This window comes from Hyla sarda, chromosome 3, assembly GCF_029499605.1.
Source record: "Hyla sarda isolate aHylSar1 chromosome 3, aHylSar1.hap1, whole genome shotgun sequence".
In the NCBI taxonomy this organism is placed as follows: Eukaryota; Metazoa; Chordata; class Amphibia; order Anura; family Hylidae; genus Hyla; species Hyla sarda.
Genome location: NC_079191.1, coordinates 186,644,716 through 186,788,894, shown reverse-complemented (window position 1 = coordinate 186,788,894; position 144,179 = coordinate 186,644,716).

Genomic DNA, 144,179 nt, shown 5'->3' with positions numbered 1-144,179 from the left:
CGCACGGACCTCCCTGCGTGGTGGCATCAATGCAGCGTCACTAGTCCGAGGATGGCCCGGAGCAGAGAAGAGGGCCTCCCGGTGAAGATGGATGGCCCGTACCGGCTCACCCTCCCTGGACGGTCCCTGCAGCTAATAGAGCAACAACTGGGGAGGTAAGAAAACGAAAGGGGGGTCTGGATGATGACAGGGGGTCATATGGACAGGGGGGATATTGACAGGGGGATCTGGATGATGACAGGGGGGTCAAATGGACAGGGGTGATATTGACAGGGGGGTCTGGATGATGACAGGGGGGATATGGACAGGGGATGATTTGGACAAGGGGGGTCTGGATGATTACAGAGATGGAAGGATGATGAATGATGACAGGGGAGGGGGGATGATGACAGGGGTATGATGTATTTCCCACCCTAGGCTTATACTCGAGTCAATAGGTTTTCCTGGGTTTTTGGAGTTAAATTAGGGACCTCAGCTTATATTCGGAACAGCTAATACTCGAGTATATACGGTATCTGTAGATTCAAAATAATAGGACTCTCTCTGAATGTAATGCTGACTAACATTATATATTTGCTAGCTTAATAGAGGACTATGATATGGGGACTTATATTGTTATATTGTGGAGAGTGTAATTGAGTATGGCGAACATAATGTCCTTGGTGGAATTTGAACCCGGGACAAGGCAGCAGTGCTGGCTACTGAGCCACCATGCTGCCCAGTAAATTGCACAGGGGGAAATGTGAGTAAGGGTGGATTCACACCACGTTTTTGCAATACATTTCCTGTATCAGGTTTTTTGATTAAAAACGGATTCCTCAAAACCTGACTAAACTGTATCAAAACGTGTGCAACTTTTTATCTGTATACGGTTGAAAACTGTATACGGTTTGAAAAATGATGTCCGATTGCATCCGTTTTCACTCCATTATGAATAAAGTTTTACTTGTTTGATTGAAATTCCAAGAAAAAAACTGAGCAAAGCCAAAAACCGTATGGTAAAAACCGGATGGAACCGTATGCACATACAGTTCTGTACGGTTCCCATTGACTCCCATGTTTAAAAAAACATATACAGTTTAATACAGTTTTTCACCTGGACCAAAAACCGTGGTAGGCCACGGTTTTCTGTCCAGAAAAAAATAAAGTAAAAAACTGTATGTTTTGAAAAATTGAGACAACTGTATATATTATGGTGCATATGGTGCATACGGTTTTGAATGGGAAGTCTATGGGCACGGTTTTCAGTACGGTTGTGTACGTTTTTTCACGAAACTGTATGCAGAAACTGTATAGTAAAATCATGGTGTGAACCCACCCTAAGGATTACAATAGGTAGGAGATCCAGTCATAGGAGTGGCTCTGAGCGGCAAGGAGCATCAATAATTGGAAAAATAACAGTCTCTTTGATTGATCACCTTTGGGAATTTGAGAGAATGGCTGTCCATCATGAGCATGGAATTTTATTGGATTTTGTGTGTGATGTCATGCTTAGTTACCTTGAAGGTAATTGACTGGGTCTGGCAACACATGTAGTATATCGGTAACCATTGGATATGATTGTTCCCTCCCTCAATCTGTGGTGTCATCGACAAAGGACATATAAGGCCAAATAGTCTTCATTTTTGAAGCTTAGCCCAGACCTCTGATGAAGCTCTTAGGAGCTATACATGTCAGGGGGGCAATTTGTCTGAGTTTTTAATAAGCCTGTGTCACAGTCATATTTTTATTATATTTGTTTTTAGGACTGCAGCCATCAACAGTATATATTATGTGATACTCCCCATGTTATACGATTGTGGGTGCATGCCCTCATGTCACAGTGACGTATACCTATTACAGTTGGACTGGTAACACAGGTGTTTGAAAAAATGTATGGGTTATACCTTATAATAAACATTAATAAAAGTGATGTTTTAGGGTGGAGTAATAAAAACTGTATTTTTGATCCTGGGAACAGGATTTTTTTGGGTAAACCTAGAAAACTACACTTCACTCTTAGTAAATCAACCCCAATAATGTGTCCTTATGTTAGTGGGAAGTCTATAGGGAAATATAAAACACTCTACCTTAAAAGTTTGTGTGATGTTTTTCTTCACTTGGGGTGTATATTTGGGTTAATTGTATTTGTTAAAGGCTATGTTTACACTGTGTAAAATGTATAGCAAAATACATTGGTAAAATAGTAATAAAATACGCCCATATTTTTTTTATCTAATAATGTGCACAATAAAAGCACATGGAAAGCGGCTGTCAGAGTACACACTGTTTAAAAAAGTATGTAATTCCAACATTATAATTGTGGAAGCTTTTTTCTGTTGAGTATACTGAAGCACTGTAGAAGCTAGGGATGTAAGAAAAAATCGATTCGCGCGATTATCGCGATTTTTTGTTCCGCGATACTGAATCGATTTTAAAATTCTGAGAATTGATTTTTTTTTATAAATTATTATAATTAACATTTACTGTATTTCACTCACTGAGTCACAGTCCTATTTGTCTGTCTTATTTTTTTTTTATAACACTTAAACTCCTGACCACTAGTTGGCAGTGTACCTGTTATCAGCTCTGTCCCACTCGCAGGCTGCTACCGCGAGACTACGGACTCAGAACAAACAGGAAGGAGAACGTACGCACTCACAGGACAACTCTGGCGGGATCTTGTTCTTTCTCAGCTGCGAGTCGCCAACAGGACAGTATCGCGATATATCGAATCGCCACCCTGGTATCGCGATTCGAATCGAATCGCCAAATTATTGGCAATTCACACCCCTAGTAGAAGCAATCAGAATATTGCTACTTTAACCATTCATATATTACCATTATATTTCATCCCTCCCAAGTCTGATACTAGCAGCACTACTTGGACAGTGTCAGCATAGGTAGGAACAACTGATTGCTTATTGTGTTCTTGTAATTTTTAAGCAATATGGCCCAGATTTATCAAAGAATGCCTACGGTAGAGCTATTTTCCCACATTTATTTGGGTGGTGGGTTTGACTGGCGGGCATCTTATTTATCAAGAAGATGCAGCAGAATGATGAATTTTGCGCAGCTCTGCTGTGGTGGGAAAAGCTCTACCACATACACTTTTTCTAGACACTTGTGAGGGAAGGAAACAGACACTTTCCTCGGTCCTGAATTTGGCAGGTTAGGTGTTTTTACTTACTTTCACAGAGCTGCCAGGACATTTTTACTTGCATTTTAGATGCTACAATCAAAATTGATTACGGTGTCTAAGGGGTTAAAGCCAGGCATCACAGTGATCGGTGATGTCTGGCATTAGAGATGGGTCCTGGTGGCAGATAGCCACCAGGACCACCCAGCTATGAGCCGCACTCATCTCTTGAGCACGTGTCATAGAAGGGGAGTGGGACACTGTTGTCCACAAGAGGTTAAAGGTTGAATTGTGGAAGGTAGAATTTATTCTTACGCCTACTGGTAGGTGGTGTAGCTTTGCGCCTAAAAAAGTACCTTTGCGCACAAAATAACGACTTTTGACAAAAGTCGCAAATGATAAATACGTGACCACTGCATGGTCAAAAAGAAAAAGTTCTACGGGTAGGCAAAAAGAGTAAAACTGTCTATATCAAAAGACGCACAAAAGTCGCTAAATATACTGCTTGCGCCTGAACTGCGCCAAAACATAGACAAAAAAATGCTCTAAAAGTAATGATAAATCTCACCCTATGTGTTTGGGGTATATTCATACACAACCCAAAAAAGGACTAAAAAAAATAAAACATTTTTTTTAACCGTAATCGGCTGAAAAAACAGCTATCAATCAAATAGAGCAGTATTTTTGTGGTGTATGAACACACCATAAGTGATAAAAATTGGTTATATTGGTTATAATCATGAAAAGCAATCCAGCTAATACTTGCATGTTTTTGTCTTGTCAATGTCAAATCAGTTTAGCTTTTATAGTTGTACTCCTGGGGAAGATTATAGTTTTCACACTCAATGCAAATTGTAAAGATGACCTGTGTCTGAGATAGTAAATTATAGAAATCTCCAGCAAGTACTGATCACAGGGCTTCACAGATGTTTCCTTCAAAGATTTCTATTAAATGCTTTGGATTGCCAAGTGCTGACCTCTAGAACTTGTTTTTCTTCTTATCTTCGGATCTATATGGGGCTTGGTTTTGTACCTTGATCAGTGCTATTTTGGTGTATATGAGACTTTTTGGTGGCTTTTTATTACATTATGTTGTGGGATGCTATCAACAATGTTATATTTAATAGTGTGGACATTTCAGCATGTGGCAAAACAACACTTTTTTGGAGATTACCAGGGGGCCGATTGTGGGATTTTTTAAATTTACATTTTTTATGATGATTTTTGTCCTCCTAGGACAGGGGTCGGCAACCCGCGGCTCCGGAGCCGCATGCGGCTCTTTTACACCTTTGCCGCGGCTCCATCACCCTCATTCCGGGACACTGCATTGTCCCGGAATGAGGGTGACGGAGCCGCGGCATCGTCGGTTTTACTTACCTGCCCTGGTGCCATCGGAGCGGAGTCTCTTCTTCCGGGGCCGCGCGGATCCTCACTGTCATGTGACAATGTAACGTCACATGACAGTGACGTCGCCGGCCTGCGCCTCAGTCGAGGAGCGCCGCCGGGAGAGGAAGACGCCACGCGAGGAGCTGGTGAGTATGTAAAGTACATTACTCACTTGACAGCGGGGCGTTAACCCCTCACCCTGCGGCACCATTAATGCTGCCGCGGGGTGAGGGGTTAACGCTACCGCTGCCATGGGGTGAGGGGTAACTTAACCCCTCACCCCATGGCAGCGGCAGTGTTATCGCTGCCGCGGGGTGAGAGGTTAACGCTGCCGCTGCCATGGGGTGAGGGGTTAAGTTACCCCTCACCCCATGGCAGAGGTAGCGTTAACCCCTCACCCCACGGCAGCATTAACCCCCCACTCCCCAGTGCATTAACCCCCCTCTCCCCAGCCCACCCCAGGCCTGGGCCCAAAAAATGAAGCCCACCCCAGGCCTGGGCCCAAAAAATGAAGCCCACCCCAGGCCTGGGCCCAAAAAATGAAGCCCACCCCAGGCCTGAGCCCAAAAAAAAAAACGCCCACCCCAGGCCTGAGCCCAAAAAATAAAGCCAACCCCAGGCCTGGGCCCAAAAAAAAAAGCCCACTCCAGGCCTGGGCCCCCCAAAAAAAGCCCACCCCAGGTGGTCCCGCTCCCTTGGGCGCGCGCCCGCCGGCTCTCTGAGATTTAAAGGGGCAGTGCGCCACTGATTGGCGCCTGGCCCAATCAGCACATTCACCTGTGTCCTCATTATAAAAACCCACTTCCCCTTCCTGGTATCGCCGGATCTTGTTGCCTCAGTGCCAGTGAAAGCGTTCTTGTGTATGTTCCAAGCCAGTGTTCCAGACCCTCTGCTGTTGCCCCTGACTACGATCCTTGCTGCCTGCCCTGACCTTCTGCTACGTCCAACCTTGCTCTTGCCTTATCCCTTGTACCGCGCCTGTCTCAGCCGTCAGCTGGGGTTGAGTCGCTATTGGGTGGAACGACCTGGGGGTTACCTGCCGCTGCAAGTCCATCCCGCTTTGCGGCTGGCTCTGGTGAAAACCAGTAACCCCTTAGACTCTGTTCCCCTGGTACGGCCCACATCATCACCCCACTGACACAGAGAATCCACCTCCAGTATCCTCACTGCATACCCATCCGGACCCTGACAGTAGATCCGGCCATGGATCCCGCTGAGGTCCCGCTGTCAGTTGTCGCTGACCTTACCACGGTGGTCGCCCAGCAATCTCAACAGATAGCGCAACAAGGACAGCAGCTGACCCAACTAACCGTCATGCTGCAACAACTTCTACCACAGCTTCAGCAACCATCTCCTGCGCCAGCTTCTGCACCTCCTCCGCAGCGAGTGGCCGCTCCTAGCCTCCGCCTGTCCCTGCCGGACAAATTTGATGGGGACACAAAACGGTGCCGTGGTTTCCTGTCTCAATGCTCCCTACACTTGGAGATGATGTCGGACAAATTCCCCACAGAACGGTCTAAGGTGGCTTTCTTGGTTAGTCTCCTGTCTGGAAAGGCCTTGTCATGGGCCACACCACTCTAGGACCGCAATGATCCTGTCACTGCCACAGTCCAGTCCTTCTTCGCTGAAGTTCGTAGTGTCTTCGAGGAGCCAGCCCAGGCCTCCTCTGCCGAGACTGCTTTGCTGAACCTAGTCCAAGGAAGTTCTTCCGTAGGCGAATATGCCATCCAGTTTCGTACCGTCGCCTCAGAATTATCCTGGAACAATGAGGCCCTCTGCGCGACCTTCAAGAAAGGCTTATCCAGCAACATCAAGGATGTACTGGCCGCATGAGAAATTCCTGCCAACCTGTCTGAACTTATCCATTTGGCCACCCGCATTGACATGCGTTTCTCTGAAAGACGCCAGGAGCTCCGACAGGAAAAGGATCTTGTTCACACTAGGCGATTTCTCTCCCCGGCTCCTCTCTTCTCTAGTCCTCTGTAATCTGTTCCTGTGCCTTCTGCCGAGGAGGCTATGCAAGTGGATCGGTCCCGTCTGACCCTACAAGAGAGGACTCGCCGCCGCAACGAGAATCTATGCCTGTACTGTGCTAGTACCGAACACTTCCTAAAAGACTGTCCTATCCGCCCTCCGCGTCAGGAGAGACGCACTCCGTTACCTCACAAAGGTGAGACAGCTCTAGGTGTGAATTCTGCTTCTCCACGTCTCACTGTGCCTGTGTGGATTTCTCCTTCTGCTAACTCCTCCTTCTCAGCTGTGACCTTCTTGGACTCCGGTTCTGCAGGAAATTTTATTTTGGCCTCTTTTGTTAATAGGTTCAACATCCCAGTGACCAGTCTCGTCAAACCACTCTACATTTCTTTAGTCAACGGAGAAAAATTGGACTGCACTGTGCATTACCGCACAGAACCCTTGCTTATGTGCATAGGACTGCATCACGAAAAAATTGAATTTCTTGTCCTACCCAACTGCACCTCTGAAATCCTCCTTGGTCTGCCATGGCTCCAACGTCATTCTCCAACCCTTGACTGGACCACTGGGGAGATCAAGAGTTGGGGGTTCATCTTGTCTCAAACATTGCCTCACGTCTGCTCCCATTTCTCAAACCTCTGTGGCTCCACCTATACCAGGTCTTACCGGACCAGGTCTTACCAGGACTTTGCCGATGTTTTCTGTAAAAAACAAGCTGAGATTTTACCACCTCATATGCCTTATGACTGCCCTATTGACCTCCTTCCTGGTACTACTCTACCCCGGGTCATGATCTACCCTCTGTCCGCCCCAGAGACTCAAGCCATGTCCGACTATATCCAGGAAAATCTAAAGAGGGGATTCATTCGAAAGTCCTCATTCCCCGCTGGAGCGGGGTTCTTCTTTGTTTCTAAAAAGGACGGTTCCCTACGGCCATGCATTGACTACCGCAGTTTAAATAAAATCACCATCAAAAACTGCTATCCCCTGCCTTTGATCTCTGAACTCTTTGACAGTCTTCGTGGCGCCAATATTTTCACTAAATTGGACTTAAGAGGCGCATATAATCTTATTTGCATCAGGAAAGGGGATTAGTGGAAAACCCCATTCAATACCAGAGACGGACATTTCGAATATCTTGTTATGCCCTTTGGGCTCTGCAAAGCTCCTGCAGTCTTCCAGGACTTCATTAATGAAATATTTCGGGACTTGTTATATACCTGTGTTGTGGTTTACCTGGACGACATCTTGATTTTCTCCTCTAGTCTAGAGGAACACCCTCGTCATGTCCGCTCCAGAGACTCCGCGAAAATCACCTGTATGCCAAAATTGAAAAATGTCTCTTTGAATGTGAATCCCTTCCTTTCCTAGGTTACCCAGTCTCTGGCCAGGGACTTCAAATGGACCCAGACAAACTGTCAGTGGTTTTAGATTGGCCACGCCCTTCTGGACTCCGTGCTATCCAATGCTTCCTGGGATTTGCCAACTACTACCGACAGTTCATTCTCCATTTTTCCACCATTGTGGCTCCTATTGTGGCCCGGACCAGGAGGAATGCCAACCCTAAATCATGGCCTCCTCAAGCGGATGAGGCCTTCAATCGCCTCAAAACTGCCTTAGCTTCTGCTCCAGTGCTGTCCAGACCTGATCCATCGAAACCTTTCTTGCTGGAAGTGGACGTCTCCTCAGTCGGAGCCGGAGCCGTACTTCTCCAAAAAAAACTCTACCGGACGTAATATTACTTGTGGTTTCTTTTCTAAAACCTTCTCTCCGGCAGAAAAAAATTACTCCATTGGAGATCGTGAACTTCTAGCCATCAAGTTAGCACTAGAAGAATGGAGGCATCTATTGGAGGGTTCCAAACACCCCATTGTCATTTACACTGACCACAAGAATCTCTCGTACCTCCAGTCTGCCCAGCATCTGATCCCTCGCCAGGCTAGGTGGTCGTTGTTTTTTGCCCGCTTTAACTTCGAGATTCACTTTCGTCCTGCTGACAAAAACGTCAGGGCTGCCGCCCTTTCACGTCCCTCTGATGCCACTGAATCTGAAGTCCCTCTGCAGCATTTTGTACCTCCTGAGTGCCTGGTCTCCTCTGCTCCAGCTTCTATTGGACAAACTCCTCCTGTAAAGACCTTTGTCCCTCCACGCCAGCGCCTCAAGATCCTCAAATGGGGACATTCCTCTCACCTCGCTGGCCATACTGGTATCAAGAAGTCCATCCAGCTTATTTCTCGTTTGTATTGGTGGCCTACGCTGGAGGGTGACGTCACTGATTTCATTCGGGCCTGTACAGTTTGTGCCCGGGATAAAACCCCTCGCCAGAAGCCTGCTGGACTCCTTCTTCCTTTACCCGTTCCTGAGCAACTGTGGTCCCAAATTGCCATGGATTTTATTACAGATCTGCCTGTATCCCATGGCAACACCGTCATCTGGGTGGTCGTTGATCGTTTCTCCAAAATGGCACATTTCATTCCGCTTCCAGGTCTTCCTTCTGCGCCACAATTGGCGAAGCAATTTTTTATGCATATTTTTCGCCTTCACGGGCTACCCACGCATATCGTCTCGGATAGAGGCGTTCAATTTGTGTCGAAATTTTGGAGAGCTCTCTGTAACCAATTAAAAATCAAATAAAATTTCTCGTCCTCCTATCACCCCCAATCCAATGGACAAGTAAAGAGAGTAAACCAGATTCTTGGTGACTATTTGTGACATTTTGTCTCCTCCCGCCAAGACGATTGGGTCGACCTTCTACCCTGGGCTGAATTCTCGAACAATTTCAAAAATTCAGAATCCTCCACCAAATCCCCGTTCTTTGTGGTGTACGGCCGTCACCCTCTGCCCCCCCTCCCCATTCCCACTTCTTCTGGATTGCCTGCTGTAGATGAAGTTACCCGGGACTTCTCTGTTATTTGGAAGGAAACTCAAAAGTCGCTCCTACTGGCCTCGTCTCGTATGAAGAGACATGCCGATAAGAAGAGAAGAACTCCTCCTGTCTTCGCTCCTGGGGACAAAGTGTGGCTCTCGGCCAAGTATATCCGCTTCCGCGTTCCCAGCTACAAGCTGGGTCCACGTTACCTTGGACCATTTAAAATCAAGAGTCAAATCAATCCTGTCTCCTACAAACTTCTTCTTCCCCCTTCTCTCCGTATTCCTAACTTCTTTCATGTTTCCCTTCTCAAACCTCTCGTTCTTAACAGCTTCTCCCCCAAGGTTGTCGCTCCAGCTCCTGTCTCTGGCTCCTCTGACGTCTTCGCTGTAAAGGAAATCCTCGCTTCCAAAGTGGTCAGAGGTAAAAAAAAAATTCTCGTAGATTGGGAGAATTGTGGCCCCGAAGAGAGGTCTTGGGAACCCGAGAATAATATCATCGACAAGGAGCTCCTTCACAGGTTCCTGGGCTCCAAAAAGAGGGGGAGACCCAAGGGGGGGGTACTGTCATGCCGAGCCCTCCGGGTCCCTGCTCCTCCCCGGAGCGCTCGCGGCGTTCACCTCCATGCAGCGCCCCGGTCAGACCCGCTGACCGGGAGCGCTGCATTAATGTCACAGGCGGGGATGCGACCCGGGTAGCGGGACGCGCCCGCCCGCGGCTCGCATCCCAATCCCCTCACCTGCCCTGTCCTCCGCCGGCTCTCTGAGATTTAAAGGGCCAGTGCTCCACTGATTGGCGCCTGGCCCAATCAGCACATTCACCTGTGTCCTCATTATAAAAACCCACTTCCCCTTATTGGTATCGCCGGATCTTGTTGCCTCAGTGCCAGTGAAAGCGTACTTGTGTATGTTCCAAGCCAGTGTTCCAGACCCTCTGCTGTTGCCCCTGACTACGATCCTTGCTGCCTGCCCTGACCTTCTGCTACGTCCAACCTTGCTCTTGCCTTATCCCTTGTACCGCACCTGTCTCAGCCGTCAGCTGGGGTTGAGTCGCTATCGGGTGGAACGACCTGGGGGTTACCTGCCGCTGCAAGTCCATCCCGCTTTGCGGCAGGCTCTGGTGAAAACCAGTAACCCCTTAGACTCCGTTCCCCTGGTACGGCCCACGTCATCACCCCACTGACACAGAGGATCCACCTCCAGTATCCTCACTGCATACCCATCCGGACCCTGACAGGAAGTATAGCTTCCAAGAGGAGAGGGGGTGGGAACTAAGTTGAGATCATTGCATGCAAACAAAACCATGGATGCATGTAATGCCCAGTAGCTACCCAATGTCACCTTAACATCGTTAAGGGGAAGTGCAGTGTCGGAGAGTATGGGAGGTAATCTCTTTCTTGACAACCCTATTATCTGTGCCATGGCTGGCTCGATTATTTGTACAGTTTACTGCAATACATATGAATTGACAGTCTACTGTGACAGGTTGTAATAGTAGAGCTATCATTGCAGCCACAGAAGTCTTTGAAAGGCATCAGGCTACCTTGACAGCTGATTGGACCCTAGACAGTACCTTACATAGCTTATAACCATCCAGATGCTGCTGTCAAGCAAATAGATAGGCAAATACAAAGCAACTCCACTGTGAACCTGAATTAAACAATGTGGTCTACAAATCAAAATATATGTAGCTGATATGCTCATTAACAGTAAACCCTTAATCACGAAAGTCCCTGCAATCACCCTCATAGTAGGTAATATTGATGTACATGAGTGAGTAAAACTCCCAATTCTGTAAAAAAAAAAAAAAAAAACAATATCGGTGGACAAGGCAGGATACAGGTGAAGGAACAAATGTTGAAGAAATGCTAATAACATGGATGGATGCCCACTTTGAAGCCCCACACGTTCCTTTACCGAGATGGCATCCTCTCAGTTCACTCCTCCCATCATGATAAATCACCCCCTGCTTTTATTTTTTTATATTTTTTAAGTTATCTACCATGATATTGTTCTGTTTCTTCTGCCCAGTGTCAGTCAGCTCCACAGACTGGGAAGGGGCATTCCCCAACAGGCGTGACATCATCTGAAGCCCTGCTGGGGAGAACTTCCTCCCTGATTCTGCTACATGCAGCCCAGATAAGTTCAGTGTGGGATGGGCTGTGATTGGCTGAGACCGCACCCCTCCTCAACTGTACTCTGCTGTGTACTCAGCTCTGCCCAGCAGCTTGCAAAGGGAGCAGAAATATTCAGCACAATATTCAGCACAATATTTAGCACAATATTCAGCACTATGCACGGAAGTCATCATGACTTTACAGTCTAGCTCAGTTCAAAGGGAAAGTGAGCTAAAACATTCAGCTTCACACTTTATACGCTGTGCTGGGCTGAGGTCCCACCTGCATTTCCTGACTTTTGTCTCTACCTGGCTGCTGTAGGAGACAATCTCAGGAGGACTGCAGGCCAAACTTTAAGAGGTCAATTTTACACTGAAAGCAACTCTATTTTTCTATTAACTAGCTGAATACCCGGCGTTGCACAGTTTTTCCTTCCTCATCTTTGTTGGGGAGGAATTTTTTTTTAAGTGTAATCTAAGGTGCCAACAGCATAAGGAGACCATATGGTGGCACAATGACACAGCCTGGAGGTGACAGCAGCATGAGGAGACCATAGGGCCTCACAATCCCTAAGATTAAAAGATACATTTTCAAATTTTAATTGAAGATTTATGGTAGCTAGTGCTACCATAAATTTTTTTAGGTAATGTCTCTGCAGCATACTGATACTTCTGTGGGGGAGGGAACAGCATAGGACAGAGGCAATGGGAGGACAGGGACTGCTCCTGGGCCATGCCAACTGAGGGTTGTGTCTGAGGAACCCACCAAATGTCGACTGGGAGAGGTCACTAGTGATGAAGTGTATGACAATGTTAACCAATCGATGACAGCAGATGGGTTGCTGGTCAAGACACGACCACTAGCTGATACCAGGAGCTCAGGCCTCTCACTGTGACTCCTGCTGCCACTCGCCCCTAGTCTGCTGTGACCTCTGCTTGATGAATTTAGGCCTCTGCCACACCTCTGTGCACATCCTGGCACTTCTCTCCCTGACATAGTGCGCATATGAAGGGAGAACAATATGCTCCACTACGCTTAAAACAGTATTTGTCTACAACACCAGCAGGTGTGTACTTTTTCATACCAAAGAAACAGTGTATTTGCTACTGAAAAAAATATATACTTTATTGATGTAAACATAACACACAGGAAACATCAGGAGTTTAAAAACAATACTGGCGGGACTGGGTATTCATATTAAGATATCATAAATGCCAATGTATATATATATAGTTAATAGTACAATAGGGTGGAAAAGGGGGGGAAGAAGTAGGTATATATATTGCTCAAAGCCCGAATCTATATATTGCACCTGACAGTCAGAATCCCAAGTGGAATGCACTATGTCCCGGCAGATCTTAGAGACTACAGCCTCCCTAACTTTGCTACTGCAGTATGTCACATAATTATATATTCAGCTGTGCACAAACTCACCCATATTGTGCCCAGTAACCGCTCGTTCCGACGTACATTTCGTCGGGATGACTTTCTTAAGGAACATATCTTAATGCTATTGTGTCCTCCATATATATGCCCAAACATTGACTGGATTGGCGCATTTTGTGGCGGGGGTTGTGCCTCTCGGCGCATGCGCAAGATCCCGGAGCAGGAAGCTCTACCATCACCCTCAGCGTCACGGCCAGAGCGCCCCAGGGCCGGACACGTCACATCCGGACCTGCGCCATGTACCTTCTGATGCCTGGGCGATGCGGCTCACTGCCTGGGGATCCCGCGCAATGCACACTGCGCAACCCACACCACATCCAACGGTAACCCTGTGCCATCTAGTGTTCATAATCTAATAGTGCATTCCACTTCAATTACATCGATTAATTAGAGGAAAACTACAATATAAAAGTGTGGTATTGATGGACAATTACATAATGCATTATAACTTGTATTAGCCTTAACAGCAATAGACAATAATCTTCACAACTATATCAATACATGATTGTCTGTATTACCGCATGATCTAATATTAATTTAATACATAATGCATTAACAACTGTATTAACTTTAACAGCAATAAACAATTAATTGTACAGTTGTGTAAATGCATGATTATCTATATTTCCGCATGATGTGTATAAAAATAAATTATTTCTTATGAATATTATTGTGATAGTGCATGTTAAATACAATAATGATACCTAGCCTAAAAGAAAAGAAAAAATATAAAAAATTAAAAAAATTATAAATTAAAATATGTGTACACTGCAAATCATACAACGCTAATTAAAAAATTAATTTAAAGAAAAGGACTAAGTTAAAGAAGAAAATTGTTTTGTGATTAGATGTAGTCCCATTAAATAAAGTGCAACAAATCTGAATACCATATTTTTCGCCCTATAGGACGCACCCTATTTTAAGGGTCCAAAATGTAGAAAAATAAGATTCTGAACCCAACAGTGATCTTCAACCTGCGAACCTCCAGATGTTGCAAAACTACAACTCCCGGCATGCCCGGACAGCTGCCCTGGATGTCGCTCCATCGCTGTCACCTCATCCCCATGGTGTACCCGACGCTCCGGACGTCTTCTTCCCTGGGATCCGTCGCCGTCATCGCGTTGCTACGCACGCCACTCCTATTGGATGATGGGACGGCGTGCACGACGACATGATGACGTCGAAGGAGAGCGCCGGCCATGCAGGGGATCCCGGCACGAAGCAGACACCGAGGAGGCAGGTAAGGTCCCTCCCGGTGTCCTGTAAGCTGTTCGGGATGCCGCGAGCGGCGGTCCCGAACAACCCTACTGAGCAGCCGGGTTAGTGACGCAGCGGTCTGCTTTGATTGCCATGTCTGAAGGGTTAATACAGGGCATCACCGCGATCGGTGATGTCCTGTATTAGCCGCGTTTCCCGGCCGTTGATGGCCGCAGGTATTCGCCATATAAGACGCACCAACTTTTCCCTCCCAGTTTTGGTGAAGAAAAAGTGCGTCTTATACAGCGAAAATTACGGTACATATATGAAAAATGCAAAGTGAATTTTTTTTTATGTGTAAGTGCCACAATAAATTGTTAAAATAATTAAAAATGATTAAGTGAAATTAAAACACCCGTGTTTACTTCATGACGAGAAGATAAGCATGTTAATGTAATGCATCAACGTGATTAAAAGATGTAATAATTATAGCTATAATGCATGTGGAATAAAAGGCTACCTAACCAAGAGTCTCACAAGGGTGTCAAAGATTCCAACTAACAATTCATAATGTTATGATATAGACCCCTTATAGATGTTGACGGTACTCTGGTTCGCTTGTATGGTGCCAATTCATGAGTTCTACTCATCTTGTCTCCAGTTGACATCATGGGACTAGGGAAGATACATATCAAAGTGTAAACATGGACTACTAAAAACATAAGGAAAAAAGAAAATAGCATTAAAATCAAATATGGATACAATGCAAATATCATCGCCATCTACCTGCAAAAAAGCCATGAAGCTCAGTTGTTCGTTGAGACCTGCAGGTGCCATAGTACCGGGTGTCACTATTCATCTGCTCTCTTTCCGAGCGAGGATTTTCTTATAGTCCCCTCCCCTAATACCTAGATGTCATTTTTCAATCCCCCTTATTTTCAATTTTGTGGGTTTACTTTGATGATGTAGCTTAAAATGTTTAGGTAGGGTCTTCATAGAAGTCAGGTCCGCAGTCTCTCCAGCCGCCAGTATGTCCCACACATACTCCCTCATTCTCACCCTCAGCTCTCTAGATATTAAACCAATATAATTTTTTCTTTTGCATGTGTATGTGGCATAATAAATAACATAAGAGCTGCTGCATGAAACATACTGGCGGATGGAGAAAGTATGTGAGAAATGGCGGATGGAGAAAGTCCGTTGCCCTCTCAATGTTGCAACAGGCCCTACAATCCCCACAGGGGAAACACCCGACTTTCAGGCCTCTTGAGCCAAATGGATTTGTGACCTTAGCCACGTAGTGACTTCTCACTAATGTGTCCTGTAAATTTCTATTTCGTCTGGCTGTCATCTGTACATTTGGTGTAATTACTGTTGTAATTTGTGGGTCAGTCTGTAAGATTCCCCAATTATCCTGTAAACATTTCCGGATTGATTGCCATTCACAATTAAATGTGAATCTGCATCTAACCTTATCTGGAAAGTCTTTTTTGAGTTCGTACCTTTAAGGAGATCCTCCCTTCGGGTACCACGTGCTCTCTGATAGGCCTTTTTTCACACTTCGGTGACTGTATCCTCTCTGTAAAAATCGTTTTTTCAACAGCTTGCTTTGTTTTTGGAAGTCTTGTTTTGAAGAGCAGATTCAACGAATTCTTAAAAATTGGCTGTGGGTTTAGCTCTGAGTGGAGCCTGGACGTGGGCTGAACTTGCATGCAGCAAGGAATTGGTGGCTGTGCTTTTCCTGAAAACGTCTGTAGAGAGAAATCCACTGTCATTTTTCTTTAACTGGATGTCCAAAAAATCCAAGGAATGTTGGGTATATTTGTATACAAGTTTTACATTGATGTGATTGTCATTGACATTGATGTGATTAAGGCCCCCCATGAATTCGTCTAGTTGGGACACCGACCCTGCCAAAAAAAAAAAAAAAAAAACAATATACCTAATCCAGCCCTGCACATTGTCTGCTGCCCCCCCACACTGGAACAAACCCCTCTCCCAGTACCCTAGGAAGAGGTTTGCGTATGGGGGGGGCACAGGCAGCACCCATGGCCGTGCCACGTTTCTGCAATAAAATTGATTTTTGAACATAAAAAAATTGTGTGTGAGTATGTACTCCAACAAAACTAATACTAAATGGCAGGTGTCGGTGTCCCAATGACTTGACACTAAGAAGAATCTTGTGGCTTTTAAACCGTCCTCATGGTGAATACACGTATACAGAGATTCCACATCTGCTGTAACCATGTACATTTCAGGTTCCATAAAGATTCCGTCAACCCACCCCAGGACTCCCGTAGTGTCCTTCACAAATGATGGTAAACACTTCACTAACGGTTGTAAGTAAAAATCAATAAATTTGCACATGGGATCACTAAGTCCCTCCACCCCTGACACAATAGGGCGTCCTGGGGGGTTGAGGGGATCTTTATGGACTTTAGGTATCACATAAAAAGTTGGAATTTGGGGACTTTTAGCCAACAGTTCTTCCTTAATGGTTTTGGTTATAATGCCCTGCTCTAGGGCTCTCTCTAGAATATTGTTCAGTTGAGCAAGGAAGGAATTCAGGGGATTATATGTTAACTTTTCATAAGTGTTTCTATTCTTTAGTTGTTTAAAAATTTCCCTCTCATACTGCTCAACAGGCCAGACCACGGTATTACCCCCCTTTTCAGCGGGTTTATACACCACATCGTCATAGGACTGTAATTGGCTTAATGCTGTCCTTTGTTCCCTTACATAGTTACATAGTTAGTATGGTTGAAAAAAGACATACGTCCATCAAGTCCAACCAGGGAATTGAAGTGAAGGGTGTAAGGGGATAAGGGGAAGGGATGTAGTTTTATAATTCTGCATAAGCATTAATGTTATTTTGTTCCAGAAATGTATCTAACCCTGTTTTAAAGCTGTTAATTGTTCCTGCTGTGACCAGTTCCTGTGGTAGACCGTTCCATAAATTCACAGTCCTCACGATAAAGAAGGCGTGTCGCCCCTTTAGACTAAACCTTTTCTTCTCCAGACGGAGGGAGTGCCCCCTCGTCCTTTGGGGGGGTTTAACCTGGAACAGTTTTTCTCCATATTTTTTGTATGGGCCATTTATATACTTATATACGTTTATCATATCCCCCCTTAAATGTCTCTTCTAAAGACTAAACAATTGTAACTCCTTTAATCGCTCCTCATAGCTAAGATGTTCCATGCCCCATATTAGTTTAGTCGCGCGTCTCTGCACCCTTTCCAACTCCGCAGTGTCCCTTTTATGAACAGGCGACCAAAACTGAACAGCATATTCCAGGTGAGGCCGTACCAATGCTTTATAAAGGGGGAGTATTATGTCCCTGTCCCTTGAGTCCATGCCTCTTTTTATACATGACAATATCCTGCTGGCTTTGGAAGCAGCAGCCTGACTTTGCATGCTATTCTGTTGTCTGTGATCTACAAGTACACCCAGATCCTTCTCTACCAGTGACTCTGCCAGTTTAATCCCCCCTAAGACATACAATGCATGCATGTTATTAGTACCCAGATGCATAACTTTACATTTATCCACATTGAACCTCATTTGCCAAGTGGATGCCCAGACACTTAGTCTATCCAAGTTATCTTGTAACCTATACACATCCTCTATAGACTGTACTGTGCTACAAAGCTTGGTGTCATCTGCAAAGATAGAAACAGAGTTGTTAATGCCATCCTCTATATCATTGATAAATAAATTAAACAACAGCGGGCCCAGTACTGAACCTTGGGGTACACCACTAATTACCGGGGACCAATCAGAGTACGAATCATTGACCACCACTCTCTGGGTACGATCCATGAGCCAGTGTTCAATTCAGTTACAAACTAAAGTTTCCAAGCCCAAAGACCTTAACTTACCTGTGTGACGTCTTGTAAGGTTATCATTCTTAATTTTTGATGAGATATTTTTTAATTCCTCACTCACTTTTTTAGTAAATACCTCTATTGCTGGACATAATGACAGTGGCGGGAAAGTTTTAGATTTGGACCTGGGTGTGTAATTACACTTACCCCTAGTGTCTTCCTCTTGCTCCGCCAATAGTTCTTCCAAAATTCTGATAGCTTCGTCCTCATTAATGTTGGTAATTTGTTCTTGTCTCTTAAAATGCAGTTTCTTCAGTAATAATTTTTTTCGAAAATAAATGTAAATCCTTCAAACTTTAGTTCTTTTATAAAGAAGATTTTTCAATTTGGCAACCTGCTCATGTGCATTGTATCCATTTGAATTTAAAATCACTGGATGTCCCCTGAACACTTCATTTATTTGTGTGAGCCATGTTTGCTCATGGGCCATTTCCACCCCTGGGTTAGAAGCTGTGGAGATCACAGAAATACAAAATATTATACAAACAATACCCAACAAGCTCAAACTACCCATAGTATCTTAAGACATGTCCTATGTACCATAATAGCCTGGGGTTAGTTGATTTATAAGACTCAGTATAGCTCAAAACTAGCTATTTCATACCAAAGAAACAGAGCATTTGCTACTGAAAAATGTATATACTTTATTGATGTAAACATAACACACAGGAAACATCAGGAGTTTAAAAACAATACTGGTGGGACTGGGTATTCATATTAAGATATCATAAATGGCAATGTATATATAGTTAATAGTACAATAGGGTGGAAAAGGGGGGAAAGAAGTAGGTATATTTATTGCTCAAAGCCCGAATCTATATATTGCACCTGACAGTCAGAATCCCAAGTGGAATGCACTATGTCCTGGCAGATCTTAGAGACTACAGCCTCCCTAACTATGCTACTGCAGTATGTCACATAATTATATATTCAGCTGTGCACAAACTCACCCATATTGTGCCCAGTAACCGCTCGTTCCGACGTACGTTTTGTCGGGATGACTTTCTCAAGGAACGTGTCTTAATGCTATTGTGTCCTCCATATATATGCCCAAACATTAACTGGATTGGCGCCATGTGTGGCGGGAGTTGCGCCTCTCGGTGCATGTGCAAGATCCCGGAGCAGGAAGCTCCACTACGCTTAAAACAGTATTTGTCTACAACACCAGCAGGTGTGTACTTTTGCCTAGCCTTTCACAGTATCTAGGCCCTTGAGACTTTAACAGGAACAAAATAGTACACCACTTAAATGTACATATGTTGTATCCACTTATGAGGGGAGGGCAATGCTGAAAAAAGTATTTGTGTACAACACCAGCCAGTGAGTACTTTTGCCTGGCCTTTCACAGTATCTAGGCCCTTGAGACAGGAACAAAAATTGTACAACACTTAGATGTACATATGTGGTATGCACAAAAGCTTTTCAGGCCAACACACAGCGCTGTCTGTCCCTGTCTATCTCTCTGCAATGTAAGGCTGAAGTGACTGTCCGCAATATGGCTATATATATTATATAGGGCTGTGACATCACAGGGGGGACTGGCTGCTGATAGCCTGCATGCTGCATGGGGTCATCCCACCTGCCCTTGTTCCCGCCTTCCCAGGATTCCTTGACCCATGTCCTCACATGTGGATCTACCATTTTAGATGCCCTGGAGCCTTGATCGCACTAAATGGAGTTTAATGAAGCGATTTGCATCAAATCGCGCCAATATTTGCATTAGTTACGAATCTAATTTTTCCTTAAATTCGTAATGAATTCGGATTTGTCAGATTCGATTCGCTCATCCTTAGTAGTATCTTTACTACTCCCTTTGGGAAAGTGGTGCACCTTCTTTGTGGAGCGCTGGCTAGACGAAGTGCACTTGCCACTCGAAACAGACACTGTCCCACGGAAGTGCCCCCGCGTCTGAGTCCCTTGTACCTGCTGCACATGTCACAATAAAGAATCCTGAGCTGATGTGGTGAGTGTGATCTTCTATATTCAATCTCCTTTGAACGTGGTTATGGCTGTGTTCACACATTTCTTCTGAGCCTTATTTTCCGGCTAAAAACCTGTGTGCCAACAGAAAAAATGGGAAAAAACTGTTTATAAACATAGACTAAGGCTATGTTCACACATGCCTCATTTTGAGCCATAATGGCTGAAAGATTGTCCAAAAGCAAAAAACTAAATATAGCTCAAAAGTATTGGGGGAGATTTATCAATCAGCATGAAACTCTGATTGTCTGGTTTTTCCCATAGCAACCAATCACAGCTCAACTTTCATATCTTAGCAAGCTCTTGTAAAGTGAAAGTCGAGCTGTGATTGGTTGCTGTGGGAAAAAACAAACAATTAGGGTTACAGGTTGATTGATAAATCAGGGCCATTATGTGAATATATCTTTAGGGTGAAAAAATTGACAATTACTCTACTACCTGCTATAGCCCTAGAACAAAACTGTCAGGCTGTCCAGTGTCCGGCATAGTTTCCTTCCCATGTGCACCAGAGGGAAACTGATGCTAGAACTGATCCCATTCATTTGAATGGGACAGTTCACAATCATCCAGTCCAGTCAATTCTGATGATGGTTGGTTGGCCATGCCGGACGGAACTGGACATGCAAGCTGTGTTCCCCTGTCCGGCGTCCAGAAACAATGGATGCCGGATGCCATGCAACTGATGACAACTGATGGATGTTCAGTTTGTTGAAAAATCACCAATTGGGCTTAAGGTTAATTAAAATTTAGCTTTTACTTGAAAGAAATATAAAATAAATAACAAAGTATTAATATGAAAACACAGAAAGAATATTAAGTGTGGATAGGGGATGAGGAACAACATAAACACACAATATTGGTATTAGTGGCAGGCCTCTCATGCCAACACGTTTCGCCCCTTTGTTATTGGACTTATCAGGGTGTAAGAGAAAGCCACACAAGTATATTGCTGTTTTCAAGATAGATACAAACAATTTTACTAAGAAAGCACTATACAATACAATGATGAAATAGATGGTATAGACTTGTCATGTATAGACTTGACATGTCCAAAGTCATAGAAGTTAGTAGCCATAGATAAGTCAATGTTGGTCAATGTTTGTCAGGTCTCAGAAGAGAGTAAGAACATACAATACTTCAGTTTAGATATAACTTAATTGGATGAGAAAGACCCAATCTCATAGCATCATAGCATTATTATACGCCTAGGAAATCGGCATGTAATAATCATAATATAAAAAATTTAAATTTTAGACAGCCCCACAGTCACATGGAGATGTACTCAGCATAGAGGTATGCAATAGATAGATGCTAGACTTGATAACACCACAGCCTAAACAGATACATCCGCAGGGGTATAATCAGGCTAGTGATATATGGTGTAGATATGACCATTATAAAGACCAACATGGCTCCCTAGTAGGTGACAGAGGACTGCTTAATTTGCATAAAGACAGATGCAAGATCCAGATACCGCTGGAGAGTCCATGAGGACGCCCTCCAGTCTCCGGCAGTATCCCATAGGAGGTTCATATTGATGAGGCAGGGACTCACCTGTACTATTTTTCCTTACCCCTTTACATCCAATGGTATTGTTTTTTATTCTTTCTGTGTTTTCATATTAATATTTTGTTATTTATTTTATATTTCATTCAAGTAAAAGCTAAGTTTTAATTTACCTGGAACCTAATTGGTGATTTTTCAACAAACTGGATTAATTTATATTAGTCACCAAGGGACTTATACATCATTTGGGACATGGACACCCTTGACTTTTCTCCAGAGACTGTGTTGAACTGAGGGATGTTGTCATCAGTCATGGCATCATTTGCATCAAGATCTAGGCTGAGTTCCTCTATGCCGGATGCCAGACATATGTGAACCCAGCCATACTGACCTAATAGGTCCATATCTTCAGTTAGCAACATAGCAGTTATTAAACACTGCTGGAAATTCTGTCTGATATTCACAACATCAGAGTTTCCCAAAAACCTTGATATCTTGTTATTTTTTTCCAATTTTGTACCACATGCACCTCTATTTGACTGAGACCCTCTTTTAGCATCTACTTAGCCATTTGAGTGGATTTCCAACAATGGTAAGAACCTATTTTTCCATGCAAATTTGACATTGCTATTGTACTTCCTCTTAAACGAGTACTCCAGTGCAGTAAAACGTATCCACTATCCAAAGAATAGGGGATACGTTTTTTATTGCGGGGATACCCGAAAGCTGTATCTCTGGCTCTCCCATGGAGACACGCCCCCTTCCTGGGGACTACAATGGTGTCATGATGGAAATTGCGAGAAGTCCCAGCGGTCGGAAAACTTCTCACCTATCTTTTAAGTTTTACTGCACTGGAGTACTCCTTTAAAACAGACCAAAATTAAATGAGACATCCTCAGCCCTGTGCATTTTACAGCATCTAATGCTGACCATATACATACATTAAAAGAACTCTTGGCAGTTTTACCAGTCTTCAGTAACAATTTTTCTTCTGTACCGTCAGGTGACCTATACTCAAACTATTAGATATACACATATTTAAAAAAAATTAAATTAATAAGTATCTTTTTATTTGCCACCATTATTCTATCGATGAATCACACATGATTCACGCACTTCCTAAACATGTAATATAACTCTGCATTCCTCATATATATTCAATCAAAATGATGTGAATAAATCCCCAGTATAAGCAATTTGTGGTGTTTTCTGTGGGTTATTTGCAGCAGTTGACAGTTTATGGCTTTTAATCAGTAAAGAATGAGCTTGTGTTGTCTGACAAAAGCATAATGCTGACTATGCAGCCTCATAATGGAGATTCATATGCTTACCTTCCACAATACCAGGAAAGATATATTATAGTTACAGCCTAATGTATACTTTGAATAAACAAAGATGAGCGGACGTGTATTACACAATATCGTGTTCTATAATTTTAGAAATGTCATGGGTCTACAGTATCCTAAGGAACTTATTAGTTTGAGCGATTACTGGAATTACTCTATAACATTTTTGAAAAAGTAAAGTTAAAATGTCCTGAAAATGAAATGTTCAAAAATGATTTTGTATTCTGTAAGCTATAAACATGTGCTAAGCCATAAACAACTCTGTGAACTGAATACTCTATTCACTTCATCAAGAAACATGCATAGATTCCAAAATGTTGAATTTTCATAGTAACAGGCCACAATAAATTTCCAAAGTCAAAAAAACAAAAACAAAACTTTTTTCATCTACAAGGAGATTAAGCACCAAATGCAGTGGAAATAAAATAAATCCACATACTTTAAATAGTTAAATAGTTCTGCCATACCATGCCTAGATTTTGTAGCACCCCGATAACTGTGATATATACAGTACTACCCAAAAATACTGCACAATGCAAGTCCATAGAAAAGCTGTCCATCAGGGTACTCGTGTTTAAAAAACAATCAAAAAAGGCCGTAATTCTAACATTGATTCATTTATTTATTTAGTACAAGCTAATCCTCCTGACAACAAATAGTGCTCTGCCAACTGTATCGTCATTGTGTGACACTTTTAGATTTTGTGGGAATGATGCGTGACACTATTAGTTTTGGGGGGGACAGTGTGTAACACTATTAGATATAGAGGAGATGGCGTGTTACACTATTAGATTTAGGGGGAACAGTATGTGACACTATTAGATTTAGGTGGGACTTGTGTGACACTGAACTTTTTGTTATTCACACTACAGAAATTTTTTAAAGTTTCTTTTTATTAAGAACATTTTAAGTTTCAGCGCTTTCCTTTTTTGACACAATAAATTATTCAAAGCTATTTGTTTTTCTGAAGTGAAATTATCGTTTTGGCCCAATATGGCAAATTCTTTCTGTAAAGTAACAATGGGGGATATTTATCAAAACCTGTGCAGAGGAAAAGTGGAACCAATGATATTGCTACTTTAACCCCGTAAGGACTCAGGGTTTTTCCGTTTTTGCACTTTCGTTTTTTCCACCTTACATTTTAAAAATCATAACCCTTTCAATTTTCCACCAAAAAATCCATATTATGGCTTATTTTTGCGTCACCAATTCTACTTTGCAGTGACATCAGTCATTTTACCCAAAAATTCACGACGAAACGGGAAAAAAAATCATTGCGCGACAAAATCGAAGAAAAAACACAATTTTTTTACTTTTGGGGGCTTCCGTTTCTACGCAGTGCATATTTCGGTACAAATGACACCTTACCATTATTCTGTAGGTCCATACGGTTAAAATGACACCCTACTTATATAGGTTTGATTTTGTCGTACTTCTGGAAAAAATCTTAACTACATGCAGGAAAATGTATACGTTTAAAAATGTCCTCTTCTGACCCCTATAACTTTTTTATTTTTCCCCGTACAGGGCAGTTTGATGGCTAATTTTTTGCGCCGTGATCTGAAGTTTTTATTGGTATGATTTTTGTTTTGATCAGACTTTTTGATCACTTTTTATTCATTTTTTTAATGGTATAAAAAGTGACCAAAATACGCTTTTTTGGACTTTGGAATTTTTTTGCACGTACGCCATTAACTGTGCGGTTTAATTAACAATATATTTTTATAGTTCGAACATTTACGCACGCGGCGATACCACATATGTTTATTTTTATTTTTATTTACACTGTTTTATTTTTTTTTATGGGAAAAGGGGGGTGATTCAAACTTTTATTAGGGAAGGGGTTAAATGACCTTTATTAACACTTTTTTTTTACTTTTTTTTTGCAGTGTTATAGGTCCCATAGGGACCTATAACACTGCACACACTGATCTCCTATGCTGATCACTGGCGTGTATTTACACGCCTGTGATCAGCGTTATCGGCGCTTGACTGCTCCTGCCTGGATCTCAGGCACGGAGCAGTCATTCGTCGATCAGACACAGAGGAGGCAGGTAAGGGCCCTCCCGATGTCCTGCAAGCTGTTCGGGATGCCGTGATTTCACCGCGGCGGTCCCGAACAGCCCGACTGACTAGCCGGGATACTTTCACTTCCGCTTTAGAAGCGGCGGTCAGCTTTGACCGCCGCTTCTAAAGGGTTAATACCGCACATCGCCGTGATTGGCGATGTGTGGTATTAGCCGCGGGTCCCAGCCGTTGATGAGCGTCGGGACCGACGCCATGTGATGCGGATTCGCAGCGCGAACCCGCTTCATATCGCGGGAGCCGACGCAGGACGTAAATATACGGCCTGCGTTGTTAAAGGGTTAATTTTTATAAAGGCCTCTAAAAAGTAAAAGAATCAATCTGATTGCACATGTTTTAAAAAATCCCCCTCAACTTCTCTCTTAGTCAAAAGTTATGCCCTGCCTCTTACTAAAACTTAAACACCACCCTCTCTGTCTGCAGTCTGACTCAACAGAAACAGAAAAGGGATAAGCTGGTTGGTCAAAAAAGATACACATGACAAACAATAAAGCCGCCCATCCAAAAAATGTATCAATTATTTTTATTATGCTCGGCAGAAATGTAACAAACATAATCGAATGCGTTGGTTATTAGACGATTATGTTTTCGTCATTTCAGTCTTCTGCATTATTCGACTTTTAGTGATTTTGTTCCTCTTATTCATATTTTCTATTCAAATTATCTGTTTTGTCTCAATACATTATTTTTTCATACTTCCGATGGATCCGAATCTATGAAAAGTATGAGAACCAACAAAAAATCAAGTAGTTACAAAACAAATTGCACATGTCCATTGATTTGAAACAAATCTAGTTTATTCAGAATATTTACAAAAAATGTTTGTGCTTTGCCTTGGGGCGAATTCAGTACAGCAAACCAATACTCCTGTATTTTCAGAGTGGCCATGCATATAAGTGGTGTAATACTCAGCTGATCCCTGTTCCTGTCTTTAACTAGGCCTGGACTAACGTTTTTCTCTGTAACAGCTCTCTAGAGGAAAAACCCTGAAGTACCCTAGTGGTCACAAGAATGGTGCAGGGAAAAATGCTGGCAGAGGCCTGGCCACAGACAGGAGCAGGGAACTGGTAAGTATTTTTACAATGAAAAACCACACTACATAGGGGCTGAGTGACCAGGCAGACAGCATACGCCTGGCTGCTTAGCCTTTCATAAATCCAATCACAAAAAATGTTAAATTCCGAAAAAGGTCGGACTAGTTCTGAATTGGTTCATGTATCACTAGTTATTACTAGACTTGGGTAATTCATATAGGAATAAAATCTAATTTCCTTAACACCGTGTTAAAGGGGTTATCCACCATAAGGTGATTTTAGTACGTACCTGGCAGACAGTAATGGACGTGCTTAGGAAGGATATGCACTTGTCTTGGGGCTAAATGGCTATGTTGTGAAATTACCATAATGCTGTGACTAGATTTTTGTGAACTGGTATTTCCTGTTTGAGTTTTCTTCTTTTCCCTACAAATCCCATAATTCCATTTTCCTCCCTCCCACACATCAGCCACCCCACCCATTAAAACATAAATGAGCTGCATCCATTCAAAAGACCTGTGGTTCGCAATCAGGGTGTCTACTGCTGTTGCATTAGTTGCAGATTGATCTCTCTCCTACCAAGCGATCACTCCACCCATTGAAGCAGACAGGCTCCCTGTCATCAGCTGACTAGTGAGTCAGGTCTCCGCCGCATTGCAACCTAGGAAAAATCTGAGTCAACAGTCATTTTGTATGCTGTTAAAAAAAAATATTGGAGTGAAAATCACATTAGAATTACGAGAAAACTGTCACACACAGGTACAGACACTATATTATGAACTACACTAACTTTACAGCCCCTGTAGCATATGCAAATAAAATAAAAATCCTGGAATATCCCTTTAACCCCTTAAGGACTGAGTGATTTTCCATTTTTTCACTTTCATTTTTTCCTCCTTACCTCTTAAAAAGCATAACCCTTTTAATTGTGCAACTACTTTGCATTACTCTGTAATGATATCAGTCATTTTACCCAAAAATCTACAGAGAAACAAAAAAAAAATTAAATCATTGTGAGACAAAATTGAAGAAAAAAATAAATTTTGTAAATTTTGGGGGCTTCCGTTTCTACCCAGTACATTTTTCGGCAAAAATTGCACCTAATCTTTATTCTGTAGGTCCATAAGATTAAAATTATATATATATATAGATCCTTACAAAAGAGATGCAGAAGCAGCACTACCAAGGGGTGTAGAGAGGTTCTGGGGTGCAAGCAGATAGAGATCGTTATATATTGGTTTGATTTGGCCTTGCTTCTGGAAAAAATTCATAACTATGTGCAGACACATTTATACAAATGACCAGCATTACCAGCTGTGAGTCAGTTGCTATGAATGGCAGAGACACGCCACTGCTAACTGCACTGGATGGAGACTGGAACTACGTCATCCACATCTTGCGATCTGAAATGCTGCAAGGAGCAGGCGCAACAGAGAAACATAGAAGGAAAGGCTGCCATGGCAACCACAGAAGCTGAAAAACGAGGTGGCAGCGCAAGAGCATTATAGTACTCTGGTGGTGAACAGGACCGAGCAGCGGGAGCATTGGGCAACGGGAGCATCTCAATGACATAGAGAATATTACAGTAAAATGAAATAGATCAGGAGCGTGCAACCATTTTATAGATGTACATAATGGTTCACATTGTACGTTTGTAGCCTATGCAATTGAGAAAGTAACTGTAGGCAGGAAAGGAGGCAATGCACATAGGAAATTAGTGAATAGAGAAGCCTATTAGCAGTTATTATTAAAAGCGCATGCCCCGGCTGGTTTGAACATTAGGCAAGAATTCCTGTTACACTATTGATAATTTGTCAGAGAGGAAGTTTCCGCCCCCTGGAATTTTCTCCTAATAGAAGGAACGGTTGGGATAAGGTATAATTTTTACCGAAATATGCACCGTGTAGAAACGGAAGCCCCAAAAAGTTACAAAATGGCATTTTTTCTTCGATTTTGTCGCACAATTATTTTTTTTCCATTTCACCGTGAATTTTTGGGTAAAATGACTAATGTTACTGCAAAGTAAAATTGTTGATGCAAAAAATAAGCCATAATATGGATTTTTAGGTGGAAAATGGGAAGGGTTATGATTTTTAAAAAGGTAAGGAGGAAAAAATGAAATTTCAAAAACTGAAAAACCCTGAGTCCTTAAGGGGTTAAAGATTTAGCAGAAGAGAACCCAGTTTGGAGCTGACTTTGGAGGTGGTGAGTTTTAAATCTGATCTATTGCTTCTGTAAACATGTGTCTTTTATAAAGGTAACAAGCTGACATATGGAGCACTCCTTTTAAAGCGGCTGTAAAAACGCGGCTGTAAAAAATTCATCCATATTTTTACATATTGTGTGCACAGACAACCACATTCCCATTGACCTACATAGAATACATTAATGTTAAAAAGGCAGACGCAATTTGTCTGCGGACACATTTATACAAATGATCAGCATTACCAGCTGTGAGTCAGTTGCCATGAATGGCAGAGACACGCCACTGCTAACTGCACTGGATGGAGACTGGAACTACGTCATCCACATCTTGCGATCTGAAATGCTGCAAGGAGCAGGCGCAACAGAGAAACATAGAAGGAAAGGCTGCCATGGCAACCACAGAAGCTGAAAAACGAGGTGGCAGCGCAAGAGCATTATAGTACTCTGGTGGTGAACAGGACTGAGCAGCGCAGACTGCCACACACCAAGTAGCAGATGACAGCTGTCACCGCACAATCCCGGACAGAACTTGAGCAGTAAGGAAATATATATAACATAACTCGGTTAAAGATAAATAATAACAAATTCAGGTAAGTATACCTATTTGGAATCAAATATGTTCCTTTCTCTTTGTTGATTTGTATTGCTAGCATAGGATCTACCATACATTTTTGGGATATTTTTGTGCTAAACCTAAATATTACATTTTAATTAACAAAGAATCATATATATATATATATATATATATATATATATACATATATATGTGTTTTAACATAATGGTGAAATGCAACTGCAATCCATATAAATTGCTTTATGGAGGAAGCTGTGTATAAGTGATAATACTGTATGTAGAAGGTTACACAGTTGTGACCAAGTACTTTCGGTTGAGTTTGATGGGTCAAATCTCATCCTGAGAACACTTTGCAAGTGGTTTGATGACTATGAGAAGTCATGCAGAGAACAAAAAATTATGTAGTTACAGCAATGTGCTTTTATGAAGACTTTCTTTTCAAGCTGTACTTCTTTTAAAGAAAATCATGTATCAATCTGTCTTCAATATCAATATCCTATGATCTTAAGGGCATGGATCTAATTTACGTAGAAAGTTTCAGAACGGATCCTTGAATACGTCTTCATGATTCAAAATGTCTTAACAAGACATGTAGCCGCAACGAGAGCATCTCAATGACATAGAGAATATTACAGTAAAATGAAATAGATCAGGAGCGTCCAACCATTTTATAGATGTACATCATGGTTCACATTGTACGTTTGTAGCCTATGCAATTGAGAAAGTAACTGTAGGCATAACAGGAGGCAATGCACATAGGAAATTAGTGAATAGAGAAGCCTATTAGCAGTTATTATTAAAAGCGCATGCCCCGGCTGGTTTGAACATTGGGCAAGAATTCCTGTTACACTATTGATAATTTGTCAGACAGGAAGCTTCCGCCCCCTGGAATTTTCTCCTAATAGAAGGAGCGGTTGGGGGTTTGGAAACTATCTGTGAGAAAGGGTGGTATATCCACCCGAAATGCATCCAGATGTCTATCTGATGGTATGTGACAATTTTGTACCTACTGTTATTGCCGAATAAAGAATAAGTTGGAGTTTCATATGCCGGACTTCCCTCTTCCTTTCAATGTAGCCGCAACACCATGGAAGTGGGAACTTGAAGTTTTCCTATAATATTTAGCATAATTATGGTTAAAGCTTGCCTAATTTTAGGTAGTATAGGTAGAACATAGAGAGAGTGATTGACAAAAAGTCTATCAAGCTCACCTTTTAGAGAAAAGATTATTTTCTGCAATGAAGGCCAGGGTGCTTATCATGGACTCTTCTTCTTAGTTGGCAGAGACAAGGTCAGACGGTCCCATCAGAATATCAGAGAACCCTCCTGTGCTTTTAAAACATAGCTTTAGGTCTTGTTCTGACATAATGATGTGCTCTAAATGCAACATAGTTTAACCCCTTAACGACGCAGGACACATATTTACGTCCTGCGCCGACTCCCGCAATATGAAGCAGGTCGCGCTGCGACCCTGCATCACATCGCGTCGGTCCCGGCGCTCATCAACGACCGGGACCGGCGGCTAATACCACACATCGCCGATCGCGGCAATGTGCGGTATTAACCCTTTAGAAGCGGCGGTCAAAGCTCGGGCTAGTTGGGACCGCCGTGGTGAAATCGCGGCGTCCTGAACAGCTTACAGGACACCGGGAGGGCCCTTATCTGCCTCCTCAGTGTCCGATCAACAAATGACTGCTCCGTGCCTGAGATCCAGGCAGGAGCAGTCAATCGCCGATAACACTGATCACAGGCGTGTTAACACGCCAGTGATCAGCATGAGAGATAAGTGTGTGCAGTGTTATAGGTCCCTATGGGACCTAAAACACTGCAAAAAAAAAGTTTAAAAAAAATGTTAATAAAGGTCATTTAACCCCTTCCCTAATAAAAGTTTGAATCACCCCCCTTTTCCCATAAAAAAAATAAAACAGTGTAAATTAAAAAAAATAAACATATGTGGTATCGCCGCGTGTGTAAATGTCCGAAATATAAAAATATATCATTAATTAAACCGCACGGTCAATGACGTATGCACAAAAAAATTCCAAAGTCCAAAAAAGCGTATTTTTGGTCACTTTTTATTCCATTAAAAAATGAATAAAAAGTGATCAAAAAGTCCCATCAAAACAAAAATCCTACCGATAAAAACTTCAGATCACGGTGCAAAAAATGAGTCCTCATACCGACCTGTACATGGAAAAATAAAAAAGTTATAGGGGTCAGAAGAGGACATTTTTAAACGTATAAATTTTCCTGCATGTAGTTATGATTTTTTCCAAAAAGTACGACAAAATCAAACCTATATAAGTAGGGTGTCATTTTAACCGTATGGACCTACAAAATAATGATAGGGTATCATTTTTACCGAAATATGCACCGTGTAGAAACGGAAGCCCCAAAAAGTTACAAAATGGCATTTTTTCTTCGATTTTGTCGCACAATTATTTTTTCCATTTCACCGTGAATTTTTGGGTAAAATGACTAATGTTACTGCAAAGTAGAATTGTTGACGCAAAAAATAAGCCATAATATGGATTTTTAGGTGGAAAATTGGAAGGGTTATGATTTTTAAAAGGTAAGGAGGAAAAAATGAAAGTTCAAAAACTGAAAAACCCTGAGTCCTTAAGGGGTTAAAGATTTAGCAGAAGAGAACCCAGTTTGGAGCTGACTTTGGAGGTGGTGAGCTTTTAATCTGATCTATTGCTTCTGTGAACATGTGTCTTTTATAAAGGTAACAAGCTGACATAAGGAGCACTCCTTTTAAAGCGGCTGTAAAAACGCGGCTGTAAAAAATTCATCCATATTTTTACATATTGTGTGCACAGACAACCACATTCCCATTGACCTACATAGAGTACATTAATGTTAAAAAGGCAGACGCAATTTGTCTGCGGACACATTTATACAAATGAAATATAAGGGAAAAAAACCCTAGCCTTACGGTTCAAATAAATCTACCATTAAAATTATAAATCCAAAGAAAAAAGGAGCTACTCAAAAATTATAAGTGAAATATAAAATATAAACTTTATTTAATAATATTATTAAAAACATAGTGCAATATGTTAAAAAAGGAGGAATACGGCACAGACCGGCAGCATACCTGGGACAATGGCAATAAATGTGCAAATACTGCTAAATCTCATTAAATTTATGTATACAATTACTGAGGCAAGGGGGTACAGTAGATACATATGCTGGCAATTCCAGTTAAAGTGCAAGTGCAAACAGGAAAAGGCCTAAGCATTAATCATATAGTAACAAATAAGTAACATATACATACCGCAGTAATATAGAGAAAGTACTGCAAGTCCCTCGCCACCCCTACACGTGTTTCGGTCTGCTGACCTTCGTCCGGACGAAGGTCAGCAGACCGAAACACGTGTAGGGGTGGCGAGGGACTTGCAGTACTTTCTCTATATTACTGCGGTATGTATATGTTACTTTTTTGTTACTATATGATTAATGCTTAGGCCTTATTCTGTTTGCACTTGCACTTTAACTGGAATTGCCAGCATATGTATCTACTGTACCCCCTTACCTCAGTAATTGTATACATAAATTTTATGAGATTTAGCAGTATTTGCACATTTATTGCCATTGTCCCAGGTATGCCGCCTGTCTGTGCCGTATTCCTCCTTTTTTAACATATTGCACTATGTTTTTAATAATATTATTAAATAAAGTTTATATTTTATATTTCACTTATAATTTTTGAGTAGCTCCTTTTTTCTTTGGGTTTATTATTATTTGGAGTCTAACAAAGAGGCTGTTTTGCCTACATGGCTAGGGGTTGAGGTGGATATATATATATTTATTTTCTTTTACATGAATACCCAATTTTGGGCAATACCATACATTCCTAATACTCATTGACTTGCTCATACCCCACACAGTAGTGCTTGTTTTCATGTTCTTGTTGTATCATTAAAATTATAGATTGATTATTTCTTTGTCAGTGGTCTAACATACAAAATCAGCCAGGGATCAAATAATTTCGCCTTAGCTATAATGTTTCCCCTACACTGCACACACATAAGAGGATATCCTGCTCTTCTATCTCTTTATATCTCAGGAGAACCAGAAAAATTATGACATTAAAGGGGTATCAGGAAATGTCCTGAGCAGGTGAGGTTTGCTATGGGGATTTGCTTCTACTCTGGACAGTTCCTGATGCGGACACAGGTGTCAGCAGATAGTACTGTGGTCAGAGTGGAAAGAACTACTCTCTGGAGCATACGCCAGCTGATAAGTACTGGAAAGATTAAGATTTTTTAAATAGAAGTATTTAAAAATTTGTTTAACTTTATGGCACCAGTTGACTTCAAAACATTTGTTTTCCACTTGTTTTCCACCAGAGTACCCCTTTAAATAAAGTACTGAACAGTGTAAGCTGTAAACCAAGCCCTGGGTTGAGATGTAACACTCACTAGATCATCTCTTTTTTTGCTTCTGTCTCAATCTAACCACTGGCACTCGCCGCCTCCATCAACTTCCGCCCTAACGCTTCACTCACTGTGGACTTTTATTGACAATTGTAACCTAATATTTTACTGAGTTGATCAATGTGAAGATCAGGGAGGACTTTAGCAGCTTTTTAGAGTGCACTTTTTAGAGTACATGAAGTAGGGAGCAGAAAAGCAAGAAAGCCTAAGGCCCACATTTATCATTGTCTTTAGACTGTTTTTTGTGTCTAAAAAAGGGGCAAAAAAGACTCAAGCAGGGTTTTTTGTGCCTTTTTTTGCCCCTTTTTGTTTACACATTTCTGCTGATTTTGAGTTGCAATCCACTGATTTTGAGTTGCAATCCACTGATTTTGGCAATAGACATGATATGGAAGGGATTTATCATTGCCCCTTTTTGTAAAAAGGAGCAAAAAAAGGCGCAAAGCCACTGAAAAGTCTCTAAAACTACACCAGCCCAGACATGGTGTAGCTTTTTGGTGTATGTGTAGACAGACATTTCAGAAAATGTGACCTGCACAAAATGTATCAAAGCTCTTTTACCTTTTAATAAATTTGGTGCTCCTACACATTATCAGCACACACAAAAAAAAAAAAGGTGTAAAAAAATGCTTCACTTGCACTGCAATGATAAATGTGGGCCTAAGTGAAGAAAGAGCCATTTTCTCTAATAAGCCTCACTAATAAGATTGAGGAACTTAAACTATCAACCTCTAAAGGACCACAGGTTTTTTCTTTTTTTTTTAACTTTTGTTATTTCCTCCTCACCTTCGAAAAATCATAATGCTTCCAGTTTTCTACCTACAGACCCACATGAGGGCTTGTTTTTTGCGCCACCAATTTTACTTTGTAATGACATCAATAATTTCACCACAAAATCTATGGTGAAACCAGAAAACAAATATTTGTGGGGCTAAATAAAAAAAAAAAACAGCATTTTGTAACTTTTGGGGTAACAATAGAGAAAAAGAATCAGCTCACCAAGTCGTTTCCAAGGTATATAGAAGATAGCACAATACACCTGCACCAGCGGGAGCTCCGGATGGTCTCTGAGGCCAAGTCCTCAGGTGAAGCAATCAGGAAGGAGAAAAGGAAGTTCCGGCTCCCAAGGCTGGATAAAACATTCAAGTTTTTCTTCATATTAAAATCCAGTGCATGAGCAAACAAACAATAAAAGCAATGTAAGAAAGAACAACACCGAACGCACCGACGCGTTTCGACTTAACGCTAAGTCTTAGTCATGGCCGGAAGGAGAAAAGGAAGTTCCGGCTCCCAAGGCTGGATAAAACATTCAAGTTTATTTCTTCATATTAAAATCCAGTGCATGAGCAAACAATAAAAGCAATGTAAGAAAGAACAACACCGAACGCACCGACGCGTTTCGACTTAACGCTAAGTCTTAGTCATGACTAAGACTTAGCGTTAAGTCGAAACGCGTCGGTGCGTTCGGTGTTGTTCTTTCTTACATTGCTTTTATTGTTTGCTCATGCACTGGATTTTAATATGAAGAAATAAACTTGAATGTTTTATCCAGCCTTGGGAGCCGGAACTTCCTTTTCTCCTTCCTGTAACTTTTGGGGGCTTCCGATTCTGCGCAGAGCACTTTTTGGTAAAAATAACCTTTTGGTAAAAATAAACTTACCTTTATTCTGTAGGTCCATATGATTAGAATGATACCCAACTTATATAGGTTTTATTTTGTTTTACTTCTGTTATCATTTATGCATGAAAATTTGTTTTCTGACCCCTATAACTTTTTATTTTTATGTATACGGGGATATGTGAGCGCTCATTTTTTTTGCACCATGATCTGTAGTTTTTATCGGTACCATTTTTTTCATGGGAATTTGTGATCGGTTTTTATACATTTTTTTAGGGTATACAAAGTAACCAAAAATACGCAATTTTGGACTTTGGGATTTTTTACGTATGCACCATTGACCGTGTGGTTTAATTAACTTTATGTTTTTATAGTTCGGACATTTACGCACGCGATTATACCACATAGGTTTATTTTTATTATGTTTACATATTTGTTTTATGGAATTTGGTGAAAAAAAAGGGGGGGGGGATTTACACTTTTAATATGGAAGGGGTTAATGGATGTTTTTTTTTACTTTTATAAAACTTTTTGTTTTATACTTAATTAGTGCCCTTAGGGGACTTTTAGGAGAAATAATTAGATTCCTCATACAGATCAATGTAGTTCCATAGAACCACATATATGTCATATTATATATGTAAATGGGTTATCAACTGGCTCAGTGACAGGAGGCATAATGTGGGGATGTTGGGTGACAGTTACAAGTGGGATACCAGTTTAGCCTGCCTTTCCTGTTATCTACACTTCAGAATTATTGTATAAATGGCCCTTCCTTACAGCTGTCTCCCAATTATATACCTCACCTTCTGCCTAGATAAAATTACCACATGCCACTTCCTCTAGCCTCCCCTTTCACTGCTCCTATTTGCACTTAGTATAGAGCCACTAGCAGATTCCATTCAGAATTGTCCTGATATACAAGGTATAATGGTTAAGAATCGGGAATTCCAAATTTCGCTTTTTGCGGATTATGTCCTTTTGACTGTCCGCAACTATTAATATCCCTACCCAATCTCAATGCGGCACTAACTGATTATGGACATCTATCAGGGTATAAGATTAATGTGGTGGCTTTAACTCAGCGTTCTTGTAACTATCTTACTCCCGGCCAAATCCGTATACAGAATGTATATACCGAAGCATAGAGAAATAAATCAGACAGAGCCATTGTGTTCTCTATGTGCTGTCCACTCCCTTTATTTCAAATCGTTCAAGCTTATATCACCTTTGTCATTAACATAAATTCCCACTCCATACTAGGGGATGTTCTAGCATATAGGGAGTGAGCAAATATCATGAGGAATGTGCCTTGTCCTCATGGCACTCCACTTCCTCTACATGATGGGAGGGGTCCAGAGCAGATACCGGAAGGAGCAGAGGGGGAAAACAGTTGGGGAAGAGGGGCTCCTAAATAAAAATTTTTTTACATAGATAAATCTATTACATTAATACTTCCAAAACAGAAGCACTCCCAATTAATATCCCCCCAACTGACCTCTTGCACCTAAAACAGCCATATTTAAATTGCAAGATGTGTCCTTGGGTTATCTAAGAGTGCGTCTTACTCCTGCATATTCTTCCCTATACAAACAGAATTTCCTACAACTCTTTCAAAACATACAAACATTGTTAGTAGAGATGAGTGAATTTTTGAAAAATTCGGCCAATGGGGTCCGAATTTATTTGCGGTGAATCTGTATTAAAAAACGGCTATTTCTGGCCTACAGAGAGACTCAACAGGGGTGTAGAACACTTTGCCTTGCTGTAACAGGCATAGAGTGTATGCTGGTTTAGTGAAATAATGCTGTTATTCAATATGACATGCAGATAATAGGTATCGCTATTAGAATCACTGTCGCAGAGTGGAACAATGACAGAGCCTGGAGGTGGCATCAGGATGAGGAGACCATATAGTGTCTGAATGGCACAGCCTGGAGTTGGCTGAAGCATGAGGAGACCCCAGGGCTTCACAATCCATAAGAAAAAAAGACAAAGTTTGAAATTTAAACTGAAGATTTTTGGTGGCTAGTGCTTCTATACTACTAGTGCTTGTAGTGGCTTAATTACACAGCTTGGAGGTGGCAGCAGCATGAGGAGACCATATGCTGCCTGAATGACACAGCGTGGAGGTGTTGGCAGCAAGAGGAGACCATATAGTGGCTTAATGACACAGTGTGGAGGTGGTAGCAGCATGAGGAGAATATATAATTGCTAAATGACCCAGCCTGGAGGTGGCAACAGCCTGATGAGACCATAGGGCCTCACAATTGCATAGATTAAAGATATTTTTTAACATTTAAATTGAAGATTTCCAATAGATGAACCTAAAAAGTTTTATTTACCATGCCCGCAGCATGAGGAGACCACATGGCGATACAGAGACACAGCCTGGAGGTGGTGGAAGCATGAGGAAACATTATAGTGGCTGAATGACACAGCCTGGAGTTATCAGCAGCATGAGGAGACCATATAGTGGCTGAATGACACAGCCTGGAGTTGGTGGCAGGATGAGGAGACCATATAGTGGCTGAATGACACAGGCTGGAGTTGGCGGCAGCATAAGGAGACCATATAGTGGCTGAATGACACAGCCTGGAGTTGGCGGCAGGATGAGGAGACCAAATGGTGGCTGAATGACAGAGCGTGAAGGTGGTGGCAGCATGAGGAGACCATATAGTGGTACAGTGACACAGTCTGGAGGTGGCGGAAGCTTGAGGAGACCTTATAGTAGCTGAATGACACAGCCTGAAGTTGGCGGCAGCAAGAGCAGACCATATAGTGGCTGAATGACACAGCCTGGAATGGAAGGCAGCATGAGGAGACCATTAAGTGGCTGAATGACACAGCCTAGAGTTGGCGGCAGCATGAGGAGACCATAAAGTGGCTGAATGACACAGCCTGGAATGGAAGGCAGCATGAGGAGACCATTTAGTGGCTTAATGACACAGCGTGGAGGTGGCGGCAGCATGAGGAGACCATATAGCAGCTGAATGACACAGCCTGGAGTTGGCGGCAGCATGAGGAGACCATATAGAGGCTGAATGACACAGCCTGGAGGTGGCAAAAGTCTGATGAGACCATAGGGCCTCACAATTGAAAAGATTAAAGATATGTAAAGATTTTTACATTTAAATTGAAGATTTCAAATAGATGAACCTAAAAAGTTTTATTTAATGTGCCAGCAGCATGAGGAGACCACATAGCGGTACAGTGACACTGCCTGGAGGTGGCGGAAGCATGAGGAGACAGGCTGAATGACACAGCCTGTAGTTGCCAGCAACACCACCTCCCACGCAACTCTCCTCATTACTACTTTCCCGCCTAGCATAGGAAGCGGCAGATGTCTCCTCCACTTCTTGGCTGGGAAGTAGTGTTTTATTCGCGAATATCTCATAGTCACGAATTCGCGAATATTCGCGAATATAGCACTATATATTCGTAATTACGAATATTCGTTTTTTTTTTAAGTTTTTTTTTTAAGTTTTTTTTTTATCACAGTACACATCACAGTGATCATCCCTCTCTGCTTCCAGCTTGTGTGGAGTAATGAAGGCTCTAATACTACTGTGTGAGACTGGCCTGCGAATTTTTGCATATGCGAAAATTTGCATATGCTAATTTTCGCATATGCGAATTTCCGCTATGCTAATTTTTATCTATGCTAATGTTCGCATACGCAAATTTTTGTATATGCGAAAATAAACGTGAATATTCCGAATATGCGAATATATGACGAATATTCGTCCATATATTCGCGAATATTCGCGAATTCGAATATGGCCTATGCCGCTCAACACTACTGGGAAGTAGTTGCTGACTGTCCTCTAGTAGATCGTCCTCACTAAATAGTGGAGCTGAACCCACAGCATAAGATACTTCTGCAGGGGAGGGAACAGCATAGGACACAGGCAATAGGAGGACAGAGACTGCTTCGAGTCCATGCCAACTGAGGGTTGTGTCTGAGGAACACACCGACTGTTGACTGCGGGTGTCAGATGTCACTTGTGATGAAGTGGATGACCATGTTAACCAATCGATGACGGCAGATGGGTTGCTGGTCGAGGCACGACCGCTAGCTGATACCGGGAGCTCAGGCCTCTCACTGCGACTCCTGCTGCCACTCGCCCCTAGTCTGCTGAGACCTCTGTCTGATGAATTAAGGCCTCTGCCACTCCTCTATGCACGTCCTGGAACTTCTCTGCCTGACATACTTAGTACGTATATGAGGAGAGTACAATACGCTCCACTTCGCTTAAAACAGTATTTGTCTACAACACCAGCAGGTGTGTACTTTTGTCTGGCCTTTCACAGTATATAGGCCCTTAAGACTTTAACAGGAACAAAATGGTACACCACTTAGATGTACGTATGTGGTAAGCACTTATGAAGGGAGGACAATGCGCTCAAAACAGTATTTGTCTACAACACCAGCAGATAAGTACTTTTGGCTGGCCTTTCACAGTATCTAGGGCCTTAAGGCTTTAATAGGAACAAAATGATACACCACTTAGATGTATGCACAGGTTACACTTAATAGAGGACAATATGCTTTTTGTGCTCTGCTCACCCTAACTGTCTGGCTACTATCAGCTTTTCAGTTGTTGTACACACCAGTGCTGCAGCCAACAGTCGCTGTGTACTACACCCAAAATTGCACTTTCTCTCTCAATCTCACTCCCTTCCCTATCAGTGCTTCTAGGCTCGATTTGGGCATGAGGTTAATCGCTGCTGTAAAAATACTTTTCTGTGCAACACACACTGCTGTCTGTTCCTTTGTCCCTTTCTGTAATAGAACACTGATGTGACTGGCCACAAGATGACTGCCGATTGGCTGCTGATAGGCATGCTGCATGCTTGTTCCCGTCTTTCAAGAATTCCTTGCCCCATGTCCTCACATGGATGCGCCATTTTAGATGCTTGGCCCCTGGAGCCTGGACCGCACTAAATGAATTTAATGAAGCGATTTGCACGATCGAATCGCAGCGATATTTGTATTTGTTTCTAATCAATTATTTCCTGAAATTCGGAACGGATTCGGGTTTGTCAGATTTGATTCGTTCATCCCTAATTGTTAGAAATATAAGCCCCAAATTCAATATCTCTATTAGGGAGAATAGCAGCTGTTAAAATGCTCATTTTGCCAAAATTCCTATATCTTGTAGAAACTCTTCCCATTCCTAAAAATGCCATTAGAAAATTCCAAACTATGTTGCTTAAATTCATTTGGAGGGTTGGGAGACATATGTTCTGCTAAGAAACAGTTCGGAGGCCTAGCCATGCCTGATATCTATAAATATTATCTGGTGGTGCACCTCCGGAGAATCCCCTCATGGACCACATTTTTGGCATACAATAAATGGACTGAAGTTGAGAAGGTGTGGATTGCTCTTGTACATCCATCCTCTCTGATATGGTCATCTTCCCCCTGTACATCACTAGGAACCTTTTGGGCCAATGAGACTAACTATTAAAATCTGGAATAAAACATCCTCCACATATACCTTAAGTCACCAACCTCTCTACTCACACCAATGTTATTTAATCCTAGTATCCCAGATAGTGATTACATCAGGATTCTCTCCCCTTGGATCACGGCAAAGATATTTTACATAGCCGATTTGGTTGATCCCATCACTCGAAAGCTTCTAACCTCACAATCTCTTGGTGACAAATTTCACATAACAAGAAGGTCCCTATTTCACTACCACACCATTCAGGAACATTTTAGGATTCGTCCATATGATCCCCCTTTTCCAACTCCAACTCCTTTTGAATTTAGTTAAAAGCAAAACACCACCACTAAAGGTTTGATCTCAAGAATTTATGATATTCTAATATCTCCAGAGGACACGTCCCAACTAAGACACCCATATATGATGAAGTGGGAATCTTATTTAGGGAAATCCCTCACCTTTGCACAATGGCAGGCCATTTGGTTACGGGCAGCTGAGTCCTTAACCTGCATCACACACAAAGAGAACCAGTACAAAATTTTACTACATTGGTATCACACACCTGAGATACTACATCACATCTTCCTGCCACTTTTGCCCTCTTGTTGGATATGTAATAGAGATATTGGTTCTATACCACACACATTTTGTGACTGTCCACTTTTAAGACACATTTGGCTTGAGGTGCAATCACAAGTTAGGAGGCTAATCGGGTCTCACATTCCCCTGTCAGCAGAAACATATCTTCTGAACATTCCACCTGGCAGAACTAGTAACATTCAATCCAAGTTTTTTTGCATATACTTACTGCGGCCAAATGTCTTGTGGCTTAATGGAGGAAGAATACTGAAAGCCTCCCATTCCAGATGCTACTAGACAAAATTGCAGACATTCGGAGAATGGAAAATCTGTCCACTATGGTGGAAAACAGACTAGATGCTTTCCAGACAATATGGCACCAGTGGGGTGAATATGTAGATTCCCTGAGGGTGGTCTGAGGTGGTGGACAGATCCCGAGGAGCTGGAGCCAAGCAGATACTTCATCTTTACCCTCTTTATCATCTTCCCTACTTACCTGTCCCTTTCTCTATATAACCTCTCCCCATTTTCTATCTTTTACAGATCTTTTACCTCCTACTCTTTTATGTACATTATTTTATATCTTCTTCATTGCATGTTACCTGGGTTACTGACCATAAGCTGAGGTGTAATAGATCCAGATTCTGAGGAACTCTAGAGATATTATTGATTCCCTTTAATATCACTTCTCTTGGTAATAAAATAACTTCATTATTTATCAGATAATGGCTTTTATTTATGCTTAATGTCCTTGATATGGGGCCTTCTCCGGATACTCACTGAGCCGATCTGGAAAAAATCTGGACTCTCCAACATCATGACAGCCGGATCTAAGCAGATTACCAAATTGTAACCTGGTCTTGTTAATATGTAATTACCTTTATTTATTATTCTATGTACTTATATTTTTCTTTACTGTCGAAAATATCTGTTTTAAAGAATAATTCTTTAATAAACAAACAGTTGGAAAACAAACAAGTGGGGTACCGCAGGGCTTAGTACTGGTTCCACTTCTTTTCAATATGTTTAATAATGACCTTGTAGAGGGATTACAGAGTAGAATATTAATATTTGCAGATGACACTAAACTGGGTAAAGTGATCACCACAGAGGAGAATAACATAATATTACAGAGGGATCTGGGGAAGCAGGAGGCTTCAGCACAGACATGGCAAATCAGTGAGTAAAGCCTTACGAACCTTTTGCTAAACTGAGGTTCACCGAATAATAGAATTTTGCCAGACTTGGCAACAGCACTATATACGAGAAGTGATGAAGAACACTTGGCGTTTTTGAGCCATTTTAGCTTAGGAGTAGGAAAATAGCATATGGACTGATAAAACCCTAAGCATTGTGTCGCGGCAACCATCTAGAAGAGGAAGCTGACCAGTGAACAGTGCACAGAAGAACTCACTGTAGAACTACTGATCCCAGAAAGCTTTCACGATACAATACAACACAATTTAAGCAAAGCATTGTACTGTAGGCTGACCTACTACATTTCTATAGGTGAGAGTAAAAGATGAAAAGGTCTTTTATGCCATGTTTCTTGTATTTTCTGGGTCTAACCAAATATAGAGCAAATATAGAGCAAATATAGAGAAAATATTGAGTTTTTTTGTGTGAAAAAGAAGCCAGAAAAAACGCCAGTGCAATTTCCTGCGTCCATTTTTTTCTGGAGTTTTTGCATTAGAATGGAAATTGCATTTTTGTCCCCTTTGGTGTTTTTTTCAAAATTTGTTGGGTACAGAAAAAAAAAAAGGATGTAGTAGGGATGAGAAAAATTTTATTTTTAATTAAATTTTAATACATTTTTAATCAAGTGTGTGTTTCACTTTTTTTCTAAATTTTTTAACCCCTTAAGGACTCAGCCCATTTTGGCCTTAAGGACTCAGACAATTAAATTTTTACGTTTTCATTTTTTCCTCCTCGCCTTCTAAAAATCATAACTCTTTTATATTTTCATCCACAGACTAGTATGAGGGCTTGTTTTTTGCGCGACCAGTTGTCCTTTGTAATGACATCACTCATTATATCATAAAATGTATGGCGCAACCAAAAAACACTATTTTTGTGGGGAAATTAAAACGAAAAACGCAATTTTGCTCATTTTGGAAGGTTTCGTTTTCACGCCGTACAATTTATGGTAAAAATGACATGTGTTCCTTATTCTGAGGGTCAATTCGATTAAAATGATACCCATTATTACATACTTTTATATTATTGTTGCGCATAAAAAAAATCACAAACTTTTTAACCAAATTAGTACGTTTATAATCCCTTCATTTTGATGACCTCTAACTTTTTTATTTTTCCGTATAAGCGGTGGTATGGGGGCTCATTTTTTGCGCCATGATCTGTACTTTTTTTGATACCAGATTTGCATATAAAAAATTTTTAATACATTTTTTATAATTTTTTTAAAATAAAATGTATTAAAAAAGTAGGAATTTTTGACTTTTTTTTCGTTCACGCCGTTCACCGTACGGGATCATTAACATTTTATTTTAATAGTTCGGACATTTACGCATGCGGCGATACCAAATATGTCTATAAAAAAAATTACGCTTTTTGGGGGTAAAATAGGAAAAAACGGACGTTTTACTTTTTTATTGGAGGAGGGGATTTTTCACTTTTTTTTAACTTTTACTTTTACATTTTCTTACATTTTTTTTACACTTGAATAGTCCCCATAGGGGACTATTCATAGCAATACCATGATTGCTAATACTGATCTGTTCTATGTATAGGACATAGAACAGATCAGTGTTATCGGCGATCTTCTGCTCTGGTCTGCTCGATCACAGACCACAGCAGAAGACGCCAGGAGCCGTACAGAGGAAGGTGAGGGGACCTCCGTGCGGCGTTATGAATGATCGGATCCCCACAGCAGCGCTGCGGGCGATCCGATCATTCATTTAAATCGCGCACTGCCGCAGATGCCGGGATCTGTATTGATCCCGGCACCTGAGGGGTTAATGGCAGACGCCCGCGAGATCGCGGGCGTCGGCCATTGCCGGCGGGTCCCTGGCTGCGATCAGCCACCGGGATCAGCCGCGCATGACACGGGCATCGCTCCGATACCCGCGATTATGCACAGGACATAAATGTACGTCCTGGTGCGTTAAGTGCCACCTCACCAGGACGTACATTTACGTCCTGCGTCCTTAAGGGGTTAAATTTTTAGGTAGTACTACTACTCCCAGCATGGAACAGACTGTTCCATGATGGGAGTAGTATCACCTGTTCTATCACACATATCGCCCGGGGTTGAAAAAATAACTCCTTGGGGAATAACCCCCTCAGGGATAACCCTGACTAAAGATCCCCCTAAATTATTAAAACTTAACCTTTATTACTATAATTGAAATTAAAACATAAATTGTGCTCAGTGGCCACTAGATGGCAGTTGTGCTTTAACCCCTTAAGGACTGAGGGGTTTTCGGTTTTTGCACTTTAGTTTTTTCCTCCTCACCTTTAAAAAATCATAACCCTTTCAATTTTGCACCTAAAAATCCATATAATGGCTTATTGTTTGCACCACCAATTCTACTTTGCAGTGACATCAGTCATTTTACCCAAAAATCTTCACCAAAACAGAAAAAAAAAATCATTGTGCGACGAAATTGAAGAAAAAACGCCATTTTGTAACTTTTGGGGGCTTCCGTTTCTATGCAGTACATTTTTAAGTAAAAATGACACCTTCTCTTTATTCTGTAGGTCCAGACAATTAAAGTGATACCCTACTTATATCGGTTTGATTTTGTCGTACTTCTGGAAAAAATCATTACTACATGCACGGAAATTTATATGTTTAAAATTGGCATCTTCTGACCCCTATAACTTTTTTATTTTTCTGCGTATGGGTCGGTATGAGGGCTCGTTTTTGCGCCGTGATCTGATGTTTTTAGCGGTACAATTTTTGTATTAATCAAACTTTTAATCGCTTTTTATTCATTTTTTCATGATATAAAAAGTGACCAAAAATACGTTACTTTGGAATTTTTGCTATGTGCATGTCATACCGTCTACAGACTAGTATGACCAGAAGGCCAATTATTCACAAAACTAAGACACAGAGTTGCTCTAAAACTATCCTCCCTCCTCTCTTAATGTTTCACCATCAAAGCCAGCTTTTTCTTTGAAAGCCTCATAGCTTTGAAAAAGCTGGCTTTGCTGGCGAAACGTTAGTAGAGGAGGGAGGATAGTTTTAGAGGAACTCTGACTCTTAGTTCCTTGAATAATCACTAAAGTCCAAAAAAGAATAAAAACTGCCTGCAAAATATACTTTCAATAATGTCTGAACAGTGCGGTCGAGGATGAACAAGCATAGATGGAATATTAAATATGGTTTTATGCTCCACAGCTTATCGAGACATTTCAGCAATATACATCAGGGATTGATTGATTCCCTGCGTCTAAAAATTATAGAAAATATTCCGAAGGATAAATCAAACAGAAATCAGCAATTAATAAATAGAGAATCATTTTGGATTCATAAATTGGCATCATGGCCCCTTCAGGGCTAAATGAAGTGGTGGAGAATACCCGATGACCTGTGGAGCATATTACTATTCTTTTTTTCTCATATTTTTATTTTTTTGTTCATTTTATCCATCTATTATGTGATTTATTTTTTTTCATAAATTGTTTATATATTTTATTTTATATTTCTTTTTTTTTAATTTCTCGATATCATTACAAAAAATATTGCATACATATCTATACTGTTACGCCGAGCGCTCCGGGTCTCCGCTCCTCCCCGGAGCGCTCGCAGCATCCTCGCATTTGCAGCGCCCCGGTCAGACCTGCTGACCGGGTGCGCTGCAATATCTCTCTCAGCCGGGATGCGATTCGCGATGCGGGAGGCGCCCGCTCGCGATGCGCATCCCGGCTCCCGTACCTGACTCGTTCCCCGTCTGTCTTGTCCCGGCGCGCGCGGCCCTGCTCCTTAGGGCGCGCGCGCGCCGGGTCTCTGCAATTTAAAGGGCCACTGCGCCACTGATTGGCGCAGCAGGCTTAATCAGTGTGTTCACCTGTGCACTCCCTACTTATACCTCATTTCCCCTGCACTCCCTCGCCGGATCTTGTTGCCATTGTGCCAGTGAAAGCGTTTCCTTGTGTGTTCCTAGCCTGTGTTCCAGACCTCCTGCCGTTGCCCCTGACTACGATCCTTGCTGCCTGCCCTGACCTTCTGCTACGTCCGACCTAGCTCTTGTCTACTCCCTTGTACCGCGCCTATCTTCAGCAGTCAGAGAGGTTGAGCCGTTGCTGGTGGATACGACCTGGTTGCTACCGCCGCTGCAAGACCATCCCGCTTTGCGGTGGGCTCTGGTGAATACCAGTAGCAACTTAGAACCGGTCCACCAACACGGTCCACGCCAATCCCTCTCTGGCACAGAGGATCCACCTCCAGCCAGCCGAATCGTGACCGGCCATGGATCCCGCTGAAGTCCCACTGCCAGTTGTCGCCGACCTCACCACGGTGGTCGCCCAGCAGTTGCAACAGATAGCGCAACAAGGCCACCAGCTGTCTCAACTGACCGTGATGCTACAGCAGCTATTACCACAGCTCCAGCAACAATCTCCTCCGCCAGCTCCTGCACCTCCTCCGCAGCGAGTGGCCGCTTCCGGCCTACGATTATCCTTGCCGGATAAATTTGATGGGGACTCTAAGTTTTGCCTTGGCTTTCTTTCGCAATGTTCCCTGCACTTGGAGATGATGTCGGACCAGTTTCCTACTGAAAGGTCTAAGGTGGCTTTCGTAGTCAGCCTTCTGTCTGGGAAAGCTCTGTCATGGGCCACACCGCTCTGGGACCGCAATGACCCTGTCACTGCCTCTGTACACTCCTTCTTCACGGAAATTCGAAGTGTCTTTGAGTAACTTGCCCGAGCCTCTTCTGCTGAGACTGCCCTGCTGAACCTGGTCCAGGGTAATTCTTCTGTTGGCGAGTACGCCATCCAATTCCGTACTCTTGCCTCCGAATTATCCTGGAATAATGAGGCCCTCTGCGCGACCTTTAAAAAAGGCCTATCCAGCAACATTAAAGATGTGCTGGCCGCACGAGAAATTCCTGCTAACCTGCATGAACTTATTCATCTTGCCACCCGCATTGACATGCGTTTTTCCGAAAGGCGTCAGGAGCTCCGCCAGGATATGGACTTTGTTCGCACGAGGCGGTTTCTCTCCCCGGCTCCTCTCTCCTCTGGTCCTCTGCAATCCGTTCCTGTGCCTCCCGCCGTGGAGGCTATGCAAGTTGACCGGTCTCGCTTGACACCTCAAGAGAGGACACGACGCCGCATGGAGAATCTGTGCCTGTACTGTGCCGGTACCGAACACTTCTTGAAAGATTGTCCTATCCGTCCTCCCCGCCTGGAAAGACGTACGCTGACTCTGCACAAAGGTGAAACAGTTCTTGATGTCAACTCTGCTTCTCCTCGCCTTACTGTGCCTGTGCGGATATCTTCCTCTACCTTCTCCTTCTCTGCTATGGCCTTCTTGGATTCCGGATCTGCAGGAAATTTTATTTTGGCCTCTCTCATCAACAGGTTCAACATCCCGGTGACCAGTCTCGCCAGACCCCTCTACATCAATTCTGTTAACAATGAAAGATTGGACTGTACCGTGCGTTACCGCACAGAACCTTTCCTAATGTGCATCGGACCTCATCACGAAAAAATTGAATTTTTGGTCCTCTCCAACTGCACTTCTGAAATTCTTCTTGGATTACCGTGGCTTCAACGCCATTCCCCAACCCTTGATTGGTCCACAGGAGAAATCAAGAACTGGGGTACTTCTTGTCACAAGGACTGTCTTAAACCGGTTCCCAGTACTCCCTGCCGTGACCCTGTGGTTCCCCCTGTATCCGGTCTTCCTAAGGCTTATATGGACTATGCTGACTTTTTTGCAAAAAGCAAGCTGAGACTTTACCTCCTCACAGGCCTTATGACTGTCCTATTGACCTCCTCCCGGGTACTACTCCACCCCGGGGCAGAATCTATCCTTTGTCTGCTCCAGAGACTCTTGCCATGTCAGAGTACATCCAGGAAAATTTAAAAAAGGGGTTTATCCGCAAGTCCTCCTCTCCTGCCGGAGCTGGATTTTTTTTTGTGTCCAAAAAAGATGGCTCCCTACGTCCTTGCATTGATTACCGCGGACTTAATAAAATCACGGTAAAAAAACGCTACCCCTTACCTCTTATCTCGGAACTCTTTGATCGCCTACAAGGTGCCCACATCTTTACCAAACTGGACTTAAGAGGGGCTTATAATCTCATCCGCATCAGGGAGGGGGACGAATGGAAGACTGCATTTAACACCAGAGATGGACACTTTGAGTATCGGGTCATGCCCTTTGGCCTGTGCAACGCCCCTGCCGTCTTCCAAGACTTTTTTAATGAAATTTTTCGTGATCTCCTATATTCCTGTGTTGTGGTTTATCTGGACGATATTCAGATTTTTTCTGCCAACTTAGAAGAACACCGCCAGCATGTCCGCATGGTTCTTCAGAGATTTCGGGACAATCAACTTTATGCCAAAATGGAGAAATGTCTGTTTGAATGTCAATCTCTTCCTTTCCTAGGATACTTGGTCTCTGGCCAGGGACTACAAATGGACCCAGATAAACTCTCTGCCGTCTTAGATTGGCCACTCCCCTCCGGACTCCGTGCTATCCAACGTTTTTTGGGGTTCGCCAATTATTACAGACAATTTATTCCACACTTTTCCACTATTGTGGCTCCTATTGTGGCTTTAACCAAGAAAAATGCCAATCCCAAGTCCTGGTCTCCCCAAGTGGAAGACGCATTTAAACATCTCAAGTCTGCCTTTTCTTCTGCTCCCGTGCTCTCCAGACCTGACCCATCTAAACCCTTCCTATTGGAGGTAGATGCCTCCTCAGTGGGAGCTGGAGCTGTCCTTCTACAAAAAAATTCTTCCGGGCATGCTGTTACTTGTGGTTTTTTTTCTAGGACCTTCTCTCCGGCGGAGAGAAACTACTCCATCGGGGATCGAGAACTACTGGCCATTAAATTGGCGCTTGAGGAATGAAGGCACCTGCTGGAGGGATCAAAATTTCCAGTTATCATGTACACTGATCACAAGAATCTCTCCTATCTCCAGTCTGCCTCTGAAGTAGAGGTCTCTCCGCAACACATCATTCCTCCTGACTGTCTGATCTCCACTTCTCCAGCCTCCATCAGGCAAACTCCTCCAGGGAAGACCTTCGTTTCTCCACGCCAGCGTCTCGGGATTCTCAAATGGGGACACTCCTCCCACCTCGCAGGCCATGCGGGCATCAAAAAATCCTTGCAAATCATCTCTCGTTTTTATTGGTGGCCGACTCTGGAGACGGATGTTGTTGATTTTGTGCGAGCCTGTACTGTCTGTGCCCGGGATAAGACTCCTCGCCAGAAGCCTGCTGGCCTCCTTCATCCTCTGCCTGTCCCCGAACAGCCTTGGTCACAGATTGGTATGGACATTATTACAGACTTGCCCTCATCCCGTGGCAACACAGTTGTTTGGGTGGTCGTTGATCGATTTTCCAAGATGGCACATTTTATTCCTCTTCCTGGTCTTCCTTCAGCGCCTCAGTTGGCAAAGCAATTTTTTGTACACATTTTTCGCCTTCACGGTTTGCCCACGCATATCGTCTCGGATAGAGGCGTCCAATTCGTGTCTAAATTCTGGAGGGCCCTCTGTAAACAGCTCAAGATCAAATTAAACTTCTCTTCTTCTTATCATCCCCAATCCAATGGGCAAGTAGAAAGAATTAATCAGGTCCTGGGTGACTATTTACGGCATTTTGTTTCCTCCCGCCAGGATGACTGGGCAGATCTTCTACCATGGGCCGAATTCTCATACAACTTCAGAGTCTCCGAATCTTCTGCTAAGTCCCCATTTTTCGTGGTGTACGGCCGTCACCCTCTTCCCCCCCTCCCTACTCCCTTGCCCTCTGGTTTGCCCGCTGTGGATGAAGTGACTCGTGATCTTTCCACCATATGGAAAGAGACCCAAAATTCTCTTTTACAGGCTTCATCCCGGATGAAAAGATTTGCCGATAAGAAAAGAAGAACTCCCCCCATTTTTGCTCCCGGAGACAAGGTATGGCTCTCCGCTAAATATGTCCGCTTTCGTGTCCCCAGTTACAAACTGGGACCACGCTATCTTGGTCCTTTCAAAGTCTTGTGCCAGATTAACCCTGTCTCTTACAAACTCCTTCTTCCTCCTTCTCTTCGTATTCCCAATGTCTTCCATGTCTCTCTCCTTAAACCACTCATCATTAACCGCTTCTCTCCCAAACTTGTTTCTCCCACTCCTGTTTCCGGTTCTTCTGACGTCTTCTCCGTGAAGGAGATTCTGGCCTCCAAGACGGTCAGAGGAAAAATTTTTTTTTGGGTGGATTGGGAAGGCTGTGGCCCAGAAGAGAGATCCTGGGAACCTGAGGACAACATCCTAGACAAAAGTCTTATCCTCAGGTTCTCAGGCTCCAAGAAGAGGGGGAGACCCAAGGGGGGGGGGGTACTGTTACGCCGAGCGCTCCGGGTCTCCGCTCCTCCCCGGAGCGCTAGCAGCATCCTCGCATTTGCAGCGCCCCGGTCAGACCTGCTGACCGGGTGCGCTGCAATATCTCTCTCAGCCGGGATGCGATTCGCGATGCGGGAGGCGCCCGCTCGCGATGCGCATCCCGGCTCCCGTACCTGACTCGTTCCCCGTCTGTCTTGTCCCGGCGCGCGCGGCCCCGCTCCTTAGGGCGCGCGCGCACCGGGTCTCTGCAATTTAAAGGGCCACTGCGCCACTGATTGGCGCAGCAGGCTTAATCAGTGTGTTTACCTGTGCACTCCCTACTTATACCTCACTTCCCCTGCACTCCCTCGCCGGATCTTGTTGCCATTGTGCCAGTGAAAGCGTTTCCTTGTGTGTTCCTAGCCTGTGTTCCAGACCTCCTGCCGTTGCCCCTGACTACGATCCTTGCTGCCTGCCCTGACCTTCTGCTACGTCCGACCTTGCTCTTGTCTACTCCCTTGTACCGCGCCTATCTTCAGCAGTCAGAGAGGTTGAGCCGTTGCTGGTGGATACGACCTGGTTGCTACCGCCGCTGCAAGACCATCCCGCTTTGCGGCGGGCTCTGGTGAATACCAGTAGCAACTTAGAACCGGTCCACCAACACGGTCCACGCCAATCCCTCTCTGGCACAGAGGATCCACCTCCAGCCAGCCGAATCGTGACATATACATATTTCTTCTTGTAAGCTTTTTTCTTAAAAAAAAAATAAATAAATAAATTTGGGATTGGAGTTTGTACATTGCTTATTTTTATGGGGGAGTGTCGCTCTCTTAGATTTTCTCCTCTTTACACAAGTTTATATGGTTTTTAATACAATTCTGAATAATATCATTTTTATAGTGCAGTCTGCAATCTCATATTGTATATTAAGTTCTGTTCTGCTGGAAAAATATTTTTTATCATAAGAATTTATACTTTTTTATATGCATACTAATTTTGTCTGGTACTTAAAAGGTTAACTATGTGGTATATAACCCTAAGCTCACCTGCACTTGTTATACCTGAGGAAGCTGCGCTTGCGCAGTGAAACGTGTTGCACCTTAACCATTAAAGGAATTTTAGCTTGATGTATGCACCATGATTGACTTCTCCCCGATCAGCGCCACGTAAATTCCCGGTCTCTCCGAAGTTCCATGGTCTCCTTAATCTTCACGGCTGCAGATGGGTCCATGAATATTTTGTCATTCATTATGAGCTGTCCATTGTTGTGTATGCCGGTACGCCGGTATGCCGGAGCGGGTAAGCGGCCATTGTTCCCCCCTCTGTATAATTACCATCCAGAATGTGTGATTCTCCACAGGGAGCGCCTTTTTGTTGCTTTTGTATTTCATGATCAGTATTAATCATGGCAACTGAAGGGTTAAAGGGGTACTCCAGTGAATTTTTTTTTTTATTCAACTGGTGCCAGAAAGTTAGATTTGTAAAGGACTTCTATTAAAAAATCTTTACCCTTCCATTACCTTTTAGCAGCTGTATGCTACAGAGGAAATTCTTTTCTTTTTGAATTTCTTTTTTGTCTTGTCCACAGTGCTCCCTGATGACACCTCTGTCTGTGTCAGGAACTGTCCAGAGCAGCATTGGTTTGCAATGGGGATTTTCTCCTGCTCTGGACAGTTCCTGATACGGGCAAATTCAAAAAAAGCAATTCACAAAGAAAATAATTTTTTCTGTAGTATACAGCTGCTAAAAAGTACTGGAAGGGTAAATTTTTTTTAAATAGAAGTCATTTACAAATCAGTTTAACTTTCTGGCATCAGTTGATTGAAAAATGTTTTCCACCAGAGTACCCCTTTAACCTGTTAAGGACCCAGGGCGTACCTGTACGTCCTGAGTCCGCTCCGGTTCTATAACGCGGGGCCATGGCGGGTCAGGCCCGGCCGGGACCCTTGGCTAATAGCACGCGGCATTGATCGCGGTGCTGCGCACTATTAACCCTTTAGACGCGGCGTTCAAATTTGAACGCCGCGTCTAAAGTGAAACTAAATCACTGCCGGTTAGCTCAGGGAGCTGTTCGTGATTGCAGCATCGCGAACAGCTTACAAGACAGCAGGAGGATCCCTACCTGCCTCCTTGCTGTCCGATCACCGAATGACTGCTCAGTGCCTGATATTCAGGCATAAGCAGTCAAGCGGCAGAATCATCGATCAGTGGTTTCTTATGAGAAACCACTGATCAATGTAAAAGATCAGTGTGTGCAAAAAAAAGTGAATAAAGATCATTTAACCCCTCCCCTAATAAAAGTTTGAATCACCCCCCCTTTTCCCATAAAAAAAAAAAAAAACCTGTGTAAATAAAAATAAACATATATGGTATCGCCGCGTGTGGAAATGTCCGAATTATAAAAATATATCGTTAATAAAACTGCACGGTCAATGGCGTACGTGCAAAAAAATTCAATAAGTCCTATCAATGCAAAAATGGTACGGCTATAAACTTCAGATCATGGCACAAAACATGAGCCCTCATACCGCCCCATACATGGAAAAATAAAAAAGTTAAAGGGGTCAGAATATAACAAAATCAAACCCACATAAGTAGGGTATCATTTTAACCATATGGACCTACAGAATAAAGAGGAGGTGTCATTTTTTTCCCGAAAAATGTACTGTGTAGAAACGGAAGCCCCCAAAATTTACAAAATGGCGTTTTGTTTTTTTCAATTTTGTCCCACAATTAAATTTTTTTCCATTTCGCCGTAGAATTTGGGGTAAAATTACTGACATCATTACAAAGTAGAATTGGTGGCGCAAAAAATAAGCCATCATATGGATTTTTAGGTGCAAAAGTGAAAGAGTTATGATTTTTTAAAGGAAAGGAGGAAAAAACGAAAATGTGAAAACGGAAAAACCCCGGGTCCTTAAGGGGTTAATGGTGGGCAGAACAAAAACCAGTATATGAGACGGGAGACAGATGTAGTGTCGGCTGGAGGCTCCCATTAACTCCAACTCCAGTATCCACATTAGAACAGCCACACTGCACACTGACACACTGACATATGATAACTTAAGTTTATCCAGTATTTGTCATAAACAAACAATTCAAACAGTCTTGTACAAAAGTAATATCACCCAGATGAAGTCAGAAAAAGTTTATAGATCCAGCTATCCAGATGCTTGACAAAGGGGGCAATGGCCTTAGAAATCTTGCTAAATGCTCAGTCCGTAGTGACTTGCAACTATAAGGCTCTGTGCGGAGTGAAGGAATCCATGATGTGCCGTTCATGAAATTTTGCTGACTTCACCTGGGTGATTATTACTTTTGTACAAGACATTTTTGAACAGTTTGTTCATGAGAAATACTGAATAAACTTGAGTTACCATGTGTCAGTGTACTGTGTGTCTGTTCTAATGGGGTTAATAGTGGTCATCAGTGTGATCTCTGATGTTTGCCATTAGTGGTGGGTCACTGGCAGCCAAGACCAGCGGTCTATCTGGCAAGCACAACCAAGTACCATGCAGCCTAGTCATATAGGTACATCCTGCATCCTCTAGGAGTTAATAAAAGTAAAAACATTTTAACTATGTGTGTTTTTTTTTTATAATTGTTTATAGTAGTAAATAAAGTAGATAAATCTTTTATATTTTTAAATGACTCTTACCTGTATACAAAATATAAACGTTTTCTGCTTTGTTTAAATTTATTTAATAAAAAGTAGGCACTCTGGAGATCTGTCCCTCCGAAGATCGGCATATATCTTCTGTGAATTGCGTGCTGGAGGAGGGTCTGTCAGCTCAATGTGAATATTCATTGTCGCAGGTCATGTGAACGCTGCGCCGACTGAGCACTCACGTGACCCACAACAATGAATATTCAAAGTGAGTCGGTGGGCCCGCCTCCAGCATGCAGTTCACTGAGGATGGATGAAGATCTTCGGAGGGACAGATCTCCGGAGTGCAGGTACAGTATGTATTTAACCCATTAACCTTCTCATCAGTCTCCTTTTCAACCACACTATAACCCAGTGTATTGGGTTTAGTGTGGGGGAACAGATGACTGTTTTCCTTTACGACAACCAGGAAGCAGTGGAGAGCAGCAAGGATCGGAAGCAGTTAAAATGGCAGCTGCAGAGGATCAAGACAATACAGTTTCTTTTTATTTATTTTTTATTTTATTTTTTATAGTGCATTGAAAAACTTCTCTGAAAATGTTTCTTAAAATATTTTTTTTACTTTAACTGTAATTATCTCAGGACAGTTCTGGGGACTTTTGTTAGGGCCAAAATAATCCTTATGTAACTGTCAGCAAAGTGGATTGTGATAGCATCATTGGTGACACTAAAGGCCCTATTGAACACAGTATCTTACCATAGTGGCAGACCATAACTAAATTGTCAGATGCATTGAAATTGCTACCCAGAGTCAGTGGCGTTGCTAAGGTTGGTGTCACCCGGTGCGATATAAAATGGTGTCACCCCATACCTCCCCCCCAGTAAGTTTTTGGCCTGTTGTGACAGGCGCCACTGATGTAGAGCAGTGTGAAAAATTCCAGTATAATAATCAAATATACCAATTGCCAAAGAATGGGAAAGCGCTTAAAAAGGTTTCACCAATTAAAACTACAGCTCCCAGTATGACCTAAGCAGTGGTGAGGTTATGCTGGGTGCAGGCCCGGTGCTGTCATAAGGCAAACCATGCGTCCGCTTGAGGACGCATGGACTCGCAGCTGATGGGGGCGGAAAAATTAAGACTTTTTTTTATACTAAGACCCCCACCTGTGCGCCCCGCCGCCGCACAGCAGAGGTCACTGCCACCACTCCACCCTTTCTGGTTTTATTGCTGCAGCCCACTGAGATTCCCGAAATGGAGCTTCGCTTGTGAAGGCAGAAATCCTTGCACCGGCCCTGGCTGGGAGTTGTAGTTTTACTCATCACAACTGCAGAACTTACAAGTGACTACAGCTCTGATGGGACATAATGAGGAAAATACACAGGTGACTTCTCTATAGTCTTTCCTCATACACCCTCATCATACATAAGGAGGATCATCCAGGATGGTGGGGGTGCTACTGGCTGAAGGATGATCCTCCCAATGGATTATGAGGGTGTTACGGCCAGGATGATGGGGGTGCTACATCTGCAGGAGCATCCTCCTGCCAGTAGCACCCCCATCATCCTGAAGGATGATCTGCTGATGGATGATGGGGGTGCAGTGCAGCACCCCCATAATTCATCAGTAGCACCCTCATCATACATAAGGAGGATCATCCTCCTGCCAGAGGCACCCCCTATCATCCAGGAGGATGATCCTGCTGATGGATGATGGGGGTGCTACTCACAGGAGGATGATCCTGCTGATGGATGATGGGGGTGCAGCACCCCCATCATACATAAGGAGGATCATCCTCCTGGCAATGGCACCCCCCAGAGCCTCTAAGCACCCCCTTTCTCCCTGTTACATTAAAACATGAAATCAGTGTTTCCCAACCAGGGTGCTTCCAGCTGTTGCAAAACTACAACTCCCAGCATGCCCTGACAGCCAAAGGCTGTCTGGGCATGCTGGGAGTAATAGTTTTGCAACAGCTGGAGGCACCCTGGTTGGGAAACACTGCATTAAATACACAGTTTTGCAGAGAGGTCTAACCAGTCTCTTGTCTTCACTTTCACTTTCTGCGGCTCCAGGTCCAGGAATGTCCGGGGGTTGGGGAGGAATTCATCACCCATGAATCCTCAGAAGATGCGGAGCACATGAGGCAGGGACACGTCGGGGGAGGGAGCAGACGTGCGCACGGCACTTCTGTTCCCAGAAAGCATTGCACGTCTTAAAGAGGCAGCTTCCTGGGGCTGGGGGATAGGATTGTGTCGGGGGCTGAAACTGGAGTGCGGCATCCTGCAGGTCATGGAAGAAGCCTCTTCTGTCTGTGGATGCTGCAAATACCGGCTGATTTGAGTTACGGTGTGCAGATGTGGGGGGGTGCTGCCGGCCGTGGTGTCACCCCTCCAGGCTGGTGTCACCCGGTGCGCTCCGCACCCCCCGCACCCGGGTCGCAACGCCACTGCCCAGAGTTGCCTCAGTCGATTCAGTTTACAACTGTTTCATCTATTTTCTAGATCGATAACTTTATCTTCACAAAATTTGTATATATTATAATATCAGACTCATTATGGGCCACATATCAATTGTTATTTCAGAGTTGTACATGTAAGAGTAACATTTGGAATTTGTCTGAATCAAGTTTGGAGGTAGCTGTCTTCTAAACAAAGACAAAAGACTTGCAAACATGCACTGCAGAGCGCTCAGTGGGAAATTCATTTTCTCCGAGTAGTTCAGTGTTTTTTGTTTTTTTTCAACAGAATGCTGTTTTGGCAAAAATACTGACAGCTAAACGACATACTGAGAACTGATATTTCTTTTTGTCATCTCACTTTAGCTTAACTTCTATTAGAATTGAGAAACATGCTGTTACTTGATACTTAGTCCAGGAATTGTAGAAAGACAAAACTTGAGATATATATATATATATATATATATATATATATATATATATATACAGCTAAAAGAACTACCCAACATTGCTTTGCATTATATCAACAGATAAATAATGCCCATGAATCTATTTAGCTCTATTCAGTAAAAAAAAAATGTTTTGAAGGCTAAATGGCAATAAATCATCATTGAAGATTTATTTTTAAAGGGGTATTCTGGGATTTAAATGTTTTATATGTTACTGGGTTGGGGGGCTGCTAAAAAGAAGAAATAAAACAACCCTCCCCCTTCTCCATTTGTAGCTGCATCCAAGATGACATGTCAGACAGGACCTTCACATCACCAATCACTGCATAGGCTGTTATAGGACACATGATTGGCTAAGCAGGCAGGTCCTGCTCCGACATATTGACTCAGGGGAAGCTACAAGCAGAAAGCAGCATGGGACCAGAAGTCACCACATGGGGAGCTGCAGGGGATCTGGGTAGGTAAGTATTGTTTATTTTGTAGGAGCCTTCTAGTAGCATAGAAACAATGTAAAGTGTACCTTAACTTTCACACATAACATTTTATAACATACCCTAAGTTTCCAGCAATGTGACCAGGTCAAATCTTTTCATTTTTTTACTCATACATACATTTTTACCTTTGTTATGTGATTGTGAATGCACCTCACTGAGATTTGCTTCTTCCTGGACAAAGCAGGTTTAGTGGGTGTGTCTCAGTATGTGTGATGTTTCCCCACTGTATATACTTGTTTCCCCATACTAACCATTATTTTTTGTGTCATTTGTAGTGAGCATACAAAGACAGCTTATCTCCACAGGCTCTCTTCTGCTACTGAGGAATGTTCACACATAAGTATATTTTATGATGCAGATTTAAATTTTTTATTCACATTGATTTACGCAGCATAAAATCAGTATCATAAAATCTGTAGCATAAAATCTGCATGGGATGCCTCTGTAGTAGGACACTTTGTCCTCCATCTCAGTGGGTGTAAAAAAGGCCCCTATTTTGTGGCGGTAGCAAGGGTCCAATAAGGTGGAGATCCAGAAGTCATCCTGCTGCCGAATGGTGACAATTCGGCTGTCACTACGCAAGCAAGTGAGCATGAATCGTGCCATTTCTGCAAGTGACTCGGAGGGACTTCCTGCCTCCATCTCCACTGCACACTGCCACGGTGTGTCTGGGTCCTCTTTCTCACCTTCCTCATAACCCTCTAGCTCCTCTGGCTGCTCCTGCTCCTCTCCTGTCAGATTATTAGAAAAACCACCCATTTGGCGAAACCTAAACTGTGCTTCACTGTTCCCCTCCCCATCCTCCAGTCCAGCCCCCACAGGGCTCATTTGGCCGTGAGATGTAGGCGCCATGTCTCCAGTGCCCAGACCAGCTGTTGTTTCCAACATGTGTTGTAAGAAATGAAGCAGTGGAATGACGTCGTTCATCACGTAATCCTGGCGACTTACTAATAATGTGGCTTCCTCAAAGGGCCTGAGTGACACACGTATGAGCTGCCACTGGTTCACATTGAAGTTACACAGGGGAGTACCCGTTTCCGCTTGGATCATCAAGAAATCGGTGATGGCTTTTCTTTGTTCGAACAGTCAGTCCAACATATGGAGGGTGGAATTCCAATGTGTGGCAACGTCACAAATCAGAATATGTTGGGGGATACCGTTCTGATGCTGCAGCTCAAGGAGGGTGTGCTTTGCGGTGTACGAGTGGCTAAAGTGCATGCAAAGTTTCCTCCCCATTGTTAGGATGTCTTGCAAATGGGGGGAACACTTCAGGAACTGCTTCACAACCAGATTGAACACGTGTGCCATGCATGGCTCAGCCTTCACAGTCGCAGTGCATGCAAGATGTTCTTTCCGTTGTCAGTCATCATGGTTCCCTTTTCCAGTTTTCGTGGAGTAAGCCATACTCTGATTTCTTTACAAATGACTTTAAACAGTTCCTCCCCTGTGTGACTCGGTTCTCCAAGGCAAACCATGTTAAGAACAGCGTGACACCGCCGAGCCCTGCACACATGGTAAGCTAAAGGGCCACTGAGACTTGTCTGGGCAGCGAAGGCTGAGTACACGGTGGAGGATGAGGAGGCAGAGTAACACACTGTCACAGGACCAACGGCCTGAGAGCATGGAGGAGGAAGAAGCATTGTCAGGATCTGGGCTGGTAGCAGGTAGCGGAGGCTAGTGGTGGATCCGCTGTGCCAGAGAGGTGAAGACGTGGGCCGTACCAGGGGAACGGAGTCTAAGGAGTTACTGGTTTTGACCAGAGCCCACCGCAAAGCGGGATGGACTTGCTGCGGCAGGTAACCCCCAGGTCGTTCCTCCCAGTAGCGACTCAACCTCTCTGGCTGCTGAGATAAGGCAAGGTACAAGAGGATCAGGCAAAGGCATAGTCAGACGAAGCAAATGGTCAGGGCAGGCAGCAACGGTTCACAGGCGGTAGTCAGTAGCAACGGGTACGGCAACAGGCAGGGAACACAGGAACAAAAAACGCTTTCTCTCAGGCACAAGGCAACAAATATCCGGCAGGAGGCTGTTGGAGGAGATGGTACTTATAGGCAGTTCACAGGAGAAGCATAATTAAGTCCAAGCAGCACTGCCTCTCACAAACCTAAACCCTTAATTAACCACATTGGACCAGGCACCAGTCACCAGTGCACTGGCCCTTTAGATCTAAGAGTCCCGGGCCCAAGAGAGCGGGGAGCACACACTGAGACACTGGAGCGCAGCCTGGGGACACACGCCGTAAGCGCTCCAGTCCAGGAGCGGGGACCGGAGCGCTCAGCGTTACAGTACCCCCCCTTTGGTCTCCCCCTCTTCTTGGTACCTAGGAACCTGAGGATGAGGCTGCGGTGCAAGATGTTCTCCTCCGGCTCCCAAGATCTCTCCTCAGGACCACAGCGCTCCCAGTCAACCAAAAAAAAAACCTTCTCCCCCTGACCACTTTGGTCGCCAAAATCTCCTTGATGGAGAAAATGTCAGAGGTGTCAGGTATTGGGGTAGGGATGACATCCTTGGAGGAGAAGCGATTAAAGACCACCGGCTTGAGAAGGGAGACATGGAAGCTGTTTGGTATCCTCAGGGAGGAGGGAAGATGGAGCTGGTAACAAACCGGTTTAATCCTCTTCTTGATCTTGAAAGGTCCCAAAAAGCGAGGTCTCAATTTATAGCTAGGGACTCTGAAGCGAATATACTTAGAGGAGAGCCGACGTCTCTTATCCACCTGGGTCTTCATGCGGGAGGAGGCCTGTAGAAGAGAAAGACACGACTCGCGCCAGATGGTGGAAAAGTCCTGGACAAGCTCATCTACCGCAGGCACTCCAGAAGAGGAAGACAAAGGCAAGGGTGGCAAGGGGTGATGCCCGTAGACCACATAGAAAGGAGATTTATTGGTAGAAGATGATTCCTTATGATTATACGAGAATTCTGCCCATGGAAGAAGGTCGACCCAGTGGTCATGACGAGAGGAGACAAAGTGACGGAGATAGTCTCCCAGGATTTGGTTCACACGTTCCACTTGTCCGTTGGATTGAGGGTGGTATGACAAAGAGAAGTCCAATTTGATTCTTAGTTGTCCGCAGAGGGCTCTCCAGAATTTGGAAATGAATTGTACCGCTCTATCGGGCGCAATATGAGAAGGGAGTCCATGCAAGCGGAAGATATGGCGCAAGAATTGCTTAGCCAACAGGGGTGCAGAAGGAAGAGACTGTAATGGAACAAAATGCGCCATTTTAGAGAAGCGGTCCACAACCACCCAGATTACGGTCTTGCCGTGGGATGGAGGCAAGTCAGTAATAAAATCCATGGTGATATGGGACCATGGAGACTCTGGAACTGGGAGAGGTTGAAGCAACCCTGCAGGTCTTTGGCGTGGGGTCTTGTCTCGAGCACAGACTGAGCAAGCCTGGACGAAGTCAGCCACATCTTTCTCCAAGGAAGGCCACCAGTATCTTCTGGAGATCAGCTGAGAACTTTTACGGACTCCTGGATGGCCAGCAACCAAGGAAAAATGTCCCCATTTAAGCACTTTCAAACGGAGACGGGGGAGACATAAGTCTTCCCGGGAGGAAGACTACACAGATCCGCAGGAGCCACGGTAACCAGGCGTTCTGGTGGAATGATGTGTTGTGGAGTGACTTCAACCCCAGCGGCATCAGAGGAACGGGAAAGAGCATCTGCACGGACGTTCTTGCTTGCAGGTCTGAAATGAATCAAGTAGTTAAAATGGGCAAAGAATAATGACCAACGGGCTTGGCGCGGATTGAGTCTCTGGAGACTTTGGAGGTAAGAAAGATTCTTGCGTTTGGTGCAAATGATCACTGGGTGAGCAGACCCTTCTAGAAGATGCCTCCAGTCCTCTAGAGCCAGTTTTATGGCCAGAAGTTCCCTGTCGCCGATGGAATAATTTCTCTCCGCCGGGGAGAAAGTCTTGGAAAAGAAGCCACAGGAAACAAATTTACCCTTTGGGGTCATTTGAGTGAGCACGGCTCCAGCACCCACAGAGGATACGTCTACCTCCAGGAAGAAGGGCTTAGATGGATCGGGCCTGGTAAGAAGCGGAGGCAAAGGCTGACTTGAGAGAGCGAAAGGACTCTTCGGCCTGAGGAGGCCAGGATTTAGGATTAGCCCCCTTTTCAGTCAAAGCCACGATGGGTGCCACAAGAGTAGAGTAGTGAGGGATAAATTGTCTATAGTAATTGGTGAAACCCAAGAATCTCTGTATGGCCCGTAGACCTGTAGGATGAGGCCAGTCCAGAACTGCTGAGAGTTTAGCAGGATCCATTTGAAGACCTTTAGCGGAAATGATGTACCCCAGGAAGGGCAGACTGGTTTGATCAAATACACACTTCTCAAATTTGGCATAAAGGCGATTTTCCCTCAGACGGGAAAGCACTTGGCGGACATGCGCATGGTGTTGTTCCAGATTGGTGGAGAATATATATCATCCAAATAAACCACCACACACTTGTAGTGCAGGTCTCTGAAAATGTCATTGACGAACTCCTGAAAGACGGCAGGTGCATTGCAGAGTTCGAAGGGCATTACTAGGTACTCAAAATGCCCATCACGGGTATTGAAGGCAGTCTTCCACTCGTCACCCTCTCGAATCCAGATAAGATTATAGGCCCCTCTCAAATCCAGTTTAGTGAAAATCTGAAATCAGGGAAAGAGGGTAATGGCTTTTGATTGTGATGCTGTTGAGTCCACGATAGTCGATGCACGGACGCAGAGTACCATCTTTTTTAGAAACAAAGAAGAAACCTGCACCGGCAGGTGAGGAAGACTTCCTGATGAACCCTCTCTGCAAATTCTCCTGTATGTATTTGGACATGGCGCGAGTCTCTGGAGGAGAAAGAGTTTAGATCCTTCCCCTAGGTGGTGTGGTACCAGGCAGCAAGTCAATTGGGCAATCATACACACAAACCTAAACCCTTAATTAACCACATTGGACCAGGCACCAGTCACCGGTGCACTGGCCCTTTAGATCTAAGAGTCCCGGGCCCAAGAGAGCGGAGGCACACACGCTGAGATGCCGGAGCGTAGCCTGGGGACACGCGCCGTAAGCACCAGGAGCGGGGACCGGAGCCCTCGGCGTTACAAGCATGACCATAGTTACAGCTCCAGACGTCGGTGCTGCTGTTCACTTTGGTACACACCTACAGGCTCAAGGACTGGCCCACCTTCTCTTCCACAAAATTGTGCAAGGCCGGTACTGCCTTCTTTGCAAAGAAATGATGGCTTCACACTCTCCATCTCGGCTCGGCAAAAGCCATCAGTACTCTGAAAGGTGCAGAGTCCACCAATTGAAAAAGGAGGGATGGCAGCACCAGCAACTTGGACAGGAGCACATTCAGCTTCTGCACCATTGGACCGTTGGATGAGTGGGCGCACATTGTTGTCTCTTGGACATGGCTTCGCCGATGGATTGCTAGAGGAATGGCTGACTAAAAGTAGGAGGAGCAGGAGCATCTGGAGCAACAGAAGATGGGTATGACACACAGCTCCCTTCAGTTGAGGTGGTGGAGCCTTGGCTGGCTGAAAGAGGGAGCGGCGTGCCACTGGGTGATGCAGCAGGCTGGACCACTACATGGGAGCCACGGTTTTCCCAGGCTGCTTTATGGTGGTGAAGCATATGCTGACACAGGGCCATGGTGCCAACATTGGGACCCTGGCCACGTTTCCCCTTTTGCCGACATATCTTGCATGTGGCTATGCGAACCTCCTTCGGATGCTTGATGAAAAACTGCCAAACCACAGAGTAGCTGATTTTCCCACCCACAGTCCGCACTAATTGACTGCTACTGCCACCGTCTCCAGGAACCCATTGGGTCCAATTGTTTGTATGCTGGATGCATATTTTGTTGTGCTTATACCATGTAATATAATTTTCTTGCTTTTAAAAGTACAATAGCAATAGGTTTTTTGTATTATCTGTAGATTATGCTACATGCTCCACCTCAATTTTTTCTGCCTCTGTAACTGATCCATTCATCTCTTGATTTTCTTTTTTACATGTTTTTATTGTATGTGTCAACAAAGATTTACACTTTTTGAATATATTTCACCTAGGTCTCATTTTGATTTATGTAAAAATAAAAAATCTGTATAAATTAAATGTAAAAAATTCTCGTGTCATCACAAAAGTGCAGTTAACAAAGCCCTGATAAAAGCCCGAAAAAGGAAATTTAAATCTTAAAATATAATCCAACAGTCTAAGCTTCTGTAGCATTGTAGCAAGAAATATTAAACCTTTAGTAGAGGGATTTAAACTATACGATGAATTCAAAATAACTAATGAAAAAAAGAATAACCTACAGGGCTTCTCTCCGTGTATGGGTGATAAAGGTAAAATGCACTGAACAGAAGTCTAAAGGGAATATCAGCAGACTGAGTGGAGTAGTAAAGCTGTAGGTAGTTTTTAAATAACATAATTTTTTACTGAGCTGACAGGGGATAGTAAAAATATGGGAATGAATAATGAGAATCACATTTACCTGCTATATATATATATATATATATATATATATATATATATATATATATATATATCACGAAGCGAAAACACCTGGGGGATCCAGCGATAAATAGCAATAGAAAAAAAAGCCTAATAAAAGGCAGTGAAAGGTTCACATTACAACACCATCTGTACTAAAAAAGAAATCTTTACACTGTAGGCCAGCCCATAAGCAAATGGGTTAAAGAAAGGTTTGGATGAAAACTTGAATTCTAAGAAACAGCTGTCACCCCTGCAGACTGGGATAGAACAGATGCTGTTCTAGTAGGATTCTGTGAAAAAGTTGGAGTAGCATATTTTTAGCAATTTGTTTTCAATTATAGAGAACCATATACTGTAGCAGCAGTATATGTCATTTAAAAAAATCAAGAAAAAAAAGCCATACATTGGGGTAAAACATGTTTTTTTAATATTGAAAATCACTCAAGGTAACACCTTTCTGTCAGAAGCCATTTCCAGAGATTGGCAATTATTTGTGCAATTTTTTCCAAATATATGCACAAACTGTAATTCTATTAATTGCAGCTTCTAAGCTGCATATGGCAAGGTACATCCAAATTCAATTACCTATCCTGTTTTACAATATACAGGTAATGAATTGCAGCCCAAGGTATAATTTTCTTCAAAACATAAACATGGAACAACGCATCACTACTGGTGGATTTAACCCCTTGGGGACAGAGCCTATTATAACCCTAAGGACGGGAGCATTTTTTGCAAATCTGACCACTGTCACTTTAAGCATTAATATTTCTGGGATGCTTTTACTTATAAATTTGATTCCGAGATTGTTTTTTCGTGACATATTCTACTTTATGGTAGTGGTAAATTTTTGTTGATACTTGCATCATTTCTTGGTGAAAAATTCCAAAATTTGATGAAAAATTTGAAAATTTAGCATTTTTCTAACTTTGAAGCTCTCTGCTTGTAAGGAAAATAGACATTCCAAATAAATTATATATTGATTCACAAATACAATATGTCTACTTTATATTTGCATCATAAAGTTGACATGTTTTTACTTTTGGAAGACATCAGAGGGCTTCAAAATTCAGCATCAATTTTGAAATTTTTCACAAAATTTTCAAAATCGGAACTTTTCAGGGACCAGTTCAGGTTTGAAGTGGATTTGAAGGGCCTTCCTATTAGAAATACCCCACAAATGACCCAATTATAACAACTGCACCCCTTAAAGTATCCAAAATGATATTCAGTAAGTTTGTTAACAATTTAGGTGTTTCACAGGAATAGCAGCAAAGTGAAGGAGAAAATTCAAAATCTTCATTTTTTACACTCGCATGTTCTTGTAGACCCATTTTTTGAATTTTTACAAGTGGTAATAGGAGAAAAAGCCTCCAAAAATGTGTAACCCAATTTCTCTCAAGTAAGGAAATACCTCATATGTGTATGTCAAGTGTTCGGCGGGCGCAGTAGAGGGCTCAGAAGGGAAGGAGCAACAATGGGATTTTGGAGTGAATTTTGCTGAAATGGTTTTTGGGGGGCATGTCACATTTAGGAAGCCCCCATGGTGCCAGAACAGCAGAAAACCCCACATGACATACCATTTTGGAAACTACACCCCTCAAGGCACGTAACAAGGGGTCCAGTGAGCCTTAACACCACGCAGGTGTTTGACGACTTTTCGTTAAAATCGGATGTGTAAATGAAAAAAAAAAATTTTTTCACTAAAGTGCAGTTTCTTCCCCAAATTTACCATTTTTACAAAGGGTTATGGGAGAGAATGCCCCCCAAAATTTGTAACCCCATCTCTTCTGAATATGGAAATATCCCATGTTAGGACGTAAAATGCTCTGCGGGTGAAATACAATGCTCAGAAGAGGAGGAGCGCCATTGAGCTTTTGGAAAAAGAATTTATTTGGAATGGTAGTCAGGGGCCCCCTGTGGTGCCAGAACAGTGGACCCCCCCACATGTGACCCCATTTTGAAAACTACACCCCTCATTTTCATGGACCACTGTTCCAAAAATCTGTCAGACACATGTGGGGTGTAAATGCTCACTGTACCCCTTATTACATTACACAAGGGGTGTAGTTTCCAAAATGGGGTCACATGTGGGGGGGGGGGTCCATTGTTCTGGCACTATGGGGGCTTTGTAAACTCATGTGGCCTTCAATTCCGGACACATTTTCTCTTCAAAATCCCAATGGTGCTCCTTCTCTTCTGAGCATTGTAGTGCGTCCGCCGAGCACTTTACATCCACATATGGGGTATATTCTTACTCAGAGGAAATGGGGCTACAAATTTTGGGGGGATTTTTTCCCTTGTGAAAATGAAAAATTTAGGGTAACACCAGCATTTTAGTGAAAACATTTTTTTATTTATTTTCCCATCCAAATTTAATGAAAATTCGTCAAACACCTGTGGGGTGCTAAGGCTCACTATACCCCTTGTTACGTTCCGTGGGTGGTGTAGTTTCCAAAATGGGGTCACATGTGGGTATTTATGTTTTTGCGTTTATGTCAGAACCACTGTAAAATCAGCCACCCCTGTGCAAATCACCAATTTAGGCCTCAAATGTACATGGTGCACACTCACGCTCTCACTCCTGAGCCTTGTTGTGCATCCGCAGATCGTTTTACGCCCACATATTGGGTATTTCTGTACTCAGGAGAAATTGTGTTACTAATTTTGGGGGGCTTTTTTTCCTTTTACTGCTTGTGAAAATAAAAAGTATGGGGCAACACCAGCATGTTAGTGTAAACATTTTTATTTTATTTTTTACACTAACAGGCTGGTGTTACCCCCAACTTTTCCTTTTCATAAGGGGTAAAAGGATAAAAAGCCCCCCAAAATTTGTAGTGCAATTTCTCCCGATTACGGAAATACCCCATATGTGGCCCTAAACTGTTTCCTTGAAATACGACAGGGCTCTGAAGTGAGAGAGCGCCATGCGCATTTGAGGACTAAATTAGGAATTGCATAGGGGGGGACATAGGTGTATTCTATGCCAGTGATTCCCAAACAGTGTGCCTCCAGCTGTTGCTTAACTCCTAGCATGCCTGGACAGTCAGTGGCTGTCCAGAAATGCTTGGAGTTGTTGTTTTGCAACAGCTGGAGGCTCCATTTTAAAAACACTGCCGTACAATACGTTTTTCATTTTTATTGGGGGGGGGGGCAGTGTAAGGGGGTGTATATGTAGTGTTTTACCCTTTATTATGTGTTAGTGTAGTGTAGTGTTTTTAGGGTACATTCACACTGGCGTGTTACGGTGAGTTTCCCGCTAGGAGTTTGAGCTGCGGCGAAAAACTTGCCGCAGACCAAACTTGAAGCAGGAAACTTACTGTAAACCTGCCCATGTGAATGTACCCTGTGCATTCACATGGGGGACAAACCTCCAGCTGTTTCAAAACCACAACTCCCAGCATGCACGGTATGTCAGTACATGCTGGGAGTTGTAGTTTTTCAACAGCTGGAGGCACACTGGTTGGAAAACCTTCAGTTAGGTTCTGTTACCCAACAGTATTTTCCAACCAGTGTGCCTCCAGCTGTTGAAAAACTACAACTCCCAGCATGTACTGACATATCGTGCATGCTGGGAGTTGTACTTTTGCAACAGCTGGAGGCACACTGGTTGGAAAACCTTCAGTTAGGTTCTGTCACCTAACTCAGAATTTTCCAAACAGTGTGCCTCCAGCTGTTGCAAAACTACAACTCCCAGCATGTACTTATCGCCGAAGGGCATTCTGGGAGATGTAGTTATGCAACAGCTGGAGGTTACGTAACTACAACTCCCAGCATGGTGAGACAGCTGTTTGAGCATGCTGGGATTTGCAGTTTTGCAACATCTGGAGGGCTACAGTTTATAGACCACTGCACAGTTATTTCCAAACCGTGACCCTCCAGATGTTGCAAAACTACAAATCCCAGCATGCCCAGACAGCAAAGAGCTTTTTGAGCATGCTAGAAGTTGTAGTTTTGCAAGATCTGGAGGGATACAGTTTAGAGACCACTATATAGTGGTCTCAAACTGCAGCCCTCCAGCTGTTGCAAAACTACATATCCCAGCATGCCCAAACAGCTGTCTGGGCATGCTGGGAGTTGTAGTTTTGCAACATCTGGAGGGCTACAGTCTCAGACTGTTGCCCTCCAGATGTTGCTAGGCAACTTACCGGCTTCCGTAGGATCCAGGGAGCCGTCTTCTTCTGCCGCACGCCGCCCGCGCCGATCTCCGTTGCCGCCCGCCGATCACCGTCACCCGCAGCCTCCGGAGGGGTAAGTGGACCTTCGGCGTTCGGTCCCCGTCGTTTCCCGTCCTGCCCCGCCTATTGTGGGTGGGCAGGATGGGGAAAATGAAAGTAAACCCCTCCGCCCCCGATCTGCTATTGGTGGTCGCGTCTAGACCACCAATAGCAGGGATAGGAGGGGTGGCACCCCTGCCACCTCACTCCTATCGCTTCAGGGGGATCGTAGTTGTCTTAGACACCCGTGATCCCCCTTCTATTCCGGGTCACCGGGTCACCATAGACCCATAATAACCCGGAATCACTGAATTCACTTGCTATTTGCACCGATCGCCGACATGGGGGGGTCTAATGACCCCCCTGGGCATTTGCACGGGGTGCCTGCTGATAGATATCAGTCACCCCGGTCCCCTCCCGGCGCGTGGCGGGGACCGAAATTCCCACGGGCGTATGGATACGCCCTTCGTCCTTAAGTACCAGGACGCAAGGGCGTATGCATATGCCCTTCGTCCCCAACAGGTTAATATTAAGAATTTAAAAGTAGTCTTTCATCATATCTTAACCCCTTAAGGACTCAGCCCATTTTGGCCTTAAGGACTCAGACAATTTAATTTTTACGTTTTCATTTTTTCCTCCTCGCCTTCTAAAAATCATAACTCTTTTATATTTTCATCCACAGACTAGTATGAGGGCTTGTTTTTTGTGCGACCAGTTTTCCTTTGTAATGACATCACTCATTATATCATAAAATGTATGGCGCAACCAAAAAACACTATTTTTGTGGGGAAATTAAAAAGAAAAACGCAATTTTGCTAATTTTGGAAGGTTTTGTTTTCACGCCGTACAATTTATGGTAAAAATGACATGTGTTCTTTATTCTGAGGGTCAATACGATTAAAATGATACCCATTATTATATACTTTTATATTATTGTTGCGCTTTAAAAAAATCACAAACTTTTTAACCAAATTAGTACGTTTATAATCCCTTTATTTTGATGACCTCTAACTTTTTTATTGTTCCGTATAAGTGGCGGTATGGGGGCTCATTTTTTGCGCCATGATCTGTACTTTTTTTGATACCACATTTGCATATAAAAAACTTTTAATAAATTTTTTATAATTTTTTTAAATAAAATGTATTAAAAAAGTAGGAATTTTGGACTTTTTTTTATTTTTTTTCGTTCACGCCATTCACCATACGGGATCATTAACATTTTATTTTAATAGTTCGGACATTTACACACGCGGCGATACCAAATATGTCTATAAAAAATGTTTTTTACGCTTTTTGGGGGTAAAATAGGAAAAAACTGACGTTTTACTTTTTTATTGGGGGAGGGGATTTTTCACTTTTTTTTTACTTTTACTTTTACATTTTTTTACATTTTTTTTTACACTTGAATAGTCCCCATAGGGGACTATTCATAGCAATACCATGATTGCTAATACTGATCTGTTCTATGTATAGGACATAGAACAGATCAGTATTATCGGTCATCTCCTGCTCTGGTCTGCTCGATCACAGACCAGAGCAGGAGACGCCGGGAGCCGCACGGAGGAAGGAGAGGGGACCTCCGTGCGGCATTATGAATGATCGGATCCCCGCAGCAGCGCTGCGGGCGATCCGATCGTTCATTTAAATCGCGAACTGCCGCAGATGCCGGGATCTGTATTGATCCCGGCACCTGAGGGGTTAATGGCGGACGCCCGCGAGACCCGCGATCAGCAGCCGGGATCAGCCGCGCATGACACGGGCATCGCTCCGATGCCCGCGGTTATGCTTAGGACGTAAATGTACGTCCTGGTGCGTTAAGTACCACCTCTCCAGGACGTACATTTACTTCCTGCATCCTTAAGGGGTTAATGGAAAATGATCCACCGGGTTATAGTGCGGGTGAACAGGAGACCGATGCAGGGTCTTGGACTGCTATAACTACCTGCAGTCCGAAACTCCGATCCCCCAATGGCGCTGACTTGCGCTTTCAGGCCGGCCCGCCGGCTAGATTTAAATATTCATAAGCGCCGGTCACGTGAGTGCTCAGTAGGCATTTTTGTGCATGTAGTTATGATTTTTTCCAGAAGTACAACAAAATCAAACGTATGATCCCGTATGGTTTTTTTATTCAAAGAGTTGCCCAACAATCAACCATTTCTTTACTTTTATAACCTATTAACTAGACTGTATATGTCTTCATGTTGGGCTATACTTAGACAATCTTTCTTTTTCTTGTAGTAGTAGAAAACTTTTCAGTGGTTAACATTCTCTTACTTCAGTCACAGAGAGATTGGAGTAGAAGAAGAAAATGCTGCTCCATAGTCTGTGATGTTTTCTTTCTAAGTATACTGTATGTAGGCTCTTTGTACTCAAAACCTTCTTAAAGGAGTAGTCCGGCGCATACTTTTTCTATTCCGTCCTGCCCAGGCTGCAAAAAAAGACATAGCAAACTTTCACTTACATCCTTATGTTGCCCCGTAGCTCCACAACAGCTGATCGGTCGGCCGGGCTGTTTACTTCCTACTTCCTTTAGCCCGGTACGTCACACGGTGCTTCAGCCTAATACCGGCCGCAGTGATGTCCCGCCCCGGCCGGTGATAGGCTGAAGCGCCGTGTGACGTACCCGGTTAAAGGAAGTAGGAAGTGAACAGCCCGGCCGACCGATCAGCTGTTGCGGAGCTCCGGGGCAACATATGGAGGTAAGTGAAAGTTGGTTTTGTCTTTTTTTGCAGCCCAGGCAGGACGGAATAGAAAAAGTATGCGCCGGACATCTCCTTTAAAGGGATACTCCCCTGGATAACAATTTTTTTTTTTAAACAACTGGTGCCAGAAAGTTAAACAGATTTGTAAATTACTTCTATTAAAAAAATCTTAAGCCTTCCAGTACTTATCAGCCGGTTATGATCCACAGGAAGTTCTTTTCTTTTTGAATTTCCTTTCTGCCTGACCACAGTGCTCTCTGCTGACACTTCTGTCCATTTTAGGAACTGTCCAGCACAGGATAGGTTTGCTATGGGGATTTGCTCCTGCTCTGGACAGTTCTTAAAATGTACAGAGGTGTAAGCAGAGAGCACTGTGGTCGGGCAGAAAGGAAATGCAGAAAGAAAAGAACTTCCTCTGGATCATAACCAGCTGTTAAGTACTGGAAGGATTAAGTTTTTCAATAGAAGTAATCTACAAATCTGTTTAACTTTCTGGCACTAGTTGATTTAAAAAAAAAAAAGCTTTAAAGCTTGTGTAAGTTTTTCTTAAACTGATTAACCCCTTAAGGACTCAGGGTTTTTCCGTTTTTGCACTTTCGTTTTTTCCTCCTTACCTTTTAAAAATTTTTTCCTCCTTACCTTTTAAAAATCATAACCCTTTCAATTTTCCACCTAAAAATCCATATTATGGCTTATTTTTTGCGTCGCCAATTCTACTTTGCAGTGACATTAGTCATTTTACCCAAAAATGCACAGCGAAACGGAAAAAAAAATCATTGTGCGACAAAATCGAAAAAAAAACGCCATTTTGTAACTTTTGGGGGCTTTCGTTTCTACGCAGTGCATATTTCGGTAAAAATTACACCTTATCATTATTCTGTAGGTCCATACGGTTAAAATGATACCCTACTTATATAGGTTTGATTTTGTCGCACTTCTGGAAAAAATCATAACTACATGCAGGAAAATTTATACGTTTAAAAATGTCATCTTCTATATATATATATTGTAAGGATTTCCCCTTGGGGATAGCTCTGGGATCGTCCTGGACACTGCCACGGGAAACGTTTCCTCTCAATAAATCGGCAGATAACAGTTCATGATGCAAGTCTGGCACCTCGCCAGCTTTATTTATACAGGTTGCAGGAAAAAACAAACAAAACACAGAAACCAAAATAAAATCCTAGACCGTCTGGTCACTGACTACATACATCAGTATGCCCTGGCTACTAACTGGTGAGCTACCCTAAGCCAGTAAAACATGTGCCTCCTGCAACCTGTTACTCACAGTTCACACCAGTTCTTGGACCACTCACAGCTCCAGCTGTGTGTTTCCTCAACAGGGCTTGTGTCTCCCTCTAACAGCCAACTTACTGTTTCCTAGGTTGAGCCCAGATCACACTGAGTCTCTTCCTTATAAAGACTACCACTCTCTGCTGACTCATTAATGAAACCCCAGGTGAAGGTTTCTCCAAAGTGAGCCAAGGAAATACACCCTTTCCTTGCCATTTTATCACATATCCCTCCTCCTTTGCTCAGACCACTGGGAAGGAGCACTTGTGTTTGAGAGTCCATCTGCCTTTCCTTCTTCTTGGACAACTTTTATCCAACAGACTCCGGAGTCCTTGACCTCTTTCTTCCGTACTCTCACCAGCCACCAAGTACATGTCTCCCGATCACCTTTGACCAACTCCCTGCCAGGGGTCCCACTCCGGTCACCCCTCTTCACCACCAGGTTCCTCACCCTGGTGTGCGCAGGGCTCTTGCGACTAAGTAGGAAGAAGACAGATGCTCCCAACCTTTGTCTTGTTCTGTCCTCGGCTTGCCAGACCTCTGCTGTTACGTTAGGTCATGGCTCTGCTTCAGAGAATCTTTCGGCCTCAATGACTTCACTAACCACCGTCCTTATCTCTGTAGCTTCAGAGGACCTCCCACACGGTTTCACCTCCGTCACAACCTCAGAGGACTTCCCAAACGGTTTCACCTCAGTCTTAGCTTCAGAGGACTTCTCACATGGCTTCATCTCAGTCTCAGGTTCAGAGGACTTCTCACATGGTTTCAGCTCATGGCGTTCAGACTCCGCTACTTCTAGAGAAAGCATCCCTATATCCAGTAGCTTTTGCCTCAGAAGCCTTTCTGTAGCCAATTCCACAATAGCTTGGTCACTGCTCTCTGTTAGGACCTTAATGTCCTCATCCATCTTTAAATATTCTCGTTGCTCACTCTTTAGCTTAGCGGAGTTCATCCTCTCACTGTCCAGCAACTCTGTCAAGTCCCTGACAGTATCTTCCAGAGTTAGCAATTGTTCTCTCAACTGCTCATTGCTCATTGTCTGCCAGCAGAGCCTCTTTTGCTCGTAGAGTTGCATTCCCAGAGAAATAGTAGCACAAGGGCATTAAGGTGATGATTATCCCCCCCCCCCTCCATCTTAATCCCCTTTTGCCATTATTCCCCTCTCCCTCTGATTCCCTTTTGCCATATCCAATAATAATAGCACAAGGGGATTAAGATGGAGGGGGGGGGGGGGGGATATTGGCACAGGGGTATTAATATGGAGGGGGAGGTGATGATTAAAACTCCTCCCCCCTCCATCTTAATCTCTTGTGCCATTATTCCTCCCTCCCTATGATCCTCTTGTGCCAATTCAACTCCCCCTTCCATCTTAATCCCCTTGTGCCATCCCTCCCTTCCTCTGACCCCCTTTTGCCATATCGAATAATAATGGCATAACGGGATTAAGATGGGGGGGGGGAATGGTACATGGGGATTTAAATGGAGGGGGAGGTTGATTATCCTCCCCCCCATTTTAATCCCCTTGTGCTATTATTCCCCCTCCTTCTTATTTCCATTGTGCCATTATTCCCCCCTCCATCTTAATCCCCCTGTGCTATTATTTCCCCTCCATTTTAATCCCTTTGTGCTATCATTCCCCCCTCCCTCTGATCCCCTTTTGCCATATCAAATAATAATGGCACAAGGGGATTAGAGGGAGGGGGGAATAATGGCACAAGGGGATTAAGTATCGCATTAGTATGAAGGTAAGCACATGCCTTTTGTCTGTGGGTACGCCTTGTGCGTAAATTCCACACAAATTTATGCGCGAGGGGTACCCACGGACATACTTTCAGCCTTTGGGGGTGCAGTTGCAAAAAAGGTTGAGAACCACTGCTCTAAAATGTGTCAAAGGTAGTCTTACTTTATAGATTTATATGTCTTTTTCATTGTTTTGTGGCTTACTTGTAAATGCAATATTAAAAAAAAAAACACTCCACAATTGTATTTGCCCACATAATGCGCATTTTCCAATATTATACCTGCAGTGTCATTTGTTTCATTCCAACTCAGCTGCATCCGTAAATTTTATTATTATTACTGATAGGTCATGTGGCTTCTGATCAGCTACTATTTGAACTTGATTTGAAACTGTTTCCGCTTTTGCAAGTCAATCCAAAAATGCATCAGCACAACATCATCATATCTGCCTGCTGGAAAGACAATGGAACAATCCTCATCTCTGCATTATCCGAAATAAGCTAAGAGACCATAAGCATACATTCAGAGGGTTTGGGTTGCCATCTCCTCTGTTATAACTGAATACAGAAGTTGTAACTGTAACAGGAGTTTCTGTTCCTCCCTCCCCATTTAGAACTTGTGTGGAACAGTCAATGCAGTTTCATCATACAGGAGGTTCTAATAGCTGAGATGGTTACCCCACTGAGAGAACAGAAATACATGTAGTTTCGCATGACCTAACTAAAGAAAGGATTCCATGAATTTTCTGATAAAAAGAAATAGACAAAGTAATACTTGCTGAATGATATACTCTATATCTCAGCTCACTAGCTTTAAATTTACCAGCTGGAAGAAACCTGTGTAATAATTAACTACATAAGAAGTAAAAGTGGCTGTTTTCAGACAAATTAATTTCATATCTGCTTGTTTCATTCGATGTAAACTCTAAATAAAGGATAACATCAAGGGTTAAGTTCTGGTTTATCTGAACTTAACAAACACAACCCTTTGAGTGTTTTTTGTAAATGTCTAAATGCTTTCATCATGTACAAGAAAGGGTAAGAGAACAAAGCAGGTGCACTTACATGCACAGGAGTCTATCATGCCACAGTATAGTAGTTAGCAGAATTATTATTTTTCCTGCGTTTTCGAGTGAAGATAAAATGTAGCTCTAATGTCTGGTATCACTTCTGAGAGGAGATCAATAACCCTACTTTGTTTAGACTCATTTGAAGAGGTTTCATAAGGAATACACTGCTTTCATATATTTTTAGATCCAAAGTTTTTATGAAACAGATAACTATATATGTCTAATGAAAAGTGTTGTTAAAGACAATTTCCACCCAAACCATAAAATTGGTCTTGTATTAGTAAATGAGAAATTAGAGCATGAGTTTTAGTTTTGTCATTAGTATTTAATGGTTTCTTTTAGGCTAAGTTTCTACTTGTTTTTTTGTCCTGCGTTATTTTGGTTTGAAAAAAACGCAAGAAAAAACACCTGAAAAACGGCAGTGCAATTTACTGCGTCTGGCTTTTTTTCTGGCTTTTTTTCATTTGTGTGGAAATTGCACCTTGGCAGTTTTTTTGGTACCCAAAATGTGTTGGGTCCAAAAAGGAAAAAAAAAAAGGATGCAGTAGTGATGGAAAAATTTTCATGTAACAAAATTTATATATTTTATAACAACATTTTAATAAATTTTTAATAAAGTGTGTGTTTCACTTTTTTCTCTCTATTTTTTACATTTTTTAGGTAGTACTACTACTCTCAGCATGGAACAGACTGTTTCATGATGGGAGTAGTAGTACCTGTACTAATAGACATATCGCCCCGGGTGTCAGTTGTGACACCAGATGTGATCGACCATAATATAGCAGAGATGCGGAATGGCTCTATACAGCGCTCACATCTCTGCACTATACTCCGGCCGGCCAGTGATGTGAATAGAACATCACCCATTCATATTTTCTGCCCAGAGTAGTGATTGGCCAGATGGTTGCAGGCAATCACCACTCTCTGAGGGAAATATGAATGAGTGAGTGGCCGGCTGGAGTATAGTGCAGAGATGCGGAGTGCAGGAGAAAGCCTCTCAACATCTCTGCTATAGACAGGACGATCGCAGCAGGTGTCAGTACTGATACCCGCTGTGATCTGTTCTTACCTGCAGGTACTATTACTCCCAACATGGAGCACACTCTGCTCCATACTGGGAGCTGTAGTACCTGCATTAATGTTACGCCGAGCTCTCCGGGTCCCCGCTCCTCCCCGGAGCGCTCGCAACATCCTCGCATTTGCAGCGCCCCGGTCAGACCTGCTGACCAGGTGCGCTGCAATACCCCTCTCAGCCGGGATGCGATTCGCGATGCGGGAGGCGCCCGCTCGCGATGCGCATCCCGGCTCCCGTACCTGACTCGCTCTCCGTCGGTCTTGTCCCGGCGCGCGCGGCCCCGCTCCTTAGGGCGTGCGCGCGCCGGGTCTCTGCAATTTAAAGGGCCACTGCGCCACTGATTGGCGCAGCTGGCTTAATTAGTGTGTTCACCTGTGCACTCCCTATTTATACCTCACTTCCCCTGCACTCCCTCGCCGGATCTTGTTGCCATTGTGCCAGTGAAAGCGTTTCTTTGTGTGTTCATAGCCTGTGTTCCAGACCTCCTGCCGTTGCCCCTGACTACGATCCTTGCTGCCTGCCCTGACCTTCTGCTACGTCCGACCTTGCTCTTGTCTACTCCCTTGTACCGCGCCTATCTTCAGCAGTCAGAGAGGTTGAGCCGTTGCTGGTGGATACGACCTGGTTGCTACCGCCGCTGCAAGACCATCCCGCTTTGCGGCGGGCTCTGGTGAATACCAGTAGCAACTTAGAACCGGTCCACCAGCAAGGTCCACGCCAATCCCTCTCTGGCACAGAGGATCCACCTCCAGCCAGCCGAATCGTGACAGTAGATCCGGCCATGGATCCCGCTGAAGTCCCACTGCCAGTTGTCGCCGACCTCACCACGGTGGTCGCCCAGCAGTCGCAACAGATAGCGCAACAAGGCCACCAGCTGTCTCAACTGACCGTGATGCTACAGCAGCTACTACCACAGCTTCAGCAACAATCTCCTCCGCCAGCTCCTGCACCTCCTCCGCAGCGAGTGGCCGCCTCCGGCCTACGATTATCCTTGCCGGATAAATTTGATGGGGACTCTAAGTTTTGCCGTGGCTTTCTTTCACAATGTTCCCTGCACTTGGAGATGATGTCGGACCAGTTTCCTACTGAAAGGACTAAGGTGGCTTTCGTAGTCAGCCTTCTGTCTGGGAAAGCTCTGTCATGGGCCACACCGCTCTGGGACCGCAATGACCCTGTCACTGCCTCTGTACACTCCTTCTTCACGGAGATTCGAAGTGTCTTTGAGGAACCTGCCCGAGCCTCTTCTGCTGAGACTGCCCTGCTGAACCTGGTCCAGGGTAATTCTTCTGTTGGCGAGTACGCCATCCAATTCCGTACTCTTGCCTCCGAATTATCCTGGAATAATTAGGCCCTCTGCGCGACCTTTAAAAAAGGCCTATCCAGCAACATTAAAGATGTGCTGGCCGCACGAGAAATTCCTGCTAACCTGCATGAACTTATTCATCTGGCCACCCGCATTGACATGCGTTTTTCCGAAAGGCGTCAGGAGCTCCGCCAGGATATGGACTTTGTTCGCACGAGGCGGTTTCTCTCCCCGGCTCCTCTCTCCTCTGGTCCTCTGCAATCCGTTCCTGTGCCTCCCGCCGTGGAGGCTATGCAAGTTGACCGGTCTCGCTTGACACCTCAAGAGAGGACACGACGCCGCATGGAGAATCTGTGCCTGTACTGTGCCGGTACTGAACACTTCTTGAAGGATTGTCCTATCTGTCCTCCCCGCCTGGAAAGACGTCCGCTGTTTCCGCACAAAGGTGAGACAGTTTTTGATGTCAACTCTGCTTCTCCACGCCTTACTGTGCCTGTGCGGATATCTTCCTCTACCTTCTCCTTCTCTGCCGTGGCCTTCCTGGATTCCGGATCTGCAGGAAATTTTATTTTGGCCTCTCTCATCAACAGGTTCAACATCCCAGTGACCAGTCTCGCCAGACCCCTCTACATCAATTCTGTTAACAATGAAAGATTGGACTGTACCGTGAGTTACCGCACGGAACCTCTCCTAATGTGCATCGGACCTCATCACGAAAAAATTTAATTTTTGGTCCTCTCCAACTGCACTTCTGAAATTCTTCTTGGATTACCGTGGCTTCAACGCCATTCCCCAACCCTTGATTGGTCCACAGGAGAAATCAAGAACTGGGGTACTTCTTGTCTCAAGGACTGTCTTAAACCGGTTCCCAGTACTCCCTGCCGTGACCCTGTGGTTCCCTCTGTATCCGGTCTTCCTAAGGCTTATATGGACTATGCTGACGTCTTTTGCAAGAAGCAAGCTGAGACTTTACCCCCTCACAGGCCTTATGACTGTCCTATTGACCTCCTCCCGGGTACTACTCCACCCAGGGGCAGAATCTATCCTCTGTCTGCTCCAGAGACTCTTGCCATGTCAGAGTACATCCAGGAGAATTTAAAAAAGGGCTTTATCCGCAAATCCTCCTCTCCTGCCGGAGCTGGATTTTTTTTTGTGTCCAAAAAAGATGGCTCCCTACGCCCTTGCATTGACTACCGCGGACTTAATAAAATCACGGTAAAAAAACGCTACCCCTTACCTCTTATCTCGGAACTCTTTGATTGCCTTCAAGGTGCCCACATCTTTACCAAACTGGACTTAAGGGGGCTTATAATCTCATCCGCATCAGGGAGGGGGACGAATGGAAGACTGCATTTAACACTAGAGATGGACACTTTGAGTATCTGGTCATGCCCTTTGGCCTGTGCCGTCTTCCAAGACTTTGTTAATGAAATTTTTCGTGATCTCTTATATTCCTGTGTTGTGGTTTATCTGGACGATATTCAGATTTTTTCTGCCAACTTAGAAGAACACCGCCAGCATGTCCGCATGGTTCTTCAGAGACTTCGGGACAATCAACTTTATGCCAAAATGGAGAAATGTCTGTTTGAATGTCAATCTCTTCCTTTCCTAGGATACTTGGTCTCTGGCCAGGGACTACAAATGGACCCAGATAAACTCTCTGCCGTCTTAGATTGGCCACGCCCCTCCGGACTCCGTGCTATCCAACGTTTTTTGGGGTTCGCCAATTATTACAGACAATTTATTCCACACTTTTCCACTATTGTGGCTCCTATCGTGGCTTTAACCAAGAAAAATGCCAATCCCAAGTCCTGGTCTCCCCAAGCGGAAGACGCATTTAAACATCTCAAGTCTGCCTTTTCTTCTGCTCCCGTGCTCTCCAGACCTGACCCATCTAAACCCTTTTTATTGGAGGTAGATGCCTCCTCAGTGGGAGCTGGAGCTGTCCTTCTACAAAAAAATTCTTCCGGGCATGCTGTTACTTGTGGTTTTTTTTCTAGGACCTTCTCTCCGGTGGAGAGAAACTACTCCATCGGGGATCGAGAACTACTGGCCATTAAATTGGCGCTTGAGGAATGGAGGCATCTGCTGGAGGGATCAAAATTTCCAGTTATCATATACACTGATCACAAGAATCTCTCCTATCTCCAGTCTGCCCAACGGCTGAACCCTCGCAAGACCAGGTGGTCGTTGTTCTTTGCCCGTTTTAACTTTGAAATTCATTTTCGCCCTGCTGACAAGAACATTAGGGCTGATGCCCTCTCTCGTTCTTCTGATGCCTCTGAAGTAGAAGTCTCTCCGCAACACATCATTCCTCCGGACTGTCTGATCTCCACTTCTCCAGCCTCCATCAGGCAAACTCCTCCAGGGAAGACCTTCGTTTCTCCACGCCAGCGTCTCGGGATTCTCAAATGGGGACACTCCTCCCATCTCGCAGGCCATGCGGGCATCAAAAAATCCTTGCAACTCATCTCTCGTTTTTATTGGTGGCCGACTCTGGAGACGGATGTTGTTGATTTTGTGCGGGCCTGTACTGTCTGTGCCCGAGATAAGACTCCTCGCCAGAAGCCTGCTGGTCTCCTTCATCCTCTGCCCGTTCCCGAACAGCCTTGGTCACAGATTGGTATGGACTTTATTACAGACTTGCCCTCATCCCGTGGCAACACAGTTGTTTGGGTGGTCGTTGATCGATTTTCCAAGATGGCACATTTTATTCCTCTTCCTGGTCTTCCTTCAGCGCCTCAGTTGGCAAAGCAATTTTTTGTACACATTTTTCGCCTTCATGGATTGCCCACGCATATCGTCTCGGATAGAGGCGTCCAATTCGTGTCTAAATTCTGGAGGGCTCTCTGTAAACAACTCAAGATTAAATTAAATTTTTCTTCTGCATATCATCCTCAATCCAATGGACAAGTAGAAAGAATTAACCAGGTCTTGGGTGATTATTTACGACATTTTGTTTCCTCCCGCCAGGATCTTCTGCTAAGTCCCCATTTTTCGTGGTGTACGGCCGTCACCCTCTTCCCCCCCTCCCTACTCCCTTGCCCTCTGGTTTGCCCGCTGTGGATGAAGTGACTCGTGATCTTTCCACCATATGGAAAGAAACCCAAAATTCTCTTTTACAGGCTTCATCCCGCATGAAAAGGTTTGCCGATAAGAAAAGAAGAACTTCCCCCATTTTTGCTCCTGGAGACAAGGTATGGCTCTCCGCTAAATATGTCCGCTTTCGTGTCCCCAGTTACAAACTGGGACCAGGCTATCTTGGTCCTTTCAAAGTCTTGTGCCAGATTAACCCTGTCTCTTACAAACTCCTTCTGCCTCCTTCTCTTCGTATTCCCAATGCCTTCCATGTCTCTCTCCTTAAACCACTCATCATTAACCGCTTCTCTCCCAAACTTGTTTCTCCCACTCCTGTTTCCGGTTTTTCTGACGTCTTCTCCGTGAAGGAGATTCTGGCCTCCAAGACGGTCAGAGGGAAAAAATTTTTCTTGGTGGATTGGGAAGGCTGTGGTCCAGAAGAGAGATCTTGGGAACCTGAGGACAACATCCTAGACAAAAGTCTTATCCTCAGGTTCTCAGGCTCCAAGAAGAGGGGGAGACCCAAGGGGGGGGGGGGTACTGTTACGCCGAGCTCTCCGGGTCCCCGCTCCTCCCCGGAGCGCTCGCAACATCCTCGCATTTGCAGCGCCCCGGTCAGACCTGCTGACCAGGTGCGCTGCAATACCCCTCTCAGCCGGGATGCGATTCGCGATGCGGGAGGCGCCCGCTCGCGATGCGCATCCCGGCTCCCGTACCTGACTCGCTCTCCGTCGGTCTTGTCCCGGCGCGCGCGGCCCCGCTCCTTAGGGCGCGCGCGCGCCGGGTCTCTGCAATTTAAAGGGCCACTGCGCCACTGATTGGCGCAGCTGGCTTAATTAGTGTGTTCACCTGTGCACTCCCTATTTATACCTGACTTCCCCTGCACTCCCTCGCCGGATCTTGTTGCCATTGTGCCAGTGAAAGCGTTTCCTTGTGTGTTCCTAGCCTGTGTTCCAGACCTCCTGCCGTTGCCCCTGACTACGATCCTTGCTGCCTGCCCTGACCTTCTGCTACGTCCGACCTTGCTCTTGTCTACTCCCTTGTACCGCGCCTATCTTCAGCAGTCAGAGAGGTTGAGTAATTGCTGGTGGATACGACCTGGTTGCTACCGCCGCTGCAAGACCATCCCGCTTTGCGGCAGGCTCTGGTGAATACCAGTAGCAACTTAGAACCGGTCCACCAGCACGGTCCACGCCAATCCCTCTCTGGCACAGAGGATCCACCTCCAGCCAGCCGAATCGTGACAATTAATAGACAGATCGCAGCAAGTGTAATTTCTGACACCTGTTGCGATCTGTCTATTAATGTAGGCGTGTGCTCCATGTTGTGAGTAGTAGTACCTGCAGTTAAGGAAAGATCACAGCGGATGTCACTCCTGACACCCACTGTGATCCTCCTGTATAATGTATAGATGTGGCCAGCCGCTCTTCTATGGTCCCCTGCACTGACGTATATATACACATATTCCTATTTCCCACAGAGAGCTGTGATTGGCTGGAACAGTCTGGCCAATCACAGCTCTCTGTGGGAAATATGAATAGGAGTAAATATACCATAGAAGAGCAGCTGTCCGCATCTTTACATTATACAGGAGGAACACAATGGGCGATCTGTCAATTAATACATGTACCGCTACTCCCATCATGGAACAGTGTGTTCCATGCTGAGGGTAGTAGTAGTACCTAAATAAAATGTAAAAAATAAATAAAAAAAGTGAAAAATATACACACACTACATTTTTATTATTGTCGGCTACATTTTTAGGTCCCCACCCGCCCACATAAATTGATCCCTGTTTTAAAAATGAAAAGAACATTTTTTATAAAAACTATACATTTTGCTAGATACAATTTTTTCCTTCACTACTGTATCTTTTTTTTTTAATGGTACCCTACAAAATTTTATTAAAAAAGGTATCTCCATCACTTTTTTGGATCGCTAAAGTCCAAAAAAGAATAAAAACCACCTGCAAAAACGGCCAAGTTAAAACCCACATATCATTTTTCTTGGCGTTTTTTCACTCCCATAGACTTCTATGGGAGAAAAACGGCATGATTTTGACAAAAAAAATCGCCAGTGGCTCAACATGCTACCATTTTGGAAAACCGCCAAAGCTGAAAAACGCCAAAAAAGAGTGAAAAAACTTCAAAGTAAAAAACGCCAAGTGGAATAAAAATTTAGCGATTTCTCATTGATTTACAGCTAACATTTTTTGGCCAAAAAAACACCATGCGGCAGAATTGGCGTTTTTCATGGCATTTTTCATTTAATAAAAACAATTAGAAACTTAGCATTATAGAGCTTTTGCCTTTTTTTATTTATTATTATTTTTTACATTTAGTTGTAGCAGCATTTTTGCAAAAAGTGAAGCATGAAATGCAACTATATTGGTTGCCACTTTTGGACTAGCTTCATTGTGTACTATCTGTAATAAAAACAAATCTTAATTGTTGAGAAGCAAGGGATACTCTCTATTATATTATGAACAAAAAGGCTCCAGCCCGATATTTGTAGTCTTAGCATGAGCGAGATGCCTACACTTGACTACATGACAGCTGCCTACATACAATAGAAGTAAATGTAAAACTGTCCTTTTTCTTTTTTTTTTCCTTTTTTTTTTCTTTTTATAGATTATGATTTACAAACTTTATTGGATGGCATATGAACCATGTCTGCCATAATTGATCAGTAATAATTCCTATAATAATATAGTAGATAGCACTACCATATTTTATCACTCATGACTAATGGACATATACGTGCAAGTGGTACACATTTTATATGTCCATTAGTGATAAAATAGTGTAATCTACTACTAAAAAAGTAGTAGACAAGATGCTGGGAGGGAGACATATGCCACAGGGAGAGTTCAAAAAGACAACAGCCTGTTTCACTACAATAGAAGCTTCATCTGGTCTACCAACACAGGTAAGTATGAGGTATTTGAGTCCTAGACCCCCTAAGGGAGGGCACCAAGGAGGAGGGAGGAAACAACAGCAAGAAAGACAAAAAGAAAAAGTGGACATGCACTTCTTCTGTTTTTTTGAAAAATACAGAAGAACTGTTACAGGCACTTACAGGTTGTATTTGGCAAGATATGTACAGCCCAGCTTCCATTGACATAGAAAGCCTGCATATATCCGCATTCCCTCACAATGCGGGTATACAGGCTTTATGGGATTTCCTGACTATGTCTGATAGGTCAGCCAAGTTCATTGATTTCAGTACGGGTGTAATGGAGTTTGTGTTGCATAATAATACATTTGAGTATGAGGGAGTTTGGTATGTGCAAAACCGGGGAACCTGGTATCATGCACATACGCAATGCATATTCTCCAGCAGTAATCCATTTGTTAAAAATATAAAACTATACCTACACTACGTCGATGACATGTTTATAGTGTGGGAAGGCAAACAAAAAGTTTTTGTAGATTTCATAATATACCTCAATGAAACAAATGAAGTCAATATTTTGTTTACCAATCAATTTGGGGGGGGGGGGCAAATTTGAGTTTCTAGATGTACAGATATCTATAGAAGAGAATAGAAGAGCACAGGGTATCGGAAAGAGATTATGAAAAACTCCATACTTCCCTACCAAAGCTCACACCCAAAACATGTAAGATATGGTATTCCATATAGCCAGCTACAGTATTGCACCTGAAATGAGTTATAATAATGAGCAGAAATTTTTAGAACAGGCAGATGATCTCAGAATGGGTTTTCTGGAAAGACCCTATCCAGCTTTTGATAAGATGAATGAGAAAAACAGGGATGAATTAATCAATAAGAAAAAGAAAAAAATTAAGAAAAATAAGACAAAAAGAAGAGATTTTCTTTTCAGAATACTGGACAGGCTATACAACACAATTGGTATATTCTGGAAACTGATAAAGATTTGCAGGAAATAACAAAGCAAAAACCCATAGTAACATTCAAACGTAATCTAACAATAGGGGGTTTCATGAAAACTAAACAGAAAGTCTAGAAAGAAAAAACAACTAGAAGGATAGAAAAAGCTGTTTCTTGTAAACATTGTTCTTTTTGTAAATATAATTTAACGTGTTTCAATGTAGGAGTTTATTACATTAATGTAAGACAGTTTACAACTAGGGATGAGCGAATCGAATTTGAGGAATCCGAATTCATTACGAATTTCAGGAAACATTTCACTTCATTAAACTACATTTAGTGCGGTCCAGGCTCCAGGGCATCTAAAATGGCGCATCCACATGTGAGGACATGGGGCAAGGAATCCTGGAAAGGAGGGAACAAGGGTCGACGGGATTACCCTGCATCACATGCAGCATGCAGCCTATCAGATGCCACCCTTGTGATGCCACAGCCCTATATAATCGGCAGCCATCTTGCGGCCAGTCACATCAGCCTTTTATTGCAGAGAGAGAGAAAGGGACAGACAGCAGTGTGTGATGCACAGAAAAGCATTTTTACAGTAGCGATTCACTTCCAAGTCACATCAGCGTTCTATTGCAGAGAGAGAGAGAGGGACAGAGAGCAGTGTGTTGCACAGAAAAGCTTTTTTTACAAAAGCGATTAACCTCAAGCCCAAATCCAGCCTAGAAGCACTGATAGGTAAGGGAGGGAGATTGAGAGAGTGCAATTTTGGGTGTAGTACACAGTCACTGTGTGCTGCAGCACTGGCGTGTACAACATCTGAAAAGCTAATAGTAGCCAGCCAATTAGGGTGAGCGGAGCACTAAAAGCATATTGTCCTCTATTAAGTGTAACCTGTGCGTACATATAAGTGGTGTATCATTTTGTTCCTGTTAAAGTCTTAAAGGGGTTATCCAGCATAAGGTGATTTTAGTACGTTGTTGTGCGGTAATAACTCAATTATGAATTATGAATTATGGTCATAACAATTATTAATTATAAAAAATAAAAAATTAGAAAAATTATTAAAAATATCAAAATTATGACCTGGTGAATTGTAGACAAAGCTAATCAATACAATTCACAATTCACATATCAACAAGTTCTTTTTATGACGGGATAACATTAACGCTTAAGGATGTAGTTTTGCAATATACAATAATACACAGGTATTATAAAAGTATGCAGATTTATTGGTTATAAGATTGTAAACATAGATGAGTAATAAACACAATGATATATGCAAATGAATATCAATTAGATATTAGTCAACAGTACAAGATTGTTAATTGACTACATATAGTAGGACAATACATGTGAGTAGTTAGTAACTTGTTACAATAAACAAAAGCTACTAGGTTAGAAATATCATATAAGAAAAAGGTTACATATCACTCTATCCAAAGGAACCTCATGATATTAAAATGGGCAATATCTAATCATAGACATCAATATGGAATGCTAAATACACTCCCCGCCCCCTTCTAACCACTACAAATCATATGAATCCATGAATGAGCAAATCCATAAGGATATAAACATGGAAGAATACTTCCACCCCATTCTGGACTATTTTTCTATACATGATCTTGGTAAGACTATTAAGACAATTAGTAGAGATATATGATCTTGCTCTATATTTTAGGAGGAAGAACTTGAAACAAGTTTCCTGTGTGGGAATTATACTTATAACACCTAGTTTGGCGAGTAGGAATTCTATCAATGTCTAAGCAATTATTTAATGCTTTGATAGATTATGAGTCTTGATTCTTCTGCAGGTAGAATGAAGTCTCAAAATATTCTAAAACTATAATCTCAATATGGAGATAATTATTTTATTTAATTAATTTATTCGCCAATCTAAATGGTATAATTCCACATTATCCAAATTCGCCTTAATTAAATGGAATACCATTTTTTTTGTGTCTCTTACCAAAACTTTGTAAGAACCTTACTTCTGCTCTGAGGAACACTGAACGGTCCATCTCATTGTCAGGGACAGCCATTGGGTCGGTACCGTGTGATCAGTCTGGCTTGCAGGGATCTCACATGGCTTTCATTGCTTCCATCTTGTGGACCTCTTTCAGTGGAAGACTTCTTTGTCTTTGTCTGTCCTTTTCAGCCTACAGTCTGCAGTTCAGAGTTTTCAGTTCAGTCTCCCATCCCCACTCAGCCTCTAACATCTGGTTTACCAGACTTTTTAATTAGTTAGACACACCCTCCCAATGAATGTAGGTTGGGTGTGTATAAATGGTAATGACTATGACATCTCTATACTACCCAGAATGCATTGAGCACATCTCCCATAATGCCTTTCCTGTGGGTGTAATGTCAACTACCCATCCGCTAGGGGGTGCTATTGCATAAGCAATTAGCATCATTACCATTAAGGGTTAACTGTCAATAATTGGTCTTAAACCCAAATTCCACACTTGAAATATGGAGCACTAGATTATCAATTCAGGGATTAATTTTGACATCTATAAGTAATTAAACCATGGTTTCTCCAGACATAGAGTCACCACTAGACATTTACATTTATTGCACAGATAAGAAATACAATGGATTATTCTCCAACACAGATGTGTGAATCTCCCTGTTTGTCCAGTCTTGGTAATTTATTGTTATTTACAATAACATTCACAAAACTGGCAAACTAACCCTTAACAAAGATTCATCCTCACAGTCTACACTTGAGACCTTTCATTATCTAAACATTGAGCAATGCTTAGCAATCATATATAAGATAATAGATAAATACTGATGTCTTTTACAATACTAACAGTATATGACAATATCATATGTCCTACTGATTACCTGATATATATATATATATATATATATATATATATATATATATAGATAGATAGATAAAGAACTAATGTTTATTCGGATGAGACATAGTTAGTTCACAGTCCCTTATCTCACCCCCTTCTTCTCCCCCTTTACCTTGGATGAATGGTAGTAATGTTGTCTAGAGAGTGTAACCAGACCCCTTATCAGTCTCTTATCTAAACACCATAAATAAGCTAAAGATACAAGAAGCATTGTACTCCTAGACTGGCATTAGTGATAGGAGATGAAACTTCAGAATTGGCCTACTTAGGTTAATACACAAAATGGCCGACATCATGCAATTATGTTTTGAAGCATATTAAACATAGTGATTCATTTTTGGGGTATACAAAAGCATGACACTGTACCTGCCAGACAGTAATAGACATGCTTAGGAAGGATCTGCCCTTGTCTTGGGGCTAAATGGCTATGTTGTGAGATTACCTTAACACTGTGGGTAGCTCTTTGTGAACTAGTATTTCCTGTTTGTCTTTTTTTTTTTTTACGACAAATCCCACAATTCCATCTTCCTCCCTTCCACACATCAGCCACCCCACCCATTGAAACATAAATGAGCTGCATCCATTCAAATCAGTGTGGTTTTCAATCAGGGTGCCTACAGCTGTTGCATTAGTTGCAGATTGATCCCTCAACCCATTGAAGCAGACAGGATCCCTGTCATCAACTAACTAGTGAGTCAGGTCTCGGCCGCATTGCAAGCTGGGAAAAATCTGAGACAACAGTCATTTTGTATGCTGGTAAAAATAAATATTGGAGAGAAAATTACAGAAGAATTGTGAGAAAACCATCACACACAGGTACAGACACTATAATATGAACTACTCTAACTTCACAGCCCCTGTGGCATAGTCAAATAAAAAAAATCCTGGAATACCCCTTTAAGAGCCTAGATACTGTGAAAGGCCAGCCAAAAGTACACACCTGCTGGTGTTGTAGACAAATACTCTTTTTAAGCATGCTGAAGCGCATTGTTCTCCCCTCATAAGTGCATACCACATACGTACATCTAAGTGGTGTACCATTTTGTTCCTGTTAAAATCTTAAGTGCCTAGATACTGTGAAAGGCTAGCCAAAAGTACACACCTGCTGGTGTTGTAGACAAATACTGTTTTAAGCGTACTGGAGCGAATTGTCCTCCCCTCATAAGTGCATACCACATACATACATCTAAGTGGTGTACCATTTTGTTCCTGTTAAAGTCTTAAGGGCCTAGATACTGTGAAAGGCCAGCCAAAGTAGATGCCTGCTGGTGTTGTAGACAAATACTGTTTTAAGCGCAGTGGAGCGTATTGTATTCCCCTCATATACCCACTAAGTATGTCAGACAGAGAAGTGCCATGACGTGCACAGAGGAGTGGCAGAAGCCTAAATTCATCAGACAGATGTTGCAGCAGACTAGGGGCGAGTGGCAGTAGGAGTCGCAGCGAGAGGCCTGAGTATCAGCAAGCGGTCGTGTCTCGACCAGCAACCCATCTGCCATCAACGATTGGTTAACACGGCCATATACTTCATCACAAGTGAAATCTGACACCCCCAGTCAAGAGTCGGTGGGTAAGTCACAACCCCCAGTTGGCATGATCCGGGAGCAGTCCCTGCCCTCCCATTGCCTCTACCCTATGCTGTTCCCTCCCCCACAGAAGTATCTTATGTTGTGGGTTCAGCTCCACTATACAGTGAGGACAATCTACTAGAGGACTGTCAGCAGCTACTGCCAAGCCAAGAAGTGGAGGAGACATCCGCCGCTTCCTCCGCTAGGCGGGCAACTAGGGATGAGGAGAGTAGCGGTGTTGCCAGGATCCAGAAGCAGACACTGTTGATGAACCTGAGGAGGACATTAGTGACACGCAGACACAACTCGATGATGATGAAGCCAATTGCAGTTGGGAGCCGGGTGCAGAAGGGGCTTAATCATCATCAGGAGAAGAGGGTTGCAGGTTGCCCATGAGGCAGCAGCTGAGCCAGCAAGGCGGTAGCATGGTTGGCAGTCAGCATGGTGGCAGAAGTGGAATGTCTGGAGACAAACTTAACTGGAGTTTACCACGTGCTTTTCAGCAGCCTACCTTCACGGGAAGTAGTGGAACTTGGAGTAGGCGGCTTTAGGAGTCAATCAGTGCGGACTGTTGGTAGAAAAGTCAGCTACTTGGCGGTGGGGCAGTTTTTCATCAAGCATCCGGAGGATTTTAACCTGGCCACATGCAAGATGTGTCAGCAGAAGGTGAAGTGTGGCCAAGGTCCCAATGGTGGCACTACGACCCTGCGTCAACATATGCAGCATCACCATAAAGTCGCCTGGGAGAACCATGGCTCCGATGTGGTGGTCCAGCCTGCTGCATCACCCAGTGGCACGCCGCTCCATGTTTCAGCCAGCCAAGGCTCCACCACCTCAGCCGATTGGAGCTGTTTGTCATACCCATCTTCTGTAGCTCTAGATGCTCCTGCTCCTCCTACTTCGAGATCAGTCATTACGCCAGCAAACCATCTGCGAAGCCATGTCCAAGAGACAACAGTATGTGCCCACTCATCCAACGGTATAAATCACAGAACAGGACCTAAAACCAATATTTATTACTTGTCCCCAAAAAGAAACCATACAGGTTTCATAAATGCTCAATGAGCCACAATAAACACACAAACTTACACACAGCCAATACAGGAAATGATAAATACAAAAAACCATGTAACCAGTATGTCTGATAAAGCATATAACACAGTACGTGCTGAAGGTAACTTATCCACCAATAATAATGTACCAAAAAGAAGCGGTACAAATAAATATAAACACACAAGAGTATCCACGATGATGATTCCTATTATACACTATCCCCCATGGCTCGGGTAGTGGCTCAGGTCGGGACAACAGGGTGGGTGGGGAATAAGTACCTGTTATTCCCTACCAATAAACTACTCTTGGCCCTAAGCCTAGGCGGAATTGTCTTCCTAAAAAGGACGGTCCCGCTCAGGAACCTAACCTGCACTGCTATACTCTCCCTACACACACTAACTCACTTACTAGGTATTGATACTACCTCACTGTCCCTAGTAAAAGTGAATCCAATAAAGATGACTAGAGGAAATCTCGGGTAAGTATCATATAGATGGATGGACAAAAAGATAGAAGTGTTAATTATGAGGGGGCAGGATAAGAGTAACAGCAGGTAGGTAATGATAATGACCCGCACTGTCCAAGAAATTAAGGAGTATTACCCTTACACAGGTCACTCCCCTAGGGGAAAACACAAATAACCCATATAGTTGTATTTCACATATGTAGCCCTTGATGCATAACTACATTACATTAGATAGCCTTTATGCGTAAACACATTCTCAGAATCGATATACCTGATACCATGCATTAACATATGTAGCCGTTAATGCATAACTGCACTACATTGAACAAAATATAAATGTGGGCATATCCTTAAATTGATGTACCTGATACCATACATTCACATATGTAGCCCTTGATGCATAACTGTACCACATTAGACAGCTTGTAAGTGTGGGCATATCTTCAAGTAAGTGTGCCTGATAGCACATTAAACACCCTGGTGGATTGCAGTAAAAAGAAGCACCTATAGAAAAATACACTGTCTCATAGATAGCACCTAGTGCAGTAAAAATGCAACAATACAGTCCTAGCAATAGATGCATAACATATGTGTGATAGCCAAGTCCCTCTGCGGCATGCCTATATATAAAGCACAATGGCTATACCTGTGCCCGCAGTATATAGAAAACACAAAAAAAAAAAAGGGGGAAGGGAAAAGAGGATACTCAAGTGAATTTGGATATGTTTAGATATTCAGTCCTCTCAACGCGTTTCTCCCGGCTACGGGTCATCAGAAGAGCGATGTAGCTATATGGCTCGATCCACTGGAGCTGCTGCCATGACGATCCAGCTGGAGGTGGCGGTGATATCGTATTATTCGGCGTTCCGTATAAACATACCTGAATGTACGTGTGCCGACCAAAGGACACCTCCCCTCATTCCCATTGGTTGTTGCTGGAATGCATACGGAAACCCAACCCAACTCATCCAACGGTGCAGAAGCTGAATGTGCTCCTGTCCAAGTTGCTAGTGCTGCAGTCCCTCCCTTTTCAAGTGGTGGACTCTGCACCTTTCAGAGAACTGATGGCTTGTGCTGAGCCGAGGTGGAGTGTCCCAAGCTGTCATTTCTTTGCGAAGAAGGCAGTACCAGCCCTGTACAATTTTGTGGGCCAGTCCTTGAGCCTGTCGGTGTGTACCAAAATGCACGGCAGCGCCGACGTGTGGAGCAGTAACTACAGTACTTTACGGCCCACAGGGTTAATGTGGTTCCTGCACAGCCACAACACCAACTTGGACAGGTCACTCTGCTTCCGCCTCCATGCTCTCAGGCCATTGGTCCTATGACAGTGTGCCACTCCGCCTCCTCATCCTCCACAGTGTCCTCAGCTTTCACTGCACGGACAAGTCTCAGTGCCCCTCCAGCATACCATGTTTGTAGGGCACGGCGGTGTCACGCTGTTCTTCACATGGTTTGTCTTGGCGAACAGAGTAACACAGGGGAGGAACTGCTAAAAGTCATTCATCAAGAAATCGAATCATGGCTTACTCCACGAAAACTGGCAATGAGAACCATTGTGACTGACAACGGGAAGAACGTCTACGCTGCAACAAGGAAGCCTGAGGCATGCGCCCTGCATGGCACACGTGTTCAATCTGGTTGTCAAGCAGTTCCTGAAGTGTTCCCACATTTGCAAGACATCCTAACAATGGGAAGGAAACTTTGCATGTATTTCAGCCACTCGTACAACACAAAGCACACTCTCCTTGAGCTGCAGCGTCAGAACGGTATCCCCCAACATAGTCTGATTTGCGACATTGCCACACCTTGGAATTCCACCCTCCATATGTTGGACCAACTATATGAACAGAGAAAAGCCAAGTGGATAGGGGGACTCCACTGTGTAACTTCAATGTCAACCAGTGGCAGCTCATACGTTACGCTGCCGTTTGCTCAGGCCCTTTGAGGAAGCCACCTGATTAGTCAGTCGCCAGGATTATGGGATGAATGACATCATTCCACGGCTTCATTTACTACAACATGTGTTGGAAACTATGGCTGGCCAGGGCATTGGTGAAATGGCACCTACATTTCATGTTCACATGAGCCCTGTGGGGGCTGAACTGGAGGAGGGGGAGGGGCACAGTGGAGCACAGTTTAGGTTTCACGAGATGTGTGATTTTTTTAGTCATCTGACAGGAGAGGAGGAGCAGGAGCAGCCACACAAGCTAGGGGGTTATGAGGAAGGCAAGACAGAGGACTGAGACACACCGTGGCAGTATGCAGTGGAGATGGAGGCAGTGGGTCCCTCCGAGTCACCTGCACAAATGGTAAAATACATGCTCACTTGCTTGCGTAGTGACCATCCAATTTTCACCATTTGGCAGCCGGATGACTTCTGGCTCTCCACCTTATGAGACCCTTGCTACCGGCACAAAATGGGGGCCTTTTTACACCCACCGAATGGGAGGACAAACTGACCTACAACAGAGACATTCTACATAGTCAGTTGGCCGATGTCTATCGGCGCCATCGTCCATCCTCTCGCAGGACTCGGGGGGCCCTCTGCGCTCACCTTCCACTGCCATGGCTGCTGGGGCGGGGTGGAATGGAAGGAGCAGTACCAGCTCCATCAGCAGCAGCTTGAGTCTATAGTTGCTGATGAGTAGCTTTCTTCACTCGCATAGTGGAGCAGGACCTGAACCAGCAGGTGGTGGCATACCTTGACATGACCATGCCAACACACCTTGAAGATCCGCTGGACTTCTGGGCAGCCAAACTTGATTTGTGGCCGCAACTAGCAGAGTTTGTCCTGGAAAAGCTATCCTGTCCTGCCAATAGTGGGCCATCAGAGCGGGTGCCAACAGAGCAGGGGCCATAGTAACCCTAAGGAGAACTCATCTGTCCATCATTGTGAAGATGAATCAGGCATGGATCAGCCAGGATTTCCACACACCAATGCCTGATTCCTCAGAGTAGATTGACCATGGTGCCATACCAACACTTTACATATATGGATAGTGCAAAACATATTTAAGGTGCTGCTCCCCAGTTACAGACATTTCTTGCCATCAGACCACCAGTAAGTATTGAGGATATGCATTAGCTAAAACTTTTCTTGGGATAAAATATATGTACCCAATTTTTTTTTTAAATCAAACAAAAGGAAAGGTGTGCAAAAAACACCATGTGCCACCTACACCACCAAGTATTGATGTGAGGCAAAGACCTCTAAAAGGTGGAAGGGAACAACGTATGGTCCATTGTAACTGGTGGGGGTAAAAACTTCACCTGTAAGGCCCTACTCTCGCATTATTAATTATTAATTCCCTTCTTGGTAAGTGTTACTCACCCTAAAAAAGGCGGCCCCACACAGGAACCTCTCCCTATTTCCACCTTCAAACACTGCCATTTCACAGAGTTTTTAGGTGGAAATAGGGAGAGTTTCCTGTGTGGGGCTGCCTTTTTTAGGGTGAGTAACACTTGCCAAGAAGGGAATTAATAATGCAAGAGTAGTTTTAACCCCCATTGGTTACAATGAACCATACGTTGTTCCCTTCCACCTTTTAGAGGTCTTTGCATTACAACAATACTTGGTGGTATAGGTGGCACATGGTGTTTTTTTGCACACCTTTTCTTTCGTTTGATTTAAAAAAAAATTTGGGTACATATATTTTATCCTAAGAATATTATTAAAAGTTAAGTTTTACATAATGCATATCCTCAATACTTGTGCACACTAACACTTTTACGAGACCTTTTTTTTCTGCCTACCTGCCTCAGCTACTATTCTGATCCTGCCACCCGCCTGCTGCCACACATCTGATGCCAAGTTCTCCTTTTCCACCTTCATCACCAGGTACTGGTACTGCCATCCACTATGTCACCGGGTAACTTTCAGGACTCCTGATGCCAACTCCAGGCTGTTTCATACTGCCACATATGTTCTCCTCATGCTGATACCACCTCCAGGCCGTCTCATACCACCTCCTTATGTTCTCCTCATGCTGCTGCCAACTCCAGGCTGTGTCATTCAGCCAGTCTATGGTATCCTCATGCTGCCGCCACCTCCAGGCTGTGTCATTCAGCCACTATATTGTCTCCTCATGCTGTTGCCACCTCCAGGCTGTGTCTTTCAGCCACTATATGGCCTCTCATACTGCCGCCAACTCCAGGCTGTGTCATTCAGCCACTATATGGTCTCCTCATGCTGCCACCAACTCCAGGGTCATTCAGCCACTATATGGTCTCCTCATGCTTCCGCCAACTCCAGGCTCTGTCACTGTACTGCCATGTGGTCTCATGCTGCTGGTACATTAAATTACATTTTTTAAGTTCATCTATTTGAAATCTTCAAATTAAATGTTAAAAAATATCTTTGATCGCTTCAATTGTGAGGCCCTTTGGTCTCGTCAGGCTGTTGCCACCTCCAGACTGGGTCATTCAGCCACTTTATGGTCTCCTCATGTTGTCGCCACCTCCACGCTGTGTCATTCAGCAACTATATGGTCTCCTCATACTGATGCCACCTCCAGGCTCATACTGAATAACAGTATTATTTTACTAACCCAGCACACACCCTATGCATGTTACAGCAAGGCAAAGTGTTCTACACTAATGAGGCTGTAGGCCAGAAATAGCCATTTTTAATACAGATTCACCGCAAATAAATCCAGACCGAACCAAAATATTTTGGAAAATTCAGCGAATCGACCGAATCAAATTTTTTAAAAAAAATCACTCATCTCTATTTATACCCTGTCGCAGCACTCATCTTGTGTACTGCATGATATGCCCATGCAAATGTTTTTTTGTTGGAAAAACTAAGAGACATCTTTTCATTCGCATACGGGAACTTTTACATGCGTTACGAACAGGCATTGGAGCTAAGAGATTTATTACACATATGGCTGAAGTCCATGATAAAAATTGCGAAGGACTTTATTTTGCTGGCTTGGAACGAATCACTGATAGCAGAAAAGGCATAGATCGTGATACGCTCCTATTGCAAAGAGAAGTTATATGGATTAGCATATCAGATGCATTAGTGCCGTTAGGGCTCAATGAATGTAACGATCTGTCCTCATACATCTACACATAGCAGAGTATGTCTATATTTATTGATTTTAAACTCTCACATACAGAGCGCATGTTTTTTTAGCCTCCTTTTTTCCATTCTTCACTTGTTCTCTTTTGGTAACAGTCCCGTTGTTCTCTTACCTTTCTCCTTCTTACCTCTGCATGTCCACTTTTCTCTTCTTTTCATCTTTCTTGCGGTTTTTCCTCCCTCCTCCTTGGTGCCCTCCCCTATTAGTCTAGGACTCAAATACGTCATACTCACCTGTGTTGGTAGACCAGATGAAGCTTCTATTGAAGTGAAACAGGCTATTGTTTTTGTGAACTCCCCGTGACATATGTCTCCCTCCCAGTGTCTCGTCTATTGTGTTCGTGTCAAGATGTGGTTTTAAGAAGCTTTGTACAGAAGGTACCGAATAAAGGACTTGTTTTACCACGATTGAGTGAGTCGCAGCATGCATTTCCCTCTACTCTATGCGAATTGTTGCCAACTGGCTTTTATTAAGCACACTAGCACCACCCCTTACACAAACCTGTAGGTACATGCAGTTTACCTAGCACCTGCAGTGCTCAGGATCCTCTCTCTACATTGTATCATCTTATTTCTATTCCTTTAGTATGGTACCACAAGTAATTGTCATAGACAATGGGGGAGCTTTATACTATGGGGGAGATTTGGGAGTGTAGAAAAGTTGAAGAGTTTCCTCATAGCAACCAATCAGATCACTTCTGTCATTTTTGATTTCACTGATCAACTTCTCCTCTGCATAGGTTTTGATAAATCTCCCCCAATGTTTCTCTGCCATTTACTTAATAATACCTGTATATGTAATAACTTTAAACACGTGTATAAAAGACATAATCAGGTTGTTTATTAGGTTGTTTCTTACTAGCGCTCTCCTATGTGTTCATATGAGTATAGAAGTGCTTGTAAAGAGATTCATATTTGTGTATTTGGTTAAAAAACCAAATTCTTTTTGCACATCATATGTAATTGTATAAATCTTATGTCATTTGTCCACTTTTGTAGAGACGACATAGAGGCTTGCAGGATATGATGTCGTATCATAGGATCATTATCTTAGTGTTTTTAAGGCAACTGCAGGACAAAAGTAACCAGATACATGATTAAGGTCCTATAGACTGAAACGCGTCAGTTTCAATGTGTTTATTTTTTGTACAATAAAAGTTGTAAAAGCTAGTGATGTCGCGAACATAAAATTTTCCATTCACAAACGGCGAACGCAAGTTTCCGCAAAAGTTCCCGAACGTGCGAACCGGGCGAACAGGCATAGACTTCAATAGGCAGGTGAATTTTAAAACCCACAGGGACTCTTTCTGGCCACAATAGTGATGGAAAAGTTGTTTCAAGGGGACTAACACCTAGACTGTGGCTTGCCAGAGAGGGATCCATGGCAAAACTCCCATGGAAAATTACATAGTTGATGCAGAGTCTTACCTGGCAGGGGAGATACCATGATCACCAAGGTCTGAAGAACTCCCAGCATTATGGTAGAGATTTTGCGTAGTACGATTACTTTTCGTTCTTATTAGAACCGCAAATCTCGAGAGCATACCACCTGAAGATCATCTCCTGAAACTGCCTTGGAACATCTGAAGAAGGCGAAGATCTTGAAGACTGCTTCTTCGGAAGAAGCCGACGAAGAACTTGGAAGAAGGGAATCGACGGTGAATTCTGGAACTTCGGTGAAGACAAAAGCGGCGCAGAATATCTTCGGAGAAGCACGCAGCCTCTGGAGAAGAGTTGCATAGCTCCTCCCACCCGGGAAAGAAAACTTTGTGAAGACTCTCCATAAGCAGGAAAGGAAGAGGAAAGAGCCTGCTGGAAGAAGCCATGGCCTCAACCAGCAAGTCAACCCAGGAAGCTGTAGGGCAAGGTCTGGAGGTCCAGCCCCAACCACAGCAAGCTTCAACCTCCACCACAGCAAGGCAGAAGGGCAGCAGAACCCCCAACCAAGAAGCTCCAACCTGGGAGCCCTGGATGAGGCAGACTGTTTCCTTGAAGCTGAAGCCAGTGGATGGAAGGGTGCCGGACATGTCCCACGATGTGTTCTGCAAGAAGATTCTGGCGGATCAAGGCTTCTCCTCTGCAGACACCCTCGGTATTCAGACCTTCATGTCGGGGATTTTCTACATTACCTCCGCTAGCATCAGCACCTGTAGAAGATACTGTGAGGTGGTAAAAGCGGTGAGTCCCGGATCCCCTTTCTCTCGCTTTGGGGGCAACTGCCCTATTCAAAGAGAGGAAAGGCGGGTGACACACTCCAGGAAAGGACATCTTGACATTCCTGAAGCGCTTCTGCACTGTGGTGAGGGAACCCACCCACAGCTGAACTCTCTTGGATACTGGACCTGCAAGTGGTCTGTGGTTGTCAGACTTAACAAGAACCCTGCCTCTTCAGATGGACTACAGCACCTGCCACCGGCATTCTCCTTGGGCAACTCCACAGGACTTATCTTCTACCCAGACATGCCGCAGACCTGCAGGAGATGTGGCAAGATGGTCCACGAGGGCAAGGACTGTAAGGAAGATGCCTGAAGGTTTTGCCGAGTGACAGGTCACACGACCAAGGATTGCCCCAAGAGCAAGACCTGCAACCTCTGTGGACTGGCGGCCCACAGCTACATGGACTGCCCCCTGAGGGAGAGAACATGGGCATCTGTGGGATGTGTGTATGGCATCGATTTTTGGAACCGGGAGATGGAAAAAGATGCTGGGTCGGTCCTCCTACTTAAAATTTGGGTGCTGCGCGTGCAATCTAATATGCCACCAGATAAGAGTGGTGTCTTAAGTATCACTATTCTTATCAGTTTAATCCCTGTTATGTCCCCTATCAGGGTACGTGTATATGGCTTTCGCTTCATCTGGGCCAAAATAGACAGAGTCAAGAGGACTGTGATTTATAAGGAGCCACGCAAGGGTGGGAAAGTAATCCCCGATATCCCCACTCTGCTGAGGGCCTCCTTTGCATGTGTCAGCGTGCAGCGAACTCTTGTTGAAAAGACTGGCTCAGCGTGCAGGTCCATGTCTCGCTTGTCCCTCATGCCCCTTTGTGCACAGCTGGGCTGGGACAGGTGGGACAGCTACATTCCTTACAACTGGAACACTCCCTGTTTCTATGGGGATGTTGTCAGGTTTGTGAGGGAGCACAAGCTAGAGGGTCTCAAACCGGACCTGTGGAAACCAAAGACAATCTACAAGCTCATACGAGGTAAAGACTTGCTGGAGCTTGTTCCGGGGCTCCCCACTGCCATGGCAGAGACTATTTGGACTAATGTGGCTTCAAAGCGGCTTACCAATGGGCATAAGGACTTGTCGTGGATGGCCATTAAGGGAGGATTCTCTCTCAGGTCATTCATGCATGCCCGCGACCTGTGCAGAATCAGGTACTGCCCCCGGTGCCCCTTCTTGGAGGAAACATCTTTGCATGTGTTTTGGCACTGTCCCTTTGCATATATGTTGAATGCCCTGGAACACGAAGTCAGAGACTCTGTAATAAAGGAAAGTGTGTTCTGTGCAGTGAAATGTACACTACTGTTTTTTTTTTTTTTTTTTAAATAAATGCAAGCTATTGTGACACCAGATAGGAGTGGTGTGTTAAGTAGTTCTATTCTTATCAGTTGAATCCCTGTTACGTCCCCTATCAGGAGACGTGTATATGGCATCGATTTTAGGAACTGGGAGATGGAAAAAGATGCTCGGTCGGACCTCCTACTTCAAATTTGGGGCACTGCACGTGCAATCTAATGTGCCACCAGATAGGAATAGTACTACTTCACACACCACTCCTATCAGTTTACTCCCTGTTATGTGCCTTTTTTTGTTTGGTTTTTGAAGCCACAGTGCAGCACCAGAGGCCAGAAAAATTGGGCATGTACACATGCCTGAAAAATTTGGTATTGTTGCAGCTGTAGCAGCGGCCAGAAAAATTGATGTTTGTTTCCCAGGCAGAAAGTGCCCTAAAAAATTGCGGCTTGAACCCTAGTTCATGGCGGATAAGTCACGCAAGTCATCCGGCATTCAGAGGTAAAATACACCAGCGTGTGGACCATTTTTAGTCCAAGGCAGCTCATCTCATCAGACCATTTTAAGTCGAATGCATCGCCCACTGTCAGTCCCTTCGGGATCCATCCCTCATTCATCGTAATAAAGGTGAGGTAATCTACACTTTTTTGACCTAGGCGACTTCTCTTCTCAGTGACAATACCTCCTGCTGCACTGAAGGTCCTTTCTGACAGGACACTTGAAGCGGGGCAGGCCAGAAGTTCTATCGCAAATTGGGATAGCTCAGGCCACAGGTCAAGCCTGCACACCCAGTAGTCAAGGGGTTCATCGCTCCTCAGAGTGTCGATATCTGCAGTTAAGGCGAGGTAGTCTGCTACCTGTCGGTCGAGTCGTTCTCTGGGGGTGGACCCCGAAGGGCTGTGGCGATGCGTAGAACTTAAAAAGCTCCGCATGCCCTCCATCAACAACACGTCTGTAAAGAGTCCTCTCCTTGCTGGTGTGATTATGGGAGGAGGATTACTTTCACCTCTTCCCCTGTTAGATTCCTGTTGTGCTGTGACATGACCCTTATATGCTGTGTAAAGCATACTTTTTAATTTATTTTGTACCTGTTGCATCCTTTCTGCCCTGCTGTAATTCGGTAACATTTCAGGAACTTTCTGCTTATACCGGAGGTCTAGTAGCGTGGACACCCAGTACAGGTTGTTCTCCTTCAGCCTTTTTATACAAGGGTCCCTCAACAGGCATGACAGAAGGGAAGACCCCATTTGCACAAGGTTGGATGCCGAGCTACTCATGTCCCGTTCCTCATCCCCAGTGATCTCACAGAAGGTATGTTCTTCCCCCCAGCCACATACAACACCACGGGTACAAGATAGGTGACAACGAGCACCCTGGGATGCCTGTTGTGGTTGGTCTTCCTCCTCCTCCTCCAAGCCACATTCCTCCTCTGAGTCCTCTTCCAGCATTGCGGCAGGTCCATCAAGCGATGCTGAAAAGGGTGTTTCTGGTGGTGATGGTGACCACAACTCTTCCTCTTCACGCTCCAGGAAGAAAACAAATAGTATGATGTTGCTGATGGTGCCTTCGGTGCGACTGACTAGGTTTGACACCTCCTCAAAAGGAACGCATGAGCCTACAGGCATTGCGCATGAGCGTCCAACAACGTGAGAAAAAAAAATTCCCAGCTCCGCAGAGGCTGTCCTAGCACCCCGGTCGTACAAATATTCGTTAATGACTTATTCTTGTTGGAGCAGGCGGTCGAACATTAGGAGTGTTGAATTCCAACGTGTCGGGCTGTCGCAAATCAAGCGCCTCACTGGCATGTTGTTTCTCCGCTGGATATCTGAAAAGTGCGCCATGGCTGTGTAGGAACGCCTGAAATGGCCACACACCTTCCTGGCCTGCTTCAGGATGTCCTGTAAGCCTGGGTACTTATGCACAAAGCATTGTACGATCAGATTACACACATGTGCCATGCACGGCACATGTGTCAACTTGCCCAAATTCAATGCAGCTAACAAATGTGTTCCGTTGCCAATCTCCAGTTGGTGCGGAATGATCCACCTGTCAATGATCCACCTGTCCGTTCAGTGCGGACAGGAATGCTGGTGCGGTGTGACTCTCTGCTTTCAGGCAAGTCATGCCATATCCGGGATGTGGAATAGCATCTGGGGAGCTGGGGGGGGGGGGGGGTGCCATTGATGTGGATCAAGACGCAGAAGAGGACTCAGCCGAGGAGGTTATGGAAGAGGATGGAGTAGGTGGCAGCAGGCCTGCCTGCAAGTCATGGTGGTGTCACCAACTCCTCTGCAGAGCCACGCATTCCATGCTTGTCAGCCGTCAGCAGGTTTACCCAATGCGCAGTGTATTGAAATCTTTCTTCAGCTCATTGCTCAATATTATCTGGTTTTTGTTTATAATTTCTCCTTCCACCCTGATGAACCCATTTATATGAGATGGGAGAAACGCGTAGGATTAGAAGTATGAGAAATTTTGCATACGTTACTAGTGGATATGTAGTATAAAATATCCTGCACATGTCACTAGTACTTTGAGTTTACTTGACTGTTGTCTAATTATACCCTTCCCTTATCCACACTTATATTAGTTAGGGAATTTTTGATAGAATAGGTAGGGACATTTAATTATCTAGGGCACTCACCTGCACCCCTCTTCCATCCCTTCAATAAGCCAACAGGCTCACATCAAGTTTTTCATCCTTATATATAATATTGGAATTGGAATATTGCTGAAGATATTTATGTATTGATATTACTCGATTCTATATTGTTTTTGTCACTATTGATGTTGTTTGTCTTTTTACAAATATTACGTAAAAGTTATATTTTAAAATATCTATATCTTATTGGTTGAGTTTCCAATAATGGTTGCGCATCACTCATTTCTTCAAATTGATGTGTAAATAACTCCTGTGACGGATCAAGTAAAGCGACTGTGGTGCTAGTGTTGATGGTGGTGGCAGGCGAGCGAGTGGTAGCTTGAGAGGTGCCCGAAGCTAAGCTGCAGGAGGATGGTGCGTCAAGGTTCCGAGCGGAAGCTGTAGAAGATTGTGTGTTCTGTGTTAGCCAGTCAACTTTGTCCTCAGAACTTTGTGAGTTCAGGGTACGTGGCCTCTGAACACTGGCAATTATTCTAGGGCCAAAGGGAATCACAGCACCACAACCACAACGGCCCCTGAGGGGTGGCCTGCCTCTGCCTGTAATTTTTTTTCAATTAGTGGTACTATGCGTGCAAGCTACTGTGACAACAGATATGAGTGGCACTGTGCACTGGCCGAAGTTGTCAGAGTAGACGCTGTAGGCCTTACACACGCGCTTGCAGACAACGAACTGCCATTCAATCTATTACAGTCAAAATGTATTAATTTTTTGAAATGTACACTACTGTTACACCAGATATGAATTGCACTAGTGTGACACTGAGCCCTGGCAGGCCCAAAAACTCCCACGTGGGAAGTAAACTGACTGATATTATTTCACAGTCAAAATAGTTTTTTTGTTGTTAAATGTATACTACTGTTACACCAGATATGAGTCGCACTGGTGTAACACTGTGCCCTTGCAGGCCCGTAAACGCACTTGTATGATGGAAAGTGACTGTTATTATTTCACAGTCAAAAGAGTGTTTTTTTTTTTAATTTACACTACTGTTACACCATATATGAGTAGCACTGGTCTAACACTGTGCACTTTCAGGCCCTGAAACACACTTGTGTGAAGGAAACTGACTGTTATTATTTTAGGGTCAAAAAATATTTTATTTTTTTAAATGTACACTACTGTTACACCATATATGATAAGCACTGGTGTAACACTGTGCCCTTGCAGGCCCTGAAACGCACTTGTGTGAAAGAAACTGACTGTTATTATATTACAGTCAAAAACATTTTTTTTTTAAATGCAAGCTATTGTGACACCAAATATGAGTTGTGGCACTGGGCAAGTGGGCACAATATACGATGTGCGCCTGCCACACATGCTGCCAGGCAGGCAAATGCTATTAGATTACACAGGGGAAAAAAAAAATGCAGACTGATGTTTGAGCCTTAAAAAGGGCTTTTTGGGTGCTATCCTTACAGCAGAGATCAGATGAGTCCTTCAGGACTTTTGTGGACACTGAATACTGTAGTTGTTTGAAGGAAAAAAAGTTTTTCACTGGAGTACCCCTTTTAACCAGTGGTTCCCAACCAGGGTACCTCCAGCTGTTGCAAAACACATGTGTGAAAGAAACTGACTGTTATTATATTACAGTCAAAAACATTTTTTTTTAAATGCAAGCTATTAGTAGATTACACAGGGGAACAAAAATAAATGCAGACTGATTTTTGAGCGTTAAAAAGGGCTTTTTCTGCTTACAGCAGAGATCAGATTAGTCCTTCAGGGCTGCAGTGGACCCTGAATAAACTACCTAGCTATCGCTTTCCCTATGAAATCAGGAGCTGGTTCACTTTCCCTCCTCTCACTACAAATGCAGCTTCAGAATGAAGCTAAAATGCAGTCCGTCCGAGAGGTGGGAGGGTCTGCTGCTGATTGTCTGCTGTCTGTGACACAAAGGGTCAAAGTTTACTGCAATGATGACGAATAGGGGGCGGATCGAACGTCGAATATGTTCGCACCGTGCGGCGAACACGAACAAGCTATGTTCGCCGGGAACCAATTCCCGACATCTCTAGTAAAAGCAACATCTTTCTTCCAAGACGGAGCATAGACTTGATAGATTTTTATGGATGTGTATGCTGATTAGAAACAGCAGAAAAGTACTGCAGTTTGGTAAGCTATAAAGATCTGCGACAAAGCTACTAGTCCTACCGCGATGACAAATCTAAAAAAGCCTGCAAAAAACAATTAACATGAATGAGCACAGAAGGTATTACACCCCATGCTGCGTCAGCAACACCTATCATGAACTTCAGAGTGAACTGCCTGACTGGCAATATTAGTTATCTCACCAAATAATATATATAGCTTTCAATTTGAAACACCATATGAAGAGATGCACTAAATGAACTCTATGATGTTCTGCTCCAAGTCACAAAAGTACTGTGCAACATGTCTCACTGTGACATTGATTGTCTGTTTAGCTATCATCCTGTTCATAAGTGGACCATGAGCTGTGAAATATTAGGAACTTTATCTCTCCTTGTTTTGCTGTGTACCTAGAAAAGACATCCAGGAAGGAGCATTCACAATATATTTGTTCATAATTCTAAAAGGTCAGGGCTAATGTATTTAGCTTAGGGCTATTCCTATGTCTTGTTTGGCATCTAAAGATTGTACACTTATACTTGCTGTCATAACCAACACATTGACCTGATAGATAGTGTGACCTTTAGGAGATAATGTAAAAGCCACTAGGTTATTTCTTGACATATTGCAAAATTGATCAGAGTATAGCATAGTCTGTGTTTGCCACCTGATTGCATTGCCATTATGTGTACTTGCTCTCCAAGTACCTGCATTGACTGAAAATGTTACAAGCTCCTCTTCACCAGTCAGTAAAGTCAGTTAATAAATGCATTACATTATACTGTGAAATGTCTTCTTACTATTAAGAAGAAGCCATTTATATGTATCCAGATTATCAATATTATTATTCTGTTTCAGCAATGATAAGCAGGAAGATAAAAAGAATATGCTATGTAACTTTTTTTTACAGAAAAGTTGTTACGGTTTGCGCTCCGGCAGCCTGTGCTGGCCATGAGCGCATTTCCCTGCTCTCTCCTGCTGCCGGCGGGGCTGGGATTCGCATCGCAGGACGCGCCTGCATGTGAATCCCAGCCTGTCACTCACCTCAGTCCTCTGCCGCCTCCTCTCCTGTCTCTCAGCTCCTGCACGCATGTCCCCGACTCCTAGGGAGCTTTAAGATTTTAAGGGCCAGTACGCCCTTAATAATGTACAACACCTGTGTCTCCTCTATAAGTTACTGCTACATTCCTGACTTTGCACCTGTGCTGCCAGCCCTGACCTTCTGCTATCCAGACTACTATACAGAGTTGCTGTTTCCCATCTGTACCTCGAATCTCCTCAGCCACCTGTATGGTCGAGTCGTAGCCACCTGCCGCAAAAGTCCATCCCGCTTTGCGGTGGGCTCTGGTGAAAACCAGCGGCATCTTAGACTCCGCTCCGTGGTACGGCCCGTGTCATCTGCCACACAGATCCAGCGGATCTACTACCTCCTGTTCCTGTCTACTAAACCGTGAGTGTTACAGTAAGATCTGGCCATGGATCCCGCTGGGGTGCCTCTGCCAGATGTTTCGGATCTCTCCACCGTTGTGGCTCAATAGTCGCAGCAGTTAGCAAGTCAAGCAAAACAGCTGAATCAACTTTCTGCTATGGTGCAACAGCTTCTTGCTGTTCAGCAGCAACAACATTAGCAGCAGCAGCAACCTATTCTTGAGCCTCCTCCTGTGTCAGCTGTTTCTTCCAGGTTCAAGCTTCGCTTATCCTTGCCCTTAAAGTTGGACTGAGATCCCAAGCTGTGTAGAGGCTTTGTGACACAGTGTTCTATGCATCTAGAACTCATGGCGAGTCTGTTCCCGACAGAGCATGCAAAAGTGGCGTTTGTGGTTAGCCTACTGTCAGGTAAAGCCCTGGCCTGGGCTACACCTCTTTGGGATTGTAATGATCCAGTCTCCTCGAACCTGCCGGCCTTCCTTGCAGGATTCCGCAAAGTATTTGAAGAACCTGGCTCTTTTGACTCTTTGTCAAGGTAACTCCTCTGTGGGCGACTACGCCATTCAATTCCGCACACTGGCTTCTGAACTGGCTTGAAACAACGAAGCCTTGTGTGCCACCTTTAAATATGAACTCTCCAGTAGAATCAAGGATGCTCTAACCGACTAACCTGAGAAAACTTAGCCATTTAGCCACCCGTATTGATGTGGGTTTTGCCGAGAGGCAGGAAGAACTTAATTTGAAAAGAGAACCTGCCCGAACACCGCGATTACCCCGACTGGCCCCTGTGTTCCACGTCCACCTCTACTGTCTTCCTTGCCTCCTTCCGTAGAGGCTATGGAGGTGGATCGTTTTCGCCTAACGCATCAAGAAAGATCCCTTCGACGCAATGAGCATTTGTGCCTATATTGTGCCAGTCTGGAGCACTTTCTCAAAGACTGTTCTACATGTTCTCTGCGTACGGGAGAACACTTGCATCTTGGACAAGTAAGAGTGGCATCTTTAGATGTGAATATTATCACTCCTCGTTTGACCATCCAGTTCAGGTCTTTTCTCCTGCCAAGACATATTTCAAAGTTTCTGCCTTTTTGGACTCTGGTTCCGCTGGCGACTTCATTGTTGCCTCTTTGGTGCAGAAACTTTGTCTTCCAGTGACTCGTCTTGCCAAGCCCTTGGTAATTTTTTCAGTTAATGGACAAAATCTGGACTGTAAGGTGCTTATCCGTTCTGAGCCTCTCATCATGCAAGTGGGAGTTTTGCATAAAGAAAAGATTGTATTCTATGTGCTTCCTCACTGTACCTCTGAGCTTCTTCTTGGTCTACCTTGGCTTTGACGTCATTCTCCGCAACTTGATTGGAAAACTAGAGAAATTATTCGCTGGGGACAGGACTGTCAAAATCTTTGTCTCAGGCCAGTTCAGCTTAAAGTTGTTGCTCGTCCTCCTCCTTTACCTGGTCTACCTCTACCTTACCAAGATTTTTCAGATGTATTTTTATTTATTATTTTTATTATATTTATTTTAACAGCCATGTCTTTACCTCCACATTGTCTTTACGATTGCCCCATTGATTTACGTACCACACCTCCTCGTGGAAGAATTTACCCGTTATCAGCTCCTGAGACCCAAACCATGGAGAAGTATATCCAGGAGAACCTCCAAAAGGATTTTATCCATAAAACCTCTTCTCCTGCCGGAGCAGGATTCTTCTTTGTGGGGAAGAAGGATGGTTCTCTCCGACCTTGTATTGACTACAGGGGACTTAACAAGATTACGGTCAAAAATCGTTATTCACTTCCTCTTATCTATGAACTTTTTGACCGCCTCCGAGGAGCCAAGGTCATCTCTAAGTTAGATTTACGGGGTGCATATAACCTTATTGGTATCCTCGAGGGAGATGATTGGAAAACGGCCTTCAATACTTGTGATGGACATTTTGAGTATCTCGTGATGCCATTTGGTCTCCTGCCGTTTTCCAAGAATTTGTCTATGATATCTTCCGGGTTCTTCTCTACACCTGTGTTGTCGTGTACCTAGATGACATCTCGATCTTCTCTACCAATTTAGAGGAGCATCGTATTCATGTTCGTCAGGTTCTTCAGCGCCTTCAGAAGAATCATCTCTTTGCCAAACTGGAGAAATGTCTATTCGAGAAATCTAGTCTCCCGTTTCTCGGCTACATTGTTTCTCATCAAGACCTGCAGATGGATCCAGATAAATTGTTTGCGGTATTGGATTGGCCTCATCCTTCTGGCCTACAGGCTATTCAACACTTTCTGGGATTTGCAAACTATTATCGTCAGTTCATCTCACATTTCTCTTCCTTGGTTGCTCCGATTGTGGCTCTTGCTAAAAAGGGCTCTAATCCCAAGACATGGCCTCCTGAGGGCGAACAGGCCTTCTCCAGTAGAACCTAAAAATAGAAAAAAAGAGACCAATAGAGGCGCCACGTGTGTTACCTCTACACACAATCTGCTATAATAAGACGGAAGCCGTCACTGGGTGAGAGTCGCCTTTGGGTAGTGGTCACTCACCTAGAGTGAATGAAAATTTGCATATCAACCCGTCAAGTGGTTACCAGTAGTGTTGAGCGGCATAGGCCATATTCGAATTCGCGAATATTCGCGAATATATGGACGAATATTCGTCATATATTCGCGAATATTCGCATATTCGTTATATTCTTGTTTTATTTTCGCATTTGCGAATATTCGCGTATGCGAAAATTAACTTTTGTGAATATTCGCATATGCGAACATTAGCATAGGCTAATTTTCGCATATGCGAATTTTCACACGACAGTCTCACACAGTAGTATTATAGCCTTCTTTACACCACACAAGCTGGAAGCAGAGAGGGATGATCACTGTGAGGTGTACTGTGAAAAAAAAAACCAAAAAAAAACAACGAATATTTGTAATTACGAATATATAGCGCTATATTCGCGAAATTCGCGAATTCGCGAATATGCGATATTCGCGAATAATATTCGAATTGCGAATATTCGTGAGCAACACTAGTTACCAGTGTGAAGAGGAGGAACAGCTTCTTAGCCCGGGTTCCAGGAGAAGGAGTGATCCAGTCCTGATGGAAGTCAATGTAGAGAAGAAAATGACCCTTAAGATGGCGCTGCTGGTTCCAGCAAGAAGCGGAAGCCAAACCAGGAGTATTGTCAAACACTGGAGTGGATTATTGAGCATAAAAAACAAAAGTACAGGGATGACGTGTTTCGGGGGAGCCACCCCCTTCCTCAGATCGGTCTGGTTAAGACAGGTACAAGGGTATAAATATGTTTAAAATTGGCGTCAATGCAAAAGAGGGGCAGAGCCAATAGGTGACATCACAACATACATTTACAAAGCATTTGAATAAAATACTGTAAAAATACATGTGCAGGAATATGCGCATGGAATTTGTGTTTAAATGGTGGTATTAACAGTTTGAGATGTCCGGTCTCCAGATGTCAACATCCTTTTGTAGCACAGCGGAGGATGCTGACAGCTCTGGAGCCGGTGGTAAGGAAGCGTTGCCATGCAGAGGCGTCTATGTGACCGGAGCGAGCCAATCACAGCCAAGGGCCAGGTGTTAACGCTGGCGCTCATGTCACTGCTGTACAGGTAATCGCCAATCACACAGATTTTGTGCTACAAGGACCGGGCAGCATATACAATGTAACATGCTGCAGGGACCCGGAAGCAAGCATCAACGCGATGTGGCACCAGCACTGCTTAGGGAGCTTATCGGGTGATTCATGTAATAGTAATCATATATAGAGTCATATAAGAGTAATGTAAGAGTGTGATGTGGTGCCAGCAGCGCTGTCAGAGCTCATCCGGTGGGTATATGCAGTAATTAACTGCCAGATGTAGCACAAGTACAACAGAGAGTACTAGTGAAAATATAATACACTGTCATTTATATGGTGTAAGCATGGAATATCAGCAAAAACCTACAGCAGGAACTAAAAGAAATTAATAGTAGATAAATGAAGTAAAAATATAGGTATAAGTAAAAAGAGCTACACACAATAAAAATGTATATCAGTATAGAGGTTTTCTCATTAATAAGAACCTGCATAGTAAAAGTGTAATATATAAAGAAACATAAAAAAAAATATATATATATAAAAAAAAATATATATATATATATATATATATATATATATATATATATATATATATTCAAAAGAAGACTGCAGCACTCCAAGGTAAAGTGAAAATGTGGGTAGCGTTTATTCCATCAAGTTCAAATGCAACGTTTCAACTGCGTACCTGCAGATTTTTTTAAGCGCAGAGCGCCAGTAGCCAGCAGCGTGGCTCCCCGCCATTGTTGGTAATGCTCTAGCACACAGACAGACGGACATCTAAACGTTTCCCTAATAATGAGAGGTTGATCCTGGGAAACACATCAGTCCACTGTTAAGTATCTATCAGTACCTATATGCACCATATATGAATCTTTAATTGAGTGCAGGGTACACACTGATAAAAATTGTATTAAACTATCTTAACCAGTATCATTTTGTATTTATGCTAGTACATAGTACAAGCAGGCCTTGCTATTGCTCCAAATTCCCATGGGCAATTGAGTCTGCTGTGTTTCTAGCCTAGGAGATAGGTGATTGTGCCATCACCATTCCCCTAAGGAAACTGCAAACTGCAGTGTAAACGCGTTGGTTACAGATAATTTTGGCACTGTTTAATCATGTTTTAACCCACACTGGGTCACATTTATTGGTGGTTTTTAACCATATATTAATAAAAGTTAATTTTTACAGCACTTCCTAATGGGTATTACGGTATTCCCTTTGCTATTTGTACCTGTCATACCCAGACTTATCTGAGGAAAGGGGTGGCTCCCCTGAAACGCGTCATCCCTGTACTTTTATTGTTTTTTATGCTCAATAAACCACTCCAGTGTTTGGCTTCCACTTCTTACTGGAACCAGCAGCACCATCTTAAAGGTCATTTTCTTCTCTCTACATTGTTCTCCCGTTTAAAGTCTGCATTTTCCTCTGCTCCCGTGCTTTCTAGACCTGATCCAGAGAAGCCCTTCGCTTTGGAGGTTGATGCCTCTTCTGTTGGAGCCGGTGCCGTTCTTACCCAGAGAAACTCCAAGGGCAAGACTGTAGCTTGTGGTTTCTTTTCCAAGACTTTCTCACCAGCTGAAAGGAACTACTCCATTGGAGATCGAGAACTCCTCATTATTAAGCTTGCCTTGGAGGAATGGCGACATTTATTGGAAGGGTCTTCTCATCCGGTCAGCACCTTCAGTCTGCTCAGCGATTGAATCCTCGCCAGGCAAGGTGGTCATTGTTATTTTCTAGATTCAATTTCTACATTCACTTCTGTCCAGCTAACAAGAACATCAGAGCTGATGCTCTCTCCAGGTCCTCTGACGTCATTGGCGTGCTCCTGACAAAATTAAGCAACTTCCTCCTGGAAAATCCTTTGTGCCCGCCAGATTGAGATGCAAGGTACTGAGGGGGGTCATTCTTCTCTGTTGGCAGGTCATCATGGCGTATGTAAGACTTTACTTCTAATTTCTCGGCACTACTGGTATACGAATCTTGAACATGATGCTTCTGATTTTGTCCGTTCCTGTGATACTTGTGCCCGTGACAAAACTCCTCGGCAGAAACCAGCTGGACTCCTGCAGCATTTGCCCATTCCGAAGACTCCCTGGTCCCACATCGCTATGGATTTAATCACCGATCTGCCCCCTTCCTGTAATAACACGGTCATTTGGGTTGTGGTCGATCGGTTTTCCAAAATGGCACTTTTCATCCCTCTTCCTAGCCTGCCATCTGCTCCACAACTGGCAAAGTACTTCTTGCTTCATATCTTTCGTCTACATGGTCTTCCACAGCATATTGTTTCGGATTGCGGAGTTCAGTTTGTTTTAAAATTCTGGCGAGCTCTTTGTACCTGTCTCAACATCAGTCTGGACTTCTCCTCTGCCTAACACCCTTAGTCCAACGGTCAGGTTGAGAGGGTTAATCAAATTCTGGAGACTTATCTTTGTCATTTTGTTTCAGCTTGCCTGGACGATTGGGTTGACGGCCTTCTTCCTTGGGCAGAATTCTCATATAATCATAAGGATTCCGAATCTAGAAGGTCTTCTCCCTTTTTTGTTGTTTATGGTCTCCATCTCCTTCTCTTTTTCTTCCTTTTTCTTCTGGTGTGCCAGCTGTTGATGAGCTTGTTCGGGACTTCTCTTCCATTTGGCAACAAACTCGACAGTCTCTTTCTCAAGCTACCTCACGCATGAAGGCTCAAGATGATAGGAGAAGAAGATCTCCTCCGTCCTTCTCTCCTGGTGACAAGGTGTGGCTTTCCTTCAAATATATTCAGTTCAAGATACCCTGCTACAAACTTGGTCCTCGCTATCTCAGTCCCTTCCAAGTGTTTTAAAAAATGTATCTTGTCTCTTAAAAACACCGTTTACCTGCTAATTTACATATTCCTAATTCTTTCCATGTTTTTTTCCTCAAGCCTCTTGTCATAAACAGGTTTTCACGAAAGCATCTTGTTCCCACGTGAGTCTCCAGCTCTTCTGATGTCTTTAACCCCTTAGGGAAGGGAGTCAGCCCATTTTCAACTTAAGGACTCAGCCCTTTTTTTGCAGTTCTGACCACTGTCACTTTATGCATTAATAACTCTGAGATGCTTTTCCCTTTTATTATGATTCCGAGATTCTTTTTTCGGGACGGATTCTACTTTAACATAGTGGTAAAATTTTGTCATTACTTGCATCCTTTCTTGGTGAAAAATCCCAAAATTCCATGAAAATTTTTTACATTTTGCATTTTTCTAATTTGAAATTCTCTTAACTAACTTTGAAATTTCTCAAGAAAAATGAATATTCCAAATAAATGATCTATTAATTCACAAATACAATATGTCTACTTTATGTTGGCATTATAAAGTTGACATGTTTTACTTTTTGAAGACATTAGAGGGCTTCAAAGTATAACAGCAATTTTCAAAATTATCATGAAAATGTAAAAATCTGCATTTTTCAGGGACCAGTTAAGTTTGAAGTGGATTTGAGGGGCCTTTCTTTGAGGAATACCCCATAAATGACTCCATTATAGAAAATAAACCCCTCAAAGTATTCAAAATTATATTCAGAAAGTTTGTTAACCCTTTAGGTGTTTCACAAGAATAGCAGCAAAGTGGAGGAGAAAAATCAAAATCTGCATTGTTTACACTAACATGTTTTTGTAGCCCCATTTTTAAAAGTGGTATAAGGAGAAAAAGCCCCCCCAAATTTGTATGGAAATACCTCATATGTTGACATAAAGTGCCCTGCGGGCTCACAACATCGCTCAAGAGGGAAAGAGCAACTATGGGATTTTCTGAAAATTTTTTTGCTGTCATGGTTTTTGGGGGGCATGTTGCCTATAGGAAGCCCCCATGGTATGTACCAGAACAGCAAAAAAAAACAAAAAACACATGGCAACTATTTTGGAAACTACACCCCTCAAGGAGCATAACAAGGGGTGTAGTGATCCTTAACACCTCACAGGTATTTGATGACTTTGTGTTGAAGTTGGACGTGAAAATGGAAAATTAGATTTTTAACACTAAAATTACGGTGATACTCCAAATTTTTCTTTTCACAAGGGGTAATAGGAGAAAGTGAAAACAAAATTTCTCCCGATTAAGAAAACGCCCCATATGTGGACAAATGTTAAGTGCTCTGCTGGTGCACTACAATGCTCGGGAGACAAGGAGCAAAATTTGGCTTTTTGAAAGAGAATATATATATATATATATATATATATATATATATATATATATATATATACAAATTAATAAAAATTTTGTTATAAAAAATAAAAATTCTGTTAAATAAATTTTTTTCCATCCCTACTGCATCCTCTGGCGTTTTTAAACCTAAAAAACCACAAGTCAAAAACCTCAGTGGAATCCTAGCTGAACAATTCACATTGTAAGTTAACTTTATGGAAATGTTGTTACTTGATTTTTTTAGGTTATATCAGGTAGATACAGTAGTCTGCATAAATAAGGAAAATGTCACCTATAAATTCCACTTTATTCAGAAAGCATTCTCTACAGGTGGCCATTCCTGTGAACACACAATCAAATGTTCCACTGTAACACATTAGATATTGTAAGTAGCTACACTATGAGGACTCATGGTCCTTCTAGGAGATAGAATAAATAATAAAAATGCAATGTCCTTCCTAAAATACAATGCATTGAAATACCATTTACATTTGTCTGTAAGGCTAATAAAAAGAGTTTTTTTTTTTCTTGCAAGAGCAACACATTCTTGACCTTTTGAAAGTGTTACCTTCAACTATGTAATGTGGGTATTGAATGTAGAACAGCGATTCTTTTCTTCTTTTTTTTTCTTTTGCAACAGCTGGAAGAAGCTTAAAAAGCATGGCTCGTAACCCCTTAAGGACCCGGGGTTTTACTGTTTTTGAACTTTCAATTTTTTCCTCCTTACCTTTAAAAAATCATTATTCTTTCAATTTTGCAACCCTACAATAGATGTTGCCACTCTTCTAAGGAAAGCTTAATAGCGAGGATTTCCCGTTCTCCGATAGAGTAGTCCCTTTCTGCAGGCAAAAAAGTCTTGGAGAAAAAAACACAGGTAACAGTTTTGCCCTTGGAAGTTTTTGGAGTCAAGACGGCCCCAGCTCCCATGGATGAAGGATCTACCTCCAAAAAGAAGGGTTTCTCAGGAGTTATTTAGCCAGAGTTCTCCTGCATTCTGGTGTTGGTTATTGAGTGCAATACTTCTATGTCTGTCTGTGCTATATTCTGACTACTTGATTCTGTCTGCTTGAGCACTTTCCTTGTATTTATTTTGTCATTTTATCTGGGTTTTTAGCCATGGTTATATAGCATGCTCCTTGTATTTTAGTCTGTGTTACATTAGTCGGCTTTAGGATTATGTTTGTTTGTTCTGCTCTGTCTGTGTTCACACTGTGTTCGAGTCTAGCTTGTACCCTGTGCTTTGTATGTTATATTCTTGTTCGGTATTCTTGAGTCTATTCAGGCTCATTCGATTCTAGTCTAGTGTTTCTATCTTTGCAGATGACACCAAGCTTTGTAGCACGGTACAGTCTATAGAGGATGTGCATAAGTTACAAGATGACTTGGATAGACTAAGTGTCTGGGCATCCACTTGGCAAATGAGGTTCAATGTGGATAAATGTAAAGTTATGCATCTGGGTACTAATAACCTGCATGCATTGTATGTCTTAGGGGGGATTAAACTGGCAGAGTCACTGGTAGAGAAGGATCTGGGTGTACTTGTAGATCACAGACTACAGAATAGCATGCAATGTCAGGCTGCTGCTTCCAAAGCCGGCAGGATATTGTCATGTATCAAAAGAGGCATGGACTCAAGGGACAGGGACATAATACTCCCCCTTTATAAAGCATTGGTACGGCCTCACCTGGAATATGCTGTTCAGTTTTGGTCACCTGTCCATAAAAGGGACACTGCGGAGTTGGAAAGGGTGCAGAGACGCGCGACTAAACTAATATGGGGCATGGAACATCTTAGCTATGAGGAGCGATTAAAGGAGTTACAATTGTTTAGTCTTGAGAAGAGACGTTTAAGGGGGGATATGATAAACGTATATAAGTATATTAATGGCCCATACAAAAAATATGGAGAAAAACTGTTCCAGGTTAAACCCCCCCAAAGGACGAGGGGGCACTCCCTCCGTCTGGAGAAAAAAAAGTTTAGTCTCAAGGGGCGACACGCCTTCTTTACCGTGAGGACTGTGAATTTATGGAACGGTCTACCTCAGGAACTGGTCACAGCAGGAACAACTAACAGCTTTAAAACAGGATTAGATACATTCCTGGAACAAAATAAGATTAATGCTTATGAAGAAATATAAAATCTCATCCCTTCCCCAATATCGCGCCACACCCCTACCCCTTAATTCCCTGGTTGAACTTGATGGACATATGTCTTTTTTCGACCGTACTAACTATGTAACTATGTAACTATGTAACTATGTATTATATTTTTGTTTCCTACTGGGTCAGCATTTTGTCCACACGGTGGAGTGTGTCCGCTTGCCAGTAGCCTATTTGGCTTTATTATACTTGGCTACTCCTTTTGGTGGAGTGGGCAGTCCAGTTTGTATGTTCGGTGTCCCAGTGTGAAGAGTGTCCTATATTTATATAGTGTCCTTATTTATACAGGGTACAGTTTAGAGTTTTGGCTCTCAGTTCCTCTGTTTATCCCCTTCATCTCCTGGATTCTGCTGTATACTCATATCATGCCTAGTCTTGTTCATTTTATCTTGTCTGCCGTTTATCTGCTATCCGGTTTTGAACTGTTTGTTAATTCACTATATTCTGCTGTTTGTGAGTTTATATTCTGCCCTGTTAGTATTTGTATTCTGTCTAGTATATCTCGTTGTCTAGTAGTTTTCTGTTTCTGTTCTGGTCTGTTACTGTCTATGTATATTATTAGTTTTTACGCCACTGCACTAAGTGCAGGAAGGAACCTGCACCCAGATGTCGATCCATCTTTAAGGATGGGTTGGCAAGTAAGCAGGGTGATATGTTTTAAGGTCAGTTTATGGCTCACTCTCCCTGTCCCCCCTAGTCGGTCCCTGACAAATGTAACCAAGAAATGGAAAACTTGATCTCTTGAATAGGCATTTCTCAAGCTTGGCATAGAGATAATTATCCCTGAGACGCTGAAGAAACTGTCAGACATTAGAGCGATGCTTCTCCAAATTGCATGAGAACATCAGATACACCACTACACATGTATAAAGTAAATTGCGGAAGATGTCATTAACAAGTTCCTGGAAGACAGCAGGAGCGTTAAAAAGGCTAAATGGCATTAAGAGATATTAAGTGTCCATCACGGGTATTAAAGGCCATCTTCCATTCGTCTCCTTCACATATTCAAATGAGATTGTATGCTCCTCGCAAATCCAATTTGAAGAAAATCTTGGCACCCCGTAGACGATCAAAGAGTTCAGAGGTCAAAGGTAGAATATAGCGATTCTTGATTGTGATTTTGTTTAATACCCGCTAATCTATACAATGACGGAGAGAACCATCCTTCTTCCCAACAAAGAAGAATCCAGCAACAACAAAGAGGAAACCCTTTTGGAGTTTCTCTTGGAAACAAAGAAGAATCCAGCAACAAAAAACATGAAACCCTTTTGAGATTCTTTTGGATATATTTAGCCATAGCTTGCATCTCTGGGAATGTGAAAGGATAAACTCTTCCCCGTGGTTGCGTAGTTCCAGGCTGTAGATCAATAGGACAGTCATAAGAACGATGTGGTGGAAGAGACTCGGCCTGCTTTTCACAGAACACATCTGAATAATCCTGATAAGGAAGAGGCAGGCTAGGCATAGAAGTAGGCGAAGAGGCCGTCTTAGGCAGGGTAGACTCAAGACAGTGGTTTTGTCAAAAAGGTCAAAGAGTGACTCCACCAGATTTCCAGTCGAGACGCAGAGTGTGATGTTGAAGCCAAGGAAAACCAAGAAAATGCTCTGGAGTGCACTGAGGAAGCACGTGGAACTCAATCCTCTCCTTATGTAAGACTCCTACTTGCATGATGAGAGGTTCAGAGCAGAAAAGCACCATACAATTAAGGTGTTCTCCATTGACAGAAGAGATATACAAAGGCTAAGCAAGCCGAGTCACTGGAAGACGATGTTTATGGACCAAGGAAGCAGCAATAAAATCTGCTGTGGAACCTGAGTCCAAAAAGGCTGAGGCAAAGAAAGATGTCTTAGAAGAGGTATAGACTTGGACCAGCATGGTCAAACAAGGAGAGGTAGTATTCAAACCCAGGGACACCTCTCATACGTGTCCTAGGTGTGAGCGTTTCCCGGACGCTGTGGACGTAATGTACTGAACTGGCTTAATGTAGAAATGGTACAAGGTAAGTTAAGTATAATAAATGTAAGCACATCTCCAGGACCAGATGGACTACACCCAAGAGTTCTTAGAGAGGTAAGATCAGTAATATCAGTACCCTTGTTCATGATATTTAGAGATTCTCTGGTGTCTGGTATTGTGCCAAGGAACTGGCGCAAGGCGAATGTGGTACCAATCTTCAAGAAGGACTCTAGGTCTTCGCCAGGCAATTATAGACTGGTAAGTCCAACGTGCATTGTGGGTAAATTGTTTGAAGGACTTATAAGGGATTACATACAGGAATACATAGGTGATAATTGTATTATAAGTGATAGCCAGCATGGGTTTACTAAGGATAGAAGTTGTCAAACCAATCTAATTTGCTTTTATGAAGAGGTGAGAAGAAACCTTGACAGAGGAATGGCTGTGGATATAGCGTTTCTGGATTTTGCTAAAGCATTTGATACTGTCCCTCATAGACGTCTGACAGGTAAGATAAGGTCTTTGGGCTTGGAAACTTTAGTTTGTAACTGGATTGAACACTGGCTCATGGATCGTACCCAGAGAGTGGTGGTCACTAATTCTTACTCTGATTGGTCCATGGTTATTAGTGGTGTACCCCAAGGTTCTGTACTGGGTCCGCTGTTGTTTAATTTATTTATCAATGATATAGAGGATGGTATTAACAGCTCTGTTTCTATCTTTGCAGATGACACCAAGCTTTGTAGCACAGTACAGTCTATATATGATGTGCATAAGTTACAAGATGACTTGGATAGACTAAGTGTCCAGGCATCCACTTGGCAAATGAGGTTCAATGTGGATAAATGTAAAGTTATGTATCTGGGTACAAATAACATGTATGCGTCATATGTCTTAGGGGGGATAAAACTGGCAGAGTCACTGGTAGAGAAGGATCTGGGTGTACTTGTAGATCACAGACTTCAGAATAGCATGCAATGTCAGGCTGCTGCTTCCAAAGCCAGCAGGATATTGTCATGTATCAAAAGAGGCATGGACTCAAGGGACAGGGACATAATACTCCCCCTTTATAAAGCATTGGTGCGGCCTCACCTGGAATATGCTGTTCAGTTTTGGTCGCCTGTCCATAAAGGGACACTGCGGAGCTGGAAAGGGTGCAGAGACGTGCGACTAAACTGATATGGGGCATGGAATATTTTAGCTACGAGGAACGATTAAAGGAGTTACAATTGTTTAGTCTTGAGAAGAGACATTTAAGGGGGGATATGATAAACGTATATAAGTATATTAATGGCCCATACAAAACATATGGAGAAAAACTGTTCCGGGTTAACCCCCCCCCCCCCCGCAAAGGACGTGGGGGCACTCCCTCCGTCTGGAGAAGAAAAGGTTTAGTCTAAAGGGGCGACACGCCTTCTTTACCATTAGAACTGTGAATTTATGGAACAGTCTACCTCAGGAATTGGTCACAGCAGGAACAATTAATAGCTTTAAAACAGGGTTAGATACATTCCTGGAACAAAATAACATTAATGCTTATCCAGAATTATAAAACAACATCCCTTCCCGTTATCCCCTTACACCCTTCCCTTCAATTCCCTGGTTGAACTTGATGGACGTATGTCTTATTTTCAACCATACTAACTATGTAACTATGTAAAGAACAGTCTTTGAGAAAGTGCTCCAGACTGGCACAATAGAATTATAAATTCTCACTGCATTGACGGATTCTTTCCTGCTGCTAAAGGAGGATGTTGGAACATGGGTGCCAGATGGGGAAATTGCTGTGTGTGTACAGGTTCCCTCTCTAAATGAAGTTCTTCCTGCCTCTCTGCAAAATGCACGTCATTCCAAGTGACCAAAAGGATTAGTTCACTTTGTTTGTGTAGACGGATGATCTCGTGCAGCGAGAGCGTCCTTAATATCACTAGAAAGTCCTTTTTTGAATGTAGCACACAAGGTCTCGTCATTCAAGGCCAATTCGGAAGATAAGGTGCGGAATTGAACCGCGTAATTGCTAACTGAAGAGTCCCCTTGGCTGAGGTTCAGTAAAGCAGTCTCGGCAGAAGAAACCCATGCAGGGTCTTCAAAGACAATGCGAAATTCAGAGAGAAAGGCCTGCAGGTTAGAAGACACCGGATCATTACGAGGAGTAGCCCAGGCCAAGGCTTTTCCAGACAGCAGACTGACCACAAACGACACTTTAGCTCGCTCATGGCGGGAACTGATCCGCCATGAGTTTCAAATGCATAAAGCACTGGGTCACAAAACCTCTACACAACTTGGGATCTCCTTCATACTTTGTAGGCAAGGATAAACGAAGCTTAGTTCCGGAAGAAACTGCAGGGAGTGAAGGAGCCTCTGGAACAGGTTGCGGCTGCTGCTGTTGTATCATAGCAGACAACTGATTCAGCTGTTGCGCCTGACGAGCTAACTGTTGTGACTGTTGAGCCACGATGGTGGAAAGATCTGTAACATGCATGTGCCGACAGCAGGGAACAGAGGAGGGGACAAAGAAATGCGGAGAGGAGAGTGAGAGCCCGGCGTTCGCATGCGCGAGTGTCCCGCTATGCCAATGGCGTCAGAAGCAGCACGGGAGGATGGGATCGGAGTGCGCTCGCAGCCAGCATGTCTGGCTGCAGCTCTACTTGTGACAGAAATTCTAAAAGATATGAATTTCCTCTGTAGCATACAGCTTCTAAAAAGTACTGGAAGGGAAGTCATTTATAAATCTGTTTAACTTTCTGGCACCAGTTGATTTAAAAAAAAAAATTCCACCGGAGTACCCCTTTAATTCCCCCTCATTCTGCACTCAATACCATAGAATGATAATGTTCAACCGTTTGCTGACTAAGGACAAGCCGACTTGTCCTGAGAGGGCAAGGGGTGTATGACGCGTCATACTGGCCGGGCCCCAGCTGATTCCTGTAGCTGGGGGCCAGCATTAATAGCCGACATGCGACGATTGCCACGGCCGGCTATTAACCCTTTAGATAGTCACTGTCAAAGTTGAGAGCGGCGTCTAGAGGGACATTTCAACCATCCCTGGTGGTCCAATGGGGTGGATCGCCCCCCTCCCCACAGCGCAATCACAGGGGGGCAATCCACTTCTGAGGTAGCATTAGGGCTTACCTCTCCTTCACTGCCGGCTCCTGCGCTGAGAATGATAAAGCCTGTCAGGTCCAGGCTTTATCAATCGAGCGCAGAGCACACAGATCAATGTGGTTCTATGAAACCACATTGATCTGTATGTAATGATTCCTCCTAAATGTCCCCTAAGGGTACTTAAAGTGTAAAAAAAGAAAATAAAAAGTTTAAAAAAACACCCATTAAACCCTTCCTTATTAAAATTTAAATCACCCCCCATTCACAAATTCCATATAAAAAATATGTAACCATAATAAAAATAAACATATGTGGTATCGCCGCGTGTGTAAATGTCCAAACTATAAAAATATATTGTTAATTAAACCGCACAGTCAATGGCATACGCGCAAAAAAAATTCCAATTCCAAAATAACATATTTTTGGTCACTTTTTATATCATGAAAAAATTCATAAAAAATAATCAAAAAGTCTGACTAATACAAAAAATAGTGCTGATAAAAACTTCAGATCACGGCGCAAAAAATTTGCCCTCATACCCCCGTAGGTGGAAAAATAAAAAAGTTATAGGGGTCAGTAGATGACAATTTTAAATGTTCTATTTTTAATGTATGTAGTTATGATTTTTTTCAGAAGTAAGATAAAATCAAACCTATATAAGTAGGGTATAATTTTAATTGTATGGACCTACAGAATAAAGAGAAGGTGCAATTTTTACAAAAAAAAAGGTACTGCGTAGAAACAGAAGCCCCCAAAAGTTACAAAATTGGGTTTTTTCTAAAATTTTGTCGCACAATGATTTTTGTTTTGGTTTCCCGTAGATTTTTGGGTAAAATGACTGATGTCATTACAAAAAATAAGCCATCATATGGATTTTTAGGTGCAAAATTGAAAGGGTTATGATTTTTTTATAGGTAAAGAGGAAAAAAACGAAAGTGCAAAAATGGAAAAACCCTGCGTCCTTAAGGGGTTAAACAAACTTTTTAGACATTATTACAAATTTCTTAAAAAATGAAAAGCAAAAATGTTGTATTGGCATTAGTATTCAGGCCTTCTTGCATGGGGGACTCCAATTTCTCTCAATCATCTTTGAGATGTTTCTACACCATGGTTGGAGTCATATGTGTTGCATTCAGCTGATTGGACATGCTTTTGAAAGACACATGTCTGATATATATGGTATCACTGCTAAAATGCATATCATAGCAAAATCCAAGCCATGAGGAGAAAAGAACTGGCTGTAGAGCTCAGAGACAGGATTGTGTATAGGCACTGATAAAGGGTACAAAAAATTTTGATGCACTGAAAGTTCCAAAGAATACATCATCCTCCATTATTTTTAAATTAAAGTAGAATGAAACAAAACTAAAGTAATCTGGATAGAAGACATTGGAGACCAAGAGGTGACCAAGAACCTAATAGTCACTTTGGCTGAGCTCCAAGGATCCTGTTTGCAAATAGGAGAAACTCCCAGACAATCAACCATTACTGCAGCACTCCACAATCTGGGCTTTATTGCCAGAGAGAAGCCTCTCTTCAGAAAAACATACATGAAAGCTTGCCTGTAATTTTTAAAGGACTCTCAGACTGCGATTCTTTGGTCTGATGAAACCAAGTTTGAACTATTTGTTATCAAGTTTAAGTGTCTTGTCTGGAAGCAACCAGGCACTTTTCATCACTTGACCAATACCATTTTCATTTTCATTGGGTGGGAGGGGTAGAAGGTGGATGTTTAGGGAAAGCTGAATGGAGAAAAGTGCAGAGTATTCTTAAGAAAACTTGGTCCAGAGTGCCCTGGAATGGGCCAAAAGTTTACCCTCCAACATGACAATGACCAAATCACACAGCCAAGACAACACAGGAGTAGTGATGTCGCGAACGCGAACTACCGCAAATGTTCGCGAACCTGGCGAACCGCTATTGACTTCAATGGGCAGGTGAATTTTAAAACCCAAAGGGAATCTTTCTGGCCACAATAGTGATTTAAAAGTTGTTTCAAGGGGACTAATACCTGGACTGTGGTGTGCTGGAGGGGGGTCTATGGCAAAACTCCCATGGAAAATTACATAGTTGATGCAGAGTCTGGTTTTAATCCATAAAAGGCATAAATCACCTATTATTCCTAAATTCTTTGGAATAACATGATTTAGCCCCCTTTAGGCAGCACATAGATTCCCCCATATTAGGCAGCACATAGTTAGAGCCCCCCGTTAGGCAGCACATAGGTAGAGCCTCCCTTTAGGCAGCACATAGAGCCCCCTTTAGGCAGCACATAGTTAGATCCCTCTTTTGGCATCACATAGTTAGATCTCCCCTTTAGGCAGCACATAGTTTCCCCCATGTTAGGCAGCACATAGTTAGAGCCCCCCTTTAGGCAGCACATAGAGCCCCCCTTTAGGCAGCACATAGATTCCCTCATATTAGGCAGCACATAGTTAGAGCCTCCCTTTAGGCAGCACATAGAGCCCCCTGTAGGCAACACATATTTAGATCCCCCTTTAGGCAGCACATAGATTTCCCATATTAGGCAGCACATAGTTAGAGCCCCCCTTTAGGCAGCACTGGTTTTATTTCACAGCCAAAAAATATATATTTTTTATTTATTTGAACAACTGTCACACCAAATGTGATTTGCACTAGTGTGACAATGAGCAAAAAAGGTTGCCAGCGGAGTTCCCCTTTTAAGCAGAGGTCCCCAACCAGGTTGCCTCCAGCAGTTGCAAGACACACGGACTGAACTTATAGCCCTTTTAATACTGTAGTTAGTTGCTTGAAGGAAATTAAGCTTTACATCGGAGTACCCCTTTTAACCAGCGGTTCCCTCCCAACCAGGGTGCCTCCAGCTGTTGCAAGACACACGGACTGAACTTATAGCCCTTTTAATACTGTAGTTAGTTGCTTAAAGGAACTTAAGTTTTACACTGAAGTACCCCTTTCAACCAGCGGTTCCCTCCCAACCAGGGTGCCTCCAGCTGTTGCAAGACACACGGACGGAACTTATAGCCCTTTTATATATTTAAATTTTTTTTTATTGGGTTTTCACATTTACAACATAGAAAGGTAACAAATAATACTATCAATAGAAATAGATAGAATAAAAAAACAGAATCATAAAAGGTATACTAACTTAGAAAATTGTATCCAGTTCTGACTCGATGATTCACAGCGTTGGATAATTATTGAACATAAAAGGTTGGTGTTTCACCTAAACTCTCCGAGGAGAATACATATATGTATATATATACATACACATATTCTTCAGCTATTATTGGTAATGTTTTGGTTAATTTTCAAACTTTAGGAACCAAAGTTGGAAGTTTGGAGTCCTCCCCCCTCCTCTTTATGTGTAAGGAGATCCAGTTCTGATAACAAAGAATGCTATTATAAGCTGTATGTACAGTTTAGATGACATGTGATAGCATCTCTTTATAAGTCTAATTCGAAGACGAATAATGGTCTAGCCAGCTTCTCCATTTCTGGCTACATTGAGGCCCTCTCTGTTCCTTCCATGCGTATGTCCTCTCATGTGTACAATTTACTGAGACTGCTTCTATAATTTCTGAAATAGAAGGGATCTCTGCCGTCTTCCATTTAGAAGCTATCTTCATTCTATAGGTTGTGGTAATATGACAAATTGGTGTTTTGAATGCCATGTGTACTTTTTGTAAACCTACATTCAATAAAGCCAGTTCCTTCTTGAGATATGTGTGATTGTCTGAAATTAATCTTATTAAAGTGTCAACATCTCGTTTTAGCTTTTGCAATTTTGGGCAGTACCAGAAGATGTGGCTTAGAATACCGTATATTCCACATCTCCTCCAACACAATGGTGATTGAGAAGGGATCATAGCGTGCAACCTAATGGGCGAATAGTACAACTTATAGCCCTTTAAATACTGTAGTTAGTTGCTTGAAGGAACTTAAGTTTTACACTGGAGTACCCCTTTTAACCAGCGGTTCCCTCCCAACCAGGGTGCCTCCAGCTGTTTCAAGACACACGGACTGATATCTGAGCCCTGAGCTTTTTTGGGTGCTGTCCTTAAAGCAGATGTTAGACTAGTGCTGTACGAGTAAAGTGGACCCTGAATACACCACCTAGCAGCAACCTTTCCCTGTTAAAGCAGGAGCAGCTTCTCTGTCCCTCCACTTTCTAAGCCTGCAGCATGCCAAATGAAGGTAAAATGGTGTCCGTGCAGGAGGTAGGAGGGTCTGGAAGGGAGGGACTGCTGCTGATTGGCTGTAATGTGTCTGCTGACTCTGACTCACAGGGTCAAAGTTTACCGCAATGTTAAAGTATAGGGGGCGAATCGAACTTCACATATGTTCACCCAGCGATGCGAACGCAAACATGCTAAGTTCGCCGGCAAACAATTTGCGACATCTCTACACAGGAGTAGTTTAGAGACAACTATGTTAATGTTGTTAACTTAAACCCAATCAAACATCTCTGGAGAAAACTGAAAATGACTGTCCATCGACTGTCCCAATCCAAGATTGGGGAAAATGTGTAGAAAAATTTTATATCTTTCCCAGTAGTTCACCTATGCAGTTTGTCAAGCAAATATACTGATCTCTTTTTCTTCTATTTTTGATGTTACCATATTATAGCCTTACAGTATTCCACAGTGCTAACTACAGATGAACGATCAGAGCCTGGTGAACCCAGTCTAACTCAAAACTTTAGTTTATTTCAATCCATTTAAAAAGTGCATAAAAAATATATAACGTGCAAATGAAAGCCAAATGAAACTCCAACACTTTTCGGTTAATTAATAAACCTTAATCATAGCGATATGTTAACATAGGAACATGTTCCTCCATATATATACCTGTACAGGAAGGGGAGAACACAGTATGGGAACCACCCAAGTGGAGGGTGGAGACACAAGATCAATAATTATCAGGGTGTGGAATTCACACCTGTGTTCCAAAACAGGTAAATATGTGAACAAACAAAAATCACATCACGGCAGCATACACAAGGTAATATCAATATATATGTCAAGTCATTCTTGTAATTCATTCCACGGGAAAATCTGGTGCCCAGACTGCGGATCCAAAATGCCTCCGGTTTCAACAGCAGTTTCCCCCAGTCTCCACCTCTGTTGGAGGTTTAACACTTTTGATGCCTTGTATACTCAAACTGGACAAGTCTCCTGCATGCTTCTCATAAAAATGTTTCGTCAATCCAGACATAGAGCGTTGGGTTCTATTCAGATCCTGCAGCATATGTAAATGTTCTGCAATTCTAGTTTTTAGTTTGCGGGATGTACATCCTATATATTGGAGGTTACAAGAACAGCAAATTGCTGAATATATGACATGAAAAGTCTGACAGTTTATGAATGATTTTATCTCATAAGATGTATTGGTGGATAATGATTTAAAGCAAGGGGAAACATTCATAAATTTGCAAATGTTACATCGGGTATGATTACATTTATTGTTAACATCAGGTGGGAACATGCCCTTACAAAATGTTCCTTTGAACTAATGTCATTGCTGGTGGAGAAGGAAGAATGAAAAATAATTATCCAAAATACAAATAAACACCTATCCAGTATATCATTTTTCAGCGACAATCCCCTCCACTCCCCAATTACAAGTTCTAGAAAAGGGCCTAACCTTTGTACCCAATGAGTCTTTTGATCTTTATTTTACCCTATTAGATATAAAGAAATGTATTAGATTATTGACTGTAAAAAGACACAAAAGGAAAAAATTGTATATGCCGTTAGCAAGTACTTTCTAGGAACAAATGGATACACTAATTCTGTCGGAACTACAAGTTCCCTACCCTCCTACATCTCCCGTAGCAACTACTAGCACTACATTCCTTACTCCTAATCCCACATTTTACCCCATTAACTCTCGCTGCAAAGCAATGGACATCTTCCAGACACGGGTTGAGAGAGACTTGACATGGCAACAACGGAAAGCCATTATGGAAATTAAAAATAATGAAAATATCATTATCCAACCATCTGATAAAGGTGGTTCAGTTGTAATTATGGACCGCCCTCTGTATGAAAAGCTTATTATGGAAATGCTACAAGATCCCCACACTTATCCACCAGTTATGGCGGATCCAACTAACACTGTAAAGAAAAAAATGGACAAATTACTAGAAGCTGGAATAAGTTTGAACATCATCACACTAAAACAGAAAGATTAACTATTACCAACAAAGCCTACACACCCTGTATTCCATGCATTCCCTAATGGAATGGACCATCTCCTCTAACCCCTCACCACCCGCATTCCAGGGTATATCCAGGATACGAAAACTCTACTTCAAATGATACAAACTATGGACTGGCGAACCAATGCCACATAGCTCTCATGCAATACAGTTGCTTTATATACCTGCATCCCATATGTAAAAGCCATTAATGTGATTTCCTACCATCTAGACAGGTATAGCAACTACGGCATGGATTTGAAACAATACATGTTGGATGTTTTGGATTTTCTGTTAACTCTGAACTTTTTTTTGTTTTAATAAATAATAATATTTCCAGATAACAGGATGCCCAATGGGAGAAAAATTATCTGCATCCCTAGTTAATCTGTATGTGGCCCACTGGGAGGAGGCCGTCCTTTTCTCTGATGCCAGACAATTTTACCATCTTATCAGCTGGTATGGGAGATATCTGGACGACCTCCTCCTGGCTAGGCACAACAAAAGAAGCAGAAGAGTTTGGCCTATATCTAAATAAAAATGAATATAACCTCCAATTTACTTTCAAAAGGGAGGCTGAGAACACCAATTTCTTGGATATAACTTTGACGGGCAACAAAACAACAAACAAAGTAAACACCAAACTTTATTGTAAAGAAACCGCAGGCAATAGTTTACTACATGCCAGTAGCTGTCACCCACGCCATGTAACAAGAAATCTCCCTATAGAAGAATTTGTGAGAGCCAAAAGAGCATCCTCTAAACAACAAGATTACATCGCTACATGTACAGATATTACATCATGTCTCAAGAGCAGGGGATATAAGGATCGGGACATACCAGTGCACAGAACATTGTTAATTCTAAACCAGAAGGTCATTATCAGGGCCGTTTGAAGGAATTTGGGGGCCCCAAGCAAAATGGACATGGAGGCCCCCCCCTTGATGTTCACGTCATGCTCTAGGGCTGGCGTCAGGACGTAGTAACACCGGCCCTTGAATGCTGGGAGCGCGACGTGAGCGAACGTCGATACGAGGCCCCCACATTAGGTGCAGCACATTTCCCCCACATTCGGTACGGCACAGTTCCCCCCACTTTAGGTGTGGCACAGTTCCCCCCCACATTAGGCTAGCAGTGTTCCCCCACATTAGGTGCAGTATAGTTCCCCCACATTAGGCAGTATAGTTCCCCCACATTAGGCAGTATAGTTCCCCACATTAGGTGCAGTATAGTTCCCCACAGTAGGTGCAGTATAGTTCCCCCACATTAGGCAGTATAGTTCCCCACATTAGGTGCAGTATAGTTCCCCACATTAGGTGCAGTATAGTTCCCCACATTAGGTGCAGTAAAGTTCCCCCACATTAGGCTGTAGTTCCCCCACATTAGGTGCAGTATAGTTCTCCACATTAGGTGCAGTATAGTTCCCCCACATTAGGTGCAGTATAGTTCTTCCCACATTAGGTGCAGTATAGTCCCCCACATTAGGTGCAGTACAGTTCCCCCACATTAGGTGCAGTATAGTTCTCCCCACATTAGGTGCAGTATAGTCCCCCACATTAGGTGCAGTATAGTTATCCCCACATTAGGTGCAGTATAGTTCTCCACATTAGGTGCAGTATAGTTCCCCACATTAGGCAGTATAGTTCCCCACATTAGGTGCAGTATAGTTCCCCCACATTAGGCAGTATAGTTCCCCACATTAGGTGCAGTATAGTTCCCCACAGTAGGTGCAGTATAGTTCCCCCACATTAGGCAGTATAGTTCCACACATTAGGTGCAGTATAGTTCCCCACATTAGGTGCAGTATAGTTCCCCACATTAGGTGCAGTAAAGTTCCCCCACATTAGGCTGTAGTTCCCCCACATTAGGTGCAGTATAGTTCTCCACATTAGGTGCAGTATAGTTCCCCCACATTAGGTGCAGTATAGTTCTTCCCACATTAGGTGCAGTATAGTCCCCCACATTAGGTGCAGTACAGTTCCCCCACATTAGGTGCAGTATAGTTCTCCCCACATTAGGTGCAGTATAGTCCCCCACATTAGGTGCAGTATAGTTCTCCCCACATTAGGTGCAGTATAGTTCTCCACATTAGGTGCAGTATAGTTCCCCACATTAGGTGCAGTATAGTTCCCCACATTAGGTGCAGTATAGTTCCCCCACATTAGGTGCAGTATAGTTCCCCCACATTAGGTGCAGTATAGTTCCCCACATTAGATGCAGTATAGTTCTCCCCACATTAGATGCAGTATAGTTCTCCACATTAGGTGCAGTATAGTTCCCCACATTAGGTGCAGTATAGTTCTCCACATTAGTATAGTTCCCCACATTAGGTGCAGTATAGTTCTCCACATTAGGTTGGCAGTATAGTTTACCCCACGTTAGGTGCAGTATAGTTCTCCACATTAGGTTGGCAGTATAGTTTACCTCACATCAGGTGCAGCATAGTCCCCCCACATTAGGTGTAGTATGTTCCCCCACAGACATACAGCCTCCAGCCATACAGTTTATGGCTGGAGGCTGTATGCCGGTTTACTGCCCTACTTCAGTGTTCTGACCACTGCTCCTTTTGTCCGGCCACCATAGCAGTAGGTCCCGGAACTGGAGGAGCGGTGGTCAGAGCACTGAAGCTGATGTGCCGCTGGTCACTTACCATGCTGGCCAGCGCATGTCCTGTTCGCTGCTCCTCTCCTCCGCATTGCTTTCCAATGGGCGCACGCGCGGGACGGGGCAATTGCCCCGCCCCCCCCCCTGGATCTGCCACTGTATGCATTATATACACACACACAACACACTGTACACATTACATACTGTACATGCATGCTTCATACACACACACCATACTGTATACATTACATACTGTACTTGCATGCTTCATACACACACAGATACTGTACACATTACATACTGTACATGCATGCTTCATACACACACAACACACAGTACACATTACATATTGTACATGCATGCTTCAAACACACACAACACACTGTACACATTACATACTGTACATGCATCATACACACACATACTGTACATATTACATACTGTACATGCATCATACACACACACACTGTACACATTACATACTGTACATGCATCATACACACACACTGTACACATTACATACTGTGCATGCATCATACACACAGCACACTGTACACATTACATACTGTACATGCATCATACACACACATACTGTACACAATACATACTGTACATGCGTCACACACACACACTGTACACATTACATACTGTACATGAATCATACACACATACTGTACACATTACATACTGTACATGCATCATACACACACATACTGTACACATTACATACTATACATGCATCATACACAGACATACTGTACACATTACATACTATACATGCACCACACACACAACACACTGTACACATTACATACTGTACATGCATCATACACCCACACATACTGTACACATTACATACTGCACATGCTTCATGCACACACACACACACACACACACTGTACACATTACATACTGTACATGCATCATACACACATACTGTACACATTACATACTATACATGCATCATACACACACATACTGTACACATTACACACTGTACATGCATCATACACACATACTGTACACATTACATACTATACATGCACCACACACACAACACATTGTACACATTACATACTGTACATGCATCATACACCCTCACATACTGTACACATTACATACTGTACATGCTTCATGCACACACACACATACTGTACACATTACATACTGTACATGCATCATACACACACATACTATACACATTACATACTGTACATGCTTCATACACACACACACACACACACACTGTACACATTACATATTGTACATGCATCATACACACACACTGTACACATTACATACTGTACATGCATCATACACACATACTGTACACATTACATACTATACATGCATCATACACACACATACTGTACACATTACACACTGTACATGCATCATACACACACACCTACTGTACACATTACATACTGTACATGCATCATACACACACACACTGTACACGTTAAATACTATACATGCTTCATACAAACACACTGTAAACATTACATACTGTACATGCATGCTTCATATACACACAGATAGAATAGATCAGTGTTTCCCAACCAGGATGCCTACAGAGGTTACAAAATTATAACTCCCAGCATGCCCAAACAGTCTTTGGCTGTCTGGGCATGCTGGGAGTTGTAGTTTTGCAACAACTGGAGGCACCCTGGTTGGGAAACACTGGTATAGATACACACATGCACTTTACATATAGTCATCCACAGTAGTAACACACACACACAGGCACAGTACATAGACATACACATATGTACACACACACACACACACACACACACATATATATATATATATATATATATATATATATATGCAGGGACACCTACTGTAGTCAGGCCCCATGTTGTACAGCCTCTGCGGTCTCCTTTCCTCACAGCTCTCTCCTCCCCCTCCTCCTGCTCAGACGGCTGAAGGCTGAGAGAAGAGTCCGGGCTGATGGAAGATACCAAGTGCAGCGGGGCTGGGGGGAGCGTGATTGTGGTGATGTGAGAAGAACTCCAAAGCTGCAAATTTGTTTATTTTAAAAAAATGTCAGACATTCGGGGGCCCTCTGGTTTGACTGGGTGCCTGGGGCCCGGAGCACAAACTCCAAGAGCAGGATTGTTAATCGCTACAGGACAGGCAAGCACTGGCTGTGCTCGGGGGCCCCCAGCCAACTCAGGGCCCCAAGCAATTGCTTGGTTTGCCTGTCCTGTAGCGACGGGCCTGGTCATTATCTAAAAAATAAAACTGTACAAACAGAACAATTGTCTAAATCTGACTTGCCAATTTTCAGTACTGCGTACAGTAAACAATTCAACAATATCAAGGAAATCATACTACACCACTTGCCTGTGTTACATTAAAATGAACAATTATCGAAAATAATTAGTCTATATGTAACCAACTGTCCCCTAGTGACTTTTCCTCTACAATTAACAAAGAAATTAAAAATTGGTTGGACTATAAAGGAAACCAGAAATTTAATCATACCCAATGTAAACATCTGCAAATTTATGAATGTCTCCCCTTGCTTTAAATCATTATCCACCAATACATCTTATGAGATAAAATCATTAATAAACTGTCAGACTTCTCATGTCATATATTCAGCAATTTGCTGTTCTTGTAACCTCCAATATATAGGATGTACATCTCGCAAACTAAAAACTAGAATTGCAGAACACTTACATATGCTGCAGGATCTGAATAGAACCCAACGCTCTATGTCCGGATTGACGAAACATTTTTATGAGAAGCATGCAGGAGACTTGTCCAGTTTGAGAGTTTGAGTATACAAGGCATCAAAAGTGTTAAACCTCCAACAGAGGTGGAGACTGGGGGAAACTGCTGTTGAAACCGGAGGCATTTTGGATCCTCAGTCTGGACACCAGATTTTCCCGTGGAATGAATTACAAGAATGACTTGACATATATATATATATATATATATATATATATATATATTGATATTACCTTGTCATGTTATTTATCTTATTTGTTCCCATATTTACCTGCTTTGGAACACAGGTGTGAATGTCACACCCTGATAATTATTGATCGTGTGTCCCCACCCCCCACTTGGACGGATCCCATACTTTGCTCTCCACTTCCCGTACAGGTATATATGGAGGAACATGTTCCTCTGTTCACATATTGGTATGATTAAGGTTTATTAATAAACCGAAACGTGTAGGCGTTCCATTTGGCTTTTAACTGCACGTTCTGTATTTTTTCTGCACTTTTTTAATGGATTGAAATAAACTAATAGTTTTTATGGAAGCTGGAAACTTCACATTTTCTTCCTTGTGTTCCTAACTCGGAACCGGACCAGCAATCAACCGTGCTACCAACAGATGCTTTCCTGTGTCTGTACGCAAACCATGGAAGGGTGAGCTGACTCTGCCCTTATACATTTAAATATCTGACTACAAGTATCCCAAGTTCACCACTGCCTGCTGTCTGTTGGCTACAACTGGCACTAGTCCGCCACCCTTGCCCTTTCTGTCTCCTATATACTACATCTACCACTAGTTCACCACCACCTGCTGTCTGCTGGATACAACAACAAACACAAGTTCACCACCATATGTTGTCCTCTGGATACTATAACTACCACCAGTCCACCACTGCCTGCTATCTGCTGGCTACTACAACTACAACCAGTCCACCACCATCTGCTGTCCTCTTTCTGCTACAACTTCCACCAGTTCACCACCACCTGCTGTCTGCTGGATACAACTAGGCAACCACCCTTGCTGCTGCTACTACTAGCCAGGAATACAGATACACAACCCATGGCCCCACATTCTTAGCCAGAATGGGTGAATTTTCTTCACCTTCCGAAAAGTAGGCTAAATAGATTTTTTCTAGGAGCAAGCTACACAGCCAGCCTACAATGGATTTCCATAAGTAAACACCTGCTGAATGGGGGTGTCCACTCTCTGCTACCTGCTGAATTAACACTCCACTCTCTCTTCCAGCACTAACTCTGCAAGAGGCAGGAGCAGCAGCAGCATCAAGTTGGAGTACATGATGGAAAGTTTTTTTTGCATCTGGTATTCTATCCTGACATGAATTGTCCTACTACCAGCCAGACCCACACATACACCCCTCCTAATGATCACAAAATCAGGTATACTTTTTTTTTAGCTTTTCAAAGTTTACAAAAGCTATTACTTCTTCACCATTTTGAGACACTTGATAATTTTTCAGAAATTGTAAAATTTCTGTGTTTACTAAATATATTTCTGATTCCCTATTTTGATATGATTTTTTTTTAACTTTTAAAATATGAGTGTTTAGAAAAGCTATTCTCCACTAGTTTGAGACGCAATGATTTTTGCAAATTCTTAAAAACCAGTGGCACCTTAGACTCCACTCCCTGGTACAGTCCGAGTCATCTGCCACACAGGTCCAACGGATCCACATGCACCAGAGTTCCTGTCTTCAGAAACGTGAGTGTTACAGTAAGATCCGGCCATGGATCCCGCTGAGGTACCCCTGCCTGAAGTTGCGGATCTTTCCTCCATTGTGGTACTTCAGTTGCAGCAGTAGGCCCGAGAGATGCAGCAATTTTCTCAACTTTCAGCCATGATGCAACAGCTTTTGGCCTTGCAAGAGCAGCAGGTACCACAATCTGGCCCACTCCCACCTCCAACTCCTGCAGAGTCTCCTGTCTCCCAGCTGCACCTACCTTTGCCTTCCAAGTATGATGGGGATTTGTTACACAGTGCTCCATGCACTTGGAGCTCATGTCTGAACTGTTTCCGATGAAACGTAGTAAGGTGGCCTTTGTCATTAGTCTACTGTCCGTAAAAGCCCTGGCTTGGGCTACACCCCTTTGGGACCGTGGTGATCCAGTATACTCCAATTTGTTGGCATTTTTGGCAGAATTTCGCAGTGTCTTTGAGGAACCCGCACGTGCCTCTTTGGTGACTACACGGTTCAATTCTGTATTCTAGCATCTGAACTTACCTGGAATGATGAGGCCTTGTGTGCCATATTCAAAAAAGGTCTGTGAAGCAGGACTAAAGATGCCCTTGCAGCACGTGATCCTCCATCTTCTTTGACAGAACTTATCCACTTGGCCACACGCATTGATGTGCGTTTTGCCGAAAGACAGGAGGAATTGCGCTTAGAGAGGGAAACTGCCCCCCTGAAACCCGTGTTTCAACGTCCACCTCTCCTGTCTCTTGCGCCTCTTGCCAAAGAGGTTACATGAGGAGATCATTCTTGTCTTACGCAACCGGAGAGATCACGACAATGCAATGAGAATTTGTGTTTGTACTGTGCTAGCCCGCAGCACTTTCTCAAGGACTGTACAGTTCGCCCGCACCTAGGGTACATGGGAGAGGCGTCCCTGAGTGTGAATACCACCTCTCCACATTTAACTATTCTTGTACAAGTCTTCGTTTCAACCAAGTCTTCCTTCAGCGTTACAGCATTTTTGGATTCCGGATCAGCAGGTGACTTTATTGATGCGGCTTTAGTCCACAAGTATCATCTTCCCCTTACTCGGCTTGCCAAGCCCTTGTTCATCTCCTCTGTTAATGGACAAAATCTGGACTGTAAGGTTCACTTCCATACTAAATCTCTCGTCATGCAAGTGGGAGTATCGCATAAAGAAAAGATTGAATTCTATGTTCTGCCACACTGTACTTCAGAGATTCTTCTTGGCCTTCCTTGGCTGCAACGCCATTCCCCACAACTGGATTGGAAAACTGGAGAAATAATTTGCTGGGGACAATCCTGTCAACATTTTTGCCTCCAACCTGTTCTGCGTAAAGTTGTTTCTTGTCTTCCTCCTTTACCTGGCCTGCCGCCACCTTACCAAGATTTCTCTGATGTTTTCTGCAAGAAACAGGCTGAATCTCTGCCTCCACATCATCCTTATGACTGCCCTATTGATCTTCTGCCTGGTACCACTCCTCCTCGTGGGAGGATATACCCTCTATCTGTTCTTGAGACCAAAGCTATGGCTGAGTATATCCAGGAGAATCTCCAAAAGGGATTTATCTGCAAGTCCTCTTCTCCTGCTGTAGCAGGTTTCTTCTTTGTAGGGAAGAAGGATGGCTCACTCCATCCATGTATTGACTACAGGGGACTTAACAAAATCGCAGTCAAGAACCGTTATCCTCTACCTCTTATCTCAGAACTTTTTGACCATCTACGTGGTGCCAAGGTCTTCTCCAAGTTGGACTCACGTCGCGCGCATAACCTCATTCGTATCCCCAAGGGAGATGAATTGAAAACAGCCTTCAATACTTGAGACGGACATTTTGAGTATCTTGTAATGCCTTTTGGTCTCTGCAATGCTCCAGCCGTTTTCCAAGAGTTCGTCAATGATATCTTCCGTGATCTTCTCTACACCTGTGTTGTCATATACCTAGATGACATCCTGATCTTCTCTTCCAACCTAGAGGAGCATCATACTCATGTTCGTCTGGTTCTTCAGCCTCTTCGGAAGAATCATCTCTATGCCAAACTGGAGAAATGCCTGTTCGAGAAATCCAGTCTTCCGTTTTTTGGCTACATTGTCTCTCATCAGGGCCTGCAGATGGATCCAGATAAGTTGTCTGCAGTATTGGATTGGTCTTGTCCGTTGGGCTTACATGCTATTCAACATTTTCTGGGATTTGCTAACTATTATCGTCAGTTTATCCCACATTTTTAATTCTTGGTTGCTCCTATTGTGGCTCTCCCTAAAAAGGCATCTAATCCTAAATCTTGGCCTTAAGAGGCTGAAGAGGCCTTCTCCTGTTTAAAGTTTGCATTTGCCTCTGCTCCCGTGTTTACAAGACCTGATCCTGAGAGAACCTTTGCTTTGGTGGTTGATGCCTCATCTATTGGAGTGGGTGCTGTTCTCACTCAGAAAACACCAAGGGCAAGAGTGTAACTTGTGGGTTCTTCTCCAATACTTTCTCTTTTGCTGAGAGGTTTTTGGAAGGTTCTTCTCATCCGGTCAGCATCTACTCCGATCCTAAGAATCTTCTATACCTTCCATCTGCTCAGCTTTTGAACCCCCGCCAGGCAAGATGGTCACTGTTCTTTTCTATGTTCAACTTCTTCATTCACTTCCATCCAGCAGACAAGAACATCAGGGCTGATTCCCTCTCCAGGTCCTCTGACATCATTGGTTTGGACTCCACACCTAGGCATATTATTCCTCCTGATAGTTTGATTCCTGCAGCTCCTGCCAAGATTCAGCAAGTTCCTCTGAGAAAATCCTTTGTGCCCGCCATATTGAGACGCAAGGTCCTGAAATGGTGTAATTGTTCCTTGACAGCAGGACATCCTGGAAGACGCAAGACTCTACTTCTTATTTCCCGGCACTACTGGTGGCCCCATCTAGAATGTGATGTTTCTGATTTTGTTCGGTCCTGTGTAACATATGCCCGTGACAAAACTACTCGACAAAGACCTGCAGGACTCTTACAGCCTTTACCCATTCTAGAGACTCCCTGGTCCCATATCGCCATGGATTTCATCACCGATTTGCCACCTTCTCATAATAACACTGTCATCTGGGTCATTGTAGATCGGTTTTCCAAGATAGTTCATTTCATTCCTCTACCAGGTCTTCCTTCTGCCCCGCAGCTGGCGAAGTACTTCTTGTAGCATGTTTTTCGTTTACATGGTCTTCCTCAGCATATCGTTTCGGATTGAGGTGTGCAGTTTGTCTCTAAGTTCTGGCGAGCCCTTTGTAACCATCTGGACATCAATCTGGACTTCTCCTTGGCCTACCACCCTCAGTGCAACTGTCAGGTGGAGAGGGTTAATCAAATCCTTGAGACTTATCTTCGGCATTTTGTTTCAGCTTGCCAAGATGATTGGGTCGACATTCTCCCTTGGGCTGAATTCTCATATAATCTTAAGGATTCCGAGTCCACGAGGTTGTCTCCCTTTTTTGTTGTCTACGGACTCCATCTCTGTTCTCCTCTTCCTCTCTCAGTCTCCTCCGATGTGCCTACTGTTGATGAGCTGGTCCATAACTTCTCCACCATCTGGCAACAGACCCGACAGTCGTTGTCCCAGGCTTCTTCAAGCATGAAGGCGCAAGCGGATAAAGGTAAAAGACCTCCTCCGTCCTTCTCTCCTGGTGACATGGTGTGGCTTTTATCCAAGTACATCCGCTTCAAGATCACCTGTTATAAGCTCGGTCCCCGCTACCTTGGTCCCTTTCAGATTCTACAAATGATCAATCCTGTCTCCTACAAACTCCATCTACCTGCTACGTTACGTATTCCCAATTCCTTCCAAGTCTCTCTCCTCAAGCCTCTTGTCATAAACCGGTTCTCTCAGAAGAATCTTGTCTCCACACCTGTCTCCAGCTCATCTGACGTCTATAAAGTTAAACAGATTCTTGCTGCAAAATACTGTGAGAGGTAAACAATTTTTTTTTGGTCAACTGGGAGGGTTATGGTCCTGAGGAGAGATCTTGGGAGCCTGAGGAGAATATCGTGGACCGTGACCTTCTCAGGAGTTCTCTCTCTCATAAAAGGAGGGGGAGACCAAACAGGGGGGTACTGTTACATTATGTGCTCCGGCCAGACACGTTGGCCGTGAGCGCATGGTGCCCTTACCTTCTGCTGCCGACGGGTCTGGGACTCACATCGCATTTACATTTAACCTCTTAAGGACGCAGCCCTATTTCACCTTAAGGACTGAGCCCTTTTTCGCAATTCTGACCACCGTCACTTTACGCATTAAATTTTCGTCGTTACTTGCATCCTTTTTTGGTCAAAAATCCCCAAATTTCATGAAAATTTTTAAAATTTAGCATTTTTCTAACTTTAAAGTTCTCTGCTTGTAAGGAAAATGGATATTCCAAACACATTTTATTTTTATTCACAAATACAATATGTCCACTTTATGTTGGCATCATAAAATTGTCACGATGCCGGCTGGCAGGTAGTGGATCCTCTGTGCCAGAGAGGGATTGGCGTGGACCGTGCTAGTGGACCGGTTCTAAGCCACTACTGGTTTTCACCAGAGCCCGCCGCAAAGCGGGATGGTCTTGCTGCGGCGGTAGTGACCAGGTCGTATCCACTAGCAACGGCTCACCTCTCTGGCTGCTGAAGATAGGCGCGGTACAAGGGAGTAGGCAAAAGCAAGGTCGGACGTAGCAGAAGGTCGGGGCAGGCAGCAAGGATCGTAGTCAGGGGCAACGGCAGAAGGTCTGGAAACACAGGCAAGGAACACACAAGGAACGCTTTCACTGGCACTAAGGCAACAAGATCCGGCAAGGGAGTGCAGGGGAAGTGAGGTGATATAGGGAAGTGCACAGGTGAACACACTAATTGGAACCACTGCGCCAATCAGCGGCGCAGTGGCCCTTTAAATCGCAGAGACCCGGCGCGCGCGCGCCCTAGGGAGCGGGGCCGCGCGCGCCGGGACAGAACAGACGGAGAGCGAGTCAGGTAGGGGAGCCGGGGTGCGCATCGCGAGCGGGCGCTACCCGCATCGCAAATCGCATCCCGGCTGGCAGCGGAATCGCAGCGCCCCGGGTCAGAGGACGTGACCGGAGCGCTGCCGCGGGGAGAGTGAAGCGAGCGCTCCGGGGAGAAGCGGGGACCCGGAGCGCTCGGCGTAACAGTACCCCCCCCCTTGGGTCTCCCCCTCTTCTTAGAGCCTGAGAACCTGAGGAGCAGACTTTTGTCTAGGATGTTGTCCTCAGGTTCCCAGGATCTCTCTTCAGGACCACAACCCTCCCAGTCCACTAAAAAAAAATTTTTCCCTCTGACCTTTTTGGTAGCTAAAATTTCTTTGACCGAGAAGATGTCCGAGGAGCCGGAAACAGGAGTGGGAGGAACAGATTTGGGAGAAAAACGGTTGAGGATGAGTGGTTTGAGAAGAGAGACGTGAAAGGCATTAGGGATACGAAGAGAGGGAGGAAGAAGAAGTTTATAAGAGACAGGATTAATTTGACACAAAATTTTGAAAGGACCAAGATAGCGTGGTCCCAACTTGTAGCTAGGGACACGGAAGCGGACATATTTAGCGGAGAGCCATACCTTGTCTCCAGGGGAAAAAACGGGGGGAGCTCTTCTTTTCTTATCCGCGAACTTCTTCATGCGTGATGAAGCCTGTAAGAGAGAATTTTGGGTCTCTCTCCATATGATGGAAAGGTCACGAGAAATTTCATCCACAGCGGGCAGATCAGAGGGCAAGGGAGTAGGGAGGGGGGGAAGAGGGTGACGGCCGTACACCACGAAAAATGGGGATTTGGAGGAAGACTCAGAGACCCTGAAGTTATACGAGAATTCGGCCCATGGGAGGAGATCTGCCCAGTCATCCTGGCGGGAGGAAACAAAATGTCGCAAATAATCACCCAAGATCTGGTTAATCCTTTCTACTTGTCCATTGGACTGGGGATGATATGCAGAAGAAAAATTTAATTTAATCTTGAGTTGTTTACAGAGAGCCCTCCAGAATTTAGACACGAATTGGACGCCTCTATCCGAGACAATCTGCGTAGGCAACCCGTGAAGACGAAAAATGTGTACAAAAAATTGTTTAGCCAACTGAGGCGCAGAAGGAAGACCAGGAAGAGGGATGAAATGTGCCATTTTGGAGAATCGATCAACGACCACCCAAATAACAGTGTTGCCACGGGAAGGGGGTAAATCAGTAATAAAATCCATACCAATCAGAGACCAAGGCTGTTCGGGGACAGGCAGAGGATGAAGAAAACCAGCGGGCTTCTGGCGAGGAGTCTTATCCCGGGCACAGATAGTGCAGGCTCGCACAAAGTCCACAACATCCGTCTCCAGAGTCGGCCACCAATAGAAGCGGGAGATGAGTTGCACAGATTTCTTGATACCCGCATGACCTGCGAGATGGGAGGAGTGACCCCATTTGAGGATTCCGAGGCGTTGGCGAGGAGAAACAAAGGTCTTTCCTGGAGGAGTCTGCCTGATGGAGGCAGGAGAAGTGGAGATCAGGCAGTCAGGTGGAATGATGTGTTGCGGAGAGAGTTCAACTTCTGAGGCATCCGAGGAACGAGAGAGAGCATCGGCCCTAATGTTCTTATCGGCAGGACGAAAGTGAATCTCAAAATTAAATCGGGCAAAGAACAGAGACCACCGGGCCTGGCGAGGATTCAGCCGTTGGGCAGACTGGAGGTAGGAGAGGTTCTTGTGGTCGGTGTAGATAATAACAGGAGAACTTGATCCCTCCAGCAGATGCCTCCATTCCTCAAGTGCTAATTTAATGGCTAGAAGCTCTCGATCCCCGATGGAGTAGTTCCTCTCCGCTGGAGAGAAGGTCCTAGAGAAAAAACCACAAGTGACAGCATGCCCGGAAGAATTTTTTTGTAGAAGAACAGCTCCAGCTCCCACTGAGGAGGCATCAACCTCCAATAGGAAGGGTTTGGAAGGGTCAGGTCTGGAGAGGACGGGAGCCAAAGAAAAGGCAGACTTGAGTCGTTTAAAGGCGTCTTCTGCTTGAGGAGGCCAGGACTTGGGATCAGCATTTTTTTTGGTTAAAGCCACGATAGGAGCCACAATGGTAGAAAAATGTGGAATAAATTGCCTGTAATAATTGGCGAACCCCAAAAAGCGTTGGATAGCACGGAGTCCGGAGGGGCGTGGCCAATCTAAGACGGCAGAGAGTTTGTCTGGATCCATCTGTAGTCCCTGGCCAGAGACCAAATATCCTAGAAAAGGAAGAGATTGGCATTCAAACAGACATTTCTCAATTTTGGCATAGAGTTGGTTGTCACGAAGTCTCTGAAGAACCATACGGACATGCTGGCGGTGTTCTTCTAGATTGGCAGAAAAAATTAGGATATCGTCCAGATATACAACAACACAGGAGTATAACAGATCACGAAAAATTTCATTGACAAAGTCTTGGAAGACGGCAGGGGCGTTGCACAGTCCAAAGGGCATGACCAGATACTCAAAGTGTCCATCTCTGGTGTTAAATGCCGTTTTCCACTCGTCCCCCTCTCTGATGCGGATGAGGTTATAGGCGCCTCTTAAGTCCAATTTAGTGAAGATGTGGGCACCTTGGAGGCGATCAAAGAGTTCAGAGATGAGGGGTAAGGGGTAGCGGTTCTTAACCGTGATTTTATTAAGACCGCGGTAGTCAATGCAAGGACGTAGGGAGCCATCTTTTTTGGACACAAAGAAAAATCCGGCTCCGGCAGGAGAGGAGGATTTACGGATAAAGCCCTTTTTTAGATTCTCCTGGACGTATTCGGACATGGCAAGAGTCTCTGGGGCAGAGAGAGGATAAATTCTGCCCCGGGGTGGAGTAGTGCCCGGGAGGAGGTCGATAGGGCAATCATAAGGCCTGTGAGGAGGTAGAGTCTCAGCTTGTTTTTTGCAGAAAACATCCGCGAAGTCCATATAGGCCTTAGGGAGACCGGTTACTGGAGGAACCACAGAGTTACGGCAAGGGTTACTGGGAACCGGTTTTAGACAGTTCTTGGAACAAGAGGACCCCCAACTCTTGATCTCCCCAGTGGACCAATCCAGGGTAGGGGAATGAAGTTGAAGCCAGGGAAGTCCAAGGAGAATTTCCGAGGTGCAATTGGGGAGGACCAAAAGTTCAATCCTCTCATGATGAGATCCGATGCTCATAAGAAGGGGCTCCGTGCGGAAACGTATGGTACAGTCCAATCTTTCATTATTTACACAATTGATGTAGAGGGGTCTGGCGAGACTGGTCACCGGGATGTTGAACCTGTTGACGAGAGAGGCCAAAATAAAATTTCCTGCAGATCCAGAGTCCAAGAAGGCCACTGTAGAGAAGGAGAAGGCAGAGGCAGACATCCGCACAGGCACAGTAAGACGTGGAGAAGCAGAGTAGACATCAAGGACTGTCTCACCTTTGTGCGGAGTCGGCGTACGTCTTTCCAGGCGGGGAGGACGGATAGGACAATCTCTCAGGAAGTGTTCGGTACTAGCACAGTACAGGCAGAGGTTCTCCATACGGCGTCGTGTCCTCTCTTGGGGTGTCAGGCGAGACCGGTCGACCTGCATAGCCTCCACGGCGGGAGGCACAGGAACAGATTGCAGGGGACCAGAGGAGAGAGGAGCCGAGGAGAAGAAACGCCTCGTGCGAACAGAGTCCATATCTTGGCGGAGTTCCTGACGCCTTTCGGAAAAACGCATGTCAATGCGAGTGGCTAGGTGAATAAGTTCATGTAGATTAGCAGGAATTTCTCGTGCGGCCAGAACATCTTTAATGTTGCTGGATAGGCCTTTTTTGAAGGTCGCGCAGAGGGCCTCATTATTCCAGGACAATTCTGAAGCAAGAGTACGGAATTGTACGGCATACTCGCCAACGGAAGAATTACCCTGGACCAGGTTCAACAGGGCAGTCTCAGCAGAAGAGGCTCGGGCAGGTTCCTCAAAGACACTTCGGATTTCCGAGAAGAAGGAGTGTACAGAGGCAGTGACGGGGTCATTGCGGTCCCAGAGCGGTGTGGCCCATGACAGGGCTTTTCCGGACAGAAGGCTGACTACGAAAGCCACCTTAGACCTTTCAGTGGGAAACAGGTCCGACATCATCTCCAGATGCAGGGAACATTGGGAAAGAAAGCCACGGCAAAACTTAGAGTCCCCATCAAATTTATCCGGTAAGGATAAGCGTATCCCAGGAGCGGCCACTCGCTGCGGAGGAGGTGCAGGAGCTGGCGGAGGAGATGACTGCTGAAGCTGTGGTAGTAACTGTTGTAGCATAACGGTCAGTTGAGACAGCTGTTGGCCTTGTTGCGCTATCTGTTGTGACTGCTGGGCGACCACCGTGGTGAGGTCAGCGACAACTGGCAGAGGAACTTCAGCGGGATCCATGGCCGGATCTACTGTCACGATGCCGGCTGGCAGGTAGTGGATCCTCTGTGCCAGAGAGGGATTGGCGTGGACCGTGCTAGTGGACCGGTTCTAAGCCACTACTGGTTTTCACCAGAGCCCGCCGCAAAGCGGGATGGTCTTGCTGCGGCGGTAGTGACCAGGTCGTATCCACTAGCAACGGCTCACCTCTCTGGCTGCTGAAGATAGGCGCGGTACAAGGGAGTAGGCAAAAGCAAGGTCGGACGTAGCAGAAGGTCGGGGCAGGCAGCAAGGATCGTAGTCAGGGGCAACGGCAGAAGGTCTGGAAACACAGGCAAGGAACACACAAGGAACGCTTTCACTGGCACTAAGGCAACAAGATCCGGCAAGGGAGTGCAGGGGAAGTGAGGTGATATAGGGAAGTGCACAGGTGAACACACTAATTGGAACCACTGCGCCAATCAGCGGCGCAGTGGCCCTTTAAATCGCAGAGACCCGGCGCGCGTGCCCTAGGGAGCGGGGCCGCGCGCGCCGGGACAGAACAGACGGAGAGCGAGTCAGGTAGGGGAGCCGGGGTGCGCATCGCGAGCGGGCGCTACCCGCATCGCGAATCGCATCCCGGCTGGCAGCGGAATCGCAGCGCCCCGGGTCAGAGGACGTGACCGGAGCGCTGCCGCGGGGAGAGTGAAGCGAGCGCTCCGGGGAGGAGCGGGGACCCGGAGCGCTCGGCGTAACAAAAATGGACATATTTTTACTTTTTGAAAAAATTAGAGGGCTTCAAAATAGAGCATCAACTTTCAAAAATTTGAAAATTGCTAAATCTGAAGGGACAGATGTTACAGAACTACAATTCCCGGCATGCTTGGACAGTCTAGGCACACTGAGAGTTGTAGTTTGGCAACATCCGGAGGGCTACCATTTGGGCACCACTGTAAAAGTGGTTTCCAAACTGTGACCTTCCAGATGTTGCAAAACTACAACTCCCAGCATGCCCAGACAGCCTTTGGCCTTTGGTTGTCTGGGCATGCTGGGAGTTGCAGTTTGGCACCCACTAGGAAGGGCAGCAGTAAATATCGCTTACTGCCCCCTTCCCCCCTCCCACCGTCGATTCCCTACCTGCGACATGATCTCCGCTGTCTCTGCGATGATCTTCGGTCCCCACACATCTTCTTTGCAGGTACCGGCCTCCATCTTCTCCCCCCGTTCTGCCCGACATCCAGGGATGGGCAGAACGTGGGGTTGCCATGGCAACCCAGTGTCCTACGCTGCCATTGGTCAGAATCAGTTCTGACCAATGGCAGGGGATAGGAGGAGATCACAGCACTGCGACCTCGCTCCTATCCCTCCGCATGATCGGGGCTGTCACTGACAGCTCCGATCATCCCCAGAGACCCAGAGACCCGATCAGCCTGGAATAGCAGAAAATCGTATGTCTGAATTGACATGCGATTTTCTGCGAATGCCGACATGGGGAGGTCTCAGGACCCCCCTCGGCGATGTGCCGGGATGCCTGCTGAATGATTTCAGCAGGCATTCCGGTCCGGTCCCCGTCCTTAAGAGGTTAAAGGGCCAGTACGCTCATTAGTGTACTCCACCTGTGTCTCATTTATAAATTCCTCCACCCTCCTCAGTTCTCTGCCTGATCTTTGTTGCCTTCAGCCTGAGAGAAAGCATTCATGTTATTGCCTTGCCGTGTATCTGATCTCTCTTACCTTGTGACTCGACCTTGCTCCTCTGCCACCTCCCTACT